The 144,179-nt window shown below is 46.6% G+C and overlaps 1 protein-coding gene across 1 annotated transcript; it reads left to right on the top strand.

The window, feature by feature from the left end:
* Nucleotides 1–8,766: 8,766 nt before the first annotated feature.
* LOC100194025 (F-box family member) lies at nt 8,767–11,787 on the top strand. The gene is made up of 2 exons (NM_001139088.2): nt 8,767–9,011; nt 9,150–11,787. Exons 1-2 carry the CDS (start codon nt 8,987–8,989, stop codon nt 11,054–11,056), a joined length of 1,932 nt encoding a protein of 643 aa, NP_001132560.2. The 5' UTR covers nt 8,767–8,986; the 3' UTR covers nt 11,057–11,787.
* The last annotated feature ends 132,392 nt before the right edge of the window (nt 11,788–144,179 follow it).

The raw sequence follows: 144,179 nt of genomic DNA on the forward strand, positions 1-144,179 counted from the left end.
CTGCCCACTTCTTGGATTTCTTCACTATTTATTGGGATTCTTTTGGTCTTGAGTCTTGGACTTCTACGCATCTTTTGGGTCTTCTTTTGAGGTGTTGCATCCTAAGTGTATCAGTCCAATTCTCTTCGCATCCTGTGAACTACAAATACAAACACTAGCAAACTCATTAGTCCACGAGTTATGTTGATCATCAAACACCGAAAACAATTAGTCAAATGGACCGAGGTCCATTTTCCTTACAATCTCCCCTTTTTGGTGATGATGGCAACACAACTAAATCAAGCAAATATAACAAATATTTTGAAGAAAATATGCAATCTACTTGCTAGGATGCATGAATGTCCCCATAATGTGAGATTATGGACTTAAGCCTCCCCCTATCTCCATAATCCACATACTTCCTATTTTAGGCCAAAAACCCTTGGAGAACCCAAACCACTTAGAAGTTATAGATTTTTTAAAAAAATAATTTTGGTGGTGTTTGGTGTTTGATATAATTTGAATTGCTTTGGTCCCTAAAACTTCTCCCCTTTGGAATCAAGCATCGAAAAGGAAGATATTAAAAGCATATAGGAAGTAATAAAAAGACTTGCCCTCTAAAAGATTTATCACTTGTAGCTCTAAAAGATTACTCCCCCTAAAAGAGTGTTCTCCCCTTTGAAAGAATATTATCCCCCTTTGTATAACAGAAGATATACTCCCCATGTCAGAGATCCTCTACTTAGAAAAGGCACATGAGAAAGAGAGGGACAAGACATGATTGATTAGACTAACTCCTCTATGCATAGGTAAAAGATATATTTTGACAACATATGTATTTATGGAAACATGGGAAGCATAAGATATGAAATATAGTCTAATCAAAAGCTGGAGAAGACATGTAAATGATAACGATAGTGGAATGAAACCACTTGTAGAAATACTTGTGGGTTTGCAGTAGAAGCTTATTGTCTTTCTCCTGGGGACTCCATTTTCCTTCAATGAGACTACTACACATAATAGACTTGAAAACAAGTATTAGTCTCAAAGACTAAGATTATAGAGTAACCTTCCCTTGAAAGTGTGCATACAAGTTTTGAATACTTGTAGGAGTCATGCACTTTGATTTTGAGATCAAGAGGGGTAAATTATCTATAATCTAGGCTATGGCACATATCAGACAAGATGACACCACTTAGAAAATAGATACACTTATAGAATATAAACTTTGAAGCAAAGCATTAGTATCATCTTAGAAATATTAAATAAGCTATGTGTCGTGTTTAACTAAACATTTAAAACCACATAGGTTTGCTCAAGAATATGAATTGAAAACGAGCATTCCTACCATATGATACACCTAGTATGCATGCAATTCTAATCAAAAGAGAATACCACATGTAAAACTAGGCATGTAAGGTCAAAACTAGATACATGAAAATAGATACACATATCTAAAAATAAGAAATGCAATAAATCTAGTTACCTTAGTCGTGAATGGGGAACTTGGGTCCAAAATTTTCACTAACCCACTTGGCAATAAACTTGATCCAACATGATGCATCCCATGATATACATCCAAATTTGCCAAGTCTCCAAATTCCCCAAAGTCATTTGGACTTCTTGCTTCCCTCTTGGAGGGACCCAAACCTTCTTGGTGCTCTTCATGGTTGAAATAATCTCCTTTGGCCCCCAGATGCGTTTGGCCCCCTTTCCCTTGTTGGCTTGCTTGTTGGCCTTGATTGCTATCACCTTTCCATTCTTTTTCTTCTTAATCAAATATGGTGTAGCGGCCTTTTTGTCCACCTTGTTGATGTAGGTTTTGGAGATTTTGCTTATTTGCTTTTTTTCCTTTTGCTCCTCTCCGGTCTTCGTCTTGCATTGGTAAGACTTGTGGCATAGCCTACAAACCACGGTTTCTCCCTCCACAAGTTTGTTCACTCCTGTAGTGGTGTTATCCTGAGGAGGTTGGGTTTGTTTGGCTTTGCCTTTCTTGTCATACAAAGCCTTGCCTAGACAAGCCACCTCTTGCCTTAATTGCTCAATCTCCATTGCAATCTCATCCGAACATGTTTTTATAACACCATTCTTAACAAGAACTTGATTGCATGGATTAGAATCATTAGTTAAATCAAAGCAAGAAGGAGAATCATCTTTCTTAATAATTTCAGGAATTTCAACTAAATATGCTCCTGTGGTGCTACCGATGCTCTTTAGCTTATTAGGTGGTTCATTATTATGTATGCTAAGAATTTCCATTTTCTCTAGCAAGTTTTCAATAGCTTCTTGAGAGCTAGCTAACTTAGCCTTAAGTTTTTCATTCTTTTTGACAAGGCTATCATCGGTAGTTGAGGATGGAGCTTTAGACTCTAATTGCTCAATTTTAGTTGTTAGCTCACAATTCAAGTTTGCAAAATTTTCAAATTTTTTTAGCAAACATTTATAATCAATTTGAGAGTTAATCAACTTATTTTTCAAAGTTTTAAGTTGAGCCTTTTGTTTAATGCAAACATCCTCAAAAAACTTAAAGACATGCACAAGTTCATCTACGGAGGGCTTTCCCTCATCATCACATTCATCATCACTAGAGGATGGGATACTTGTTTTACATCTTGCCACAAGGCATTTGTGAGATGACCGTGAAGATCGTGATGAAGAGCGGTGGCTACGAGTCCTTGGAGGATCATCTTTGCTTGAAAAATCATCCCAAGTCTTGACACTTGTGAGTGCCTTGCCTTTGCTCCTCTTCTTTGTGGGTTTGGCCATATTTAGACAGTTGTCCCTGAAGTGGCCCTTCTCCCTACATGTGAAGCATCCTCTCTTCTTTGTTTTTTCCTGCCAATGTTAAAGAGAAGATCCCCGACCTACAGGGGCACACCCATTATATTAATCTTGCAAATCATCCCTATTACCTTTCTGACGTGTCAGACTGTTTCTTTGTCCCTAGGGGATGATGTTGAGGGTTGATCGTCTTCATCATCATCATCATCTTCTTCTTCTTCATCATCATCTTGTTCCTCTTCTTCACTTGAGCCTTCTTCTTGCCTTTCATTTTTTTTTCATCACATGCAAAAACATATGACTTTGAAGAAGTTGGCTCCTCTTGTTGACCCATTTTTCGTGACATCTCAAATGCCACAATCTTTCCAATCATAATCATTAGAGTCATTTGGCTCAAGTCCTCAAGGTTGTGAAGGATGGTGATGATGCTCCCATATCTTTGTTGTGGTATAAGGGAGATGATCTTCCTCACAATGTCCACATCACCTAGCTTATTAATTCCAATAGAGTTGAGCTCATTAGTCACAAGATTTAAGCGGGAATACATGTCTCTAACAAGCTCATTTTCTTTCATTACAAAGGCATTATACTAATTTAACACTAGGCAATGTTTTTGCTCATGGACATTAGATGTGCCAGCATGGAGCTCATGCAATTTAAGACAAATCTCATTAGCAGTTTTCAAGGTAAATACTTGATTGAAAATTTACATGCAAAGAGATTCATACAAGCAATTTTTTGTTCTAGCATTTAAATGAATTTCTTTTTCGTCACTCGTGGTGAGCTTCTCAGGATTCTTAGGTGGTTTCATTCCGTCACGAATGACTCTCCAAACACCTAGATCAACCGCTTCTAGGTAACAACCCATTCTAGCACTAAAATATGGGAAGTTAGCGATGTCTAAGTGTGGTGGCCAATGGGTATATATCCCCTTCCTCTAAAAAGCATCGACTCGATTAGCAGTGAAGCTAAAATGTTTCAAATGAGTCAAACCAGGCTTTGATAGCACTTGTAGGAAACAGTGACGCCTAAGAGGGGGGGGTGAATTAAGACTTCTAAAAATTATCTCAAAACTAGGACACAAATAAATTACTAGAACAAAACCTATGCAAATAAGAAACTTAGAATGTGCAAACTAGGTTTTTTCTAGGTGTTGCTATCTCTACCGCAAAACCTAAGTTTCGATCCTAAATATTCTAACTAGAAAGGATAGATTGAAACTTCAGTACTTAATGTAAATATGGAAGTTAAAGAGCAAGGGTAGAGATGCAAACTCTCGTGGACGATGCCGATATTTTTATCGAGGTATCCGAAACCACGCAAGGTCCCAACTAATCCTCATTGGTGCCCCTATGCAAAGGATAGCCCACGCGAGGGTCAAGCACCACGGTCGAGTAACTCCGTAGAGAGCCACATGCCTTCTCCACGCACAAATGGTGCTCCACTTCCGGCTCCTTTCGGACGCTCCCCATCGTATCCACTATCGAACTTTCGGCCAAAACGTCACGGGGCTCGTTCCCTCCGGTACACAGTGGCGGTCATGACACAAACTCGGTTGTCACAGTCTCGCAAGACTCTCGCCCCACTCGGTACAATTACAACGGCTCGCACAAGAGATGAGGGGGGTATTGTGGGGTTTTCTAAAGTCACTCAACTAACTAGGAATCACCTATAGCAAGCGCACAAGCGGTCTAACTAACCTAAGAACTTCACAAAGCACCTACGCTAATCACCGAGTGATTCTATTAAGCACTTGGTTGTTTGATTACTGGAAAATGTCTATAACATGTGTTGGTATGTTTCTTGGGCTCCCACACCTTCAAATGGCCGGTTGGAGGGGTATAAATAGTCCCCCCCTCAATTATAGTCGTTGGACAGAAAAGTTGCTGCTTCTGTCGTCGTGCACTTCTATGACGTTTTGATGGGCTCATAAGCGTCACAGAAGGTGCTTAATTAAAGGTCTTCTGTGACGAAACATAATAAATAATGATGTTCCTAAGAATATTCCTCCATAGGAACGTCATAATTTTTATGTTTCGTCACAGAAGATCTTTAATTACGCACCTTCTGTGACGCTTATGATACCATCAGAACGTCATAGAAGGTCAATATTCTTGTAGTGCGCACATTGGACATGTACGATGCCCTGTCCACGTCAGCCAACTGTTGAGGTCTATAACAGTCGACCGTTGATAAAGTCTTAGCCGACCGTTGCCCAGACTGTCCGGTGCACACCGGATAGTTTGGTGCTACAACGCCTAAGAGTTCTAGTTTGTGGGCCTCTCTGCATAGACTATTCGATGCACACCGGATATGTCCGGTGCACCACTAGAGCGTTGGCTGACTGCCCACTTCTTGGATTTCTTCACTATTTTCTTGGGCTTCTTTTGGTCTTGATTCTTGGACTTCTACAGATCTTTTAGGTCTTCTTTTGAGGTGTTGCATCCTTAGTGCCTCAGTCCAATTCTCTTCGCATCCTGTGAACTACAAATATGTAACACCCCGTCCAAACCCTGGACCGGCGGTACTTACTCCTGGCAGCTCTCTAGGATCATATATTGTCCCCACAGACCAACACGAGTCTTTTGTGCGCACTTTGTCCTCACTCATGCGCACCCGAGAAAACTTCCTGGTCGGTCACCCATCCCAAATTGCTCCAAGCCAAGCACGCTTAACTTGGAGGTTCTTTCGAGATAGGCTTCCGAAAAAGAAGATGCACCTTGTTGGTATGATTACACTATTAATTCTATTAAGCCTTGGGCCAGGACATCCCATCCCAGGGGCCAGGATATCACAAAATACAAACACTAGCAAACTCATTAGTCCACGAGTTATGTTGATCATCAAACACCGAAATCAATTAGTCAAATGGGCCGAGGTCCATTTTCCTTAAGAGTGCAATCCTCGTCCATTGGGACGCCACAACGTGAAGTAGGCAAGCATATCACGCTTGACCAAACCACGGGATAAAAATTGTCGTGTCTCTTGTGCCATTTACATTATTTTAATTTTTATCTCTACTTAGTTCCATCTTCTCACTTGCGATATTGCTCTAAATATAAATCAAATCTTTATAGAGCAATCAAGTGAAAGGAACTTATCTCTCTTTTCTACTCCCAATCTTGGTTTAATTTACTCTAACTCATATTATAGATCAAGTTTGTGTTTTAAGCGATATTTTGCAGGATCACCTATTCAACCACTCTAGGTGCTCTCACATCCCCCTATCGTGTTGCATGCCTGAAGGATCTAATAGACGACTAGAGAGGGGGTAAATAGACACCAATAAGAAATCTTTGTGCTCAAGCAATCTTGGCTTTATTCCCAATGGTTCAATCCAATTCCTACAACATTAAAATCACCCTGAATAGTTCAAATCAAGAACACCTCAACCAACAGGGGAATTAGATGCCTAAGAAGAATATGAAGTTATCAAAACAAATGGAACTCGATTTGGACACTAGAGAGTATAAATAAGAACCAAACGAGAAAATCATTTATGTGGCAATGCCGCTCAGAGGTTCGATAATGCTAGGGCACAATAGTGTCGCTCAGAGGCACAAAAGTGGCATTCAGGCTAAAAGCCTCTATTTGCTATCAAACTTTATAGGCAAAAAGATAGACAAGGGAAAGTGGTTTCAAGAGTTTGAGCACCAAAAGGTAGTAATCAGATCATACGCAATCTCGATTTGGGTTTTGTCAAATAGTACAATTTAGTTAGAAACTTGTCCTCGAATTGAATCAACCCATACCGTAGGTGGCAATGGTTCTAGAATAGTTTCTCAACCCAAATTCAACTACAAAACCCTTCTCCAACTTGGAAGGCAAAGATCAAATAAAATACTCAATCAAAAGAGTAATGAAGCGAGAATTCAACTCAAGAACCACAATGATGGAGCTGGAACCTTGAGCAGACCTAAAAACCCCTCAGATACCCCAAGTACAACTACACATTAAAAATTCAAACCGAAGCTGATATGAGAAGAAGCAGTAATTAGAAAATAACTTTATAAAGATTTAGCATTGAATAGAAGTGCATAGAAAATAAGCATCCATGTGTCCAAATCATGAGGTGGTTTCTATTTGTTTTGTAACTCTAACCTACTTTAATACATTAACTTATTTAGGATAAAAGGATTTATCATCATCAATATAATTATTTCTAACTTATTTGATTTCTTGGAAAAAGTTATCCCTAGGGTGTTTGGTTCCCACCTCCTAAACTAAAGTTTAGTACTTTTAGTCGCTAAACTGGCAAACAATATGACTAAATGAGACTTTACAAATAGAAATTCTATGGACTAAAGTTTAGTACCTAAAATTTAGAAGGCTGACTAAGGGAACCAAACACCCTCATAATGCATGCACTAGTACAATGCATGCACCTTGCAACGACACCAATCATATTTGGCGATATATTGCAATGGTTATATTGCAATGGTTGTACAACACATGAGGGCACAATGGCAACACACTGTGATGGACCCTCTCTATAAAAAAATTTAAAACTAAAGTGGACCCTCCCTACAAAAAATAAGTTTAAAATTAAAGTGGACATATGACTCACATACTAGATATTAAATATTGTACTTTATCTTAGCTAAAAGTCCGAGAAAGATATTAGTTGAATATCTGACATGCCCCTTTTTTATAGCTAACTCGGTCGCTTATCCTTCTTCAGCTAGTAAGGTGGTACTACCCGAGAGCATTGTGCTACGTGTGGCTTCATGTCGTGTTGTGCTTGGACGATTTCTCATGGCCTTATGACAACACACGATGAGCGTGGATCCCAGGTTAGATTAAAAAGAAGTATAATGACTTTTTTTGCAAAAGGGGTGACAGTGGAAACCAGGTTTATAGCTAACTCGATCGTTCGTCCTACTTCATCTAGCGAGGTGGACATATGATACTATTCAGGAGTGCTGCGCTCCGTGCAGTTTTGCGTTATGTTGGGTTTTGTGTTTTCTCTTGTTTTATCTAGGAGGTAACGACACACGATGACAGTGGACCGCGAGTTAGATTAGAAAAAAAACATAAATATTTTTTAAAGGGACGACAATGAAAACTAGGAAAACTGATACTTTATAGGAGTAAAGATAGAGAAGAGAAGAAAAGAGATGTAGTCTTGATTAGTGTTTAGACTGTCTCGAGCAGATTACTTATCATATCTTCTATTATATCTCTCATTTTAAAATTTACTCTATAAATAATGTAATATATAGTGTAAAATAATGCTTTGTATGATCCAATGAAGACATCCTGTACATCTGTATCTAGTAAGGGATGAAAACAATCGGAAACAATATTTATTCGGTAATCAGTTTTTTGGTCGTTTTTCTTTGATTGCAAATAAATAGGATATAAAATCTACCATATAAATGTGTATTCTTATTTTTAACATTGAGATTGTAAAGATTTATAAAAGGTAAACCTTAAATTCATCTTATATCTTCTCAAATGATAGGTATAAATAAAATTTGGTATGGATTTAAAAACAAATTCGACAAATTTTTTATATTTTTATTGTAGGAAGTAAATAACACATAAAACAATTTATACAATATTTTATTCTTATTTATAATAATGAGCTTGATAGTATAATAAAAATCAACATAAAATTTTATGAATATTTATTTTAAAATATTAAATTTATCTAGCGGTTCTATTACCACTTTCATCTGCTTCCATCCAAACGACCCCGCTCTACGCCGTACGGCCGTACCTGTCCAGCGCGGAGGTTCAATGAATCCAGCTCGCCGCGTGCGGTGCAATGCAACTTGGCGCCACGGGTGTCGAGGGGCACGCGACGCCGAGGCCCCCGCCACGTCCCTTGGGCGCACCAAGGGACAAGGGTGCGCGCTCTCCTTTCCCCGATCCGGATTCATCCGCTCCGCCAGGCCGCGGCCACAGTGCCACACGCAAGCGGGCCAAGCTGCCAACCACCCTTTTCTCTCTCTACCCCCTATATTCCTCTCCCATCTCTTCGCCGTCTTCTTTTCCTCCCCTAGGTCGGTCTCCTCCCCTCTCCCCACCGAGGTTCCCCCTCCTTCCTTCGCTTCCTTTTTTCCCTGTCGCCGGCGGCGACAGGGTTCCGTTTTCCTTGCTCCGGCGGGCTGTAAATGCTTCCGGCCCTCTTCGGTGCCTCAGATCCGGTGGTGCTCGTTCTTCTGGTCTTGATTCGAGTGGGAGGGGAAGGGGTCGCTTCGGTGTTGGGTGACTCGGAGACATGCCTGCGCTCTACGCTTACGGAGGTGAGGGCGAAAAACATCCTCTTTATTCTTCTTTTCTTAGGAGCTCTGTCGATCGATTTGAGATTTTACGCTGGGAGGGAGGGATTACGTGTGGCATCCCGTTCTGATGGTTAATTGGTTGCTTCTTGGATGGACCAGATGACGGGTGCCTCGTCTCGGCGCCGGCTGAGCTGGCCGGACTCTTCTGCCGCGGCGCCGTGCAGCAGCGGAAGCGCACGCTAGTGGCCGCGTCCGCTGTGGCCGCCGCGGCCGCGGAGTGCGTGAGGGCGGCCAAGAAGCAGAGGCAGCTTCCGTCGCTCGACGCGCTCCCGGACGAGTGCCTCTTCGAGATCCTGCGCCGCGTGCCCGGCCGTCGCGGCGCCGCTGCCTGCGTCTCCCGCCGCTGGCTCGCGCTCCTCGGCAGCATCCGGGTCTCCGAGTTCGGCCAGGCCGCCGCGGCGGCGGACACCCCGTCGCTGCCGGACCTGAACGAGGAGTTCGTCATGGAGGAGGATAAGGAGGAGGTCCCCGCGGATCGGTGCGTTGACAGGGTCCTCGAGGGCAAGGAGGCCACCGACGTCCGCCTGGCCGCCATGGCCGTCGTCGCCGGATCCTGTGGCGGGCTGGAGAAGCTCTCCGTCCGTGGAAGCCACCCGGCCCGTGGCGTCACAGACCAAGGACTCTCGGCGGTTGCACGCGGCAGCCCCAACCTCAGCTCGCTCGCGCTCTGGGACGTGCCTCTTATCACCGACGCTGGACTTGTGGAGATCGCCGCCGGGTGCCCCTTGCTGGAGCGTCTGGATATTTCTCGATGCCCCCTCATCACAGACAAGGGCCTCGCCGCTTTTGCGCAGGGGTGCCCCGACTTGGTGTCTCTGACCATCGAGGCATGCTCTAGTGTTGGCGATGAGGGCTTGAGGGCAATTGGCCGCAGCTGCATGAAACTGCAAGCTGTGAACATCAAGAACTGTCCTCTTGTTGGTGACCAAGGCATCTCCAGCCTGGTGTGCTCTGCCACTGCTTCGCTTGCTAAGATCCGGCTCCAGGGACTGAACATAACTGATGCTTCACTTGCTGTGATTGGATACTACGGGAAGGCCATCACTGACCTTTCACTTACTCGTCTTGCTACTGTTGGTGAGAGGGGTTTCTGGGTGATGGCTAATGCTGCTGGCCTGCAGAATCTCAGGTGCATGAGTGTTACCTCTTGCCCTGGAGTCACTGATCTTGCGCTCGCTTCTATTGCCAAGTTCTGCCCAAGCTTGAAGAAGCTTTACCTGAGGAAGTGCGGACATGTGTCGGATGCTGGCCTTAAGGCCTTCACAGAATCAGCAAAGGTGTTTGAGAACTTACAGCTTGAGGAATGCAACCGTGTTACTCTTGTTGGTATTCTTGCTTTCCTCAACTGCAGCCAGAAGTTCAGGGCTCTCTCTTTGGTGAAATGCATGGGGATCAAGGATATCTGCTCTGTGCCACAACTTCCTTTTTGCCGTTCACTTCGTTTCCTTACAATCAAGGACTGCCCAGGTTTCACCAATGCAAGCTTGGCCGTGGTAGGGATGATTTGCCCTCAGTTGGAGCAGGTTGACTTGAGTGGTCTTGGTGAGGTCACTGATAATGGGCTTCTTCCATTGATCCAGTCTTCTGAATCTGGTCTGATCAAGGTTGACTTGAGTGGTTGCAAGAACATCACAGATGTGGCTGTCTCCTCTCTGGTGAAGCGACATGGAAAATCTCTGAAGAAAGTCAGCCTTGAGGGTTGCAGCAAGATAACAGATGCTAGCCTCTTCACCATGTCTGAGAGCTGCACCGAGCTTGCCGAGCTTGATCTTTCAAACTGCATGGTTAGTGACTATGGTGTTGCCATGCTGGCATCTGCAAGGCACCTCAAGCTTCGTGTTCTCTCACTGTCTGGTTGCTCTAAGGTTACTCAGAAGAGTGTGCCGTTCTTGGGCAACCTTGGCCAGTCTCTAGAGGGCCTCAATCTTCAGTTCTGCAACATGATTGGCAACCACAACATCGCATCCCTGGAGAAAAAGCTCTGGTGGTGCGACATCCTTGCATAGGCAGCAGACAAGATGAGCCATTGCTGGAAGGGGCTCATGTCTACTGGGAGCCACTTCCAGATGCAGATATACGACCTTAGCAGTAGCACAACCAGACGGTCTTCAGGTTTTTGGCTCGCATGCCGGTCATTATGGTGGGCTTCCACATTGTTCAAGGACCAGTTGTTTTAGGGGGCGCTTTCTAGCGGAGTGCTCGTTTTTCACAGATCACCTCTCAGGGGGTTTATCTGTTTTTTGAGCCTCGGCTGCCATCACTGGCATCCTGCCCCTAGATCCAGACACTGGTCCTTGCCCTTACAGTCATAAGTTCTTTTTAGGTTGCCATAGTGTCCAGGTCCTCTTTCGTTTTACTGTTGCAGGCGTTGGTGATCCATTGACAGCTCTGGACTATCACAGTTCTAACTCAACTGCCAGATGCTGCTGGTGCTGGAGCGTCTGTGGACTTGTGCGGTGTGTTTGGTTGTCATGTTTAGAGTCTTGATGTGTTGTGTGTGTGTGCTGTTCTCCATGGTGTGTACTGGTCATGTAGGGTTGCATCTTTTTTACGGTCTCTTTGGGATGCCTGGTGTTCATGGTGATCGTGGCCATTGCGAGGCGCTTACTAGAAGCCTTGCCTTGACAGCCTTGTATGGTTGTTTTTTTTTGCCAGATCCCTGTTTTTACAGGCAGATTGTTGAGTGCTGTAAGCTTGGCGACCCTCTATGAATAAATGAAATATGTGTTTATGTTTGAAACTTTGTGCTTGCCTTTGATTTATAACATTGTTGTGCATGCAAGTAGATCCTCAAAATACACATTGTCTCGCTGATGCATTATTATGGACTTATGGTTTAGTTTCAGTGTAAAAGCCAAGGCTTATCTTCAAGTATTGGGCGGCAGCTGGCTCATGCGCCGTTTGACTCCTTTCTAAAAGAGAATTTTGATTGGGCATTTCCTAGTTGGTCGAGTTTTGTACTGGCTATACATATCATGTAGTATTATACAGTTTTGTTTGTCATGACTATGATGCTTGAGTTATGGCTTTCATTCCATTCATCCTGCATGCCGTGTCGGCGAATCGAGCGCCGCTAAAGTCTAAACCATTGCCCCTCTCCCTTGATCCTGCCGTATTGCGTTGCGTTGAGGCATTTGCTTAGAGCATGTGCCTCTCCCCTCTCGTGAGGTCGTTGACGTATATTGTTGTGTCACGCTTCAGGAGTGGGCTATTAGCGTCTGGATCTGACTAGTTTAGCCCATGCAGAGAAATGGCTTCATGCATGTATCCGGTGCTGGCAGCAACATGGAGCGCAGACAACACTAGAGGAGGCGCTTGCGACTTGCGAGGCACTGCTACATTGATTTTGGAGGAGAGTGACGAGTTTGGTAACCGTGAAGGACGCATCGATGCAGATGTAAATGGTATCAATATTATCCATCTGTATTTAAATTTGATCCGTCTAAGGTCATATTCGTTTGCACAAGAATACACCAAGAATTATTCCAGCTAATCAAAACTTATATAAATTAGAGAAACAATTTGGATAGGAATTGTTCTAGGGCTCCATTCCCCGGTAACCGAACGGCCCCTAAAAAAGGCTCAGATCCGTTCCGTATCCGAGTCTAGTTACTCAGTATTCAATTCATATCCGATCTTTATCCGTATCCGTAATTTTAAAGTTGAATATTTAAGATGTCAATATCCATTTAAATTTTAATTGATATAACTTGATAATATTCGTATGTGATCCGAATCCGAGAGAAAAAATATAAAAAAATATGAATTGAGTAATATCCGTCTGTATTCCATTAGATTACACCCATATCAACAACACATGGGTGTGGTTAGAGGTGAAAACAGGACACGTACCCCGGTCGGTTACCGGATACAGGTAACAAAATAACCCAAATGTTCAATACAGGTACATATATTTACATATATTTTTGTTGTCAGAACATATATGGGTACTACCCGATTAATATACATCCAGATCAGTGGCGGACGCAGGACCAAAATTTATGGGGGAGAGGTAAAAAAACCATATTACAAAATCAAGCAAGACGATAAAAACTATAATTGCATAAAATTTATGTTCTATATCTATCAATATAACATACAAGTTTAAAGAAGAGAAGTAAACATACAACTAAGTTCTTCCAGACCGAATCAAGTCATGCGTACATTGTCGAATTTCGATCTCCTTAAAGGGTGGGGCACCGAGAAAGAGGTGGGGCAGATGATGTCTCCGACTGAGAGCCAGAGCTCACTGGTTCGTCAAGCTCGCCAGTTGTCGTGGACTGGTCGTATCATTGCGGCGAGTGAGGTCGGGTCAGCCAAGAGCGGGGGATGGTGTCGTGACGGTAACGAGCGGGACGAGGACGTTGGGAAGGGGGCGGGGTTAGGCGACGTCAGGCGTCGGGAAGGAGGCGACATGTCAAGAACGGGGCATCTGGGCGGATTGGCTCCGGTAGGTGGGGGCGTCAGAAGAAATGGGACCTGATGAATAGATGCGAGGATTAAAACAAGATGCTGGAAGTTGAGAGAACTGCTCAGGGCAATTTTAGCCTATCCAAACCTTTAATTTTTTATATATACTTTACAGTAAGTAAACATTAGGTATAAGATATTATAAAAAATTAAGGGGGTCCTTCTATAGTTCTATGGCTCCGACAACGTTAGGAATAATGAGACTAGATGAATAGATGCGAGGATTAGACCAAGTAAAAGGACGAGCGATAGAACTAGACCAATTTGACGAGGAGACCTAGTATATGACTGTTTTAGCCTATCTAAATCTCTATTTTTAAATATATTTAACAATAAATAAACATAATGTAGAAAAGGGCACAAAAATTGAGGGAGAGGGCATGGGGCCTCGGCCCTCGCACGCGCGTCCAGCCGTCCACCGTCGGCCGCCGGACTGTCGCCCGCTCGTCCACGACTGCACCGACGCGGCAGCGCCCGGTAGCCTGCCCCTGCAGCTGCAGGCCTCGGCTCCTCTCTGTACCGGCGCGGCGGCGCCCGGTAGCCTCGGCTAGTCGGCTCCTGCAGCAGCCAGCAACTCGCGGACTCGCCTGTCGCCATCGCCAGTCGCCAGGAGCCCAGCTGCCCAGGACAGCGAGGAGCCTCTGTTCTACAGCCTACAGGTAATCTTTGCTATTTGCTTGATTGATATATTGATGCATTCTACAGCACTACAGCAGCAAGCATCTATACAGGTTGATTGATAGTTGTGTTTGCTTAATCTACAGGTTGTTTGAGTGATTCAAAATGTCGACCCCAGACACTGGTGCATCCCAAGCAGCAGATCCACATCAATCTAATGTAGCTGCTTCAGGTACACAAGATACAATAGAAATAGATAATGATGTTCCCATTGGCAGTAAGAGAAAGCCAAAATTGAAATCTGAGGTTTGGAAAGAGTTTGACAGAGTAGAAATTAATGGAGTTTGGAAAGCAAAATGCATGTGGTGTAAGAAATATTTAGGAGGGAACACAAAAAATGGCACTAATCATTTGCGTGGTCACCTTGAGATTTGTCCGGATAGAGCTGTTAGAAAAGGGTTGAAACAATCTTCACTTAAATTGACTGCAAATGCACAAGATGGGACAGTCACTTTGGAGAAATATACATTTGACCAAGATGTAGCTAGGAAAGAGCTTGCATTGATGATCATTGTCCATGAGTACCCTTTGTCTATGGTAGATCATGATGGATTTCGCAAGTTTTGTGCTGCACTTCAACCATTATTCAAGGTAGTGTCTAGAAACACAATTAGAAAGGATATCATCGATATGTATGAAGTGCAGAAGCAATCCATGCTGAAATATTTTAGAAATTTAAGTTCTCGTGTTGCTGTTACAACGGATTTGTGGACTGCTAACCATCAAAGAAAAGGTTACATGGCAGTGACAACCCATTTCTTGGATGATGATTGGAAGCTCAAAAGTTTCCTCATTAGGTAATAATGAAAGCCCATCTTGTTTCAATACTCATCAACAATGAAAGCCCATCTTGTTTCAATACTCATCTTGTTTGTTTTGTAGGTTTATATATGTCCCAGCTCCACATACAGCAGATGCTATTACTGATGTCCTACATGAGGTTCTTTTGGATTGGCATATTGAAAGAAATTTGTCCACAATCACTCTTGACAATTGCAGCACCAATGATAGTATCATGAAGAATATGATAGGCACAAGTATTGATGGCATCATGAAGACTATGTTTGCAATAAAAGGCAAGTTACCATTATCTTGTTGTATGTTGAAAGGTAAACTAGTGCATATGCGATGTGCTTGCCATATTCTAAACTTGATTGTAAAAGATGGGATGAGTGTTATGGAGAAAGGAATTGATAGTGTGCGCGATAGTGTTGCATTTTGGTCAGCCACACCTAAAAGACATGAAAAATTTGAGAAAATGGCAGTTCAAATGTTGGGAAAATATGAAAAAAGAATAGCTCTTGATTGCAAGACTAGATGGAACTCCACTTATGTCATGCTTAGCACTGCACTACTTTATGAAGATGTTTTTGAACGTCTTGCTTCTCGTGCTCCAAGCAAACCAACTAGAGATGATTGGCAGTTTGCTAAAGACCTATGTGATAAACTAAGGATGTTTTATGATGTAACTGAGCTGCTGTCAGCCACTAGATATGTCACAGCCAACCTTTTCTTTCCCAAGATCACCAATATTTATTTGGCTATTAGGAAGTGGCAAACTAGTGAGAACCCCAAAGTGGAAGAAATGTCTGCTAGAATGAAAGAGAAATTCAATAAGTATTGGTCAGATGTACATGGTTTGATGGCCGTGGCTGCTGTATTAGATCCTAGATACAAAATGCAGTTGTTGAATGCTCTTTTTCTTAGAATTCATGAGTTTGAAAGCATAGCTATGGATGCTGTCCAAAAAGTGAAAGAGTTGTTGTACAATTTAGTCTTAGAATACCAAGATAGCATGGAGGCAAGTGCCACATCAGATGGTGCTCAAACTAGGACAACTAGTGCTTCTACTATGACAATAGATGAAGATTGGATTGATACTTTCGATGATTATATGTCAAAGCAACCAACAGTTACATCCACATACGTCCGGACAGAGTTGGATTTGTACCTAGAAGAACCATTGTTGCCTAGGACACAAGAGTTGGATATAATTCAGTGGTGGCAGCATGCTGGGCTCAAGTATCCAACTTTGCGAAAGATTGCACGTGATGTTCTTGCTATTCCTGTGTCAACAGTGGCATCAGAGTCTGTCTTTAGTACTGGAGGGAGGATTATTAGTCCACATCGCAGTAGGCTTGCACCATCGATGATAGAAGCACTTATGTGTATGCAAGCTTGGTCTCGTTCCGACATGTTAGGTAATTTATTTAAATTATGACAATGTGTTTTGTTTACTACATTTATTACCATGTTTTAACTCTAATTTGCGATTACAGGGAATCAATCTACCTTTGTTGGTGCACGGATGACTTGTCTTGAAGAGGAGGATGAAGACATGGTGACATTTTTTTATTTATGAGCAATTCAATTTGAATTTTGTTCGTTGCTAATTGATTGATTCAACACTTGAACTAAAATGTGATGTGTTCTCTTTATTTCTAGGATGAAGCTGGACCAACCGATTTAAATTAAGCGTGAGCAGTTTGCTGTCTGAGGAAGCATTGATCGAGCTCTTGTGACTTTGTGAGCTGAGAGTGAGCAGTTTACTTTCTGTGTGTATGTGGATTTATAGTCACCGAGCTCTTCTCAGTGACCGACTTTGTGAGCTGAGAGTGAGCAAGTCAGTGACCGAGTGTGTATGTGGACTGTCTGTTTGCCTGCTCTCTCTCTGTCTGCTATGTATTTCAGTATTTCTGTTATGTATTTCAGTATTGCAGTTCTCCTTCTGTTATGTATTTCAGTATTTCTGTTTTTCGGGTCTCGGGTTACCCAGCGGGTTTCGGGTCCCCGGCGGGTTCGGGTTCGGGGGTAATATTCCACCCGATTACAGGTTCGGGTTCGGGTCGGGTTTAAAGTTCGGGTTTCGGGTTCGGGTGCGCGGATACAGCACCCGACCCGAACCCGACCCACCGCCATTCCTAGCATGGCCCAGTTTGCCCCTCTGCGTCCGCTCCTGATCCAGATACAAGTAGGATACAAAATTGATGATACTCGGCAAATCTCAGGTCGGATACGTGTAGACACTAGGACTGTTGTTTCTTCTATTTATAATTGAGTCCAATAGAAACACGCCGGAGCAGGACGAGCTGCTGGCTATGCTGGCAGTCTGGCACGTTCTTTTTTCTTTTCTTTCCGTTTTCTTGATTTTTTAAAAGTTTATTTTGTGTGTGATTTACTATTATTATTTATTTCTTTTTATATTTTAATATTTATTTTATTCATCTTTTCTTTTACTACCAATTTTCCTTTTACTGTTTTTCTTTAGTTCACGCTCAGGTTGGTCTTTTCTGCGTGTTTCTTCTTCTTTACTCTTTAGTTTCTTTGTCTTTTTAAATATTTTTTTACTTTAAATATTTTTTTTGCTTTTGTAACCATTATCAAGCATAATATCAAAAGTTTTATGAGTAATACCATAGTCATTTGTAACTATTTTAATAAATTAATACTCCCTCTTTTTCAAAATAGTAGTCGTTCTAGCTATTGTTTCTTATGTCTATATTTAATGAGTGATGATGAATCTAGACATATATAAATACATACATCAAGTCTTTAATGAATCCCCTATTTACCTAAAACAAATTTTATTTTGTTACAAAGGGAGTATTATTGAGACTAAGTATCCGACAAATATCCGTCATCTACCCGAGTAATACCCGATATCCGTTTCTTACCCGCCCAAATTATTACCCAATCTTGTCATGTATCCGTCTTGAATTTAACTATTCGTACGTGGTCTCGTATCCAAGAGAATTATATTAGGGTAGGATACGTGATGACCTAATATACGTCTGTATCCGTCTCGTTTTCTCCCCTAGGCATGGTGCTATGGTGACCTTCTTGCTAGAGTGCTGCAACAACCCAATGTTGCCCGTCCGTGGGGTGTCGAGTGCAGCGATGTTGCATTAGGCTGGTTCTAACCTGGGCCGCTACCGACCGTCGACTGGTATCTATCGGGTTGGTGGTAGCGTGTCACACCCGGTTTTGGAAGGCAAACCGAATGCGAACCATGTACGTACCAGGATCAGAAACTCACGTACACAACGATTACATAATTGGACATCATCACACAATGCTCGAAATAAATAGAGGAAAGGTACTTGATTACATAACCATTGTTCAACATAATTATCAAAGTGCGGAATTACGAAACGTAGAAGCTAAGCCTACACAGGCAACTGACTGGGGGTTTGCCACTAAGAAAGAACTAGAACTCGTCATATTCCTGGAACTCCTCGAAGTCATCCATGTTGCCAGCATCACCTCCTGAGCATTGGGTACACTGGGGACAACCTGGGGTGGGGGTGGTGTGTAAAGCAAGGGTGAGTACACATCAACGTACTCAGCAAATGTCCCATTTGGCTAAAGTGGACTAGCTGTATATGGAGTTGAGGTTAAGCAGCTGCTTTTAGTTGGTCAAGTATTTCTTATTATTAGTAGAGCCAAGTTTTAGTAAATAACCAGTTATTACCCAGAAGTACCTCCTCAAAAGAGGAAATACCAGAGATCAGATTTTATAACATCATTGTTAATCATCAACATAAAAGTATCCAAAGTTCTTCTATTCAAATAGGATCCCAAGGCTGCTCTTAACCGTGAGCTCGTATGATATACCAGTTTTTAACACTCTGCAGAGGTTGTACACTTTACCCACAAGTCGTGATCCCTTTCCAGCGTGGGTTGTACAGACCCGATCTTCACTACCAAGGTGAATGGCCAGGGATACACTACGTAGCCTTTACAAAGACTCCCCTGGTGCATAGCTGCTCGTTAGGTTTCACCAGTCGTACAAACACAGAACACCTCCCCAAGGTGGGTGACTAACAAAACCAAATCGAAAAGAACCTCTAAACCCCAACCTTGGCAGAGCGAGCACTACGCCCCGACCCCCATTGACGACCCTCCGGCAAAGCCAACTACACCCCCAGGTTCATCTAATTAATCAACTAAGGGCGTCCCATTCCACCCTCATGGTTGTACTGTTATCCCGGGTGGTCACTCCACGAACAGGTCCTTACAGAGAGGTACTCAGGAAAAAGGCCTGATCCCCCTAAGGTATCACAAGATCATCCATATAATCAGGATAACAGTATTGTATCATAAATGTTCACATCATGTTCATTGATTAAGTTAAGGCAATAGCAACATGCTAACCATGGTAACCCAAAAGGTAAACAAGGATAAGTGAATACAGACTAGTCAATCCTTAGGTTTCATAAAGTAATGCGGGACAGTGAATCATAAAGTATGTAGGACATAATGGGTTAGAGGACACTTGCCTTCACCAGGTGGTTGCTCAGGGAGGTCTCCAACAACACACTCAGGAACCTCGGACTGCTCGTTGTCTAAATAAAGCGAGCATGCATTCAATACATTTGGAAAGTACAAATGAACATCACACCAAACATGTACAAACATTGGAACACATCTTAAAAAGACACAATACTACATAAGGGATAATGAATTCAGAGTATAACATAAACTATGGCATACATTAACTTTATTTGAAAATAGATTATTATTTCTCTAAGTGTTATTTACAAGTACATAATCATAGATCAATTTATTTTATGGTGACCTAAAATTTAGAACAGAGATGAACTTATGTAATACATATTATTAATCACACAAGCTTAAACAAGTTTAAATCTCTAAGGTTCTCCTTTTATTTATTTTATTAAATAAATAAAACATACATCTACATTAGTTCATATTCAATCCTAAAAATTAGAGTGTGCAGTCAGTAAGTGAACCTATTTTATTTAAACAAAGAATAATTCTATGAACATTTTGCAATTTGAATCACTAAATTTGGAGTTCATATGCAAAAGTTATGAAATAAACAAGTTTGGGAATTCAAAATATGAAATTAGGGCCAATTCTGTGAATATTTAAAAGTCCAGGGCTAAATCTACAAGATTACAGGGGCCTGCACACAAAAACCAGGGACAGCGGGTTGATTTCCAGTAAACCGAGGGTCTCTTTAAGAAAACTACCGCACAAAAGTTTTTCGGGTGAATCTAACCGTCAGATCTAAAACCAACGGCTAAGATTAGATCTGCGGCCGAGGGCGCGCGCGAGCGGACGAGCGCTGATAGGCGGGCCAAGGAGTGTCAGCGACAGAGGGGGAGAGCGCGCTGACCGAGCGAGCCCAGCGCCAGGGGGGTTTGGGCGCTGACAGATGGGCCAAGGGTGCAGGGCGTGCGTGCGTGAAGCGGTACCCGCGGTCCGGGTCGTGCGATCAGGATCGGACGGAGGGGATCAGACCGGGGGAAAACAGACTGCTGCGGGCGGCGCTGCTCCTCTCCGCGGCGGTGAGGTCGCCGTAGTTGAGGCAGGCGTGAGCTAGGGGGGTCCGGGGTTGCCGGGATTGGGCAGAGAGGAAGAGGGCGCCACGACGAACTCAATGGCGGGGAAGGGACCATGAATCCACGGGCAGAGAGGGGAGAACGGCGGTGAGAAAGCCTCGGACGTGCCGGAGAAACTCCAGTGAGCCATTCCGGCCATGGGGAGGGGACTTAAGGCGCGCTAAGGCCTGTGCTAGCTTCAACAGGGGCAGGGGCGACACAGGGACCTGCTCCGGTGAACTAGACCGAGCTAAATCGGCCGGTCACCGCGCAAGCATGGCGGACCGCCGCAGCCGAGCACCGACGAAGGTGAAATTGGCCAAACACAGGGCGCAATAGGGGAAATTGGGCACGGGGACGGGTGTCTCACCTCGGGATGGAGCTCGGGGAGGCTTGGGGCGGTCTCCGGCGAGCTGGACAACCGGGAACACGGGCACGGGTCTCCGGCGGCGGCTGGCGGCGTGGGCAGAGCGCGAGAGAGGGTGAAGCTATGCGAAATGAGGTGAGGGGTGTGCGCGGGGCACTGGCGGGGCTCTAAGAAGGGAGCTGGGTGCGTGGGCGGGCGTCGTGGCCGAGAAATCTGGCGACGTGCGCGAGTGTGCACGCGCCGGTCCACATCGAGCGCGGAGGGGACGGAACTGACAGGGCAGGCCCATGGCGCAGAGAGAGAAGAAAGGGGCGCGCGGGGCAACAACTCGGCGACTGGCGATTCAGGCCCACGAGACAGAGAGAGAGTGGGAGCGCACGGGTGAAGGAAATTGGCGCCGACAGATCGACCCCACTAGGCAGCGAGCAAGATAGGGAGGGCGCACGCGAGGGAGAACTGCCGCTGACAGGCGGGGTCCGCCTGTTAGACGGCGCGGGCTGGGCTTAGTGGGCCGACTGGGCTGCTTTCCCTTTTCTTTTTCTCTGATTTTCTAATTCCTTTTCCATTTCTTTTTCTATAGAGTTTTCAAATCCAAATTCAAACTAGGTTTCAAATTCAAATAAATTCAAACTTGTGCAACACTTCAAAGAATGTTTTAAGCTCAGCATGATGCAACATGTCATGACTCATAAGGTTTTGACAAAAATAAATAATTAACCTCCACTAGTTTAAGCTATTTCTAATCAAAAAGGAAAAAAGGTAGAAAGAATCTAGAGAGAGAAAACCTAGGGTGAGAAAAAGAAGAGTAACACATGATTTTGGGTGATAATTGGAAAGAAATTTTATACCCCCAAAATCAGGGTGTTACAGACCTATCCCCCTTAAAAGAATCTCGCCCTCGAGATTTAGGGCTGGCTAGAAAAGAGCTTAGGGTACTTTGCTTTCAATTAATCCTCTCTTTCCCAGGTTGCTTCTTCTTCTGAGTGGTGACCTCATTTGACTTTGCACATCCTGATGGTACTTCTCCGAGTGACCCAATCTGCTGTCTCCAGAATTTGAGTTGGCTTCTCAATATACGTCAGATCTTCTTGAACTTCAAGATCCTCCACTTTCAACTGCTCTTCTAGCACTCTCAAGCATTTCTTCAACTGAGACACATGGAACACATCGTGCACATTAGACAGATTCTCTGGTAAGCTGAGTTGATAAGCCACTTCTTCACGTCTTGCTTGAATCTGATATGGCCCAATATATCGAGGTGCTAGCTTGCCTTTGACTCCAAACCTTTTGGTTCCTCTGATGGGTGACACCTTTAAGTAGACATAGTCTCCCACTTCAAAACTGAGTTCTCTTCTTCGGGTGTCAGCATAGCTTCGCTGTCTGGACTGCACTGCCTTTAAATTCTCTCGGACCATCCTGATGTTCTCATCAGCTTCAAGCAAAATACCTGGACCGAACACCTGTCTTTCACCAGGTTGGTCCTAATGCAATGGAGTTCTGATATTCCTCCCATAGAGCGCTTCAAATGGTGACATCTTCAGACTGGCTTGGTAGCTGTTGTTGTAAGAGAATTCTGCGTATGGTAATCTATTGTCCCAACCTATCTTATCTTGCAAAGCACAAGCCCTCAACATATCCTCCAGAATCTGATTGGTTCTCTCTATTTGACCATCTGTCTGCGGGTGGTAAGCTGAGCTGAACTTCAAGTGTGTGCCCAAAGCTTCATGCAACATGAGAGCACCTAGAGGGGGGGGTGAATAGGTGATCCTGTAAAAACTTGAAACTTAATGCCACAAAACTTGATTAGGAGTTAGCACAGTAAAGCCAAGTGGCTAGAGAGGAGTTCTTGCAAGACACGATAACCACAAGAAGATCAACACAGATAGGCACAGTGGTTTATCCCGTGGTTCGGCCAAGTCCAACACTTGCCTACTCCACGTTGTGGCGTCCCAACGGACGAGGGTTGCAATCAACCCCTCTCAAGCGGTCCAAAGACCCACTTGAATACCACAGTGTTTAGCTTTGTTTTACTATATCCCGCTTGCGAGGAATCTCCACAACTTGGAGCCTCTCGCCCTTACAATTTGATGTTCACAAAGAAGCACGGAAGTAAGGCTGGGATGAGCAACGCACACAAGACACAAAATCAGAGCACAAACACGCACACAAGTCACAACTCGAGCTCACAACACAACCCGAGGAGTTCTCTACTCAAATGGAGCTTTAGTTGCTATCACAAAGAATCAAATGCGCAGAATTGGAGTCTTGGTGCTTAGGAATGCTTAGAGAATGCTTGGTGTTCTCCTCCATGCGCCTAGGGGTCCCTTTTATAGCCCCAAGGCAGCTAGGAGCCGTTGAGAGCATTCCAGGAAGGCAATTCTTGCCTTCTGTCGCCTGGCGCACCGGACAGTCCGGTGCACCACCGGACACTGTCCGGTGCGGATTTCTTTCCTATTTTGGCGCAGCCGACCGTTGGAGATTCAGAGCCGTTGGCGCACCGGACAGTCCGGTGCCCCCTTCTGACCGTTGGCTCTGCCACGCGTCGCGCGCGGATTACGCGGCCGACCGTTGGCCGGGCCGACAGTTGGCTCACCGGACAGTCCGGTGCACCACCGGATAGTCCGGTGATTTATAGCCGTATGCCGCCCATGAAACCCGAGAGCAGCCAGTTCGCCAGAGCCAGCCTGGCGCACCGGACACTGTCCGGTGCACCACCGGACAGTCCGGTGCACCCAGACTGCGCAGAGTCTTGGCTGCTCAGCCAAGTCTTTTCCAAATTGGTCTTTTCCTGTTTCTAGCACTTAGACACAATACATTAGTCTCCAAAACAATGTACTAAGTCTTAGAAATATACCTTTACTCTTGATTTGCACTTCTTAAGTCTTTGGCACAAATATTACTCAAAGCATTTGTGTGGAGCACTTAATCACCAAAATCTTATAGAAATGTCCCAAGGGTATATTTCCCTTTCAATCTCCCCCTTTTGGGTGATTAATGCCAACACAACAAAAAGCAACTAAAAGAAGTGCAACATCAATTCAAATGAGAACACAAATTTGTTTTGATTCAAATTTGGCATATATGGATCATTCTTTACCACCACTTGGTTTGTTTTTGAAAATCAAACTCAATTTCCTATCTCTAAGTCAAACACACTTGTTGAGACATAAAGAGAGGTATTTCAAGAGAAATTGATCAAAGATTCAAAAATCTCCCCCTTTTTCCCAAAATCTAACATTCTCCCCACAAGAGACCAACTTTTGACAAAAAGAGACAATAAGAGGATTTTGACAAAAGCTCTAACTCTACTATTTTCAAAATTCTCAAGTGGTAGCTGATCCATTTCTTGCTTTGGCCCTTAATTTCTCCCCCTTTGGCATCAAGCACTAAAACGGGATCATTTTTGGCCCTCGAACCCCATTGCCTCACCAAAATCTTCAATTAAGAGTAAAAAGGCAATAAGAGCATGGAGATGAACTTGGAATAAGTTACCCTCTCATCGGAGTGCAGTGGAAGTCTTGCATGGTCCAAGTCCACCTTTTCCCTTTCAATTCTCCTTTGAGACTAAATCAAGCAAACTCAAGCACACGGTTAGTCTCAAGGGGTCAAGTTGTAGCATGCCTCCCCCTAAATAAGTGCATCACTTGCAAATGGACTTGTGAGGTCCGGGGATCATGAGTACAACTTGAGCACTATTAATAAACAACAATATGCATAAAGGAACATGATCAAAGGCATAAAACACATGTATGCTATAAATCAATCCAGGTTCCGCGAATCTAAGACATTTAGCTCACTACGCAGCCTGCAAAAGGTCGACTCATCTAGAGGCTTGGTAAAGATATCGGCTAGCTGGTTCTCGGTGCTAACATAAAACACTTCGATATCTCCCTTTTGCTGGTGGTCTCTCAAAAAGTGATGCCGGATGTCTATGTGCTTAGTGCGGCTGTGTTCAACAGGATTATCCGCCATGCAGATAGCACTCTCATTATCACATAGGAGTGGGACTTTGCTCAGATTGTAGCCAAAGTCCCTGAGGGTTTGCCTCATCCAAAGTATTTGCGCGCAACACTATCCTACGACAACATACTCGGCCTCAGCGGTGGATAGGGCAACAGAAGTTTGTTTCTTAGAACTCCACGACACCAGGGACCTTCCTAAGAATTGGCACGTCCCCGATGTACTCTTCCTATCGACCTTACATCCAGCATAATCGGAGTCTGAATATCCAATTAAGTCAAAGGTACACCCCTTTGGATACCAGATCCCGAAGCACGGCGTAGCGACTAAATATCTAAGAATTCGCTTAACGGCCACTAGGTGGCACTCCCTTGGATCGGATTGAAATCTAGCACACATGCATACGCTAAGCATAATATCCGGTCTACTAGCACATAAATAAAGTAAAGACCCTATCATAGACCGGTATGCCTTTTGATCAACGGACTTACCTCCTTTGTTGAGGTCGACGTGTCCGTCGATTCCCATTGGAGTCTTTGCGGGCTTGGCATCCTTCATCCCAAACCTCTTGAGCAAGTCTTGTGTATACTTCGTTTGTGAGATGAAGGTGCCATCCTTGAGTTGCTTCACTTGGAACCCAATGAAGTAGTTCAACTCGCCCATCATCGACATCTCGAATTTTTGAGTCATCACCCTGCTAAACTCTTCACAAGACTTTTGGTTAGTAGAACCAAATATTATGTCATCGACACAAATTTGGCACACAAAAAGATCACCATCACAAGTCTTAGTGAATAAAGTCGGATCGGCTTTCCCAACCTTGAAAGCATTAGCAATTAAAAAGTCTCTAAGGCATTCATACCATGCTCTTGGGGCTTGCTTAAGTCCATAGAGCGCCTTAGAGAGCTTACACACGGTGTCGGGGTACCGTTCATCCTCGAAGCCAGGGGGTTGCTCCACGTACACCTCCTCCTTGATTGGTCCGTTAAGGAAAGCGCTCTTCACATCCATTTGGAACAACCTAAAAGAATGGTGAGCAGCATAGGCTAACAATATGCGAATTGACTCTAGCCTAGCCACAGGAGCAAAAGTCTCCTCAAAGTCCAAACCTGCGACTTGGGCATAACCTTTTGCCACAAGTCGTGCCTTGTTCCTTGTCACCACCCCGTGCTCGTCTTGTTTGTTTCGGAACACCCACTTGGTTCCCACAACGTTTTGCTTGGGACGAGGCACCAGTGTCCAAACTTAATTTCTCTTGAAGTTGTTGAGCTCTTCCTGCATGGCCAACACCCAGTCCGGATCTAGCAAGGCCTCTTCTACCCTGAAAGGCTCAATAGAAGAGACAAAAGAGTAATGCTCACAAAAATTAACTAATCTAGAGCGAGTAGTTACTCCCTTGCTAATATCACCCAAAATTTGGTCGACGAGATGATTCCTTTGAATCATCGCTTGAACTTGAGTTGGAGGTGCCGGTTGTGCTTCTTCCTCCATTACATGATCATCTTGTGCTCCCCCTTGATCACCCGTCTCCTCTTGATGAACCTGTTCATCGTCTTGAGTTGGGGGATGCACCATTGTTGAGGAAGAAGGTTGATCTTCCTCCTTTTGTTCCTGTGGCCGCACATCTCCAATCGCCATGGTGCGTATTGCGGCCGTTGGAACGTCTTCTTCATCTACATCATCAAGATCAACAACTTGCTCTCTTGGAGAGCCATTAGTCTCATCAAATACAACGTCGCTAGAGACTTCAACCAAACCCGATGATTTGTTGAAGACCCTATACGCCTTTGTATTTGAGTCATAACCTAACAAAAACCCTTCTACAGCTTTGGGAGCAAACTTAGAATTTCTACCTTTCTTTACTAGAATATAACATTTGCTCCCAAATACACGAAATTACAAAACATTGGGTTTGTTACCGGTTAGAAGCTCATACGAAGTCTTCTTGAGGAGGCGATGAAGGTACACCCGGTTTATGGCGTGGCAAGCCGTGTTCACGGCTTCCGACCAAAACCGCTCGGGTGTCTTGAATTCTCCAAGCATTGTCCTCGCCATGTCTATGAGTGTCCTGTTCTTCCTCTCTACCACACCGTTTTGCTGTAGTGTGTAGGGAGCGGAGAACTCGTGCTTGATCCCTTCCTCCTCAAGGTACTCCTCCACTTGAAGGTTCTTGAACTCGAACCCGTTGTCGCTCCTTATCTTCTTCACCTTGAGCTCAAACTCATTTTGAGCTCTCCTTAGGAAGCGCTTGAGGGTCCCTTGGGTTTCAGATTTATCCTGCAAAAAGAATACCCAAGTGAAGCGGGAAAAATCATCAACTATAACAAGACCATACTTACTTCCTCCTATGCTTAGATAGGCGACGGGTCCGAAGAGGTCCATATGAAGCAACTCCAAAGGTCTTGATGTGGTCATCACATTTTTGGTATGATGAGAGCCTCCCACCTGTTTACCTGCTTGACAAGCTGCACAAGGTCTATCTTTTTCGAAGGTTACGTTTGTTAGACCTATCACGTGTTCTCCCTTTAGAAGTTTGTGAAGGTTCTTCATCCCCACATGTGCTAAACGGCGATGCCACAACCAGCCCATGCTAGTCTTAGCAATTAAGCATGCATCTAGACCAGCCTCCTCTTTTGCAAAATCAACTAAATAGAGTTTGCCATCTAATACACCCTTAAAAGCTAATGAACCATCACTCCTTCTAAAGACAGGCACATCTACATTTGTGAATAAGCAGTTATATCCCATATTACATAATTGACTAACGGACAACAAGTTATATCCGAGTGATTCAACTAAAAACACATTAGAGATAGAATGCTCGGAAGAAATAGCTATTTTTCCTAGTCCTTTAACCTTGCCTTGATTCCCGTCACCGAATACGATTGAGTCTTGGGAATCTTTGTTCTTGATGTAGGAGGTGAACATCTTCTTCTCCCCCGTCATGTGGTTTGTGCATCCGCTGTCGATAATCCAGCTTGAGCCCCCGGATGCATAAACCTGCAAGGCAGTTTAGGCTTGGGTCTTAGGTACCCAACTCATGTTGGATCCTACAAGGTTAGTTACAATGGTCTTAGGGACCCAAATGCAAGTTTTTTCTCCCTTGCATTTTGCCCCTAATTTCCTAGCAATCACCTTCTTATCCTTTCTACAAATTGCAAAGGAAGCATTGCAAGCATGATAAATTGTAGAAGGTTCATTAATTTTCCTAGGAACATGAACATTTCTCCTAGGCACATGATTAATGACATTTTTCCTAGTCACACTTTTATCATGCATAATAGAAGAACTTGAAGCAAACATGGCATTTGAATCATGAGCATTACAACTCCTATCATAATGAACATTTCTAGAATATCTCTTATCACCATAAATGAAAGCATGATTCTTTTGACTACTATTAGTCATAGGAGCCTTCCCTTTCTCCTTGGCGGAGATGGGAGCCTTTGACTTGTTAAGTTCTTGGCTTCCCTCTTGAAGCCAAGCCCATCCTTAATTGAGGGGTGTCTACCAATCGTGTAGGCATCCCTTGCAAATTTTTGTTTATCAAATTCATTTTTGCTAGTCTTAAGTTGGGCATTAAGACTAGCCACTTCATCATTTAACTTTGCAATAGAAACTAGGTGTTCACTACACGCATCAACATTAAAGTCTTTACACCTATTGCAAATTACAACATGATCTACACAAGAGTTAGATCTATTTGCTACTTCTAGTTTAGCATTTAAATCATCATTAACACTTTTTAAACTAGAAATGGTCTCATGGCAAGTAGATAGTCCACAAGAAAGCATTTCATTCCTTTTAACTTCTAAAACAAGAGATTTTTGTGCCTCTACAAATTTATCATGTTCTTCATACAAAAGATCCTCTTGCTTTTCTAACAATCTATTCTTATCATTCAAGGCATCGATTAATTCATTAATCTTATCAATCTTAGTTCTTTCTAAGCCCTTGAACAAACTAGCATAATCTATTTCATCATCGCTAGATTCATCATCACTAGAAGAAGCATAAGTAGTCTTTCGAGTGTTTACCTTCTTCTCCTTTGCCATGAGGCAGGTGTGATGCTCGTTAGGGAAGAGGGACGATTTGTTGAAGGCCAAGGCGGCGAGTCCTTCGTTGTCGGAGACGGATGACGAACAATCCGAGTCCCACTCCTTGCCAAGGTGTGCCTCACCCTTAGCCTTCTTGTAGGCCTTCTTCTTTTCCCTCTTCTTCTCTTGTTCCTGGTCACTATCATTATCGGGACAATTAGCGATAAAATGACCAATCTTACCACATTTGAAGCATGAGCGCTTCCCCTTCGTCTTGTTCTTGTTGGGATGCTCCTTGCGACCCCTTAGCGCCGTCTTGAAACACTTGATGATGAGGGCCATCTCTTCCTCATTGAGCCCTGCCGCCTCAACTTGTGCCACCTTGCTAGGTAGCACTTCCTTGCTCCTTGTTGCTTTGAGAGCAACGGTTTGAGGCTCGTGGATTGGGCCATTCAACGCATCATCAACGTATCTTGCCTCCTTGATCATCATCCGCCCGCTTACAAACTTCCCAAGTATTTCCTCGGGTGTCATCTTGGTGTACCTAGGATTCTCACGAATATTGTTTACATGATGTGGATCAAGGACAGTGAAAGACCTTAGCATTAGGCGGACGACGTCGTGGTCCGTCCATCGCGTGCTTCCATAGCTCCTTATTTTGTTGACGAGGGTCTTGAGCCTGTTGTAAGTTTGGGTTGGCTCCTCTCCCCTGATCAATGCGAACCTTCCTAGTTCGCCTTCCACCAACTCCATCTTGGTGAGCATGGTGACGTCGTTCCCTTCATGCGAGATCTTGAGGGTGTCCCAGATCTGCTTGGCGTTATCCAAGCCGCTCACCTTATGGTATTCATCCCTGCACAATGATGCTAGAAGAACAGTAGTAGCTTGTGCATTTTTGTGAATTTGCTCATTGATAAATATGGGACTATCAGTACTATCAAATTGCATTCCACTCTCTACTATCTCCCATATGCTTGGATGGAGAGAGAACAAGTGACTACGCATTTTGTGACTCCAAAATCCGTAGTCCTCTCCATCAAAGTGAGGAGGTTTACCAAGTGGAATGGAGAGTAAATGAGCATTGGTACTTTGAGGAATACGAGAATAATCGAAAGAAAAATTAGAGTTAACCGTCTTCTTTTTCTCGTGGTCGTCGTCGTCGTTGTCCTTTTGGGAAGAAGAGCACTCGTCGCTGTCGTCATAGTAGACGATCTTCTTTATGCGCCTCTTGTTCTTCCCTTCCTTCTTCTTTTGACTCGAGCCGGAGTCAGTAGCTTTGTCGTCCCTCGGCTCGTTGAAAATGGTCTCCTTCTGCTTATCGTTGACCACCATCCCCTTTCCCTTAGGATCCATCTCTTCGGGCGATTAGTCCCTTCGTGAAGAGAATGGCTCCGGTACCAATTGAGAGCACCTAGAGGGGGGGGGGGGTGAATAGGTGATCCTGTAAAAACTTGAAACTTAATGCCACAAAACTTGATTAGGAGTTAGCACAGTAAAGCCAAGTGGCTAGAGAGGAGTTCTTGCAAGACACGATAACCACAAGAAGATCAACACAGATAGGCATAGTGGTTTATCCCGTGGTTCGGCCAAGTCCAACACTTGCCTACTCCACGTTGTGGCGTCCCAACGGACGAGGGTTGCAATCAACCCCTCTCAAGCGGTCCAAAGACCCACTTGAATACCATAGTGTTTTGCTTTGTTTTACTATATCCCGCTTGCGAGGAATCTCCACAACTTGGAGCCTCTCGCCCTTACAATTTGATGTTAACAAAGAAGCACGGAAGTAAGGCTGGGATGAGCAACGCACACAAGACACAAAATCAGAGCACAAACACGCACACAAGTCGCAACTCGAGCTCACAACACAACCCGAGGAGTTCTCTACTCAAATGGAGCTTTAGTTGCTATCACAAAGAATCAAATGCGCGGAATTGGAGTCTTGGTGCTTAGGAATGCTTAGAGAATGCTTGGTGTTCTCCTCCATGCGCCTAGGGGTCCCTTTTATATCCCCAAGGCAGCTAGGAGCCGTTGAGAGCATTCCAGGAAGGCAATTCTTGCCTTCTGTCGCCTGGCGCACCGGATAGTCCGGTGCACCACCGGACACAGTCCGGTGCGGATTTCTTTCCTATTTTGGCGCAGCCGACCGTTGGAGATTCAGAGCCGTTGGCGCACCGGACACTATCCGGTGCACACCGGACAGTCCGGTGCCCCCTTCTGACCGTTGGCTCTGCCACGCGTCGCGCGCGGATTACGCGGCCGACCGTTGGCCCGACCGATAGTTGGCTCATCGGACAGTCCGGTGCACCACCGGACAGTCCGGTGATTTATAGCCGTACGCCGCCGACGAAACCCGAGAGCAGCCAGTTCGCCAGAGCCAGCCTTGCGTACCGGACACTGTCCGGTGCACCCAGACTGCGCAGAGTCTTGGCTGCTCAGCCAAGTCTTTTCCAAATTGGTCTTTTCCTGTTTCTAGCACTTAGACACAATACATTAGTCTCCAAAACAATGTACTAAGTCTTAGAAACATACCTTTACTCTTGATTTGCACTTCTTAAGTCTTTGGCACAAATATTACTCAAAGCATTTGTGTGGAGCACTTAATCACCAAAATCTTATAGAAATGTCCCAAGGGTACATTTCCCTTTCACAACTGCTGCCAAAAATGATAGGTGAACTGGGTGCCTCTATCCGGTACTATCTTCTTCGGAACGCCATGCAAGCACACAATCCGAGACATGTATAGTTCGGCTAACACCGCACTGTTGTAGGTGGTCTTGACTGGTATAAAATGGACCGCCTTTGTCAAACGGTCCACTACTACCCAGATGGAGTCATAACCAGTATGATTACGGGGCAAACCGACTATGAAATCCATTCCGATCTCATCCCATTTCCACTGAGGAATCTGCAATGGTTGTAACAAACCTGCAGGTCTCTAAAGTTCTGCTTTAATCCTCTGACAACTGTCACACATAGCCACATACTCTGCTATCTCCCTTTTCATACCGTACCACTAGAATCTTTTCTTCAGGTCTTGGTACATCTTCTCACTACCGGGGTGTATAGAGTATGTTGTCTCATGGGCTTCTTTGAGAATCAGTTCCCAGATCGATTTGATGTCGGGAACACACAGTCTGTCCTTGAACCATACTACTCCTTCTGCATCCTCACGGAAATCCTTGCCTTTTCCATCTTTGATCAGCTGCCGAATCTCGTTGATTTTCTCATCATCCTTCTGACCTTTCCTGATGTCTTGCTCTAGAGTGGGTTCCAACTCGATTGTCACTCCTTGAGTGTTGTTCAGAAATCTGAGACTCAATCTGTCGAACTCCTTTGCTAGCTCATTCGGCATCGGGTGAGCGGCCAACATATTAACTTGACTCTTTCTACTCAGAGCATCTGCAACCACATTTGCTTTGCCTGGGTGATAATGAATCTCTAGTGTTGGGGGCCTTCGTCTTCCGAAGGTCCTCAAAAACATGATTTAACAATGTTTCCGGAGTGTAATACATGATCAGGTACCTTCGAACTCGGATCAGAACCACAGAGTGAAAAGCACGAATAATACGAAGGTTGACGCAGCGCCGAAGCTACGCGCAAGGGAGCTTCGGCATGACAGCAGGAAAGGGAACCGACTTAAAGGGGAAAAGGCTATTTAGACCTCGATGGATTACCTTAGACTCATTAGCAAATGTAAAGAGCATGGATGCAATTTCACATGGGCTGCGTCCCGTGCCTATAAATAGATGAACAGTACTCTCATACTGTTCACGCTGACTTGGCATTTGCTTTTGCGTCACGCTCGTACCTTTGTTTTCTGTCAAGCCGAAGGTATCAAATGTAATTCAATATTGTCCTTATATTAACTTACAATTATATATGGAGAATATATATGATAATGTTATTGTTCACATTGTTTCTTATGCTTTACATGCTCCATTTGTTGTTAATATTTATACATATATGTATGTTGAGATGATGAAGGTATGTCCTTCATGACCTTCGTCCGAAGATCATTATATCTTTGGGGAAATAATGCTTCGAAGGACGAAGGGCATTAAAAAGTAACCTATTTTGGTATTGCCTTGTTCTCAATTTATAGCATTTGAGAGCAAGTCCCCAACATTGGTGCCCACCTCCGGTGAACCCTTTTCGATCACCTTCGGCAAGCACTGACCTTCGTCATGCCACCGAAGAAAGCTTCGGCGTCAGGGGCTGCCGCGCTGCAGCCACTAGACCCAAACCAGGAGACCCTTTCTCTTCGAGAGGCCCGAAGCCAGAAGAGGAAGGCCACTAGTCCAACACTCCAGGAGGTGGAGTTGGACCAAGAAATCAGAAACATGGAGATAATCCATCAGCAAGTGCAAAGGAAGAAGGAGAAGATGGATTGACTAGCTGATCTTCAAAGGCAGATCGACGAAGCCACCGAAGAAGTACGCCATCTTGTTCAAGACGAACAAGATCGAAGGCCCCAACACAGGGAGCTTCATCAAGAAGGCTTGTTCAACAACGATGGATGGTATGATGAGTTTAATCATGATACCTTTACTTTTGATGATGCTTCTCCCTTGGCAGCAGAACTGCAGGCTATCCCATGGCCCCCATCATACAAGCCACCTTAGCTTCCCATGTATGATGGCCATTCAGACTCGAAGCAGTTTTTGATGAGTTATGAAACAACTATATCTTCATATGGAGGCAATGCAGCTGTCATGGCCAAGTCCTTCGTCATGGCAGTTCGGAATGTGGCCCAAACATGGTATTCTTCTCTTCGGCCAGGGACCATTACTTCGTGGCAGAAACTCAAGGATATGCTGGTGACAAGTTTCCAAGGCTTCCAGACGAAGCCAGTCACAGCTCAGGCCTTGTTTCAGTGCACGCAAGATCATGAGGAGTACCTCCAGGCTTATGTCCGAAGGTTCTTGCGTCTCAGAGCACAAGCGCCTATAGTGCCTAATGAAATTGTCGTTGAAGCCATGATTAAGGGGCTTCGTCCAGGACCTACTGCTCAGTATTTTGCTAGAAAGCCCCCATAGACTCTGGAGAAGCTGCTTTAGAAGATGGATGAGTACATCCGAGCTGAGAATGACTTCCGCCAAAGAAGGGAGGAAGCATATAAGTTCTCTGAAATGACCAGGGGCTTCGGAGGAAGAATCCACCTGAGGCACGTCAGGTCAATTCACAACTCCATCCAGAGTGATGACAGAGGAAGTCAACAGCAGAGACCGCAGTATTCTTCGCAAGCTTCAGGACAGCAACAAAGCTCTTTCCGGCCACTAGCTCAAAGAGGTAGAGGCGCCAGTGGCTTTGGAGGAAGATACAGGGACCAGGCCAGTAAAATCTACTGCCTATTTTGTGGTGAAGACAAGGGCCATAATACAAGAACATGTCAATTCACCATCCAAAAGCAAAAAGAAATTGCAGAAGCCGAAGCCCAGAAAAATCAGCCGAAGCAAGTCCTGCACATTGCTTCGTGTCATTCACCCTACATACCAGAATATATGGGTAATCATCCAACAGCTTCTGTTGCTTCGGCTAGTCAGCCGCAAGTTTCTTGGCCACAGCTCCCACCTCCACCGCCACTATAGCCTGCCTACTCACGATGTCAGCAGCTAGAAGGGAGCCAACAGACCCATCAGCAGCGAGATTTCAAGGAGGGGTCCGAAGCTCGCACAGTTAACAACACTGTGCCAGAATCAAAACACATATATTGAGAGATATCCTACCTTTGGCACAGTTTTACATTCACTGTCATTTTTTAAGGAACAACCAATGTAAACCTAGTTTTCTTGCTATTTTTTAATTCTCTGTACTAGCTTCGTTTATGTCAAAATGAAATATACCTTTGTCACAGACTTACGAGAATGCCGAAGCTACAAAGAGATATTCCTTCAAGAATGCAGAGCTAAAAATCGCATTAAATTTTCACCGAAGCTACAAAAAGTCGTTCTTAAAGAGCACAGTGTAAGTTTGCTGAAGCTTCAAAAAAGCCGTTCCTAAGGGAGCGCAGCGTAAGTTTTCTGCTCAAAAGTCGTTCCTTAGGGAATGCAGAGCCAAATACCACCGAAATATAAGGCGAAGCGCGAAAAGTCAACGCGAATACCGCCGAAATAGAAGGCGAAGAAGTTCAAAAGACATTCCTTAGGGAATGCAGAACTTACACCGAAAAATAAACGGTGCAGCCGAAAAGTAAACGACAAAGAGATTTCAGTCATTCCTTAGGGAATGAAGGTTGTGGATGAAGCTTCGGATGTGTGTGTTTGGGCATTTACTGGCACGATAAATTAGCATCATTCTTTGCATCATATCGTCGCATCATATCGCATAGCATCACATCATACATCATGTCACATCAATGATATCAATTGAAAACGAGACCGATCTTCGGACAGTGCTTACAAAAAATGAAAAGACGCCAAGGCGGAAAAAGGGATTTATTGTCTACGAAGCATTGATTTTTTGCAAAGTATGGATGATTTTGACGAAGCATAAAAGCTCTTCTTTACGAAGCTTGAAAAGAAGGGAAGGTGTTTTTTCGCCGCAGGCTCAAAAACGGTATGTATAAAAAGTTTCATGCATCGTAAAGAACTGAATTACAAACCACTCATATATTACATTCAAATCCATAAGCACTGAATATTACAAGTATAGTTCAGCAAATGTTACATTAACATTCTAGAAAATGTTTTTTTACAATAGCTACTCTTCCTTCAGAACTTTTTCCGCAGCTTTGGTTAGCAGCTTGGTAACAACTTCATCTACAATAGCTTTGGCCATATTAATAATTTCTATTGATTTCCTTGTCTCTGGGTCGGCTAGTGGGTCGAATGGCTCCGGGGGAGGGGATAGTTCAGCTGCGGTAGAAGACATAAATTAGTTCGGAGTCACAAAAATAAACAACAAAGCTCAAAACCATTAAGTAATACCTATCCGTCTTTCGAGTTCCGCAGCTCTTTCAGCCTCTTTTGTTGCTTCTCGAGCGTCATGAATATCTTTTTCGCTCTTCTTCATTATTTCATGGGCCATCCCTCGGCCACCATTTTCCTAGATATCAGTAAAAAATTTCCCCCTATTGAGCTTGCTTCGGCCGAGGGGTCCTTCGTATCGTCGATAGAGAAGGCAGCTTCGGCCTGAGCCAAAGTTTTAACATGTTCGCACCCTGCCTTCTCCAAAATAGCTGCAACTCCCCTCACGCCAGAGAAGGCACAGACGTCTCCACGGTCACTCAAAATCTCTTCAAAGGCTTCGGCCTCACCGCTGATCCACTCGATTACGCCTTCAGGGTCGCCCCGTATGAAGTTACCTTCGCTTGAGTACGCGCCCACGTTGGCGAAGCTAGTTTTTATCTTTTTAACGCATTCCACAGATTTCTCAAAGCATCTTTCTTTTGATGCGTGAAGTTCTGCAACTATTTTTTCAAAATAATTTTTCTAGTACTCACTGGGATCTCGATCAGCTTCGGCAACAGCGCATTTTAATTTGGCCTCGACCAGCTGTTTCCGAAGATCTTCAATTTCATTTTTCTGGGCCTCAGCTTGTGCTTTGGAACTAGCTTCGTCTTCTTTTATTTTGCTCACCAATGAAATTAATATTTTATCTTTTTCAAGACCTTCGTTCCTTAGTTCAATTACTTCCGAACGATGGTTGTTCAGGGCTATAGTGCATCCTTCGTCTTCGATATTTTTCTGTGCCCTGAGGGCATTGCTAAGGATCAAGCCCTGCAGAAGGAGCATAATATTAAGCATAAACAAATAAAAAAAATTCGTTTTCAAGTACAAAAATTGATTTTCACACCTTTATACTATTATATGCTAAACTGTCGGCCAATTCATCCTTCGACAGTACTGAAAGCCCATCTTCTAATGTTGGGAATCCGAAGCTTCTGCTCATCTCCCGGCAGACATATATCTCCTTGCTATCTGGGAGACAGTACAAGAAATCCTCTTCTCCGCTGCCGTTGAACACTAATGCCCCTTTTAGATATTTCAGTTTTTGGGCATAGTGTTGAGCTTCTCGTTCTTCTTCTTAAGAGAGTTTCTTTCCCGAAGCATGACGGATGATATATTCAATATTTTCCTTTAAAACTTCGGGAGTAGGAGTGACAGTTTTCTCAGGCAAACTCTGCTCTGTAGCCTCTTCCTCTGCTGCCTTTTTCTCAAATTCCAAAGGTTGTTTATCAACAGGCTCTGAAGGTCCGGCTTCGGCACTAGTCTGGCCCACTGCAGCCTCAACTTCGGCCAGTTTTGTTTCAACCTCGGCAATTTTCCCTGAAGGAATAGAGCTTGAAGCTCTTACTGACTCTAGTACATCTAGTACACTTGCCATCCTTTTCCTTTTGGGAGTCGTTGTAAGACCTTTTTGTGCCTTCGGCACTGCCACTTCTGCCGAAGGGCTTAAAACTTCTAATGTTTTTGTCCCTTCGATTCTTGGCTCCTCAATTTTATCAGTCTTCGGCTCAGCTAACTTGGCCGAAGGTGCCTTCGGCATTGCAGCTGGCTCTTCAATCTTCTGCGTAGGAGAAGTAGGTCCTTTTGCTTCAATAGCTGAAGAAGTTTCTCCGCTAAACTCGGGCACTGTGGCCGGTTCAATATAGCGGGGCCGGTGGGTGAGGACTTTCAACTTTTTACTCTTCGAGCCCCTGTGGCGGGTAGCGGTAGTCAGGGTACATAAATCCAATAGCATCAAAAACCCTGTTTAATCTTTTCTTCTTTCGGCTCCCGAAGGCTGCAGATAGTGCATTATCTTTGGACTTGGAATATGCTCCAAGTAATTCATCGCTAGTATTTTCAACGCACTTCAGCCAATCATCATCTGGTTTGACAAACTGGTCTCCGAACCTGAAGGTGTATTTCAATCGAACCAGGCCGCCTTCGCCAGGGTTAGTGATGGTTTCTTTCGGCATTTCCCAGCTATCTATCAGTGGCCATATCCTGTAGGCTACATGTTCCTAAATTAAGTCTCTTGTTCCAATAAAAGAGTAAACTGTGCTGAAGGCCCTTCGGCATGCTTCAGCTGCCTCATCAATTTCTACCTTCGGCTTTCGGAGGCCGAAGAAGGACCAGATGGGGCGCATGATGATTTCTTTAATGTCTTCTCTCGCCTTCAAACCATTTTTCACGTAAAACCACTCTTCTATCCAGGTCCTGGGCCATCTCTTCCGAAATGTCGGCACTGGGTAGCTTGCGCCAGAGCGAGCAACAAAGCTGTAGCAACCAAAATTGTTATGGTATTGTTCTTTACCCTAGGGCTTCGTCTCATACGAAAGTTCATGCATACTGCAAAAGCATCTTGCACTTGGCTCTAGACCCTGGCTTCTCACAGCCTAGACAAAGATCCCCATTCTAATAACTGCTTCAGGAGTGATCTGGTGAAGGAAAATCTGGTATGTCTTCAAAACTTCAACCACAAACCTGCTCAATGGGAACCGAAGCTGTCGGGTACCGTAATTAGGGGTACCCCAATGCTCCTTAATCTGGCTGGAAAACATCTTCAGAACAAACCATACACGGCTGATAAAGCGCGGTTCAAGTCAGGGCCTCGTCTACCAAGGGACGCAACCTCATCCGAGCCCAGCCTCGGCCTCGTGCGGGAACAGTAGTCCCGAGCGGATTCACGCCTCGCCCGAGGGCCTTCCCAGGCAGTGAGCGCACCCTCGGCTCGCCTGGAGCCCAGATCGTATCGCCCTACCAACCGACCGTATCGCATGCGCATTTAATGCGGGGATCACCTGACACCTTATCCTGACACGCGTGCCTCAGTCGGCAAGGTCGAAGTGACCACAGTCACTTCGCCCCTTTACTGACCGATCTGACAGGAAAACAGCGCTGTTCGCCCCGCTCCGGCTACTGTGCCAACCACCAGGGCAAAACTGAGTCACGATCTCCCACGAGTTCGGCCTTGGGCGCAGGAGGGAGCTCCGCCTCGCCCGACCTCAGGCCTCGGCCTCAGCCTCGGCCTTGGGAGAAGGTCTCCGCCTCGCCCGACCCCAGGCCTCGGCCTCAGCCTCGGTCTCGGGAGAAGGTCTCCGCCTCGCCCGACCCCAGGCCTCAGCCTCGGCCTCGGCCTCGGCCTCGGGAGGAGTCACATCCTCGCCCGACTTCGGCCTCGGTCTCAGGAGAAGTCTTCGCCTCGTCCGACCTCAGGCTTGGACCGACTACGCTATAGGGGATACATCATTACCCTACTCCTAGCTAGCTGCCTCAGGCTACGAAGGAATGAGACTGGTGTCCCATCTAAGGTTACTCCGGCAACAGGTAATGATGGTTCCTCGCGTGCGCCCATGACGTCGGATTGCTCTCAACCTCCTACGGAAGCAAGACAACGTCAGCAGGATCCATGCCGCCCGACAGCTGTGCTTCTACAGGGCTCAAGGCGCTTCTCCGACGGCCACGTTAGCCCATCTACAGGGCTCAAGGCGCTTCTCCGCCAGCCACATTAGCACATAGCTACACCCCCAATGTACTGCTGGGCATCTCCTTGTATCTATAAAAGGGGATGTCCAGGGCCTTCCTAAGGGAGGAGGATGTTCAGGTTCACGCTGAGATACATTCACGTTGACGCAGGACGTGGACATAGGATGCGGGGCAGGCAGAGACGGACGCACGCAGAGACTCTCTCTCTCTTGCTCTCGCCCTCGCTCTCTCGCGACGCTTGTAACCCCTACTACGAGCACCCCAGTGTGAGATAACATAAGACACATTTCCCCCTTGTGTTCCATCTTGCATCAACCCATCTGGGCAGGGACACGCAACAACAAATTTATTGGTCGGTTGACGGTCCTCGCGGGTCCGAAACGCCGACAGTTGGCGTGCCAGGTAGAGGCTCGCTGCGTGTTAACAAACACTTTCCCGTTGAGTTCCAGATGGGTAGCCTCCAGCAGCCTCTTCAGCCGGGGACAGTGCTCCGCTTCGGGAGTCTGGAGTTCATGTCCCTTGACGGCAGCTACGACATGGTACTCCTCTCCCCGCAGCGCGACAGCAACAACGGTCGTCGGCTCGCCCGACGGCGGCAAACTCGACGACGACTTCCCACCGTGGCAGAAGAGGAACACCCAGGTTTGCCCCGCCACCCTCCTCACCGGAGGAGGAGGAGACGGGGCAACCGTGGCCATACAGGAGGCGGCACCTCGTCGGCTGTCGGACCAGAGCGAGTCAACGACGCCAGCACCCCTGCGGGGGCCATGTCGGGTGTTGTCCTCGCACATGAGACAACGACAGGTGTCGCTTCCCCGCTACATGCCAACCCCAAGTGGACTGATGATGCTAGCACCCTTGCGAAGGACTTGCTGGGTGTTAGCCTCGTACCTGAGATAACGGTGCATTCCGTCCCCGACGCGACTTCACCACCGTCCATCGACCAAAAGGTACCGTCCGTTTTCCACCCTGTCCCTTTTAGATTCAACTTTGATCCACCAAGCGACCCCGCTTCGGTGAGCGCTTTCACAAGGGCATACCCTGAACTTCCAGGGTATCATATGTGGTCATCTTGGGACCGACTGACGGCCGTCTCAACCTCTAGACCCGCGGGTTCCGAGGAGGACGACGACTCCGACTTTGGTTGGGATTTCTCCGGACTCCGTGATCCTAGTGCCATGCAAAACTTCATGTCCGCATGTGACTACTGCCTCTCTGGCTGCTCTGACGATGACCACAGCCTCGGCGACGAGGGTTACGACCCAAGCCGCGAGTGTTTCCACATCGATCAGGGGGATCACGGCGAGGACAACCACCTCGCCATGCCGCAAGATGACAACTCCCCTATGCCTGCGTCTCGTGTTGACATCCTGCGGGAGCTAGCTGTGGTCCTAGTCCCTGCGGGGGGTTAGGACACACAACTCGAGCAATTCCACGAGATGCAGGCCAAGCTCGACGAAGAAGCGGGGCGGCTTGTGCAGCTCTGACGAAACATCGAGCAGGAGTGGGCAGGCCGAGCACTTGCCGGAGGAGCGCCTCATCGGGCCCGAGACGTCCAGCGCCGTATCGATGACGATGCCAGGGCAGGGTTGCCCCCGACCTTCAGCGGGGTCAGCCAGAATCTAGCTGCAGCGGCGATGCTACTCCGAGCGATGGCGGAGCCATCCACCACCGAGGGGCGGCGTATCCAGGGCGAACTCAAGGGTCTCATGGAAAACGCGGCGGTCCGACGAGCCGAGAGCTCTGCCTCCCGAAGGCAAGGGTGCCCCTCGGAGCATCGCGCAACGTCCTCCCGACTCATGCGGGAGGCCTCGGTCCGCACCGGGCGCACGCGGGACGGGACGCCTGCAGCCCCGGATCGCCTCGGCGACGAGCACCACCGCCACAACCGTCGAGCCCGCCTCGAAGAGAAGGTGCGCCGAGGCTACCACCCCAGGCGCGGAGGACGCTACGACTGTGAAGAGGATCGGAGCCCCTCGCCCGAACCGCCAGGTCCGAGGGTCTTCAGCCGAGCCATATGACGGGTGCCGTTCCCGGCCCGGTTCCGAGCTCCTACTACCATCACCAAGTACTCAGGGGAGACAAGGCCAGAGTTGTGGCTTGCGGATTACCGACTGGCATGCCAGTTGGGAGGGACGAATGACGACAACCTCATCATCCGCAACCTCCCCCTTTTCCTCTCCGACGCTGCCCGGGCATGGCTGGAGCATCTGCCTCCTGCGCAGATCTCCGACTGGGATGACCTGGTCAAGGCCTTCGCGGGAAACTTCCAAGGTACGTACGTGCGCCCTGGGAACTCATGGGACCTCCGAAGCTGCCGCCAGCAGTCAGGAGAATCCCTGCGAGAGTACATCCGACGGTTTCAAAGCAGCACACCGAGTTGCCCAACATCACCAACTCAGACGTCATCGGGGCATTCCTCACCGACACCACGTGCCGGGACCTGGTGAGCAAACTGGGGCACAAGACTCCCACCAAGGCGAGCGAATTGATGGACATCGCCACCAAGTTTGCCTCTGGTCAGGAGGCGGTCGAAGCCATCTTCCGGAAGGACAAGCAGCCTCAGGGAAGACAGAAGGAAGACGCCCCCGAGGCGTCCGTCCAGCGTAGCTCGAAAAAGAAGGCCAAGAAGAAGGCGCAAGCAAAGCACGACGCCATTGACGTGGATCTCGTCGCTGCTGCCGAGCACAGGAATCCTCGGAAGCCTCCCGAAGGAGTCAACACGTTTGACAAGATGCTCAAGGAGTCATGCCCCTATCACAGGGGTCCCGTCAAGCACACCCTTGAGGAGTGCGACATGCTCCGACGTTACTTCATCAAGGCGGGACCCTCGGCAAAAGGTGGCAAGGACCAAGGCAACAACAAGAAGGGGGGCAACAAGGAAGAGGAGTTCCTGGAGGTCCGTGACTGCTTCATGATCTACGGTGGACAGGTGGCGAACGCCTCGGCTCAGCACCGCAAGCAGGAGCGCCGGGAGGTCTGCTCGGTAAAGGTAGCGGCGCCAGTCTACCTGGACTGGTCCAACAAGCCCATCACCTTCGACCAAGGCGACCACCCCGACTATGTGCCGAGCCCAGGAAGGTACCCGCTCGTCGTCGACCCCGTCATCGGCAACGCTAGGCTCACCAAGGTCCTCATGGACAGAGGCAGCAGCTTCAACATCATCTACGCCAAGACCCTAGGGCTCTTGGGGATAGATCTGTCCACGATCCGGGCCGGTGCAACACCCTTTCACGGGATCGTCCCTGGTGAGCGCGTCCTGCCCCTTGGGCAACTTGATTTGCCCGTCTGCTTCGGAACTCCCTCCAACTTCCGCAGGGAAACCCTCACATTAGAGGTGGTTGGGTTCCGAGGAACCTATCATGCGGTGCTGGGAAGACCGTGCTACGCCAAGTTCATGGTCGTCCCCAACTACACGTACCTCAAGCTCAAGATGCCAGGCCCCAAGGGAATCATCACCGTCGGATCCACGTACCGCCACGCTTACGAGTGCGACATGGAATGCGTGGAGTACGCTGAGGCCATCGCTGACCTGGATTGCCTCTCCAAAGAGGCGCCTGATGCGAAGCGCCACGCCGGCAACTTCGAACTGACCGAGGCGGTTAAATCCGTCTCTCTCGACCCCAGCAACAACGCCTGCAAGCAAGTCAGGATCGGCTCCGAGCTCGATCCTAAATAGGAAGCAGTGCTCGTCGACTTTCTCCGTGCAAATGCCAAAATTTTTGCGTGGAGTCCCTCAGACATGCCCGACATACCGAGGGATGTCGCCGAGCACTCGCTGGATATCGGAGCCGGTGCCCGACCCATGAAGCAGCACCTGCGCCGCTTTGATGAAGAGAAGCGCAGGGCCATAGGCGAGGAGGTCCACAAGTTGATGGCTGCATGGTTCATCAAAGAGGTATTCCATCCCGAATGGCTAGCTAACCCTGTGCTTGTAAAGAAAAAAGGTGGGAAATGGAGGATGTGCGTAGACTACACTGGTTTAAACAAAGCATGTCCGAAGGTTCCCTACCCTCTGCCTCGCATCGATCAAATTGTGGACTCCACTACTGGGTGTGAAACCCTGTCATTCCTCGATGCCTATTCAGGTTATCACCAAATCAAGATGAAAGAATCCGACCAGCTCGTGACTTCTTTCATCACACCCTTTGGCATGTATTGTTATATTACTATGCCATTTGGCTTGAGGAATGCAGGTGCAACCTACCAAAGGTGCATGAACCATGTGTTCGGAGAGCACATCAGCAGAACGGTCGAGGCTTACGTCGATGACATCATTGTCAAGACAAGGAAAGCCTCCGACCTCCTCTCCGACCTCGAAGTGACTTTCGGGTGCCTGCGCGCGAAGGGCGTAAAACTCAATCCCGAGAAGTGTGTCTTCGGAGTCCCCCGAGGCATGCTCCTAGGGTTCATCGTCTCCGAGCAAGGCATCGAGGCCAACCCGGAGAAAATCACGGCCATCACCAACATGGGACCCATCAAAGATTTAAAAGGAGTACAAAGGGTCATGGGATGCCTTGCGGCTCTGAGCCGCTTCATCTCGCGCCTTGGCAAGAAAGGGTTACCCTTGTACCGCCTCTTAAGGAAGGCCGAGCGCTTCACTTGGACCCTCGAGGCCGAGGAAGCCCTCGGAAACTTAAAGGCACTCCTTACTAATGCGCCCATCTTGGTGCCCCCCCGCTGCGGGAGAAGCCCTCTTGATCTACGTAGCTGGAACCACTCAGGTGGTCAGCGCCACAATCGTAGTCGAGAGACGAGAAGAGGGGCATGCACTGCTCGTCCAGAGGCCAGTCTACTTCATCAGTGAGGTGCTATCCGAGACCAAGATCCGCTACCCACAAATCCAGAAGCTACTGTACGCAGTAATTCTGACGCGGCGAAAGTTGCGACACTACTTCGAGTCTCATCCGGTGACTGTGGTGTCATCCTTCCCCCTGGGAGAGATCATCCAGTGCCGAGAGGCCTCGGGTAGGATAGCAAAATGGGTAGTGGAACTCATGGGCGAGGCAATTTCATTTGCCCCTCGGAAGGCCATAAAATCCCAAGTCTTGGCGGACTTCTTGGCTGAATGGGTCGACACCCAATTGCCGACAGCTCCAATCTAGGCCGAACTTTGGACCATATACTTTGATGGGTCACTGATGAAAACAGGAGCAGGTGCTGGCTTGCTCTTCATCTCACCCCTCGGGAAACATGTGCGCTACGTGCTGCGCCTCCATTTTCCGGCGTCAAACAACGTGGCCGAGTACGAGGCTTTGGTTAACGGGTTGCGCATCACCGTCAAGCTAGGGGTTTGGTGCCTCGACACTCGGGGCGACTCGCAGCTTGTCATTGACCAAGTCATGAAGAACTCCCACTGCCGCGATCGAAAAATGGAGGCCTATTGCGACAAAGTTCGGCGCTTGGAAGATAAGTTCCACAGGCTGGAACTTAGCCATGTTGCTCGACGGTACAACGAGACCGCGGATGAGCTGGCTAAAATAGCCTCGGGGCGAATGACGGTTCCCCCGGATGTCTTCTCTAGGGACATATATCAACCATCCATGAAACTCGACGACGTGGTCGAACCCAACGAGACCTCGGCCCAGCCCGAGGTACCCTCGGCCGCCGAGGGTGAGGCCTTGCGCATCGAGGGAGAGCGGAATGGGATTGCGCCATAGCAAAACTGGCAGACCCCGTACCTGCAATATCTCCTCCGAGGAGAGCTGCCCCTCGACAAGGCCGAAGCTCGGCGACTGGCTCGCCGCGCCAAGTCGTTCGTTTTACTGGGTGATGAAAAAGAGTTGTACCACCGCAGCCCCCTCAGGCATTCTCCAACGATGCATATCCGTCGCCCAAGGATAAGAGCTGTTACAAGAAATACACTCGGGGGCTTGCGGTCACCATGCAGCACCTGGTACCCTTGTCGGAAACGCTTTCTGACAAGGTTTCTACTGGCCGACCGCGGTGGCCGATGCTACTAGGATTGCACGCTCCTGTCGAGGGTGTCAATTCTACGCAAGACAGGCGCACCTGCCCGCTCAGACCCTGAAACAATACCCATCACTTGACCGTTTGCCGTATGGGGTCTGGACCTCGTCGGTCCCTTGCAGAAGGCACCCGGGGGCTTCAGGCACCTGCTGGTTGCCATCGACAAATTCTCCAAGTGGATCGAGGTCCGACCCCTAACCAGCATCGGGTCCGAGCAGGCAGTGGCGTTCTTCACAAACATCATCCATTGCTTTGGGGTCCCAAACTCCATCATCACCGACAATGGCACACAGTTCACTGGGAAGAAGTTCTTGGACTTCTGCGAAGACCACCACATCCATGTGGACTGGGCCGCCGTAGCTCACCCAATGACAAATGGGCAGGTGGAGCACGCCAACGGTATGATTTTGCAGGGACTAAAGCCAAGGATCTACAACGACCTCAATAAGTTCGGCAAGCGGTGGGTAAAAGAGCTACCCTCGGTGGTTTGGAGCCTGAGGACGACGCCGAGCCGCGCCACGGGTTTCTCGCCGTTCTTTCTAGTCTATGGGGACAAGGCCATCCTACCCACGGACTTAGAATACGGTTCCCCGAGGACAAAGGCTTACAACGACCAAAGCAACCAGACCAACCGAGAAGATTTGTTGGACCAGCTGGAAGAGGCTCGAGACGTGGCCTTACTACACTCGGCGCGGTATCAGCAGTCTCTGCGACGTTACCACACCCGAAGGGTTCGGCCCTGAGGCTTCCAAGTGGGAGACTTGGCACTTCGGCTGCGACAAGACGCCCGAGGGTGCCACAAGCTTACTCCTCCCTAGGAAGGGCCCTTCATCATCACCAAGATTTTGAAGCCCGGGACATACAAGCTGGCCAACGATCAAGGCGAGGTCTACAGCAACGCTTGGAACATCCAACAACTACATCACTTTTACCCTTAAAATGTTTCAAGTCGTTCATGTATCTCGCTTTCTTTACATGCATAAATAAAGTCTAACCATCAAGGAAGGATCAGCCTTGCCTCGGCAAAGCCCGACCCTCCCTCGGGTCTAGAAGGGGGGAACCCCCTCTGCGTCAAAATTTTCCTCAGAAAAGTCTTTTGCCAGAACGTCTTTCGTGCTTTTCGACTGCGTCGATAACAGAATCCTAAAGACGAGCGAGAGAGACCTTGAACGGCAAGGCTGACCGAGCCGAGGGACTCCTACGCCTCCGGGATACGGATACCTCACTCATCACCTTCTGCGAAAAGTAGCTCACGCTCAGACAAGCGATTCTGCTACCGAACAAGTGCTAACGCTCGGAAACTTTTCTGCCAGGACAACTTTCGTGCCGTTTTGACTGCGTCGATAACAGAATCCTAAAAACGACGAGGGACCACGTAAGCGGCAAGGCCGACTGAGCCGAGGGACTCCTATGCCTCCGGGATACGGATACCTCACTCATCACCTTCCGCGAAAAGTGACTCACGCTCGGACAAGGGGTCCTGCTATCGAACAGGTCTTAACACATGAAACGAGAGGAAAGAAAACGTAGCTTTATAATCCGACGTTAAAATGTTTAGGCCTCAGCGGCCGCAAAAAACATACGCATGCTTAGAAATTGTTCTTGCAGGCTCAGACATCGGTAGGGGGAGGAGCAACACGCTCGGCGTCATTTCCACCCTCGGCAGAATCTGGCCCGGCCCTAGGCGGCGACACGGGCGGAAGGACCTCCACCTCAAAGGAGGAAGCCAGCGCCGCACTTGGGCCCTCGACAGCCACGTCAAGCATCTAGACCTCGGCTAAGGCAGCCTCCTCATCGTCGGGTAAGCAGTACCCCTCGCTAACCCGCTCCAGATCCATGTCGTAGTGAGAAGCGAGTACGGCGAAGGCCTGCCTAACGCTGTGGTGCAGCGCCCCGTGGAGTCTGTTGCGCGCATGGCTGCCCAAGGCCCGCATATGACTCTGGGGGGAGCTACCCGAGGGGATGCCATCGAGGCCAAAGGCCTGGCAGAAAGCCGAGATGGCCTCAGACATGGCCACGCGATCGACCTCCTTTTGCTCAGCAGCCTCGGCAAGTGCCTTGTAGTTCTTGACGGAATCATCAAGAGCTGTCTCGAACCCTGCAGACAGCAGGACAACTTGCTTCAGACGAAAGAAGAAGAATGGAGACAAAAACAAAGTCGCAAAGCGGGCAAGGCATACCTTTGGCCCGGGCACGCTGCTGCTAGGCCTCGGCTTGGGCGAACTGAGCAGACCCGACGGCCTCGGCCAGGCTCTCCGCAAGGGTCCCGGCCCGAGCGGACGCCTCGGCTAACCGCTCTGTAGGCTCAGCCAGCTGACCCTTAAGGGCCTTAGCCCGGCTCACGGCCTCGGCAGCTTGGCTCCGAGATTGGTCCCGCTCGCCAATAGCCTGTCCAAGCTCCAGCTGTCGCTGCCGCATCTCCTCGGCCTAGGAAGCCACCTGCTCCCAGGTCGACAAAGCCTCCGCTCGTGCCGACGCTACCTCTGACTTTAGCTCGTCGCAGAGCAGCCGAAGGTCTGCCACCTCGGCGCTCCGTTGGGTGAGGCGCTCATTGGCCTCGGTAAGCACGGCTCGCTAGGACCGCAACGAATCCTTGACGTCACTCTCATGGCGGATGAACAGCGACTTGGCGGTGCTCACGTTCGCAAGTTCCTAAGGAAGGAAAACAAGATATTACAAAGAATGCCCTGGTCACGCAAGGTATACATCTAAATCCTTACCTAGAAGACCCTGGGAACGTCCCTGGAAAGGATCTCCATGGTCGACCAAAGCGACCTCATCGCCGCCTCGGTATACTCATGGAAACTATCCCAGGACCTCTCCTCCAGCTCATCGTTGAGGGAGAGGAGGGTTCCGAATCCGAGGTGCCGTGGCTCCAGAACAGGAGCGGCTGCCCACCCCACTCGCTGGGGTTGAGCTGCGCGGGGATAAGGCCGCTGCTCCCTAAGACGGGCCATGGCTCTACGCGCCCCTCGACCAAGGCGTCGGGTCCCCCTGCAGTCGATGCATCGGGCACCATCGCCGTCGACGTACTGGGCCCCTCCTCGGCTAAGGTGGCAGGCCTCCGATCACCGACCTCGGCAACGACGGCCGACCCCTCCTCTTGGCCGAGAACGGAGAGGTCGGGGATGACCACGGGCAGCGGCGCCTCAACCATCCCGACGTCCGCGGCGACGGGCGGCTCCACGTGCGAATCAACAACGACCCCGGTAGGAGTCGACGCCGACACCAGCAACAAGTCAGCCGGGCCCGGGGCCGCGGCCGCGTCAGCAGCCTCCCCCGGCGTGATGGCCGCTCCAACATGGGGGTCAGCCTGGGAGGCTTGCCCCATGGCAACTCGCACCGCCTGGGCCCCCCGCTGGAGAGCACCTTGTGCGGAGGCCAACCAACCGGCGTGGCGCGCCGCAGCACCGGCCACCGAGGCTGGCTTCGTCTTAAGGGCCTTCGTGGGGGCCAGACCAGCCAAGCCCTGCCTTCGCTTGCTGAAAGAGAGAGACGTCAAGTTCAAGACACAGAATGAAAGAACCAAAACAGAGGTATCCTCAGATACTTACCCGCTCTGGGGCAAGGCCAATCGTGTCTATGGGGAGGCCCCTCGGACCCCTATCCCCGCAGGCGCTGCCGAGGGTTGCCCCGCCGCCGGTTTCGACACCGTTTCCGCCTTGGGCGCCCGAGGCACCGAGGGAGCGGCCTGCCCAGGCGTCGTCACGACTACCGAGGGACCTACCTCCTGTGCAGCCAGCGCGGGCACCTGCTCTTGGGGGACAGGCGGATCGACCTAACCCCCCGGAGTCACAACAACTGTCTCGGCCAAGGGGTCAAGAACCCCCTCGGCCTGCCTCCGCTCCTCGGATTGGGACCTTGGTGTCCTAGCCCCAGGCACTGACGGTGCCAGCCCACTTGGAGGCTGGCTTGCCGACCCCTGGCCCAGCCTCGGGTCTGGGCTGAGGCCAAGTCGGGCCGCCATGTCGTCGTCTTCGTCGTCATCGTCATCATCATCATCGTCGTCGTCAGGCATCTCCGGCGATGACTCCCTCGGGAGCCCATCCCTCTCCTGCCTCCGACGATGCTTCTCCAAGGCTTCCTGAGCTAGCATCCTTTCACGAGCTCGGGCCTTTTTCACGTCCTTCTTCTCCTTCTCCTTCTCCGCGGCAAGCCTCCGCGCGGCTCGGTCCGCCGTGTCCTCCAGGACCGGTGGCCGGACGGGTTTATAAATCCTCAACCCCTAGGGACGAACAAAAATCCCAACAGTAAGAATCAAAGGCGCAGAGAACTCGGCGCAAAACATGCGGAGGACCGGACACTTACTAGGGACACATACCCACGGTCGGAACGCATCGCGGGCTGGCTAAGGGCGCCGGCATCCGGCCTCCCTACCGTACTTGTTACTCGCTTGAGGAGGTCGTCGGCGGAGAGGGAGGTCGAGGACATCAGCGAGTCCTTCGAATCGACCCCCGGCTTCATCTCCACAAGCCGCAACCGCTGCTCGGCCAAAGGGAGCACCCTCCGACGATGGATAGTGGTGACGACCCCCGCAGCGGTAAGGCCCGGATATTGTAACTTCTGCAAGGCCTGCAGAATAGGCTAGAGCTTCTCCTGGTTCTCGCGCGTGGCCCCCCAGCGCCAGTTAGTGCCGGCGACGGTCACCACTCGTTGAGAAAACGGCGGAAGCATCCCGCCGTCGTTCCGGAGATAAAACCACCGGTTCTGCCACCCCTTGTTCGAAGATGCAAGGGAGGCAGGGATGTACTGCTACGCGCGCCCTGGCCTCAGCTGGAGGGTGCAGCCACCGGCCCGCACTGCCATACGGACCTTCTTCGCCTCCGTCGTCGCGGCGAAGAACTCCGCGGAAAAGAGATGGGTCCACAGGTCCCAGTGAGGGTCAATCCCCAGAAAACCCTCGCAAACCACCACGAAGATGGCCGCTTGCGCGATAGAATTGGGGTTGAAGTTATGCAGCTCCACCCTGTAGTGGTGCAGGAGCGCCCGCATAAAGCGGCTCGCTGGCACTCCAAACCCCCGCTCATGGAAGGGGATGAAACTGACCACGTACCCCGGCGGCGGAGTCGGGTCAGCCTCGCTCGAGGGGGCCATCCACTCCGGCCGCAGCCCATCAGAGAGGGGACGGAGCAGACCATCGGCAACGAGGGCCTCCAGCTCCTCCACAACGACGGTGGAGAAAGGCCACGGGTCGTGCGGTGGAATGACGGTCACCTTGTCAGCCATCACCAAACGGAGGTGGTGGAGGCGGAAGGGAGGAGGTGGGTGGTTTCCTTTTCTCTGGCTGCTCTCTTAGGTTGCGGAAACCAAAGCAGAAGGCCAGCGCAAATGGCAGGGTAAAGAACCACCACCGGCCCCTGTTCCGAGTATATAAAGGCCCGGGCAAGATCCACCCAAAGCTTCACCCGAACCTGTCGCGAAATTCAAACTCGAAGGTGAAACAGTCTTTCTGTTCCTCAAACGGCTCACGCACGCGCAACAGACACCCCACGAATCACCCATCCCATCGCATTAACTCCTTGGCAGGGCAAGTGACACCTCCGGCAGGAGAAGCGGGCACCGTTTCACCTCCGTCATGATGACCGTGTCAAAAAAGGTGCACCACCTTATTTAAATTCACATCCTTTTTCTTTCCCTCTCTCTCTCTCTCTTTCCACAGGGACCGGGAAAGGGGATATTTCAAAAAAGGATCCTTCCCAGCGAAGGAAACGGGCCCCGAGCCCTCCTACTGATCAGGGGTTCGAAGGTTGCGCCCTCCGGGGTTCGGCAACCGCCCTAGAGCACTCGGGCTCCGTGCCCTTTACTGATTAGGGGTTCGAAGGCTGGCCCCTTGGAAGGGTTCGACAGCCGCCCCAGAGCACGCAGAGTTAGGGATGACCCTAGGTACGTCCGTTACATGGCCGAGGCTCGGGCTACGCTCCTGAGGTACCCTAGGACATTTCGGAGACCAGCGGGAACGATTTTGTAACGGAATCCCACCGGAGGGAGGCATCGAGCCCTTGGACCCTATCGAATGGGTCCGGGTCCGGCAAATCACCTGCAGGTACTTTTGGAGCACGCCTTTGGGCCACTAGCCGACCCTTATCGAACGGGGCTCGGGCGTCCACTCGATCACCCGTTAGCAACTCACTGGAAACACCATGTTTGGTGCCCCCCGAGGGTAACATGGCGCTTTCCCCCCTTCCTCCTTGCGGAAAGGCGACGAAGGGGCGTACAATAAAAGTCGAGATGGTCCTTGATCGTCGTCTCGCTCTGTGTAGAGGCTCGGGGGCTGCTCTCGCACTAGGCTACGGCCGAACCGTTGACCACGTCAACAAACCAGCGTGAAAACTCGGAGCCTTACCGTGCATCCGGGCTATGGCCAGGCCGCATGAGGAAACAACAAGGCCGACCGAGGCATCGCAAAAAGAATTAAGACCTCAGAGGAGTCAAACCACTCCTCTGAGGCCTCAGGGGCTACACCTGGCGGGTGCGCTCGCGCGCACCCACCGGAACGAAATATAACCAAGAAGGGCTGGTCCCCTTGCAAAAATCCGGTAGAACCCCCAAGCGAGTGCCCGCACTCCCTTTGAGGCTCGGGGGCTGCTGTCGGGTACCGTAATTAGGGGTACCCCCAATGCTCCATAATCCGGCTGGAAAACATCTTCAGGACAAACCATACACGGTTGATAAAGCTGGTTCAAGTCAGGGCCTCATCTACCAAGGGATGCAACCTCATCCGAGCCCAGCCTCGGCCTCGGGCGGGAACAGTAGTCCCGAGCGGATTCACGCCTTGCCCGAGGGCCTCCCCAGGCAGTGAGCGCACCCTCGGCTCGCCTGGAGCCCAGATCGTATTGCCCTACCAACCGACCGTATCGCATGCACATTTAATGCGGGGATCGCCTGACACCTTATCCTGACACGTGTGCCTCAGTCGGCAAGGTCGAAGTGACCGCAGTCACTTCGCCCCTTTACTGACCGATCTGACAGGAAAACAACGTTGTTCGCCCCGCTCCGGCTACTATGCCAACCACCAGGGTAAAACTGAGTCACGATCTTCCACGAGTTTGGCCTCGGGCGCAGCAGAGAGCTCCGCCTCGCCCGACCTCAGGCCTCGACCTCAGCCTCGGCCTCGGGAGAAGGTCTCCGCCTCGCCCGACCCTAGGCCTCGGCCTCAGCCTCGGTCTCGAGAGAAGGTCTCTGCCTCGCCCGACCCCAGGCCTCGGCCTCAGCCTCGGCCTCGGGAGGAGTCACATCCTCGCCCGACCTCGGCCTGGGCCTCAGGAGAAGTCTCCGCCTTGCCCGACCTTAGGCTCAGACCGACTATGCTATAGGGGATACATCATTACCCTACTCCTAGCTAGCTGCCTCAGGCTACGAAGGAACGAGACCGGTGTCCCATCTAAGGTTACTCTGGCAACAGGTAATGATGGTTCCCCGCATGCGCCCATGACGTTGGATTGCTCTCAACCTCCTACGGAAGCAAGACAACGTCAGCCGGATCCATGCCGCCCGACAGCTGTGCTTCTACAGGGCTCAAGGCGCTTCTCTGACGGCCACGTTAGCCCGTCCATAGGGATCAAGGCGCTTCTCCGCCAGCCACATTAGCACATAGCTACACCCCAATGTACAGCTGGGCATCTCCTTGTATCTATACAAGGGGATGTCCAGGGCCTTCCTAAGGGAGGAGGACGTTCAGGTTCACGCTGAGATACATTCACGTTGACGCAGGACGTGGACATAGGACGCGGGGCAGGCAGAGACGGACGCACACAGAGACTCTCTTTCTCTCTCTTGCTCTCGCCCTCGCTCTCTCGCGAAGCTTGTAACCCCTACTACGAGCACCCCGGTGCGAGATAACATAAGCCACATTTCCCCCTTGTGTTCCATCTTGCATCAACCCATCTGGGTAGGGACACGCAGCAACAAATTTACTGGTCGGTTGACGGTCCTCGCGGGTCCGAAACGCCGACATAAGCCTAGCTTTGAAGAAGCTTCGGAAGATCACAACTTCGTTTTCTTCAGGAGAAGGAATGACCCTGTCTACGTCAGCCCTCACAATAGACATATCTCAAAAATACCTTCCTCTCATATTGTCAAGATGACTCTGTTTGTTAGTTGATTTCCCAAAGACTACATGACTTGGCCGCCAGGGCCGATCTTCAGAGTCTTCACCTCCACTCTCCACATCATAGCTATCACTATCATCAGTATCTTCAGACAAGCCTTCCAGAATTTCTTTAGTAATCTTCTCTGTATTTGTTTTCGCTATTGACTCAACGAATCCAGCAGTTTTCTCCTCAAGAAGCTTCTCCTCTTCGGTTAGCTTCGTCTCAGCAACTGTCTTCTTGTCTTGAGACATCTTCTCTTCGGAAATGATGAAAACGTGTCCTTTAAACCGAAGCTAAAAAGCTTGAGAGCCGTCAAGCGCTAGTAAGCAGCAGGTTAACAAATCGAGAAAATAAGGCAAATGGCACAAGCAGTGTATCAAATGCAGTCAGTGTGAGATCCTATTTATACGCCCAACGCACTCCAAGTTGGAGGGCCCCATCTGTCATTGACTGTTGCTATTCTAGCAAAGGGAAGGTGTTTTTTCGGACCTTCGACTTAGGGCCTTCATCCATGTTGCAATCCGAATTCGTTATTCTAACAAATTAATATTGCGAGGGGCTACTGTTGGAGGCCTTCGTCTTCCGAAGGTCCTCAAAAACATGATTTAACAATGTTTCTGGAGTGTAATACATGAACAGGTACCTTCAGACTTGGATCAGAACCACAGAGTGAAAAGCACGAATAATACGAAGGTTGACGGAGCGCCGAAGCTATGCGCAAGGGCGCTTTGGCATGACAGCAGGAAAGGGAACCGACTTAAAGGGGAAAGGCTATTTAGACCTCGATGGATTACCTTAGAGTCATTAGCAAATGTAAAGGGCATGGATGTAATTTCACATGGGCTGCGTCCCATGCCTATAAATAGATGAACAGTACTCCCGTACTGTTCACGCTGACTTGACATTTGCTTTTGCGTCACGCTTGTACCTTTGTTTTCTGTCAAGCCAAAGGTATCAAATGTAATTCAATATTGTCCTTATATTAACTTACGATTATATACTGAGAAATATATATGATAATGTTATTGTTCACATTGTTTCTTATGCTTTACATGCTCCATTCGTTGTTAGTATTTATACATATATGTATGTTGAGATGATGAAGGTATGTCCTTCATGACCTTCGTCCGAATATCATTATATCTTTGGGGAAATAATGCTTTGAAGGACGAAGGGCATTAACAAGTAACCTATTTTGGTGTTGCCTTGTTCTCAATTTATAGCATTTGAGAGCAAGTCCCCAACATCTAGCTCATAGTTAGGGATGAAAACGAACAGGAATTATACCGCCCCGTCCCGTCCCATATTCCCGTTTAAAACCGTCCGTTTTCGTTTTATCGGGAAAATGTGAAAACGGTACGAGAACCGGGATAGGTATATCCGGGAACGGGACCGGAAACGGTTGAAGGTGTTTCCCGCCCGTATTTACGGTATCCCGTATTGTATCGGGAATTTCCCGTTTTATTCCGTTTTACATTTTGCGGATCGTGTGCATGTATCAAAGCCCATGAATTCTTGGCCCATTGGTCACTGTCGTTTCCCATAGGGAGTTTCAAGTGTACGAATATACAACCTGTGTGTGTGCAGCAGCTCTGCCTCTGCTCGGCTGGACGACTGCATCTGTGCTTGAGGCCTTGAGACATTGTAGCTCTGTTTCCTGTGTGACTCTGTAGTGTGCATGTGCCTCATGGAGCTAGGGACCCTAATAAGTGAAGCTGCTGGCCTGGACGCTGGACTACTGTTAACCTCGCGTTGGTCGTGGGCGTACTGTGTAGTGCGCTGTTTTTTTTGTTCCGGCGCTTGTGTGTTGTCACCGCTGTGTGCATGTAGTTGTTCCGACTACTGTCCGACTACCGTCCGTTTCCGGTGAATATTCGTTCGTATTCGATCGTTTTCGCATACCCATATATTCCGTAACCGTTTTCGCTACCGCCTTTTCCGCTCCCGCTCCCGTTTTCGGTAAAAAAAATGGTAATGGAAATGGGAGAGGTAGTTTCCTGCCCGTTCCCGTTCGTTTTCATCCCTACTCATAGTCTTTGATCAACTCTAGCCATCTTCGTTGTCTCATGTTTAGCTCTGACTGAGTGAATATGTATTTGAGACTCTTGTGGTCCGTGTAGATATCACACTTCTGCCCATAAAGATAATGCCTCCAGGTCTTCAATGCATGAACCACGACTGCTAATTCCAGATCATGACTAGGATAATTTTTCTCATGAATCTTCAACTGTCGGGACGAGTATGCCACTACTCTCCCTTCCTGCATCAACACACATCCCAGTCCGGTATACGAAGCATCGCAATACACTAAGAACGGCTTGTGAACATCTGGCAGAATCAGTACTAGTGCCGTTGTCAACTTCTCCTTCAATGTCTCAAAGGACTTCTGGCATGCTGGGGTCCACTTGAACTCAACCTTCTTTGCCAATAAGGTTGTCATTGGCCTGGCAATCTTGGAGAAACCTTCAATGAAACGTCGATAATAACCGGCCATTCCGATGAAACTCTTGATTCCTCGGACATCTTTTGGTGCTTTCCAGTCCAAGATAGCTGTTACCTTCTTTGGATCTACATCCAATCCTTCTCGGTTTATAATGTGACCCAAGAATAGGACTTCACTGATCCAGAACTCACACTTGCTAAGCTTGGCATACAGCTGACAATCTGGTAGCCTCTGAAGTACTTTTCTCAAATGCTCCTCATGCTCTTGCTCATTCTGGGAATATATAAGAATGTCATCAATGAACACCACCACAAACTTGTCGAGGTAGTCCATGAACACACTGTTCATCAAGTACATGAAGTAGGCTGGCGCATTCGTCAAACCGAATGACATAACCGTGAACTCATACAGTCCATACTTGGTGATGAAGGTTGTCTTTGTTATGTCTGAGCTGATGGTAGCCTGACCTCAGATCTATCTTTGAGAACACACTAGCTCCTCTCAACTGATCGAAAAAATCTTCAATTCTGGGTAGGGGGTACTTGTTCTTGATAGTAACCTCATTCAAAGCTCGATAATCGATGCACATCCTTTTCGTGCCATCCTTCTTCTCCACAAACAATACTGGGGCTACCCAAGGCAAGGTACTTGGTTTGATGTAGCCTTTCTCTGACAACTCATCAATCTGCTTCTTGAGTTCCACCAACTCTGGTCTAGACACTTGATAGGCTCTCTTGGAAATAGGGGCGGTGCCTGGTATAAGCTCTATGGCAAATTCAACCTTCCTTTCAGGTGGCATACCTGGTAACTCCTCGGGAAACACATATGGGAATTCTGATACTACATTGATAGCCTCTGATGGTTTAATCTCCTCAATACAGGCGGTGACTTGATGACAACTCCCTTTCCTCGGTCTTGACAAGACCAACTCTACTAACACTTCTTCTCCTGATAAGGACACTAGCTTCACTGTTCTCTTGTCACAACTAAGACTGGCTTGGTACTTGATTAGCCAATTCATCCCTAGGATGACATCTATGGTTGTATCCTGGTTACCCATAACTATCAAATCGGCGGGGAACTCTATCCCCCTTATTTGAACCTTTGCACTAGGGCAAAATCTATCAGTTTGTGTCCTTCCAGCAACTGAACTAACTCTCATAGGTGGATACATGGGTGCTACTAGTATATTATGTGATTCTACCCATGGTGCAGTCACAAAAGAATGTGTTGCTCCAGTATCAAATAAGACATTTGCGGAATGGTACTCGACTGAAGACGTACCTAGTGCCACTCCTAGAGTTTCCTGGACTGTGTCGGCCTCCAAGAGGTTTACCTTTCCATACTGGGCACGAGGTTGCCCACGGTTGTTGCCTCCTTGCTGCATTGCATTCTGCCTGACTAGGGCATTGGGAGCTGGCTGCTGCTGAGCTGCTTTCTTTAGGCAATGATTCTCCCAATGGCCTTGTTCACCACAGTGGAAACATGCACGGCTTCCTCCTTGAGCTGGCGCTGCTTGATTGCTCTGGTTGGTTGCTGGGGCAGGAAGACGGGCTGCCTGGTTGCTCTGACGCTGGTATTGATTTCCTCCTTGCTGGTTGTTCTGATGGTACTGCTGCTGCTGCTGCTGCTGAGGAAACTACCTCTGGTACTGCTGCTGCGGGTTCTGACGCTGATGCTGGTGCTGGTGACCTTGCTTGCATTGCTGAGGTGGGTTGCCTGAATAGCGAGGACGGCTGCTACTCCCAACCTGAGGTCCACCAATCTTGCGTTTCCTATCCTTCATATCCCGACGCTTCCTTTCTGTCATGATTGCTCTGTCGATCAGATGCTGGAAGGTAGGGAAGGTGTGGTTCATCAGCTGATAGTGGAGGGGGTCGACCAATCCTCTCAACAAGCGGTACTATCTCTTGGCATACGTGTTGACGTCCTCTGGGCATGACGCGACAGCTGCAGAAACTTGTCCCTGTACTTACTGACGGACAGGGGACCTTGCTTCAGGGCGAGAAACGCCTCCTTCCTCACTATCATCAGTCCCTCAGGCACATGGTAGCGACGAAAGTTATCCCTGAACTCCTCCCAAGTGATGGCTTCAGGGTTGGCATGGGTGGCGAGGTAGGACTCCCACCAAGACTGTGCTGCTCCCCTCCGCTGTCGAGGACCATACAACACCTTCTCATGATCGTTGCACTGGGCAGTGTGCAACTCACGCTCCATGGTACACAACCAATCTTCAGCATCCATGGGATCAGCAGAGTGGGCAAAGACTGGGGGATGACCCCTCATGAACTCTGCCCGCTTGTCTTTGGGCACTTGTGGCATCTGGACTTGCACTGGAGGCTAAGGTGGTGGTGGCTGCTGCTGCACCTGCTGCATGGCTACTAAGGTCTGACCAATTGCCTAGACTGCTTGGGTCTACATCAAGAACATCTGCTCGATAGTCATCGGGGGTGGCAGTGGCAAATGCTGCTGCGGGGCTGCTTCCTCTTGGGGTGCCTGCTGTTCAGGCTGAGCACGCCTCACACCTCTGCGCCTGTTCTCAGACATCTGTAGAAATCACACACACATATATCAAATCTGACTCTGTAGTCTTTTAGCATAAGAAAAGATGTATAGAAGATCTTAATAGCACTGAACAATTGACCATCTTCACTGACAACTTCTCAGATAAAGAGGAAAGTGGAAATAAAGGGATTACCCAACTAAATAACTGACTTTATTAATAACTACACCAAGTTGCAGGGGAAACCCACACCTTGGTGACATTCATTACAAAGATCCAACTTCAGTACATGTCCATCATAACAAGCATCCAACATAAAATAAGCAAACTAACTCTAACTAATACTGACTAGAATAAGACACCGAACTAAGAATTATTACAGACTCCGACTCTGTCGATCTAGGGATCCAAATCTATCCGGGTCCTGCAGTCTATGGTACCATAGTCGAAGCGACCACGGGGTGGTGAACGATAAGGGTGCTAAATCCCGACAGCGGCAAGAGAACCACCATCCAGATAGTGGCGTGCTGCGCACTCATCACGCAATTCCGCAACCTCCGCCCGAACCTTGCCCAACTCGTCGAGGGTGTGGTCCAACTTTGTGTTGAGCACGGTAGCCAAGTTGACCATGCTGTTCAGCCTGGGATTGCCCTCACCAACTGGAGAGGCATTCACACCTCCAGCACTACCGGTCGAATGGCGAGGGTAGTACTTCAGGTCAAGGCCATCAGCTACCCCGCTGAACAACGAGCAATACTGAGAAAGTGCCTGTTGTGCTGCATCTTGCATAGCTGCCTCAGAAGTATCCCTCTCAGTAATAGAATAGTGCTCTAAGAAGGCCTCTGCACCCCGGAGATCATCGTACGGACGACGCACCAAGCAAGTAGCCTCCCACTAGTCTGGGTACAGCCCGCGACGATGCTGGTAGACTACACAACGGTACTCGATGGACCAAGTGTGTCAGTCGAAGGCCCGACACAGTAGGGTATCGAGAGCGTCGTGGAAGTGACACCCACGATCAGCGTCACGAGTGATGGGTCTAGCGATCCATCCCTCCAGCTCCGACTCCTCTGAAAGCTCCGTGCCGTGGCTTGAACTGCCACCAGTGTCGTCGTCGTCTCTGTCTCCATCAGGGTCTCCTCCAGCAGCCGGGATGCCCTGAGGTGGTGCAGGGGGCATCTCTAGCTGAGGTGAAGGGGAAGGCGGCCTCTCAGACTCCACCTTCCGCTGAGGCGAGGGGGAAGAGTCCTGCTGCTCCTGCTGCTCCTGATTCCGCTCCTAGCGTCGGCGCTCCTGCTCCTCGTGCAGGCGACGATGCAGTCTCTCCAGATGACTGGACTGACCTGACACCGTGTGACGCAGTGGACGCTCTGCCAAGCGAGAAGGCAAAAAGGGGATCACAGACTTATGTGCAGTGCACTTGATACGAGCCATCTACAAAAGACATCATAAGCACAAGAGTAAGAGTAGAACTATGAGACCAGAAAGTAAACAGATATAAAAGTGAGACAAAACTTTTTGAGCTGAGTAAATAACATAGAGTTGGTCAAGATGACCAACTTTTGAAAAGACATTAAGGTCAAGGTAAGAGTAAGGGTCTATAGTCCTTAGGGCGACCATTCTAGTCTAGGTTAGCGGTCCTACAGTCAGCAAGGCTTTGATACCACTTATGTCACACCCGGTTTTGGAAGGCAAACCGAATGCGAACCGTGTACATGCCAGGATAAAAAACTCACGTACACAGCGATTACATAATTGGACATCATCACACAATGCTCGAAATAAATAGCGGAAAGGTACTTGATTACATCAAGATGTCCAAGACATCCACAAAGTCTATTACATAACCATTGTTCAACATAACTATCAAAGTGCGGAATTACGAAACGTAGAAGCTAAGCCTACACAGGCAACTGACTAGGGGTTTGCCACTAAGAAAGAACTAGAACTCGTCATAATCCTGGAACTCCTCGAAGTCATCCATGTTGCCAGCATCACCTCCTGAGCATTGGGTACACTGGGGACAACCTGGGGTGGGGGTGGTGTGTAAAGCAAGGGTGAGTACACATCAACGTACTCAGCAAATGTCCCATTTGGCTAAAGTGGACTAGCTGTATATGGAGTTGAGGTTAAGCAGATGCTTTTAGTTGGTCAAGTATTTATTATTATTAGTAGAGCCAAGTTTTAGTAAATAACCTAGTTATTACCCAGAAGTACCTCCTCAAAAGAGGAAATACCAGAGATCAGATTTTATAACATCATTGTTAATCATCAACATAAAAGTATCCAAAGTTCTTCTAATCAAATAGGATCCCAAGGCTGCTCTTAACCGTGAGCTCGGCTGATATACCAGTTTTTAACACTCTGCAGAGGTTGTACACTTTACCCACAAGTCGTGATCCCTTTCCAGCCTGGGTTGTATAGACCCGATCTTCACTACCAAGGTGAATGGCTAGGGATACACTACGTAGCCTTTACAAAGACTCCCCTGGTGCATAGCTGCTCGTTAGGTTTCGCCAGTCGTACAAACACAGAACACCTCCCGAAGCTGGGTGACTAACACAACCAAATCGAAAAGAACGTCTGCGCCCCAACCTTGGAAGAGCGAGCACTACGCCCTGGCCCCCATTGACGGCCCTCCGGCAAAGCCAACTAGGGATGGATCCGGATATTTATTCGGAAGTCAAATTTTTGGTCTTCTTTCTTCGATTGTGAACAAATAACACATAGAATTTGTTATGTAAATTTATATTCTTATTTTTAGCAATAAGGCTATTAATCTTCACAAAAAATAAACATTAAATTCGTTCTATATATTTTTAAATAATTGATATAAAATTCGGATGTCTATCCGAATACGGATTCAGATGTTTTTCACTTTTTTTTGTTGTAGGGAGAAAATAATGTACATAAAAAATTATACAAAAATTTATTTAAATACTTTATAATATTCTTAATAACATTGCCAAAAATTAGCTTTAAATTCTATGTATATCTATGCTAAAATATTAGATTTGTGATACGAGTCGGATGTTTTAGGAACATCCCTAAAGCCAACTACACCCCCAGGTTCATCTAATTAATCAGCTAAGGGCGTCCCATTTCACCCTCATGGTTGTACTGTTATCCTGGGTGGTCACTCCATGAACATGTCCTTACAGAGAGGTACTCAGGAAAAAGGCCTGAGCCCCCTAAGGTATCACAAGATCATCCACATAATCAGGATAACAGTATCATATCATAAATGTTCACATCATGTTCATTGATTAAGTTAAGGCAATAGCAACATGCTAACCATGGTAACCCAAAAGGTAAACAAGGATAAGTGAATACAGACTAGTCAATCCTTAGGTTTCATAAAGTAATGCGGGACAGTGAATCATAAAGTATGTAGGACATAAATGGGTCAGAGAACACTTGCCTTCACCAGGTGGTTGCTCAGGGAGGTCTCCAACAACACACTCAGAAACCTCGGACTGCTCGTTGTCTAAATAAAGCGAGCATGCATTCAATACATTTGCAAAGTACAAATGAACATCATACCAAACATGTACAAACATTGGAACACATCTTAAAAAGACACAATACTACATAAGGGATAATGAATTCAGAGTATAACATAAACTATGGCATACATTAACTTTATTTGAAAATAGATTATTATTTCTCTATGTGTTATTTACAAGTACATAATCATAGATCAATTTATTTTATGGTGACCTAAAATTTAGAACAGAGATGAACTTATGTAATATATATTATTAATCTCACAAGCTTAAACAAGTTTAAATCTCTAAGGTTCTCCTTTTATTTATTTTATTAAATAAATAAAACATACATCTACATTAGTTCATATTCAATCCTAAAAATTAGAGTGTGCAGTCAGTAAGTGAACCTATTTTATTTAAACATAGAATAATTTTATGAACATTTTGCAATTTGAATCACTAAATTTGGAGTTCATATACAAAAGTTATGAAATAAACAAGTTTGGGAATTCAAAAATATGAAATTAGAGCCAATTATGTGAATATTTGAAAGTTCAGGGCTAAATCTGCAAGATTACAGGGGCTTGCGCGCGAAAACTAGGGAAGACATGTTGATTTCTAGTAAACCGAGGGTCTCTTTAAGAAAACTACCGCGCGAAGGGGTATCGGGTGAATCTAACCGTCAGATCTAAAACCAACGGCTAAGATTAGATCTGTGACCGAGGGCGCGCGCGCGCGAGCGGGCGAGCACTGACAGGCGGGCCACGGAGTGTCAGCGACAGAGGGGGAGAGCGCGCTGATCGAGCGGGTCTAGCGCCAGGGGGTTTGGGCGCTGACAGGCGGGCCAAGGCGTAGGGCGTGCGTGCGCGAAGCGGTACCCGCGGTCCGGGCCGTGCGATCAGGATTGGACGGAGGGTATCAGACTGGGGGAAAACAGACGGCTGCGGGCGGCGCTACTCCTCTCCGCGGCGGTGAGGTCGTCGGAGTTGAGGCAGGCGTGAGCTAGGGGGGTTTAGGGTCGCCGGGATTGGGCAGAGAGGAAGAGGGCGCCACGACAAACTCAATGGCAGGGAAGGGACCATGAATCCACGGGCAGAGAGTGGAGAACGACGCTAAGAAAGCCTCGGGCGGGCCGGAGAAACTTCGGTGAGCCATTCCGACCACGGGGACAGGACTTAAGGCGCGCTAAGGCCTGGGCTAGCTTCAGCAGAGGCAGGGGCGACACAGGGACCTGCTCCGGTGAACTAGATCGGGCTAAATCGACCGGTCACCGCGCAAGCACGGCTGACCGCCGTGGCCGAGCACCGACGAAGGTGAAATTGGCCGAACACAGGGCACAATAGGGGAAATTGGGCAAGGGGACGGGTGTCTCACCTCGGGACGGAGCTCGGGGAGGCTTGGAGCGGTCTCCGGCAAGCTGGATGGCCGGGAACACGGGCGCGGGTCTCCGGCGGTGGCTAACGGCGTGGGCAGAGCGCGAGAGAGGGTGAAGCTGAGCGAAATGAGGCGAGGGGTGTGCGCGGGGCACTGGCGGGGCTCTAAGAAGGGAGCTAGGCGCGTGGGCGGGCGTCGTGGCCGAGAAATCCGGCGACGTGCGCGATTGTGCATGCGTCGGTCCACGACGAGCGCGGAGGGGGTAGAACTGACAGGGCAGGCCCATGGCGCAGAGAGAGAAAAAGGGGCGCGCGGGGCAATGGCTCGGCGACTGGCGATCCGGGGCCGCGAGACAGAGAGAGATGGAGCGTGCGGGCGAAGGAAACCGGCGCCGACAGATCGGCCCCACTGGGCAGCGAGCGAGAGAGGGAGGGCGCGCGCGAGGGAGAACTGCCGCTGACAGGCAGGGTCCGCCTATCAGACGGCACGGGCGCATGGCCTGGCTGGGCTTAGTGGGCCAACTGGGCTGTTTCCCTTTTCTTTTTCTCTGGATTTTCTAATTCCTTTTCCATTTCTTTTTCTATAGAGTTTTCAAATCCAAATTCAAACTAGGTTTCAAATTCAAATAAATTCAAACTTGTGCAACACTTCAAAGAATATTTTAAGCTCAGCATGATGCAACATGTCATGACTCATAAGGTTTTGACAAAAATAAATAATTAACCTCCACTAGTTTAAGCTATTTCTAATAAAAAAGGAAAAAGGTAGAAAGAATCTAGAGAGAGAGAAAACTTAGGGTGAGAAAAAGAAAAGTAACACATGATTTTGGGTGATAATTAGAAAGAAATTTTATACCCCAAAATCAGGGTGTTACATAGCGTCAATTGGCTTAGCCACCAATCGATTGATTCGAGTGGTACCGCCTGCATTGGAATTAGGCACGGTCGGTACCGACAGGTCGGTATGGGTCGCTTGACATTTGCACACTTGGTCCATTTAATTTAAAACATTTGAATTTTAAAAAAATCCAAAAATATAAAAATTAAAATACTGAACTCACACCTTATAAATAGAGGAGGTCCTTCCATTCTTTCACCCACATTCACTTTGCCTTCTTTTATTTATATCCACCCACATTCACATAGTTCCATCTCCATTTATATATGAATTGGAAGTGTAGTACCAACTATGAAACTTTTGCCTCCACCAAAGAACCAGTTTCTATCGCACCACATGGGTTTGGTCTTGTAGCCAACACAAGAACACTATGTGATAGAATAGAAACCAGCTCTTGAATGGAATCGTGATCACCACATGGGTTTCAAATATTATTTTTTAAATTCAATACACTTTGTTTAATTTGTGCAGTATTATTTTATTGAACTAGCTATATATATTCATTTTTTCTCATTCCGCATACGATATTTGAATTAAAACTCGTGTTTCATGTATGGAGTCTGCAAAAAGAAAAAAATAATGTGGCACTAGTGTGGCTACAGGTTGACGGTATAGGGTCTGCACTAGAAAGTTGTGGTTGATAAAGACTGACGGTGTTAGATACATACTATTCGATAGTGATGTGGCGGTAGATATAGACCTATGGCATTGGAACCAGCCTTATGATGTCTTCACTGGGACAACTGTGGCACGAAAAAGATATTTGGAGCACTAGAAGGTGCACTGGAGGTGGAGGCAAGCAGAGTACATGCTTTGTGAATGTCATGCAATGCTTCTGGGTGGCAATGGCATGGGTGGGGTCGTGCGCCGTCACGTGTTAGAACAAAGTTAACGTGTAGGCCGACATGGGGTAGGATTAGGTTGGCCAGTAGGAGGGGTATACAAAGGTTGGCCAGTAGAAGGGATAGACTCACTGTAATTCTGGGTATTCAAATGAAAAGTGAAAAGTCAGAATTCACTAGAAGTTCCCTTTTAGGATCTCATCAATGTGAGTATATAATATGTAATGTTCATTTCAACTCATTTGCATGATCTCTTGGCTTGCAACTTACTTTTAGGTTGAAATCATTGGTGAACATGATCTCTTGGTTTGCAACTATATTTTATTGTTGAAATTGTTCATCTATATGTATTTAGCATATTCTCTTAATAGCCGGTGAAGAGATATGCATGCTCCTTTATATGTTATTATTTCCAAACTATGGATGCTTTTGCACTTTTTTGGAGGAGGGAGGTGTTCTGTCTACTAACATGTTGTCATACACATACATGTAGTAATAGGAACTTTAAAGGGATATGACCATTTCTTGAACTTAGTGCTAGATGAAGTAATTGAGTATGAAATAAGTGACTTTTGATCTGCCTTTCATTTTTGTATTGTACAACCACATGATTTATCACATCAAATTTGGTTAGGGTTAGGACTTTGTACACAATTGAAGCATGTTTTGCTTTGCTTAGTTGGGAAATTGATATTTAAAGCACATTGAGTACATTTGTTTAACTAAGATTTGACTAGGGATTAGATATTAGTCTATATTCATTGAACCACTCATAAAAACTGGATGGAGAATGACATTTTATACATAGACATAATTCTATAGTCATTGACCCAATTGTGAAGACCAGATGGAGAATGGCATTCTATATTATGCTAAGAACTATGTCGTAATAGCTCATTTTGAAGCACATATACCAAATATGTCGATGGAACAAAGCTAATTTTTACTTCTACAATGTTGAATGGAATTATCTATAATCTTGTAACCCTTAGAGAAGTTTTCTAGCCTCCTAACTCACTAGTGGTTGATAGAGTTCATATGAGGTAGTGAGTCAGTGATTCCTAGTGCAGTGCATCGATAAATTGCTTAGTGGCATTAGGTGTTTGTGTTGCAAGATGGGATTGCTTGTTACTCTTGGAGGTTGCCACCTTCTATACAACTTGGAGGCTTGAGGGATTCATTGAAGGACACATGAAGGTTGTGTTATGCTCCAAAGAAGACCACATTGTGAGAAGTATCATGCTCATCCCACTGGAGATAACAAAGAGCAACTCTAGTAGAAGCGATGTGAGAAGAGCGTCTAGTGGTATGACTAGATCAAGTGCTAGAGATCTTATGAATACTCTCTTTAGCGAAGAGAGTGGGTTTGCGGGCCACCACCAGCAAGAGGATTGACGACAACCTTAGGCTTGCCTCAATAAGGATTAAATGGTTGGCAAACTATCAAACCTCGGGACAAAAATACCATTTCATCATATTGTTACTAACCTGCAATTCCCCAACACAAGCTCGTTTTTTATCCGTTCCTACATGTGCTTGTGTTGTTGCTCTTGTGTAGTTGTCTTCACAGGAAACTAGCGGTCGATGTCTAGATAGTCGACAAACAAGGAACTGAGAGATGCATTGTTGCTATGATCGTCTCTCCTCATTGTGACTCGTACTACCTCAAGTACGAGAGGCAGTTAAGGGGTTCTAGGCATGCCACCTGGCTTGACCTATAAATCAGGGAGGGTGTGTTATTGTCAGTGAATCATCTGCAATTGCACAACACCATATTAAACATCAAATTTTTACCAAATTGCATGGATCCACATGTGCTAGTTGCACTGATCGGCACCCTTGAGCCGATTATCTTTTCTAGGTCAGTAATAAGTAGATTAATGAAAGTTATAATGCATTGAAAGAGACCAACAAGAATAAACAAACCTGCATGCCACGTGCACAACCAAAAGCAAAAAAATGGCCCCAAAAACACCATTATTACGCACACTATCGAACAAATCTAGGGTATGATAAATGGTAAACCATGGCACTATCGAACAAACCTAGAGGGGAGGGGTGAATAGGTGAAACATGAAATTTAATCACTTCAAAGAAAAACTTAGTGTAACACCCCAGGTGTTACCATGGCCATGGCACATCTATGCACTAATGACTGTGGTCACATGTGGAAGAAACTTGAGAAGAAGAGCATAAAAACCTTGGGGATCATGTATTAACCAAGAATGTTTATGACCAAAAGCATTACCCAAGCCTTTGTACAATTATCACCTTGGGCAAGAGAGGAGTAAACCCTAGACCCCTCTTGAGCCTTTAACTCCTAAAACCTTGGTTGAAGAGGGAAAGGTTAAGCAAATGTGCAAATCATGATGTAACCTTTGGCCAAAGTTTAAGTAACATATTAATCTACAAATACAGAGAGGAAATATTGCAAAAAGACCCCTTAAAGAACCCCAAATCCATTCCTTAAGTGGAGAGAGAGCTAGAGCTCTCTAATTCTTTCTAAGTCCAATTTTGAACCTAATCTAAAGATCCACCGTGTTCACTTAGTAAATGGCACCAAAACCACCTAAGTTGTATACCAAAAATGTGGCATACCACCTAAGGCACCCATTGGAAAAAGTTGAAACCGAGCCCTAGAAGTTTGACATGATTTGGCATGGCTTTTGTCGCGAGGTGGGCAGAGGGACAAGCCAGATTTGGTGTCCGCATATCTCCCTACCTAGGGCATATCTTCCATGGGACACACACATAAGAGACAGCCCTAGGTGCCAGGAAGAGGCCTGCGCCGGATTTTTGCCAAGATTCGCACGCTAGCGATCTCGGCGAGCTGTTGAACACGGGCAGAAGAACACTTCCACGTGTTCGACGCGCTCTGAGCGCGCCAGAGCACGCCCGCGCCCGACCCCATGCGCCCCGCGCCGCGCTGAGCCGTGCCTGTGTCCATTGCTCGCGCTTGCGCCTATAAAGCCCCCTTAGGCGTCGACCGTACTCCTCCGCGCACGCTCGACCTCACCGGAGCCCGAAACCACCGGCGTTTGCCCCGCGCACGGCGTGCCCGCGGCCACCCTAGCCCCTACCACCGTAGACCGGCCAACAGAGCCCTTCCTAGCCACGCCCGACCCTTGGAAGAGACCGTGCATGCCTCGGTGAAGCTCTTCGAGCAAGGAATCGGACTTTGCTTCGCCGGAGAAGCCAGTCCACGGTGGCCGGACTTTACCCGACCGCCGGTGAATGTAGACCGGGTAAATCTCTGCCCCACTCTTTGATTTCTTGCGCACATAGCCTCTACGTCATCATGTGGAGCTCATCGTGCCGTTTAATTGAACTAGATCGCCGTGGTTCAGCCGGAACACCCGCCGCCGACGAGATCACCCGCCTGCGCACGTGGACCGGCCGATTCCGGCCACCACCGCCGTCGAGCCGTACCTCGCTGTGACCGCCAGGGCCTCCCGAAGCCAACCCCGCCCCTCGCCGGACCTCTCTCACTGCCGGTAAGCCGCGCCACCCTTTTCTTTCCCGCGGGTACTGTTTGCATAAGGGTAGGGACCTCGGGGAAGAAGAAATAGAAGTCAGTGGGATTTTTGAACTGTCAGTGACTCAGAGGAATAGTGGCGCAGGGGTAGAAATGAGTGGATTGATTTAGAATGAACCTAGGGTCCTCGGTGTAAACTGGTTTTCCAGGAAACCTTTTTAATATTTCTAATTTAAATGCAAACAGAGCTTGTAAAATTCATAACTTCAGTTTTATTCAACCAAATTTGGTCAAACAAATTTTGCCTGATTTTAAATAATCTGAACTACTTAGGAAAAATACAAAAGCCCCTTAGTATTGCAAAAGAATTTAAGGTTTGGATTTAAATATTGATTTAGCCAAAAGCTAAACAATAGAAGGAAAAATAGTTACACTGTTAGACTGAGGTTAAGAAAAATTAGAGAAGTACTTGATCACCCCCTAATCAGCTTAAAAATAGTAAAACCCTCTGTACACCAAATTAAGATAAAGTTTGCCATTAAATCATTTTCAGCTTATAGTTAAAGAAAATACAATAGGTAGTTTAAATAAAGAACCAGGGAGCACCCACATTTTTGTTAGCTCCCTTATTCAGTATAGTTCCCTAGAAAAATTTATTATACCCCTATTTAGTGCAAAATAAATGGGATAACTTTTATTTTAGGAAAGCAAGGAAAACTTAGAAAAACCCTAGAAAAATAACCCCAAGGAGAAAACACCCCAAACCTGGGGATAACTAATGTTTTGTTATTAAGAACATAGGAAAAATATGAAACCTGTTGTTTGACATTTTTCAGATAACAAGATAGTAGTAAGTGCCTTTTTGACATAAAACTTTAGAAATCCACAACTAAATATCCAGTAGGCATTTTTCTGTGATTTTTAACACAAAGGCCTAATATTACCTAGGTATCTGGACAAAAATAAAATCTGGTACAGAAACCTCGATTAAATCATAGCTATAGTGTAAAGTGCCCTTTTAAGACTTATCCTTGTTAATTTTGCCCAAGTAGTATTTGAATTAGTATTCACCTCAAATTTATAGGACAAACTACAATGACCAATAGTAACCCACTATAATATTTTCAGAATTTTTGGAATAGGATAAATCACTGTTGTAGTTCAAACCCACCCTAGAATTAATAAATAGAAAATGAAAAAGGAAATTAATAATGAGAGTAATGTCATTTTAACCCCACCACCAAAATCCCTCAATTGTCTACTAAAACATCTAAGGGAAATCCAAGTTCAATTCACTATGCTTATCCCTGGGCAAAACCCAAACCTAAAATAGATAAGCATAAACCACTGAAGAGCCACGTATAACCAGGAAACCCTAAGTTACTAAACTAACTTAGTTTTCTTTCACTTAGCATAATGTTTACTAAATCCTGCATAATCATGGCATACATATTCTTATTCATTGCATTCGATAGATTGCAACCTCGCTGACAGAGAGTACGGCCTCGTGCCGTAGCAAGGAGCTGCTCAGGAGGTAGCCCCGGATCCAGCACCGGAGCCTGCCCCAGAGGATCTGCCTGCCCCAGCTTTGGAAGGCAAGCCCCGGTTTTATGCATAACCTGTTCTATATGATATTTTACTACACTTAATGTTTGTAGGCTTGTATTGTGCACTTAAGTGTAGGAGTTGATTGAAACCCTAGTTGCATGAACTCAGGAATCCTTGTTGAGATGGATACTAGTATGCTAGGTCGAGTAGCTGCTTGCTAATTAGGGATCTCGGTAGAAGTCAAGTGATTTTTCTAGCACTCGCGCGAGGTCAGGAATTGGTTGTACCCACTTTCATATCATATTGATGATTGGTCGGTAGACACAGATTCATGGGGATGCGTGGTCTACGAGATGAAATTGGAATAAGGATTAACGTGCGGATACCTGTGTCAAGCGTTTGAATGTAGTAAACATATGCCGAGAAATATGGTAAATCGGTAAGCCTAGTACCTGATTGAACCTGGCCACAGATTGCCCTCCTCACGCGACCTGAGACGTGGTCTCCCATTCCGGTTATGGTGGGTACAAGTGCGGTCACTGCACGACGGCAGTCGGGGTCAGTGAGGCATTGTACGCCAAGGCGGTGAGCCCCTTTCTGTTGCCAGGGAATCGATGGGGACGGTTGATGTGTGTGGGGACGGAGTGCCTCGCCACGTCGTGTGTTTAGGTTTACCTTGCAAGGGTTAAAAACTCGATTCGAATCGTCTGCTTCTCGTAGCTAATGAGACTGCTTGATCCATTGTACTGCATTGAGTAACAAGTGGAAATGTGATGATTTGGCAAAAGATGTTGATTGCTAAATTTGCTTGATACCATGAATGAGTAGATAGTACACATTTAGTCTTAAGAGAGTCACACTAAAACTTGACAATGCTAAAACTTGATTTGTAGACTCAGCTAGTGCTTTTGGCAACCAAACCCCTCAGCCAAACAGCTGCATGTCTAGAGGTAGAGGAGTAGACTCCTCACACCGGGTAAGTCTAGCTGAGTATTAGTATACTCAGCCTTGCTTGTGGCATAATTTTACAGGTTCTTTGGAGGACATGGTTGCTGGAGTGACTTGGCCTTCCATCTTGCCACCGGGTTGGACAGTCGAGTGGGATCCTGCCTCGGCTGAGGAGGAACATGAGGAGTGATGGGACAGGCTTCCCCATCTCTCTGTTTATTTATCGTTAGTTTTATTCCGCTGCACTGAGAACAATGATGACTACTTTTGCTAAACTCCGATGATGATGTAATAAGTTTAATACTCTTTAATGTGTGGTTTTATGCTTTATTGTACTTGCTCTGTGACTCACCATCGAGTGAGACTGTGGTACTTGATCCTGTCAGTGGCCTCGTCGGACTAGATCCGAGGGATTGACGGGTTATTCCCATTTAAGTGTGGTCTAGCCTATAAGGTGGGACTTGGGCACTTAAGTTGGAATAATTCGGGCAGTTCCGCCACAGCTGGTATCGGAGCTTGTACCACCACAGAGGAGTCAATAAACTATAAATACCATCCTTTTTCCCAAAATAAAACTTGGTAGAAACAAATGTTGGATAGATCGTAGGACGATCAGGATAGACCTAGAATGTGAAGCCTTAAGATGATAGAGGGGTAGCTAGGTGGCTAAGTGATTAAGCCCTACAGGCTACTTTAAGGGATGGGAGTTCTTCCCTATTCCCTCTAAGTTGATGTGAGGTCGTTCAGGACGAGCATGCATGCATCCTTAATTAAACTAATGGATAATTGGGTAAAAATTTTAATACAAAATGATGACAAACTCAGTACTCCAGTACCATTGTCGTAGTTAGGGAGAGGCTGAGTTGTGTTCCTTTTTCTTTTATAATTCCTTTTCTTTTACTTACGCTTAACCGTACACAGATGACTTCTCACGGATCCTCGGACGAAGGGAATGCACAGTCCCACACTGACAGACTTGCACGCGAGGGTTTCCCCCGTATCTTGTGGGAGGTACTTCAGGGAGCTGGTTACATGACGCCTCCCCAGTACGCGGTGCAGCAGTTCGAGAAGCACCGAGTGCCCCGCTGTAGGGTGAGGATGACCCTGGAGCCTCATCCCCTGCAGCCAGGCTGGCGTTCGCTGGACTCTGAGTCTTTTGGATACCGGGCTGAGGATACTATCGAGGCGATTGCGCTTCATGGACTAACCACCTTCTGCGGATTCCACCCCTTGGAGCTGTCCACTCACCCCATTGGCTTGTTCCCCGATGAGAAGGAGGACGACCCAATGTGGAAGGACTGAGTGGAGCATGCCAAGGACATCTAGGCTATCTACCCAGGTCAGACTGCTCACTTGACGGTGCGGTGCATGAATGCCCTGTACCGTCTGCAAGTGATGCGTGGAGAGGCAATGTCCCATCTGATGGCATTGTTGGAGGCAACCAAAATTACCTTGGATAATAGAGAGGAACTTGTGGTTGACTTGTCCAGTGAGATGGTGGAAAAGGACTTACAGGTGGAGCAACTGTCAAATGAGATCCAAGAGCTTGAGGAACTAGTGGGAACGAGGGAGAACACCATCGAGGTTCTCGAGAATCAGTTAATCAACACCCAGCAGCAGCTTGCAGAGGCTAACCAGCACCTAGATATGCACCACCAGGAGATCCAGGACATGGAGGCCAACGAGGATGACGACATCGAGGGAGGACAGGAGCCTACCTCCAGTTTGGACACTGCTGGCTCAGGGAGACCACCTTCCCCCAAGTCGAGTGTTGCCTCGTTTGCTCACTAGGTCGCAAGGATAGAGTTAGAAGTCTATGATGGTAGAACTCCTCGAAGCTAGCTTAGCTTTTGCACCTTTGGGGTACTAGGCTAGATAGAGTTGAGTCTTTTTGGCTATTGATGTAATCGCGATAAACTCTTTTGGAAGCATGGTTGGTGAATGCTGTCAATCTTAATTTAAGGGGAAAAGTTTGGACAATGTGGAATCTTTTATAATTATGCAAAAATATATTGGTTTCGCCCTTTTTGACTCTTTCACCGCGATTGAACATTAAACCTCAGAATTGTGATATTGAAAATGTATATATGATTTTTTAGATGGCGGGAAGAGTGCGTCGTGGTCAAAATGAGCGCGTTCCTCCACCACCGCAACCGCCTCCTACTCTCCAGGAGCTGATGGCTCAGCAGAATGAGATCTTGAGACAGCTAGCTCAGCGTCAGCCACCACCTCAGCACTATAATAGTGGTGATCATCAGCGTCACCCCGCAGCAGCCACTTATCAGGAGTTCCTCAGTACCCAGCCACCATTGTTCACCAGGGCAGAGGACCCCCTTGATGCTGATGTATGGTTGAGAGTAGTGGAATCCAAATTCCCGCTACTCCATGGAGTTTGTTCAGAAGTGACTAAGGTCAGGTTCGCCACCCAGCAGCTTCGCGGACCTGCGTGGACATGGTGGGACCATTTTCTTGTTATGCAGCCAGATGACCGAGAGGTGGAATGGAGAGAGTTCAAGGCAGCTTTCAGGGGGCACCATATACCAGCGGGCATTATGGACCGCAAGCTCAACGAGTTTCTGGCACTCACTCAAGGGAACCGAACAGTGTTACAGTATGCTCAGGCCTTCAATAACCTGTGCCAGTATGCCGGATATCACGCAGACACGGACGAGAAGAAGAGGGATAGGTTCAGGAGGGGGCTCAGCACTAAGCTCCATGACTATCTCAACACAATCAGGGCCAACAGCTATAATGAGTTAGTCAACATGGCTATTTCTCAGGAGGATTGTATCATAGCTCGTCAGGCAGAAAAGAAGAGGAAGAAGACCCCTGTGGCAGGACCTTCAGCTCAGCCACAGCACTTCAAGATCGTGTATGATACTCAGAACAGAGGACCCCAGCAGCAACAAGGATGTTTGGTGATTCGCCCACAGCAGCAGCAGCAGGCACCCAACCGCACCCAGTTTCTAGTTTAGAGGAACAATCAGCCACAACAACAGCAGTACCGTCAGGCCAATGACAACATGTGTTTCACTTGCGGTAACATCGGGCATTATGCTAAGAATTGCCCCAGGAACCAGCAGAGGCAGGGATAGAATGCTAACCAGAACCAAGGCAAGAGGCAGAAGGTGCAAGTGAGGCAAGGCAGGCTGAACTTCACCACCATGGCTGACATTCCAGAGGGAGCACCCGTCATGACTGGTATCTTTTCAATTTTGAATTATCCTGCTATTATTCTTTTTGATTCTGGTGCATCACACAGTTTTATCAGTGCCAAATTTAGTGCCAAGTGACAATTACCTTTTCACCACACCGATGGGGGTATTACAATTTCAACACCAGGAGGCAGGGTTGCCACCTATCAAATCAACAGGCAAGTGCCTATAAAATTGGGTAGTCTTGTGATTAGGACCACCCTTCTCATCTTAGGATTGGATAGCATGGACATTATATTGGGAACTGATTGGTTATCCAGGCATCAGGCAGTACTGGATATTGCAGTAAGGGCCATTGAGATTCACTCCCGTACTTATGGCGAGACGACTTTATATTTGCCTGATCAGGGTTGTACCCGCTCTTGTGCATTCACTCTGATAGAGTCACCGATTGAAGGAATCCCTGTGGTCTGTGACTACCCAGATGTTTTTCCAGATGAGTTGCCAGGGATGCCACCTGATAGAGACATTGAGTTCGCAATTGAATTGCAACCCGGAACTGCTCCTACATCCAAGAGACCCTATAGGATGCCTCCAGCAGAATTGGTAGAATTGAAGAAGCAACTGCAGGAGTTGTTGGACAAGGGGTTCATTCGCCCAAGTACTTCACCTTGGGGATGCCCAGCCTTGTTTGTAAAGAAGAAGGATGAAAGTCTGAGAATGTGTGTCGATTACCGCCCTCTCAATGCGGTGACCATCAAGAACAAATACCCACTGCCCCGCGTTGATGTTTTGTTTGATCAGTTGGTGGGAGCCAAAGTGTTCTCCAAGATAGACCTTCACTCGGGCTACCATCAGATCAAGATCCGTGCCAGTGATATTCCGAAAACGACTTTCTCTACCAGATATGGGCTCTATGAATTCTTGGTGATGTCTTTTGGGCTGACCAATGCCCCGGCTTATTTCATGTATCTGATGAACTCAGTATTCATGCCAGAGCTGGACAAATTTGTGGTGGTTTTCATTGATGATATTCTGGTTTATTCCAAAAATGAAGCTGAGCATACTAAACATTTGCATACCGTACTTCAGAGACTACGTGACCATCAGTTGTATGCCAAATTGTCTAAATGTGAATTCTGGCTGAAGGAAATCAAATTCTTGGGTCACACAATTTCTCAGGATGGGATATCAGTTGATCCTGAGAAGGTACAAGAGGTAATGGATTGGAAACCTCCTACCACAATGAGACAGATTTAGTGTTTTCTGGGATTGGCAGGGTATTATCGATGATTCATTCCGGATTTCTCCAGAATTGCCAAACCAATGACTGAACTGTTGAAGAAGGGAGTCAAGTATAATTGGAGCGAGAAGTGTGAGGATGCATTTCATACACTAAGGCAGTACTTGACAACAGCCCCAATGCTACCTCAACCTGACAACACCAAGCCCTTTGAAGTGTATTGCGATGCTTCTGGTATGAGATTGGGATGTGTCTTAATGCAAGATAACAGAGTAATTGCTTATGCCTCCCGAGCACTCAGACCTCATGAGCAGAACTACCCCACACATGATCTGGAGTTAGCAGTTGTGGTTCATGCTCTCAAGATATGGAGACATTACTTGATGGGAGCTCACTGTAACATTTACACTGATCATAAGAGTCTCAAATACATTTTCACTCGGGCAGATCTAAATATGAGGCAGAGAAGATGGTTAGAGCTAATCAAGGACTATGATTTGGAGGTGCATTACCATCCTGGCAAAGCCAATGTTGTGGCAGATGCTTTGAGCAGAAAGGCCCAGTGCAATTGTATGAACATGGATGCAAGAGTCACCACCCTGTGTGATGAGTTGTGCAAGCTGAACCTGGAAGTTGTTTCTTCAGGTGCTTTAAATTATATCTCGGTGGAGCCCACATTACAAGAGCAAATAGTCAGGGCACAGATGGAAGACAAGGGTGTTCAGGTAATTAAGGAAATGATCAAGCAGAGAGCAGAAAAATACAAATGCTTCCGGTAGGACAGCAAAAGAATCCTATGGTTTGGAGATCGATTGGTTGTTCCCAAGGACCCTGAGCTCAGAAAGAAGATATTGGATGAGGCTCACCTTTCAAAATTCTCCATGCACCCGGGCAGCAATAAGATGTATCATGATCTCAGATCCTTATACTGGTGGACCAGAATGAAGAGGGAAATTGCCAAGTACATATCCGAATGTGACACCTGCCAGAGAATCAAGGCCAGTCATTTGAAGGTAGCAGGCCCTTTGCAACCCCTTCCCATACCATCTTGGAAATGGGAGGACATTTGCATGGATTTCATCGTGGGATTGCCCAATACCTCCCGGCACCATGATTCTATTTGGGTCATTGTGGATAGGTTGACCAAGACCGCTCATTTCTTGCCAGTGCATACCACCCACAAGACAGAGAAATATGCAGAAATCTATATTGATCAAATAGTGCGTTTGCATGGTATTCCAAAGACCATTGTATCTGACAGAGGAGCACTGTTTGTGGCACGCTTTTGGGAGCAGCTACAAGAATCACTTGGGACCCATGCAATAAGGAGCTCCGCATATCATCCGCAGACAGATGGCCAAACAGAAAGAGTAAATCAAATCCTCGAAGACATGTTGCGAGCCTGTGTGCTACACTATGGTAAAAATTGGGACAAGTGCCTTTCTTTGGCAGAATTCTCCTATAATAACAGCTACCGGTCCAGTCTAAAAATGGCACCTTTTGAAGCCTTGTATGGGAGAAGGTGTAGGACACCGCTCAATTGGTCTCAAGCAGGAGAGAGGGAAATATTTGGACCAGACTTGGTATTTGAAGCAGAGGAAAAGGTCAGAGTCATTAAGAAGAACCTAGAAGCTGCTCAGGCAGGCAGAAGAGCTATCATGATAAGAGGCGGAAGCCTCTATAGTTTGAAGTGGGAGATCATGTCTATCTTAAGGTGTTACCCACCAAGGGTGTCCAGAGATTTGGAATCAAGGGCAAGTTAGCTCCTCGCTACATTGGGCCCTATGAGATCAAAGCAAATTGTGGACCCGTAGCCTATCAATTGGAGTTGCCACCCCGCATGTCAGCAGTTCACAATGTTTTCCATGTATCTCAGCTACGGAGATGTGTCCGCTTACCCACTAAAGTTTTGCCTGAACCAGAAATTGAGTTAGAACCAGACTTGTCATATCAGGAACACCCCGTCAAAGTGCTGGATCAAAAGGAGAGATCAACGCGGGCAAGGTCGATCAGAATGTATAAGGTTCAGTGGAGTCATCATTCAGTAGAAGAAGCTACATGGGAGACTGAGGATTTCCTACGTTCTCGCTTCCCCGACTTTCTGCCCAAAGGAGTCGGTACGTAACCCAAAACCCCACCCCACCTGCCCTTTGAATTCAAATATAAGAAAAACTTAGATGTTAAGGGTAGTATAAGTTGTGGAAATGACTTAAAAAGGACTTCCTTCTGAAGTCGCAAAGAGAATGACATTCGAAGAGCAGTTAACTAGAGAAACTTGAATCCAAGAAGGAACAACTCACCAACACGCCTTCATGGCACCCCTCCAGAAAACTCTACCTAAAATCTCGGGACGAGATTCCTTTAAGGGGGAGGGCTGTAACACCCCAGGTGTTACCATGGCCATGGCACATCTATGCACTAATGACTGTGGTCACATGTGGAAGAAACTTGAGAAGAAGAGCATAAAAACCTTGGGGACCATGTATTAACCAAGAATGTTAATGACCAAAAGCATTACCCAAGCCTTTGTACAATTATCACCTTGGGCAAGAGAGGAGTAAACCCTAGACCCATCTTGAGCCCTTAACTCCTAAAACCTTGGTTGAAGAGGGAAAGGTTAAGCAAATGTGCAAATCATGATGTAACCTTTGGCCAAAGTTTAAGTAACATATTAATCTACAAATACAGAGAGGAAATATTGCAAAAAGACCCCTTAAAGAACCCCAAATCCATTCCTTAAGTGGAGAGAGAGCTAGAGCTCTCTAATTCTTTCTAAGTCCAATTTTGAACCTAATATAAAGATCCACCGTGTTCACTTAGTAAATTGCACCAAAACCACCTAAGTTGTATACCAAAAATGTGGCATACCACCTAAGGCACCCACTGGAAAAAGTTGAAACCGAGCCCTAGACGTTTGACATGATTTGGCATGGCTTTTGTCGCGAGGTGGGCAGAGGGACAAGCCATATTTGGCGTCCGCATATCTCCCTACCTAGGGCATATCTGCCATGGGGACTCACACATAAGAGACAGCCCTAGGTGCCAGGAAGAGGCCTGCGCCGGATTTTTGCCAAGATTCGCACGCTAGCGATCTCGGCGAGCTATTGAACACGGGCAGAAGAACACTTCCACGTGTTCGACGCGCTCTGAGCACGCCAGAGCACGCCCGCGCCCGACCCCGCGTGCCCCGCGCCGCGCTGAGCCGTGCCCGTGTCCCCTGCTCGCGCCCGCGCCTATAAAGCCCCCTTAGGCGTCGACCGTACTCCTCCACGCACGCTCGACCTCACCGGAGCCCGAAACCACCGGCGTTTGCCCCGCGCACGGCGTGCCCGCGGCCACCCGAGCCCCTGCCACCGTAGACCGGCCAACAGAGCCCTTCCCAGCCACGCCCGACCCTCGGAAGAGACCATGCATGCCTCAGTGAAGCTCCCCGAGCAAGGAATCGGACTTTGCTTCGCCGGAGAAGCCAGTCCACGGTCGCTGGACTTTACCCGACCGCCGGTGAACGTAGACCGGGTAAATCTCTGCCCCATTCTTCGATTCCTTGCGCACATAGCCTCTACGTCATCCTGTGGAGCTCATCGTGCCGTTTAATTGAATTAGATCGCCGTGGTTCAGCCGGAACACCCGCCTGCGCACGTGGACCGGCCGATTCCGGCCACCACCGCCGTCGAGCCGTACCTCGCTGTGACCGCCAGGGCCTCCCGAAGCCAACCCCGCCCCTCGCCGGACCTCTCTCACCGCCGGTAAGCCGCGCCGCCCTTTTCTTTCCCGTGGGTACTGTTTGCATAAGGGGAGGGACCTCGGGGAAGAAGAAATAGAAGTCAGGGGGTAGAAATGAGTGGATTGATTTAGAATGAACCCAGGGTCCTCGGTGTAAACTGGTTTTCCAGGAAACCTTTTTAATATTTCTAATTTAAATGCAAACAGAGCTTGTAAAATTCATAACTTCAGTTTTATTCAACCAAATTTGGTCAAACAAATTTTGCCTGATTCTAAATAATGTGAACTACTTAGGAAAAATACAAAACTCCCTTAGTATTGAAAAGAATTTAAGGTTTGGATTTAAATATTGATTTGGCCAAAAGCTAAACAATAGAAGTAAAAATAGTTACACTGTTAGACTGAGGTTAAGAAAAATCAGAGAAGTACTTGATCACCCCCTAATCTGCTTAAAAATAGTAAAACCCTCTGTACACCTAATTAAGATAAAGTTTGCCATTAAATCATTTTCAGCTTATAGTTAAAGAAAATACAATAGGTAGTTTAAATAAAGAACCAGGGAGCATCCACATTTTTGTTAGCTCCCTTATTCAGTATAGTTCCCTAGAAAAATTTATTATACCCCTGTTTAGTACAAAATAAATGGGATAACTTTTATTTTAGGAAAGCAAGGAAAACTTAGAAAAACCCTAAAAAATAACCCCAAGAAGAAAACACCCCAAACCTAGGGATAACTAATGTTTTGTTATTAATAACATAGGAAAAATATGAAATCTGTTGTTTGACATTTTTCAGATAACAAGATAGTAGTAAGTGCCTTTTTGACATAAATCTTTAGAAATCCACAACTAAATATCCAGTAGGCCTTTTTCTGTGAATTTTAACACAAAGGCCTAATATTACCTAGGTATCTAGACAAAAATAAAATCTGGTACAGAAACCTCGATTAAATTATAGTTATAGTGTAAAGTGCCCTTTTAAGACTTATCCTTGTTAATTTTGCCCAAGTAGTATTTGAATTAGTATTCACCTCAAATTTATAGGACAAACTACAATGACCAATAGTAACCCACTGTAAATTTTTCAGAATTTTTGGAATAGGTTAAATCACTGTTGTAGTTCAAACCCACCCTAGAATTCATAAATAGAAAATGAAAAAGGAAATTAATAACGAGAGTAATGTCATTTTAACCCAACCAGCAAAATCCCTCAATTGTCTACTAAAACATCTAAGGGAAATCCAAGTTCAATTCACTATGCTTATCCCTGGGCAAAACCCAAACCTAAAATAGATAAGCATAAACCACTGAAGAGCCACGTATAACCAGGAAACCCTAAGTTACTAAACTAACTTAGTTTTCTTTCACTTAGCATAATGTTTACTAAATCCTGCATAATCATGGCATACATATTCTTATTCATTGCATTCGATATATTGCAACCTCGCTGACAGAGAGTATGTCCTCATGCCGGAGCAAGGAGCGGCTCAGGAGGTAGCCCCGGATCCAGCACCAGAGCCTGCCCAGAGGATCTGCCTGCCCCAGCTTTGGAAGGCAAGCCCCGGTTTTATGCATAACCTGTTCTATATGATATTTTACTACACTTAATGTTTGTAGGCTTGTATTGTGCACTTAAGTGTAGGAGTTGATTGAAACCCTAGTTGCATGAACTCAGGAATCCTTGTTGAGATGGATACTAGTATGCTAGGTCGAGTAGCTGCTTGCTAATTAGGGATCTCGATAGAAGTCGAGTGATTTTTCTAGCACTCGCGCGAGGTCAGGAATTGGTTGTACCCACTTTCATATCATATTGATGATTGGTCGGTAGACACGGATTCATGGGGATGCGTGGTCTACGAGATGAAATTGGAATAAGGATTAACGTGCGGATACCTGTGTCAAGCGTTTGAATGTATTAAACATATGCCGAGAAATATGGTAAATCGGTAAGCCTAGTACCTGATTGAACCTGCCCGTAGATTGCCCTCCTCACGCGACCTGAGACGTGGTCTCCCATTCCGGTTATGGTGGGTACAAGTGCGGTCACTGCACGACGGCAGTCGGGGTTAGTGAGGCATTGTACGCCAAGGTGGTGAGCCCCTTTCTGTTGCCAGGGAATCGATGGGGACGGTTGATGTGTGTGGGGACGGAGTGCCTCGCCACGTCGTGTGTTTAGGTTTAGCTTGCAAGGGTTAAAAACTCGATTCGAATCGTCCGCTTCTCGCAGCTAATGAGACTGCTTGATCCATTGTACTGCATTGAGTAACAAGTGGAAATGTGATGATTTGGCAAAAGATGTTGATTGCTAAATTTGCTTGATACCATGAATGAGTAGATAGTACACATTTAGTCTTAAGAGAGTCACACTAAAACTTGACAAAGCTAAAACTTGATTTGTAGACTCAGCTAGTGCTTTTGGCAACCAAACCCCTCAGCCAAACAACTGCATGTCTAGAGGTAGAGGAGTAGACTCCTCACACCGGGTAAGTCTAGCTGAGTATTAGTATACTCAGCCTTGCTTGTGGCATAATTTTACAGGTTCTCTGGAGGACATGGTTGCTGGAGTGACTTGGTCATCCATCTTGCCACCAGGTTGGACAGTCAAGTGGGATCCTGCCTCGGCTGAGGAGGAGCATGAGGAGTGATGGGACAAGCTTCCCCATCTCTCTGTTTATTTATCGTTAGTTTTATTCCGCTGCACTTAGAACAATGATGACTACTTTTGCTAAACTCCGATGATGATGTAATAAGTTTAATACTCTTTAATGTGTGGTTTTATGCTTTATTGTACTTGCTCTGTGACTCACCATCGAGTGAGACTGTGGTACTTGATCCTGTCTGTGGCCTCGTCGGACTAGATCCGAGGGATTGACGGGTTATTCCCATTTAGGGCTTGTTCGTTTTTGTGTTAATCCATGTGGATGGGATGGGACTGAGTCGGATTTAATCCATAGCAAGTCAAAATCCATCCCAATTCCCACCCAATACACTCCAATCCACATGGAATATCAATAACCGAACAAGGCCTTAAGTGTGGTCTAGCCTATAAGGCGGGACTTGGGCACTTAAGTTGGAATAATTCGGGCAGTTCTTCCACACTTAGATCCCAATTATTCATTAGAGCAAGAGGAAATATAATTAGAGTAAGGAGAGGAGTTCTTCTTGCATGTGTTGCTCTTATGAATGTGGAATTGACTTAGGGAGCAACACAACTGACTTGAATCAAGACCAATGCAAGAGAACTTAGAGAGGAAGAGGGAAAACATATTGCCAACAAATACACACAAAAGACATGCCGATTTGATGTACTAAACTTCGGTTCCAAACGAACCTACGACTCCATTGAGGCATCCCAAAGGACTGGGTCTCTTTGAACCCTCTCAAGTGATTCTGATGATCAAACTTGAGTGATCTCTTTTTGCTTAACTCAATCTGAGAAACTAGAGTCTCCATAAGGTACTCCATAGACTCAGAGCCTCTTGCTAGCCTTCACAATCAATGGGAGTTCATAACTCCAAGCACAAGAGCACAAGATTGCAGAAACACACTCTTCTCTATCGCACTCACAAAAGACACTATCACAAATCGCTCTAGAATGGCTATCACTTGCTTGATTCTCTAATTTGTACTTGGGAGGCTTTTGATCTCTTTTTAATGTTGTTGTAGCTTGCATGAGTTATTTCTTATCTTTTGTGTATTGAATGAGATGGCTAGAGTGTATTTGTAACCCCTAACCACCCAAACAACCATTGGGTATAATCCCAAAAATCTACACTTTCCTTGAGTGGACATTCTGATGGAAGACTGCATTGTAAGTGGCACTTGACCTGTCCGGTGCACCACCGTACCCCACCACGTGTTCCACCATGTTATTTAGCTGTTGCAACGGGAAACTATCCATTGAGTTCAGACATGTCTAGTGCACACTAGACTTGGTCCGATGTGCCATGGTCTTCAGCTCTTCAAAACAACTATTCTATGTAAGTGGTTCGTTGCACTAACCATAGAAGCCTGGGAAAACTGCCTCTCTGCATATCTGGACTAGTCCGACGCACACATGACTCGGTTCGGTGCACCGCAAAGCAACATACACAAGTCCTTCTTGGGCTTTTCTCCTTTGTCTTTATTTGGTTGTGATTATGAGCATTTCTATGACTTAGACTAACATATCTAGAGTCTACCCAACTAATCTAAGTCATAGTTCTTCATCTTTTTGAATCCTCTAACTTAGATTCCAATTCTAGATCAAACTTAGCACCAAATGCACCTTTTCCAAAGTCTTAACTTTTCAATCCCTTTAAGGTGCTCAATTATGTTCCTGCAAGTGCAATCAACCCATTTGAGAGTTTTGATGATTAAATGACAAAACAAATAAAATTTCTAACAAGTTTGCTCCTAGTGTATGTTTAGTTACTTTAAGACAGAAGGAGCACATGTTTTATTTGTAAGCAAAAAGGGAATGCGTTGTGGCATATTTATATACATCATATCACATGCTTCATGTGATTCTGTGCAATGACTGTTTCAAATTTTATATTTCTTGTGTCGTAGGAATCACCGTACAATTAAGAGGGATCCACAAAGGTAATCGTGTGTGCAACACTCAAGTTTCTCTATTTTAAAAGCTTATTTAAAAACCAAGTCTTTGGACACTTTGTGCGAGTTCAATTGGAGTGAGGTTTTGGGGTTGGAGAACCTCTCTGGTCAAAAGCAGTTGAACCTACCCTCAAGGGCATTGTTGGGGGTCTCCCTCTCTGTCGAAGGTCCTCATGATGAAGGAATTGTTTGCAACTAGAGGTACTGAGTGCCAAAGCTACAACAGGCATGCACAAAACAACGAAGAGTTAGAGCTTCGGCTCAAGATGGTCACGAAGGTTATACGTGACATTGAGTCAGCAAGGAAAAAACTTGTTTATCCTTGATATTTGTATTAGAGTAATGTGTAGATGTCAGGGTCATAAATGTACTTTTGCTTGGGCTGCGTCCCTTGCCTATAAATAGTTTGTAACACCCCGGGATCCACAAACACTCCGGAATGCTACTGAACTACACATCTAACATTCATATATAAAATTTCAGCAGCATCTCCTTTGAAAAAAAATGCATAAATGAGGGAGAAACAGTGTTTACACATATATCATGATAAAAGAACATACTAAGCATTATTAATTTGCTAGCAAAGGGAGGATAACCATAACAACATGAACTGAATTAACTAGTGCACACGACTAGTTAAAAAACAAACATCCTTTGACATGGAGTTTCTAATTAAATCATGGCTGCAACTGGGCAGCGTTATTATAAGAGTGAAAGTGGACGTGCTGCTACTTTTCTCATTCCCAACATGAATCGAGTACCTGCATTGAGTAATGCAAGAGTGAGATGACACATCTCAGCAAGTAAAATAATATCAAATTGTTTAACCACATAAGAACATTATTTTACCACCACTTGATTTCATAATCCTCTTCTCATTATCAAGGTGCAGCATGAAAACAACGTACAACACACCCAGTTACCACACCTCGCAAGTAGAAACCACAATCGTAACATTGCAATGTCACGCTTCATATATACCTCATGAGTGCAAATGACTGCAAATGCAAGGATGACTTCTGCCTTCATACCTCTAAGGATATGAAGCCGCATCGTACCCCTACTCGGGCAACGTACGATGCTAAAAGTAACGGTACGGTCGGACCATAAGATCACGACATAACTTCAAATGCAAGATGAATGATGCAATGCACATGACATGCCAACAATACTTCATAAAACGTGATTCAAATAGATACTTCAACTTCATCAAAGATGTGAATCAACAACATATACCATTACCAAATCATGATCATCCATATTATTAGACAATTGATAATTAATACTTTCGATCAAATAAGACCTCATCATAGAATTCAATGATTAACACATTAAATACTTATGCATACTCAATGACAGGGCATAGGATGCAAACCAAACGGTAGCAAACCACCACTGCATTTACTTGCATTCGTCGGGAATTTGAAATGGTACTAGGTACGATCTGGAGGTCCACCACTTGTTGCGGCATAAAACTTAGTACACACATTTACATAACATTCGCTAATAACCAAAACCGCCCCTGTGCACAAACCCCAACACCGACGTGAACAACACCTCTCCCTACCACCCGCCAAACTGTAGTAGCGTTGTTTGTTAATTTCATATCTTTAAAATTATAACAGCAGTGATATCAAACAAAAACTCCATAAACATCTACACAAAATACGCTGCAAGTTTTGTATTCAAAAGATAATTAAATTTCGACATCTCGATAGACCCAAATAGTCAACAAGGTACACCCTGCGTTCTGTTTTTTTGGACAACAACCTAGCTGACTTCAAAATGCGATATCTCCTAAAATATTTTACCAAATTTGACGCATAAGTACTCTATGGAAAGATATGATAATTCTCTACATGAATTTTACAGCGATTACAGATAATTGACCCCGCAAAAACCCCAGAAACAGTCGACACTATTGCTGTCCGCCCACCACCAAAAATCAGGACAACACTCCCGCTAAATCGTCTAGGAGAAGGGATAATCCAACAAAATTGCAGCACAATTACAAAATAGAAAACAAGATCACCTTGAACTCCTTCTTCTCCCTTCCTTTGTCCTCCCACCAATCCACCAATGGAGCTTTGCACCACCCAAAGGAGAGACCGAGGGGACAAGCGGCTGCACTTTGGAGGAGAGGGAGGGAAGGGCGACTAGGGTTTTGGGGTATGGGGTGGTGGCTCCTTGAGCAAATGAGAGGGGCAGTTGCGAGGGGGAGAGAGAGGGGGCGGCTACAAGGGGGAGAGGGAGGGGTGGCTAGGGTATGGAGGGGTGAGGGGCCTCCAATGCCCTTGATGTAAAATCAATGGCCCACAACCCGTTCTCCCATCCGAGCTCCCGGTCCCAGCGAATGTATACCAAAATGCTACCCTTCAACTGAGACATTCACCTACATGGACTCCAAACCTCCAATGGCATAGAGCACGAAAGAAGAGAGAAAATTATTTAACTTCTTTTCATAAAATTGGGTATCACACTCTGCCCCCCCTTAAAAATAATTCGACCTCGAATTCCACCACTTCTAACAAAACGACACATGAAAGATCAGCTAAGACAAAAACTCACCAATAACGAAAAGTTCAGGGGTATTTCTTCCGCATTTGCTCCTCAAGCTCCTAGGATTCTAAGATACGCAGTAGACGACACTCTAGAGTCAGGTCTTGCTATATGGGGATCGACTCTAGCTCGATTTGATGATCTGGATTCCGCAAATACTTTCTCAACATAGAGACACGAAATACATGGTGCACTCCTATCATAGATTCCGGCAATTGCAAAAGATAAGCCAAGCTGCCAACTCGGCTCAGATAGTAGACGGTCCAATGTACCTCGGACAAAGCTTTCCTAACACTAAATCATCATTGACATATGCAAGTACTTCAACGAATATATATGAATGCAATGCATATGGTGTTCCTATAGCCTAAACCAAAATCCCATGAAAATATCCCTAAATAGAAAATTGACAATCAACGACACAAATGTTCATTTTGTTTCAACCTCTCTCACTATAAAAGCAATGATAACAAAGAAATATTGTAAAATCATCTAAACTTTACGATCTACAACTTTTGTATTCAAAGGATAAACAAATTTTACCATCTACCATTTTTTTAATTTGACTTGTAAGGCGACATACATGATATGCCACCAGAAACTGACGGAATGTGACACATAAATTCAAAACCTCATAACTCTCTGTAGCTAACAAAAATTTGAAAATATAAACTCATTGGAAAGATTATAACATTTCCTAAAACTTTTATTATAATGAGTGTCTCGGAATTGGTTTCCAAACCGATAAAATAATGCAACTCTTTTGTTGCAAAACTGATAGGATAGAAACAATGGACAACAAAAATTCAGAATCCTATAACTCCTGCTATACTCAATAGTAAACTGCAAACGAGTATGCTCTGGAAAGGTTTGGAAATTGTCCACGACTTTTGCAATAAAGCTGCACCCAAATTTATCCCTTTATACCCCTCAAATCTGCATGACCTATAGCTAAACTCAGCCTGAAATACTGCACATCAGATATTCGACTTATATTCGGACATCCACCTCTCCCAATCTATTTAGCAGACAATTACAAGTAAATACCCAATAAAAAGGTACTGAAAAGAACTAAAAGTTTTGCTTAAAGAGAATTCCCAAATTTGGGCTCTGAAACTATCAAAACACGGTCGATTTATTGGTGGTTATAATGACACCTAAAGTTCAGACACAACGGGACAACAACTTCAGAGCAGCCTAACTCCAGTTATATCAAGGAAATTACAAACAAATACTCTATGGAAAGATCATGAAATTATCAAAAACTTCCATATTCAAACAAAGACCAAATTATACTGTCTTCTATGTCTACTCATACGTACAAGATTAAAGACCCATTCCGTCAGTGACACCAACAAGGCTATTTTAGAAAACCCATATCTCTCGAATGCTTAGACCAAACTGGTGATTACGCATCCTATGGAAAGGTCAAGAAACCTATTACAAAACATTCTAGATAAGTGAAGCCTGATTAAACCTTCACCTAATTTTAAAATGACTCCCAAAACCAAACAACACCTCTAAAATTTGAATCTGAATAGAACAAGACACCTAACTTCAGACGCTGATATCTCCCTTTATACTCATCCAAAAATGTAAATAAATACTTGTTGGAATGGTTAAAAGATCCTCTACATCTTATTCCATTGTAACTTACCTAGAATCGGAATATAAAGAGCCCAAAAATGCCCTAGAGTACAACTGCATGCACTAGAACAGAACACCCAATAACAACAGCTGGGTTAATCCACACCAACAAAATGATAGGGGAGTGATTAGGAGCTTGTATAACGGTATTACCTTGGGAAAAACGAACTCAATTCCCTCCACTCCTAGTTGGACGATGACCTGCTCCTAGATGGGTGGCGGCAACATACATCAATGGTGGAGATGGTGGTGGCTGCTGTGCTCCAAGTGATGGGAAAAGTGGGTGATGGCAGCGGTTGCTGCTCCCTTTGCTGCTGCCGTAGGGAGGAAAAAGAATGAAAGAAAAGAGAAGGGATTGGTAGCTAAAAACCCTAATTATTTAGGATCCAAAGGCCCAGATTAGACAACACATTCTAGACTTGTCCGTACCTCAAATCATGTGTATGAGTAATAAAAAAATGCATCTCGACGAGATCTACACAACCACGGCTCCCGATCGGTCATCAGAGCAATGAATCAAAAAGTCATTTTTTGGTCAACTCCAAGCATTTTAGAAAACAAAACACAGTTAATGTTTTTATTTGGGGTGTTACACTCTACCCCTCAAAAGAATTCGTCATCGAATTGTGTCGCTTCTACAAATCAAAACATTCACCAATTGTAAAACTTAGTCAAACTCTAAATAGGCTCATATAATAGACTAGTTGTCTTGACGTGATCTTCTTTCATGAGAAAACCTCTAACTCAGATTATTTTATCATAGAAAACGACACACCTTAACAACAATAAAAACAATATAAAATGAAACCCAAGGCATTGTCAGGTGCAATCAACACTAGGATTTCCCACTACCAAATTTGGATGCAACTCCACAAAGTCTTTAAACAACTGTTCACCAAATAGGTTAGAACACTAAGCACAACAACCAACAAATTCAATAACCTCGTTTGTTAATGCCACTAAGGTCAAACATCCATATATCGTAAATGTATGACACACCTGACATACCACTCTCAAGCAATATAAAACATGGTTGTTATTACAATAGAATCCAACTACTAGAGACCTCCAAAACTATTCTATTGACATGAAGCAAATGGTGGTCATGTCATATAAAGTCTTTTTCTCCTCTCAAAAGAGATAAAATTTGCAACACTCGTAAAGCAATGAAGGGATAACAACAAGAAAAACTAATGTTCTTCATGACACATACTCATGCAAAAGCTTCATAAATATTACTTTAAACACTAAAATAAAATACAATACTATGCTCAATAGGGGTAATTGGACTTCAATAAGACAATCCACATAACCAAACTACCTTGATTAACCTCATATACAACAAACCTCCTATTACTGCACTTGAACAATTTGTACCTCGTGATATCACATGATGCATTCAAAGTAGTAGACATACATGATCTATCAAACCATCATTCATATATAAAAAAGATCTCATTCTGATGCAACAACCACATCATTATAGAGATAGATGACTAACAAACATAAGCAACTCCCAGTTAAACATTGACTTTGTTTAAGATAAAGCGGTCCAAATAATGATTCGACAAGCATGCATAGCGAAACTGATTATTAAAAAATCAAACTACCATATATTGTCGGCGAATAAAAACAATAAAATAGGTTGTCAATATCGTCCACATGACAAGCCTGCAGCAACTAAAAAAAATATGCATAGCCTTTATGGCTATCGAAACAAACCATAGAAGGAAAACATGCACGCCTTTTCAACTATAATATAGGCATAAAATCCACTTGAAACCACCCTATTTATTATTAAAAATAAGGTTGCACACCATAAGAAAACCTATCATGTAAACATGGTTGGACTTATCTATCCACGTCATCTTACAAATTCACTTGAGTTCTACCAGTCTCAGGATTTCATAGACGGTACAACATTGCCTTTGCTCTATAGAGACAAACTTATTGTATACTAAGATCAAGTTGGCAAGTAGCCACATCAGCCAAAAAGGGTGAGGCACAAAGCATTGCATCCATGGAAATATTACATTGATAAGTTGGGTTGTAACCCAATAGTCCATCAAACTCAACAACATCATAAAAACTTCATTATATAGTGTTTTCACACCACACCAAGCCGGATTAGACCCACTATACACAAGCTCAATAAACAATCGGTCCTACAAGTACTAGAACCCCAAAAAATCCTTTTGAAAAAACATCCATAGTCAAACATATAGAAGTATATGATGGTAATAGCTCATAGAATTCAAAACATTGCATCCACAGTCAAGTTTCTAATTAAATTATTGCTGCAACTAGGCAACATTATTATAAGATTGAAGGTGGACGTCCTGCTACTTCCCTCATTCCCAACATGAATCGAGTACCTGCATTGAGTAATGCAAGAGTGAGATGACACATCTCAACAGGTAAAATAATATCAAACTGTTTAACCACATAAGCACATTGTTTTACCACCACTTGATTTCACAATCCTCTTCTTATTATCAAGGTGCAACACCAAAACAACATACAACACACCTAGTTACCACACCTCGCAGGTAGAAACCACAATCGTAACATAGCAATGTCACGCTTCATATATACCTTATGAGTGCAAATGACTACAAATGCAAGGATGACTTCTGCCTTCATACCTCTAAGGATTTGAAGCCGCATCGTACCCCTCCTCGGGCAACGTACGATGCTAAAAGTACTGGTACGGTCGGATCATAAGATCACGACATAACTTCAAATGCAAGATGAATGATGCAATGCACATGACATGCCAACAACACTTCATATAACGTGATTCAAATAGAAACTTCAACTTCATCAAAGATGTGAATCAACCACATATACCATTCCCAAATCATGATCATCCACATTATTAGATAATTGGGAATTAATACTTTCGATCAAATAAGACCTCATCATAGAATTCAATGATTAACACATTCAATACTTATGCATACTCATTGATAGGGCATAGGATGCAAACCAAACGGTAGCAAACCACCACTACATTTACTTGCCTTCGTCGGGATTTGAAATGGTACTAGGTATGATCTGGAGGTCTACCACCTGTTGCGGCATAAAACTTAGTACACACATTCACATAACATTCGCTAATAACCAAAACCGCCCCTACGCACAAACCCCAATGTCGACGTGAACAACACCTCTCCCTACCACCCTTCAAACTGCAGCAGCGCTGCTTGTTAATTTTATATCTTTAAAATTATAACAGCAGTGATATCAAACAAAAACTCTAGAAACATCTACACAAAATACCATAAAAGTTTTATATTCAAAAGATAATTAAATTTCCACATTTCCATAGCCCGAAATAGCCGACAAGGTACACCCTGTGTTCTGTTTTTTGGACAGCAACCTAGCTGACTTCAAAATGCGATATCTCCTAGAATATTTCACCAAATTGGACGCATAAGTAATCTATGGAAAGATATGATTATGCTCTACAGGAAATTTACAGCGATTATAGATAATTGACCCCGCAAAAACCCCAGAAACAGTCGACACTACTGCTGTCCGCCCGCCACCAAAAATCAGGACAGCACCCCCGCTAAATCGTCTAGGGAAACAGATAATCCAACGAAATTGCAGCACAATTATAAAATAGAAAACAAGATCACCTTGAACTCCTTCTTCTCCCTTCCTTCTTCCTCCCACCAATCCACCAATGGAGCTTTGCACCACCCAAAGAAGAGATCGAGGGGACAAGCGGCTGCACTTTGGAGGAGAGGGAGGGAAGGGTGGCTAGGGTTTTGGGGAAAGGTGTGGCGGCTCCTTGAGAGAATGAGAGGGGGAGGCTGCAAGGGGGAGAGGGAGGGGGCGGCTGCAAGGGGGAGACGGAGTGGTGGCTAGGGTATGGAGGGGTGAGGGGCCTCCAATGCCCTTGATGCGAAACCAACGGACCACAACCCGTTCTCCCATCCGAGCTCCCGGTCCCAGCGAATGAATACCAAAATACTACCGTTCAACTGAGACATTCACCTTCATGGAATCCAAACCTCCAATGGCATAGAGCACAAAAGAAGAGAGAAAAAGATTTAACTTCTTTTCATAAAATTGGGTATCACATAGATGAACAATACCCCCATACTGTGGGGCTGATTGGAGAAATTGTATTCGGACTTTTACCTTCGAGCAAGCCAAAGGTACAAATGTAATATACATTTTGTATCATTTTATTAATGAGCAATATGGATTATAATATTGTTTTTGTAACACCCTTGGTGTTACTATAACTAAATCTTGGGCATGACATCATATGCATTAGCATTTCATTATGTATGTTACACTTAGACTGCATCCACTAGGTAAAAACTTCAAAACAAGTTGTGATGTGATGACTTGACTTGATCTCTAACCCTAGGATAGGGCACTTACTCAAGGATTTGAAGCATGTGGGTGTGTGAGATGAGAATTAGAGTATGATCTCAAAGGTTAGTAGAGATGTTCAAGGAAGACTAAACTTGGAAAGTTTGAGTGCCACTTAAACCCTAGAACACTCCAAACCCTAACTAAAACCCTAGAAACCCTAATTAGTGCCCTACAAGTTGATTTCAATTTCTATGCACTTTTGGACCAAAGTGCATATATCAAAGTGGTAGGGTAACAAAAACTAACAACTTTTACATTTGGAGATTTCCATGTTTTGTGGAGTAATTTGGGTTAAATTGCAAAAAGGTCAAAGAGCACCCAAATGCTTAACTCTAAAAAATAGTGATATTGGGCTGACATTAAGCCCCTGTATCTCTTGATCTATGAAGATTTTGTTAGGAGTTACTACAACAAAATTGTAGAGCTACTATAGTAGTCCAATTTTGATTGAGTGATCTAGCCCAAGAATGGTGCAGAAATTTGAGCCAAATGGACTAGAAGATGGGCTGTCAGTCGAGTATCAGTCTGAAATCAGACTAGCAGTTGCATTGGATCAACTTTAGAACTGAGTAGTGCTCGATCCAGTGGATGTTTGACCAAGATCTCTGTAACTAAATTAAATCTGGTTTATAGGGCAACAACTTTGATGTAGTCGGATTAGCAGTTTGTCACATAAAAATTTGAGAACAAGCTCCTCAAATCGCTCGGTCAGGCGCACTGAAGAAGATCGCTATGGTACAGTAGCTGAAAAGATCTCTAGTGGCGTGAACCCAACACCGGTGATCTTCCGCCGCAATTCGTGCTCGCCTGGGAGATTCGTGCCTGTGGAGAGTGGATAACCTTGGGCAGATTCACTGCTCTACGGATTGAGCTGGGGAGGGGTAAAAATCTGATCGGCGCACAACACTCACTTGAGTGCTCCATGTCGCGGTGTCACGGGCGGCCAAGCTCTCCCTCACCGTGTCTCTCTTATACGTGGTGTCCATGCACTTGTATAATACTCCTGTGACCGTAGGTAGCCAGCCGTGTCATCGCGTCGTCGTGTGCCACGACGCCGGGCCATAGTGGAAGAAAGCTGATTGCCGCTGTAACGTTCTCATCCCAAATTCATGAAGCATACAAGTGAATACTATAAATTGAGTGCCCTCCCTGCTCCGCTATCTCGTTACGAACCCAATGCACCACTCCTCGCTCCCGATCGTCCACCATAGCTCGCAAATTCCCGTTTTCCCCCAAATCAGCCAACAACACCGCCGTGAGGCATCTCACTGTGGCCAGCCGATCTCAGGTCCGTTTGTGTCCCTCTTATCCATGTTTCTGCCTCCTCTGACGCTAGTGAAGCTCTCCGTCTCGGCCGATTGAACGCTACCGCACCGTAGCATAGGGAATGTCGCATTAATGTCCAGGAACGCCGCCGCGGACATAGCTCACGTCGACCGACCGTTCCTGGTAATCTCTATCCAAAATTGCGTGAGCACCATAGCCCTAGTAGGTCACTAGTTGGTGCTGCATCCTTGAATTAAGCTAGACCGGTTTGGGTAGGCCAGTACCAGCATGTCAACGATCCAGTTCTGCCATTGCCGCAGACAACTAGGTGTTAGCGACGCTCGGGTCAAATTGAGCGCATAAATATGTTCGGGTCGCATCCATGGGGGTGTCCGAGCGCTCGCCACCACAAGAATGGGTCACCACCGGCGAGAACAGGCGATTCCGTCTGGGTATTCGCGTGTTCTATGACCAGGGTCCTGAATCGTGAAGAAACAGAAATAGGAGGGCCTATCTGCGATTGTCAGTGAGAAATCGGAATAGTGTTCAGGGGCTCTTTACCGGTTATTCATTTGGCCAGGTACCTTTGCGCAAAACCAATCCCGCGGGTGTGTTTCCCTGTTCGCGGGCCGACTCGGGCTAATTTGAGCCCATCACTACTCATTCTTTTTCCTTTTCTTTTTACTGCCAGATTAGGAAATTTGTAGAAAATAGTAGAAAATTGGTAAAATCATGAGACCAATTTTGCTAGACTCTTAAAATCACATAGTATTTAAGAAAAATAGTTCCAATATTTTTATCCCAAACCTGGAAATATTTAACATTTAAAGATGTTCAAACCAAGCCTTTTAGAATTTTATAAATAATTTAGTAACTCCAAAAATTGTGAAATTTTTTGCGTAGGCTTAGTATGATAATTGATGATCTTGGATGAAGTTTGAAATGTTTTGGACATTGTTTGGTCAAAAACCCAATTACTAACCTCCTAGGGTTAAGTTACTTAATACTAATAGAATGATAGGTTAGGAAACCCTAGTGATTAGCTTGTACCGTGAAGGAAAGTTGTATTCAAGATACAACTTAGAAGATACAACTTAGTATGTTTCTATTGTGCAACTGCATATTCATGACATCGCATAAATATTCATGTACATGTATTGTCATGTATAGAACACGAGGAAGAAACCATGGTAGAAAAAGAAGTTGTCTCCCAAGCTGAAAATCCTCCAGCCGAGAACAACTTTTACTTCGACATCTACAGAGTGGACCCTGAACCTCCTGCAACACAAGGCAAGCCCCGGTGCATTATCCCTTTCCTTGCTGCTTTAAAACGTTATCACCTTATTTGATGCATTAGGTGATAGGAGTTGTGTGTCAAACAATTGATGTATTTCTTTCCATAGAAAATTGATTACCATTCCTTGATTCCCTTTTATGAAAATGATTTTTATGATGCTTAGTCTTGCTTTAGAAAAACAAATGTTTTGTTTTAAGGCAAAAGGTGATGCTTCACCCTGGATGGGAATTTTTACAAAGAAAATACTTGTGATGAGGAATCCATCATGGCCGTGATGGTTTCAACAACAGAAAAGAAGTACCTCTGTCAGGTACCAAACTTTGGGATCTTAAATGATAAAAACGAGACCGGGCTGTGACTTGCACAAGAAGGAAGTCTCGGTGTAGTGTCTCCGTCTAAGTCGTTTAAGGATCGAGCCAATGTAGGCTTGATGATCGAGGACCTTTTAACTGGCCATATGCCTCATCATTAGTAAGCTTTGCCTCGGTCGGACCAATACCAGAAAGGCTACCACACAATGGGAGTGGAGAGATGGCGAGAGTAGCGTGTACCCTTCGTGGCAAGAGGCTGGACGGTGGAGTATATGTGCTCTCAGTTGGCGTGAACCCATTCTGGTCTTGAGAAACCTGGTGGCGAGTTGACATATGCAAGGGTTAAGTAAGTGCTACATATGTCGTGTGGTTGGAGATCGTCGTTACTTCTCGGACATGAAGACTTGGTCACTGACCTACATGTAGCAAACAAGTGAACTGAAGGGGTGATAAAAGAAGGCTAGTATAGGCCAAGTGTTTGATCTAGGATAGAAAGGACTCTAGATGCAGGTAACTACTTAACTTGATAATTAAAAATGGATTTTTAAGGATCCACGGATAGTAAGCTTTTCTGCAAAAAGAGTCTTTGAATCTTGAAAGGCTTTACCTTGATTCCCAAAAGCCAGCATATCCTTGAGAGTCTTTTCCTTTGACGGGTAAGACTTGCAAAAGTACACTCCGTACTCAGGGTTTTTGAACCCATGTTGTTGTAGGTGATGAAACGACGGAGTTCTGCTGTTTCTGTTCCAAGGTGGTTCCCAAGCAGGAGGATGAACACTAAGCCTTATTTGGGGAGAGTGTTTTGCCTCCTAGTGATGTAATAATAAGTACGCACTCAAGTACTCGGATATGTAATAACTACTCTTTCTATATTTTATATGAATGTAAATTATGTTATTGTAATCATGTCCGCTTATTCTCTACTCCGATGGTGTGTAATGTCTGTGTGATGGGTTAAGCGCTCTTGGGCAATATGATGGAGATACAGATAACTGAGCTTGCCGAGTTATTATACACACCAGCATGATTGTCTGAGGTCCTCAGGACAAGGACATTTGTAGGTGGGCCTAATACCTTGGGAGGTTCCATCACAGCTGGTATCAGAGCGAAGCCCATATCTTCGGACATTACTTAATGCTTCAAAAGATTTTAAAAATACTTATCTTAGAATCTTCTTTCATTCTTACCTTGATCCTTTCATGTAGTAACTTATCTTTTGAAGTCGAGTAACAGAGTGCCAAATAATAGTATACATAGGAAGTGGGGGATCAACGAAAAGTTGGTTCCATAATCAATAGGTCATGCATGCATCATGTTTAAACTATACTAAATAAATCTTCCCCTCTTATGGAGGTTTGGCACATACCAAGATGACCCAGCGGAAGGCAACTGAAAGTCGCCTAGAGGGGGGGGGGTGAATAAGCAAAACCTGAAATTTACAAACTTAAATACACACTAAGGTCGGGGGTTAGCGTTAGAATTAAATCTAAGTCCAAAAGAATATCTCTCTTGCTAGGAGTTGCTCAAGGATTGCGGATGATGTATGGGAGCCAACTCAAATTCACACTAGCAAGGAGAAGTTAGAGAGGGAAAACAAATCAAACAAGAATCAAGGCGAGTGAACACGGTGATTTATTTTACCGAAGTTCGGTTCCAAAGAACCTAGTCCCCGTTGAGGAGGTCACAAAGACCGGGTCTATTTCAACCCTTTCCCTCTCTCAAACGGTCACTTAGACCGATTGAGCCTTCTTTCTTAATCTCATGGGTCACTAAGACCCCGCAAGGACCACCACACACTTGGTGTCTCTTGCTTTGCTTACAAGGCACTTGAGAATAAGAATGGGAAAAGAAAAATTCCAATCCAAGCGACAAGAGCAACAAAAGGAATTGAGTTGATTTGGTGGCTTGGAAAGGATTCAATCTATTTGATGTGTCTTGGAGTGGAGTCTTTTGCTCTTGCAACGAATGGGATGTTTGGAATGCTTGGATCGATATGAATGAGCTGGTTGGGGGTATTTATAGCCCCCAACCACTTCCATAGCCGTTGGTGGAGGCTGCTGGTGATGGGCGCACCGGACAGTCCGGTGCGCCACCGGACAGGCACTGTGCACTGTCCGGTGCACGCCACGTCAGCGTATTCGTTAGGGTTCAGAGCGGTTGACCGTTGGAGCGCCTTGTCTTCTAGCTGCACCGGACAGTTCGGTGCCACACCGGACAGTCCGGTGCCCCTCTGACTTTGCTGCTTTGACTTCTGCGCAGCACTGTGCTGCACTGTTCACTTGATAGAGTCGACCGTTGGCGCACAGAGTCATTGCTCCGCTGGCTCACCGGACAGTCTGGTGGCACACCGGACAGTGGAATTCCCGAGAGTGGCTGATTCGAATTTGTACGATCCTGGTGCACCGGATAGTCCGGTGTACCATTTTTCAGCACACTCAAGTTCTTTGCTTCTTTTTTGATTGTGTCCCTAATCAGATTTCTTTCTTGGTTTGTGTTGAACCTTATGCATCTGTAATCCATGAATTCTAGACAAACTAGTTAGTCCATGTTTTTGTGTTGATCATCACCCACCAAAATTAATTATAGGAAATGGTTAACCCAATTTCCCTTTCAATCTCCCCCTTTTTGGTGATTGATGCCAACACAAACCAAAGCAAATATAAAGTGCAGAAATGTAACTAGTTTGCTTTTATGATGAATGTGCATAGGTTACTTAGAGTTAAACCAATTGAAAGTATCACTAAGAATAAGAGTGAATGGATTGCCCCCTTTTTATTAACATTTTGGACCACATTTGCACCACAAGTTTTGTTTTTGCAAATCTTTTTTTGGAAATCTATTCAAAAACTTTTGTAAGTAGTCAAAGGTATGGTAATATGATTGCATGTAGCATTTTTAGGATTTCGAAATTTCTCCCCTGTTTCAAATGCTTTTCCTTTGACTACATAAAAGCTCCCCCTAAATGAAATTCTCCCCTTAGCTTTCAAGTGGGTTTTGAAGTAGAAATCACTTGAAATTTTCACATATGAGTTGAATATTTGATACCATTTGAAGATATTTTATTTGAAATTCTTTCATTCTTAATGTGAAGTTTTGAAAATACCAATTTAGAAATTCTCTTCACATACCAATTGAAAATTCATTTTGATTAAGTACTAATTGAAATACTTATTTTTGAAAGATACCAATTTGAAAAATATATAATTTTTTTAAAGTGGTGGTGGTGCGGTCCTTTTGCTTTGGGCTTAATATTCTCTCCCCCTTTGGCATTAATTGCCAAAAACGGAGAACTTGAGAGCCCTTTAGAATTTTCTCCCCGTTGGGGCCTAACAATTTCTCACAAATGGTAAAACAAATATGAATGAAGGTTCTTACCATTGAGAGTTGTAAGAGTAGCGACAAAGGGTAAATGATACGGTTAGAGTTGGAGTGGAAGCCTTTGTCTTTGCCGAATACTCCATTTCCCTTTCGATCTACGACTAAGTATAGAAATATACTTGAAAACACATTAGTCTTAGCCTTGGCACAAGAAGAATAAGAAATATGCATTTGTATCAAATGAAAGAGACATGATCAAAGGTATATAAATAAGCTGTGTGTGCAATGTTTCAATCAAAATTCTGAGAATCAAGTATATTTAGCTCATTCCTAAGTTTGCTAAAGGTCTTCTCATCTAATGGCTTGGTAAAGATATCGGCTAATTGATTGTGGGTGTTAACATAAGCAATTTTGATATCCCCCTTTTGTTGGTGATCTCTCAGAAAGTGATACCGGATGTCTATGTGCTTAGTGCGGCTGTGTTCAACGGGATTATCCGCCATGCGGATTGCACTCTCATTATCACAAAGGAGAGGGACTTTGCTCAATTTGTAGCCATAGTCCCTAAGGGTTTGCCTCATCCAAAGTAATTGCGCACAACAATGACCTACGACAATGTACTCGGCTTCGGCGGTGGAAACAACTACTGAATTTTGTTTCTTCGAAGCTCATGACAACATGGATCTTCCCAAAAACTAACAAGTCCCTGATGTGCTCTTTCTATCAATCTTACATCCGGCTCAATCGACATCGGAATACCCAATTAGATCAAAGGTAGATCCCTTAGGGTACCAAAGCCCAAACTTAGGAGTGTAAACTAAGTATCTCATGATTCTCTTCATGGCCCTAAGGTGAACTTCCTTAGGATTTGCCTGAAATCTTGCACACATGCATACTCAAAGCATAATATCCGGTCGAGATGCACATAAGTAGAGTAAAGATCCTATCATCGACTGGTATACCTTTTGATCTACGGATTTACCTCCCATGTCGAGGTCGAGATGCCCATTGGTTCTGTTGGTCCTTATTCTCGAATGCTATACACCAAGAACAAAGCAACACAATTGTTAATGGATAAGGACCTTCGTCCTTCGAAACATTATCTCCCTTCGGATATAATGATTTTCGGACGAAGGTCATGAATGGCGTACCTTCATCATTTCGGTAAATGAATACAAATAAAGAGACATAAAACATATAAGAATGTAAATAATGGCAACATGGAAATAGATTAATTACATTCCCATTTCATTTTATAAACATAAATAAATGCTCATAATGTTTATGCTTCATTGATACCTTCGGTTCGACAGAAGGTGAAAATGTGAGAGACACGGGAGCGATTACAATGCAGCGTGAACAGTACAGGGGTACTGTTCATCTATTTATAGGCACGGGACGTAGCCCGGACGAAATTACATCCATGTCCCTGATAACTAATTATGATCATAATACAAACTATCAAGGACTATACAGTCTTTTCTCTTTAAGTCAGTATCGTCCTTCGTCTTTAACATGAAACTAAGTCGAAGCTCTTTCAATCATAGCTTCGGCTTATATCTTCATGTCACACCTGCCTTTGTACTGTCTTGCCGAAGGTGTTTTTGCCTAGAGGACCTTCGGTGGAGAAGAAGACCCCCAACAGTAGCCCCTTCGCGGTGCTAGATCGTTTTTTGTAACAAGCTCGATCCGCGAAAAACACGAAGGCTTTGGAATGCCGAAGGTCCGAAAAACACCTTCCTTGAGCTCATTGCCGAGAAACGATTATAATATTCCAGGCGCCGAACGGGTCACCCCTCAGCGAGTGCGAGCGGCATGGCGGTTCGCCTTCCCCCCTGCAACACTATATAAACAGACGGGTTGGTGAGGAGTTACCACAACATTCATTGCTATTGTACTGTTGTGCTGTTAAAAAATTTAACCATAGCTGAAGCTTTCTACATTGCATTTTCGAGCAAATGCTTCGGCACTTGAGATTAGCTTCGTCTCAAAAAGCGAAAACACTGAAATGGCCAGAGTACGATCAACTGCTAGAGTGTCTCGTGAGGGAGACAAGGCTGAAGTAACTGAGACGGCACCAATATCAGAGGTAATGAGGCAATCAGGTCTTGTTGTGCCAGAAAAGCCTGTTGCCGAAGGTACCTCGACCGCTGAAGCTGAACAAATCGCAGTTGGAGAAGGGAGCGATAATGAAGATGAAGAGGACTACACTATCCTGAGCCCAGCGAAACCTAGTCACATTGAATTTGGTAAATCTACTGTGACGGTAGATGATATGGTTATGATGAAGAAACTGGGCTACTTTGGGGAAGCTGAGAGTAAATTTATTCGTTTTGTTGGCGAGGAAGTGATTCTGGAGCCGAAGGATGATGAAGTTGTTGTATTTAAAATCTTCTTCAGAGCAGGACTTTGGTTCCCTCTGTATGATATAATAGGAGAGGTTTTGAAGAACTTTGAAATATACCTACATCAACTGACATCTAATGCAATTGTTAGGCTTAGTGTCTACATTTGGGCCCTCCGAAGACAGGGGATGAGTCCTAATGCCGAAGCCTTCTATCGAGTGCACGAGCTGCATTACCAGACGAAGGCCAGGGCAGATGGCCTTCATGAGAATTTTGGTTGCTACAATTTTGCGTATCGAAAGGATACGAAGGCACCGGTTCTTATCTACCATACTAAGTGACCAACTAGCTGGAAAAGCGAATGGTTTTACATGAAAGCAGACAAGAAAAGGAGGGATAAGCTGATGACTATGGTTATGAGTCCACTGAAATTAAGCTTTGGAATGACAAGGCCCCTGTGCAATTTGGCTCGCCATGCCAAGTAGCCGAAGTGGAATTTAGAGTGGTAGCGACCGAAGTCAGTACTAGAGATCTGGTGTAAGAATTCTTGGCAAATAGAGTATTTCCGACCTCTAGTGGCTGGGGGATGCCCAAGAAAAAGGATGGGAGCAAAAAGCACGAACATGTTAGGCTCCCTTATCATTTCAAGTTTGAGAAAGAGTTCAAGAAGCCATGCCAAGAGTGGTTAGAAATGATTGAAACTATGTGCAATGAAATCCTTGGCAACTACACCAAGAAGGAGGACCAGCTAATGACTACTACCTTCGGCACCCGGCCAAAACAAAGGCTGAATCGCGTGATGGACGCGCTAAATTTTGAATATCCAGACTATGAAAGATTTGACAAGGGTGCTGAAGGTTTGAAAAGGAAAAGGATTGTCAGTATTTTAAATAGACAAGCTGCCAGACTTGTCGGTGTTTGGAGCCCGACCGCACACCTGGGGTTACCCCTCGCGGTGCTTTTGGGTAGGACGATGTTGTTGACTGTAACTCAATGGTTCGTGCAAGATACACGAGAGACGACAGGCGATTTTCTACAGGTTTGGGCCGCTTTGAGATGTGTAACACCCTACTTCCTGGTGTGGATCTTTATGTGGTGGGTTACAAGGGAAGTCTCCTGAATGGAGAAAGCTAGTGAGCTGAGTAAATGGTCGATGATTCTGATGGGGTACCCCCTAGGCCTTATATACTTGACCGTGGGGCATTACATGCGTGTATGATGACGATATGTACCTAAGTAATAGTGAACCGACTGAACTTATCTTCCTATAATCTTGCTGATCTATCCCTAGTTTGCTCCGATATTCAAGGTCACCCTGCGTGGGAAAGTCGGATCGGCGTAGTGGATAACGCTTAAATCCAACAAGCAGACTCGGGCCCGAGTCTGCTTCCTCCTCGCGTCGGCCCATTCCACCAGCGGTTCTCCCCTGGCCCATAAAGGGGTGGCATTGCAAGATAATAGGCCCAAAGCCTTTCGCGAGGCCTTCTTGCCTTCTAGTGGACTCGGGGGATATCTGTCCCCCATAAGCCACCAATCTTTGAGTTGATTCTAAAATAATCAGCCCAAAGATTCTAGGTCCAGCTCGTGATTCTGTGGCTTGATTTCCACTCTAGTGATGGGCGCTCCAATGGTGCACATATTGAGCGTTGCTTCTTAACTCTGAGTGACTCAGTAAAAAATAGCCTTCAAAGGTCCTCCTTCGGTGCTTTGGAGATCAACATTTTTTCATCAGATCGTGCTTTGGAAGTCAGCATTTGGAACTTTGAGTAGGTTCTTTGAAAACAAAACACTCAAAAGTCTTCATTTCGTGCCTTAGAAATTGGCGCTCTGTCTTCTGCAATTAAAAAATCTATTGGGCGACCGGAGGTGCACCCAATGGGTGTAGCCCCGAGCTTTGAATGGATTTTCGAAAATAATCCATTCAAAGATCTTCATTTTATGCTTTAGAAATCAGCATTTTATCTTCGTCTCATGCTTTAGAAAAAAATATTTTGTATTCATTTCTTGCTCTTGCAAATTCAAACAATGTTGTCTGCCCATGCCTTGTTAGGTTTGAAATTTATTTGATCGATGACAGATTGGACGTCTGGTAGATGGCTCTTGGCTGGTCTTCACCCCGCTCTATGCTTCAATGCTTCTACTAACTAGACTTGCAGTTTAGTAGCTATATTTGGATTTCCTTCGATCTCTATCGATCTCTGTTGGGGCGAAGGCGAAGACGCCACCCTTCGCTCGATGCCTTTGCCGACCTCGTTGCACCAACGGAGACAAGGCGACTGGCAGATTTACCCTTCATCCCACGCGTCGCCAGACGAAGACCTGTGACGAGGTCGTCTCATCTTGCGGCCTCGTCCAACATGGAGGCACACGTGTGATTCGGCCCACCGTAACAGGCCCTGCGTGGCCGCTGCGCATTACGGGCCTAATTTGTAAAGGTCTCCCTGTAATTACAGTCTGTAACCCTGCTTTATGGGAATATTCTGGGGATAACCTAGGCGCCTGAGGGCACATGCGTCCTTAGCACTGGACGCTGGGCACTCAGGTACCTATAAATACCCTCGCACAGTGCCCTTGAGAGGCTAGATTAACAGAGCTATTGCCATCTCGAGCAAAAACCCTGTTTACGTTGCTTCACTCCCCCGTTGGATCAACTTGCCCAGGAGAGCAAGTTCCAACATTTGGCGCCCACCGTTCGTGCTACGAAAAAACCACCCGCGATGGCACCCAAGAGAGCTACCTCGAAGGCTGACGAGGCTACGAAGGCAGCACTGCTGGCCGAGAAAAAGGGCAAGGCCCTTGTCGACACCAACCACCAAGAGGCCGGTGAAGACGACGCACTCAGCAAGAGGCAGCGCAATGAGCAACCCACTCCCGAAGGCAGTCTCCGCACCTGCAGCTCTGGAGGACAACCACAACTTCCCCCCAGGCTTCGCTCCACCAGAGGGCGCGGACGCCACCGAGGACGGCGAAGTCATCGGCGTTTCGGCAGAAGAACAGCTACAACTGCACGCATTGCGCATCAAGAACCGCAAACTCCAGAAGCAAAAGGAGACCCTCGAGGCCAAGCGCCAACGCGTGTCCGCACAAGCCAAGGTGCGACAGATGATACGCGACGAAGAGCAGAAGGCTCAGGAACTTGAACAAGAGATCGCCCTCATGCAGAGCGAAGGCCAACTCAGCCTGCAACACGGCCCACCCCTCCAGCAGCATGCACAAATCGAAGACCTGTTCATCCCTCAGCGCGGACACGCCGTCCCACACGTCGCGGCATTCCAAGGCGTCAACTATCTTGACGAGCGAAGTCCCCTGGCACCTCACCTGCAGGTGTCACCATGGCCCGCCAACTTCAGGGCAGGGACCTATCCCAAGTACAACGACATCACTGACCCCGCACAGTACATCATGAGCTATCAGGTCGCCGTTGCATCATCCGGAGGGGACGACGCCACGATGGCCAAGTCATTTATCATTGCCCTCGAAGGCCCAGCCCTCATCTGGTACACCAGGTTGCCGTCGCTGTCCGTCGACTCCTGGAGAAGTCTCCGGGACAAATTCTTGCTCAACTTCCAAGGGTACGGCCCAGACATCGATGCCTTGGCCGAACTTTCACTCTGCAAGCAGCTGGAAAAAGAGACTCTGCGGGAGTACTACCGCAAGTTTTTGACCCTCAAGTCACAACTGCCTTCGGTTGATGACCAAATCGTCATCCACTACGCCATCAGTGGCCTTCGGGCCGGCATCCTTTACAGCCACTGCATCAGGGATCCGCCCAAGAACCTCCAGGAGTTGTATCAGCTCTTTGAAAAATATGCCAGATCCGAAGAGCTCCACCAGCGCAAAGTCGAGTCTCAGAGGAAACCCAAAGACACTCCACAGTCCAGCCGCACGTGGACGAGGCCTTCGCAGCCAGACTCCGGTCGGGACGGCCGCAATCAGCAGCAGGTGCACAACATCGCCAACTAGCACTCCGCTGGCGAGGCCCCTCGCCGCCAGGAATATCCCCCCCAGGGCCGCGGGAACGGAACTCGTGGTCGGGGCCGGGGACACGCGCAGCAGCCGCGCAGATTTTACTGCCTGTTCCACGGCGAAGACTGCGCCCACCCTACCAGAGACTGCCCAGAGACGAAGGCCACCAGAGACAGGATGGCATGGGTGCAGCCAGCCGACAACCCTAGAGTTGTCGCGCACACATATCAGCAACCCCCTCCGCCATACATTCACGGCTCCGCTCCGCATCCACCGCACCACGCATACCAGCACCACCAGGAGGTACAAATCGTACCTCCCCCACCCCCACCTCCACACCAGCAACAACAAAACAACCACCACCCCCACGTCCCAAAGCAAAAGGACTTCGCCGATCAGCCGTATCGCGGAGTCATTCATATGATCACTAGGGGGTCCAGCGCTGACTTCGATACAAAGCAGCAGAAGAGGGACCATTACCGCAGCGTCAACCACATCACCGTCATAGGCCCAGTCGTGCAGACAAAGTGGTCCCATGTGCCACTAACCTTCGACGCCCGAGACATCGATCTGCGCAGCGCACCCCACATCGACGCCATGGTTATCAACTGCAACGTGGCAGGCTGGGACCTGCATAAAGTCTTAGGCGACAATGGCAGCCAGGCGGATATCATCTTCCTCCATGCCTTCGATCGCATGGGCATAAGCCACAGCCTGCTCAAGCCTTCGAACAACCCGCTGTACGGTTTCGGCGGCAAGGGCACCTTTCCTGTCGGCAAAATAGAGTTACCTCTCTCCTTCGGTGTAGCACCCAATGCCCGAAGTGAGCAAGTCACATTCGACATCGTTGACATGGTGTATCCATACAACGCCATAATGGGTCGGGGCTCCATCAACAAGTTTGAGGCAGCCATTCACAGACTTTACCTATGCATGAAGATACCAGGTCCGCAAGGCGCCATCACGGTCTACGACAACCAGCAGGCTACGCGTAACATAGAACAAGACTTCGTCCCCGGACAAAGAAACGTGCACTGCCTCACGGCCCAGCGTGAGGTCCCCGCGTCTGCCAGCCCAACTGACAAAGAACACGACAAAGCACAGCTACAGAGCAACGACGGGACCAAGACTGTTCCCCTCGACCAGGCCACGCCCAAATAGACGGTCACCATCAGTGAAGACCTCACTTCGCACGATGAGGAGAGACTCCTCTGCTGCCTGTCCAAGAATAAAGAAGTCTTCGCCTGGTCCGCCCTCGACCTAGTTGGAGTCAGTCGTTCCATCATCGAGCACAGTTTAGGAATCGACCCTTTGGTGAGGCCGAAGAAACAGAGGCTGCGTAAGATGTCTGACAAGAAGACAGAAGCCGCCAAGGCCGAGGTACATCGCCTGCTTGAGGCCAAATTTATCGAGCCAATCGCCTACCCCACATGGCTCGCCAACGTAGTAATGGTGCAGAAGAAGAGCGGCAAGTGGCAGATGTGCATCGACTTCACTAGTCTTAACAAGGCTTGCCCCAAGGACAACTTCCCGCTGCCTCGGATCAACAAAATCGTCGATAGTGCGGCCGGGTGCGAGGTCATGTCAATCCTCGATTGCTTTTCCGGCTTCCATCAAATATATATGAAGGAGGAGGACAAGGCCAGCACCAGCTTCATAACACCCTTCGACACGTATTGCTTCATCATAATGCCGGAGGGACTCAAAAACGCCGGGTCCACCTTCTCCCGGCTTACCAAAATGGTGCTCGAGGGGCAAGTCGGCAGAAATATATTCACGTATGTGGACGACATCGTCATCGCCAGCAGAAGCAAGGAGGACCATCTTGCTGACCTCGCCGAAACGTTTGTGAACATGCGAGACGCACGACTTCGCCTAAACCCCGAAAAGTGCGTCTTCGGCGTTCGTCAGGGGAAAATATTGGGCTACCTGGTGTCACACCACGGAATCGAGGCCAACCCAACCAAAATTCAGGCCATCATCAACATGACGCCCCCGCAGTCAGCCAGAGACGTCCAACGCCTGACAGGCAGATTGGCCACCCTCAACAGATTCATCTCCAAATCCGCAGAGCGAAGTCTCCCCTTCCTCAAAACTCTCCGCGGCGCAAAAGACTTCGCTTGGGGACTAGAGCAGGCAGCGGCCTTCGCCTCATTGAAACAGTACCTGTCGGAATTGGCGATTCTTACAAGCCCCGACTCTTCGCTACCCCTGTTGCTCTATGTTGCGGCTTCGCCACATGCGGTCAGCGCAGCACTGGTTCAAGAGCAGACTGTAGAGGGCATGATCAGGCAATGTCCAGTTTATTACGTCTTCGAAGTGCTCACACCATCAAAATGTAATATGACGGAACTAGAAAAGATTGCCTATGCAGTTGTTATGGCTTCATGCAAATTGCGCCACTATTTCGAGGCATTCAAGGTCCGGGTCACCTCAGATAGGGGACTCGGCGAACTATTTAGAAACCCGGAGGCATCAGTCCGGATCGCCAAATGGGCAGCCGAACTTTCCGGCTACCACATCACATTTGAACCCAGGACAGCCATCAAGTCACAAGTCCTGGTAGACTTCGTTGTCGACTAGACTGGGCCAACAACACAGCCGGACCCGTCGACAGAAAAAGTATGGACAATCCATTGCGACGACGCATGGTGCCATGCGGGGGTAGGCGCCGCTGCAGTCATTACTTCACCCACAGGGGTCAAGCACAGATACGCAGCGCGCCTTAGCTTTACTTTGGAGTCTGACAGATGCACTAACAACATAGCAGAATATGAAGCTGTATCCTCGGCCTTCGCAAGCTAAGGGCCCTTGGTGTCACCACCTGCATCATCAGAACGGACTCCAAGGTAGTCGTCGGCCAAGTCGAGAAAGACTACGCAGCGAAGGACCCCGCACTTATGCAGTACCTCGCAGCTATCTCTAGCCTCGAGAGGCAATTCAAAGGTTTCACCTTACAACATGTGGACCGTGCCAAGAATGAAAAGGCTGACGCGTTGGCCAAGGCAGCCGCCCGAGGCGAGGCCCTGCCTTCCGATGTATTCTACCATGTCATCGGCACGCCAGCCGTCTGCAGCCCAGAAGGGCTCCAAATAACCAATGACAGCGAGGGCCACCGCATAGTCAACCTTATCATGACCGAAGACTGGCAGGCACCAATAACCCTGTTCCTGCAGGGGTACTATCATCCAACCGACATCAATGAGGCCAAGCGCCTCAAACATCGAAGCCGGGACTTCGCACTAATTGAAGGACAACTTTACAAGAAGGGGGTCAGTCAACCCATGCTTAAATGTGTCACCGAGACCGAAGGCGTCCAAATTTTGCGCGAAGTCCACAGCGGGACTTGCGGCTCTCACGCAGGGCCTAGGGCACTAGCCGCAAAGGTAATCCGGCAGGGTTTCTACTGGCCCGCCATGATCTGCGCCGCAAATCGGGTCACAAGGTCCTGCGAAGCCTGCAAGAAATTTTCTCCACGATCGGGAAGCCCTTCGCAGTACACGAAGCTAATCGCCCACACATGGCCTCTCCAGCGCTGGGGCCTGGACATCGTCGGGCCCCTACCCACGGCCCAGGGGAACCTCAAGTTCACCTTTGTCGCTGTCGAATATTTTACCAAATGGATCGAGGCGAGGGCCGTATCCACAATAACATCAAAGACTGCGCAGAAATTCTTCTGGCAAAACATTGTTTGCCGCTTCGGAGTCCCGTCCGAACTCACAGTTGACAATGGCAAGCAATTTGACAGCCAAGACTTCAAGGATTTCTGCTTCTCCATTGGCACCAAGCTTGCCTTCGCCTCAGTATACCACCCGCAATCCAACGGAGTTGTGGAACGCGCAAATGGAAAAAATTTCACAGCTGTCAAAAAGATGCTCCTCGACGATAAAAAGGGCAAGTGGGCCAATTTGTTACCTGAAGCGGTCTGGGCATTGAACACGACTGAGTGCAGGGCGATTGGGTTCACCCCTTTCCGCCTTCTATACGGATTGGAGGCCATGACCCCGCAAGAAATAAAACACGGGTCCCCACGGACAGTCCCGTCAGCTGTCCCCGACGTGGACGAGCCCACTTTGAAGGACCTCATCGATGGAGACCGCGTCTTCGCCCTACAGGCTCTAAACAAATACCAAGCCCAAACTAAAGCATGGCGTGACCATGCAGTCATCCTGAGGGAATTCAACGAAGGAGACCTCGTACTCATCCAGACAGCTCGGACAGAGTCCTGGGGCAAGCTGGAGCCCAAGTGGGAGGGCCCTTTTATCGTCAAGACGAAGGCGTCCCCCAGCACGTACAGGCTCGCAACGCCAGCCGGCGAGGACTTGGAGCACTCTTGGAACATTGATAATCTCCGCAAATTTTTTGTTTGACTCCTCAGGGCCAGCTCGCCCTTGTAATCCGCAAAACAATTTTATTCTGGCCCACACTCTTTTCCTCCCGCGGGGTGAGGTTTTTAACGAGGCGGCGCCATGTAATATACAAGCGAAAAATCCCCCGCAAAAATCTACGTCGAAACAAGACCGCGTCGACGGTCTTCGACATTCGACCAATACAAAGTTACCGCGAGGGGCAGTGCTAGCCACCCTCGCGTGCGACACTCCGCGCAAAAGTCGCCTAAGGGTGCAGCCGGACTAGCACAACAAGTGCGCAAAATCGAAGTCTTCTTCAAAAGACTATCCGTGCAAAAGTTGCCTAAGGGTGCAGCCGGACTAGCACAACAAGTGCGCAAAATCGAAGTCTTTCTCAAAGGACTATCCGTGCAAAAGTCGCCTAAGGGTGCAGCCGGACTAATTCAACAAGCGCGCCAAAACGCAAGCGCATTACATCCATGCACAAGTCTACACCAAGAAACTATCCACGCACAGACCTACTACAGGCGCCGCCAGACCAACATAATAAATGCGCCAGACCAAGCGCGCAACGCCCCTATAGACATAGCCAGATACGCGAAGGCACACAGCCTCATCATACAAACTATAGTAACACACTTACAGCGAGGGCATCACACCTTACATCGGTTCAACCTTCGGAATGATTCCCATCTCCCTATAGTTAAACAGCATTATCCTAAGCTCCTCACCCTCAAAAAGACTTCGCAACTCCCCCTCACCCACACTCGCCCCAGCCGGCGAGGACAACAATTCCTGCTTGCCAGCCCTGCCCACACGAAGCCGACCGCCATCCACCTCACTCACTCTACGCTTCGCCACCGCCCTTCGCCGCCTACACCCAGCACTCGGACCAGGCACAACTTTAGCATCCGCAACACGCGGAGAAGCCTCCACCGCTGCCACATCCAAGGCCGCAAAGTAATCCAAGTCCTCATCCGAAGACTCTTCCGTCCACTCAACCGAACTCCCAGAGTCACCAAAATCAGAAAACTTAGAAGCAGACTCATCCGATTCATTCCCAGCATCCACGGTCGAAGCCGCCACAAAATTAGCAGTAGCGGTTGCGTGCGCAGGCCCAAAATCTTGAACCTGCGCAGCAACCAAGGTTCAGCAACATAGACAAAATTCTCTAACTACCCCACACCCACTAAGCCACCTGCGAAGACCCAGCCGCCGCCGTGGGATCATCCGTTGCCGGCTCCGTCGCCGTCTTCGGGGGATCTTCCACCCTGGGCGCAGCGGCTGGTGACGAGCCTCCGCTGGATGCAGTAGCCGCAGGAGCAGCGAGGGAGCCTTCACCGGTATCCGGGGGCGGTGCCGGGTCGACCTCAGCCTCGGCTATCGCCGGGTTGGCCTCCGCTTCGGGCCGCACGCTGTTCAGGGGTCCGAAGTCCTCCACGATCTCGGCACGTGCCGCCTACAACACAGCACACCGATTCAGCAAGATCACGCATACCCCACATTCAACAAACACTAAACAAAAGACAAACTTTACCTGATCCCTCACCCGGTCGGACCTCTCCCTCACCACCTCCCGACCGTGGGGGCCCCACATCCGGTCAAAGAGGGCACCCGCGGAGTCCTTCACCACAGGGTCTTCGACCTTGAAAATCTCGCGCCCAAAATCTTCATCACATCGGTCGAAGACCTCATAGTGACTGCACCCCTCGCGTGTCACGCCCGGCTTTAAGGAACAAAGCCAGGTGCATCTCATACATGCGCCAAAAAGACAACATATATAATAACAGAGTGTATAGAGATAAATGTCACAAAACATCAGAGTATTATTACATAGCGGAAGTCTTATTACAAAATAAAAGATAAATATAAAACGAACTAAGGATCGTTGGCGCCAATGTCAACTGAGAAACGCCACCTAGATTAGATCATACTCCTCGCCTTGTGGCTCCTCCTGAACCACCTGTTCTTCTCCTGTGGGGGGGGTGTGAGACAGCAAGGGTGAGCTCACACATGATCATAGCTCAACAAGTTGTGGGGAACCAGTGGACATGAACTCACAAAGGTGGGAGTTCATGTGATGTGTAAGGCTAATCAATGACATGGGTTAAAGCTGAGCATTGCTTTTAAGTAGTTGGTCAAATTTTTATTAGCAATTACTAAGTTTAAGTAAATACCAAACCTTAAGTGAAGTAATAGAACAAAATTAATAATAAACCCATGCAATGCAAATGACAAAATTGAATTTAAGTTCCATAATTTAATCATCAGAGAGTCCTGAGCTGCTCATGACCGTGAGCTCGGCTAGTATACCAGTTTTACACTCTGTAGAGGTTGTACCCTTTACCCTCAAGTCATGTTACCCATCTGCCAAGGGGTCGCGAATCCCATACACCTCTACCTAGGAAGCACGGCAGGGCAACACTACGAGGCCTTTACAAAGTTCCACTAGCTTCCGAAAACCCGCTATAGTTTCTAGGAAGCTCCAATGCAGGGTTCTTGTCTGACCGCCATCGCAGCAAAATCAACCAAGGACCTCCCTACACTGACCACTCCCCTACTGCCCTTGCCCCTTTCGGGTAAGGTAGTCTTCCACTAGCTTTCCTAATTAGTCAGCCAAGGGCGTCCCATTAAACCCTTGTGGTGGCACGTGTTTCTCAAGTTAAGCTCTATGTTCCAATTAACATTAATGATCTTGACATGAACATAAATAGAATAACAAAATAACTGGAACATAGATATGATAAATAATTATCCCAAATCCATGTAAAGCAATAGCAAACTACCCAAGTGATTCAGGGGTAAACAAGGTAATGAGATAAACAATCTAGGATAACCTATTGGGTCCCATCAAAATTAACCTATGCATGAATAAATGATATTAAAGAACATTATTGGGTAAAAAGTGGTCAAGGGCACAACTTGCCTTCAATGAGCTCCTGCTCAGCTACTTCAACCTGCTGCTCACCAGGATCCTCAGTCATGGGCTCTTCTACTCGCCACAATACAAACAAGCACAGTGCATATAGAGAAATTAACATTACACCAAACATATAAACAAAATACACAGTAATAATCTACACATTAAAATAAAATCCTAGGAACAGAAATCATAATTTTTGGAGTTATAGAATTTAAGTTATGCCTTTTCCAAGGTTTTATGTGTTTTAAATATGATTAAGTGTGAGATTAATTTTCTTACTGTTGTCATGATAAAACAGAGGCTCTAAGTGATAGATAATAAAATTACAAAATTTTAGGATCTGGAATGGATTAATTTGGAGTTAGTATGAATTTTCTATGAATTTATAAAGTTCTAGTAATTATTTTCATGTTAGAAATCCATTTTCTATTCATTTATTCGATTTAAACTATCTCTGGACTGGGCCTCAATAAATGGAAAACGCAGGGGCTACAGAGTAAAACTCCTATGGCACAGCGCACAGTGATATAGGACGGCGGGTTAATTTCTGTTTTACACAGGGTCTCTTTAGCAAAAAGGCTGGCTGAAGGGGTATCTCAAGATCTCGGCCGATAGATCAGACTTGGGCGCGCCAGATTAGATCTGGACCACGCCGAACCGGTATGCAGCGCGATCCGTCCACTCCGCGATCAACGGCGCAGATTTAATTCTCTCCGATCTCACTGGTGCCGCCCGATCACGATCTAACGGCACCCAACCAATGTGGCGAAAGGGTACACCAAGTTCTAATCCTGGCCGTTCGTCATCCGATCAACGGCAGTCAACAACCGTGGCCGAAGCGCTACGCTCGACTTAATCTCCGTCGCCCATTCTCGATCTAACGGTGTACGAGCGCCACCACCCTCCCCCAAGCTAACGCAGCGGCGCCACCCTAGAGCTACGGCGGAAGCTCGCCGACGTGCCCACGATTCTCCTCCCAAGCGTTGCGAACACTGAAATCGATTGATACTACATGACTAGGAGGACGAGGCGAGTCGATTGGATGGGTTTCTTACCAAGGATGCGCAGTACAGGGGTGTGGCCACGACAATGGGCGAAAGTACGACGATGGCGGAATCACGGTGAAGAATTGCCTTCAATTCACCACTGCTCGCGCCCGCTTATTGACCGGACAATCTTCCCCCCGATGGCGCACACCACCACGGCCTGGTTTTGGTCACCAGACGATGCCGCAGCCGAGATCCCGACCACGGCGGCAATGGCGCAGCCGCTTCTCTCTCTCTCGGTTTGGGCTCTGGCGGGTTTGCGAAATAGGGGGTACAGATGCGACGCAAGAGTTTATAGGCGTAGGTTGGACCAGCTCACGCCCGGTTTTGCAGCTTGGTGGTTGAGATTCATCCGCCATGCGCGCGGAATCCGGCAATGGCCGCTGCAACGGAGAAGACGCCGCCATAACTTGGGCCCACCCGCCAGCGGAAGAAGGGAAGGAGGAAGGCGCGCCCGCGACTGACTTGGGTGGAGAAATGGGCCAAGGCGAGGGTTTTCTTTAGTGGGCCGAAAGTGGGATCCGAGGCCCAGGCAAGTTTCTTCTCTTTTTCTTTTTATTTTTCTGTTTCATTTCATTTTTAAATCTCCATTTTGAATTCAAACTTGTTTGTGAGCTTCATAACTGAGTTAAATACATAAATTAAAATATTAGTAGGAACAAAATGTATTCTTTCATATATTTATTTTCCTCTATTTTGTATAATCTCTTCCTTCTCTCTTTTCTTAATTCTAGGATTACTTTAGGATTTAAATCCCCATCTGGATATTTAACATATTTCTTTTTTTACATTATTATAATATTGTCACAAAAATGCACACACAAATAAAATATTCAGCATGATGCAATGATTTAGTAGCATATCTTTTTATTAATTGTTTTTGGATATGGTGTTCACATATGATGATGCTTAAAGATCAAACTCACATAAAGAGAAATTGTTTCTCTATTGGTATTATTTCTAGCAATTTACAAAGTGGGTGTTACAAATCCTACCCCCCTTAAAAATAATCTCGTCCTCGAGATTTAAGAAGATCTAGGGAAAAGATGGGGAAAATCTATGCGAAGCTCTTCTTCTTTTTCCCAGGTTGCTTCATCTTCACCGTGGTGACTCCATTGCACTTTGCACATCTTTATCACCTTATTTCTTGTAACTCGAGTTAAAGTATCCAAAATCTTGATAGGATACTCCGTGTAAGTCAAATCACCCTGAACACTGAGCTCTTCCATTGGTAACTGTTCCTCAGGGACACAGAGACACTTCTTCAGTTGAGATACGTGGAATACATTATGCACATCCGATAGACTAGCAGGTAACTCAAGTTGGTATGCCATCTCTCCAACTCGCCTAAAGATCAAGAATGGTCCAATATAGCGAGGGGACAATTTGCCCTTAACTTTGAATCTCCTCATCCCACGAAGTGGTGACACCTTGAGGTACACATAATCTCCCTCTTCAAATTCCAGTGGCCTCCTTCTATTATCATCGTAGCTCTTTTGCCTGGTTTGAGCCACCCTCAAATTCTCTCGAATTACACGGACTTGTTCTTCTGCTTCTTGAATCAGTTCAGGCCCAAAGAACTGTCTCTCTCCAGTCTGATCCCAATACAAAGGAGTTCTGCACTTCCTCCCATATAAAGCTTCAAAAGGTGACATCTTCAGACTGGCCTGGTAACTATTATTATATGAGAACTCGGCATACGATAGACTTTTATCCCAACTTCCTCCATGTTGAAGGGCACAAGCTCTCAACATATCCTCCAAAACTTGATTTGTCCTTTCAGTCTGTCCATCAGTCTGAGGGTGATAAGCTGTACTAAAATTCAACTTCGTACTCATGTTCTCATGAAAGCTTCTCCAAAATCTTGAGGTAAACTGTGAACCTCGATCAGACACGATCTTCTTTGGCACTCCATGCAAACACACAATCCGAGCCATATATAACTCTGCTAGCTGAGAACCTTTATAAGTAGTCTTCACAGGAATAAAGTGAGACACTTTAGTCAATCTATCCACAATCACCCATATAGCATCATATCCTTTCTAGGTGCGAGGCAATCCAGTTGAAATCCATACCAATCTCTTCCCACTTCCACTCGGGTATCTTCAGTGGATGTAACAATCCAGCTGGCCTCTGGTGTTCAGCCTTAACTCTTTGACATACATCGCACATAGCCACATGTGCAGCTACATCTCTTTTCAATCCATACCACCAATACTTCCGCTTCAAATCCTGATACATATTAGTACTACCAGGATGAATAGAATAATCCGAATCATGTGCCTCCTTTAAAATAGTCTCTCAAAGGCTTTTAATATCAGGAACACACATCCTGTCCTTGAACCATACAGTGCCTTGCTCATCTTCCGTAAATTCCGGAACTCGACCTTCCGTAATCAGATCCTTGATCTCTTTTATTTTAGCATCACCAATTTGTCCTTTGCGGATCTCTTGCTCCAAAGTAGGTTCCACATCAATAGTAACTCCTTCTGTGTGAGCAACTATCCCCAGGTTAAGTCTCCTAAAGTCCTCAACAATCTCATCAGGTAGCTGGGCAACCATAGCTGAATGAACATGCTCCTTGCGACTCAAGGCATCTGCAACCAAATTTGCCTTGCCCGGGTGATAGTGAATCTCCAAATCATAATCCTTAATAAGCTCCAACCAACGGCGTTGCCTAAGGTTGAGATCCTTCTGAGTGAATATATACTTCAAACTCTTATGATCCGTGTATACTTGACACTTGGTTCCCATAATGTAATGTCTCCAAATCTTAAGTGCATGCACAACGACTGCCAATTCCAAGTCATGCGTGGGGTAGTTCAATTCATGTTTCCGTAACTGACGAGAAGCATAAGCAATCACATGTCCTTCCTGCATGAGCACACATCCTAAGCCTTGGCCACATGCATCGCAATAGATATCAAATCCTTTCTGTAGGTCTGGCATAACCAACACTGGTGGTGTCATCAATCTTTTCTTCAATTGCTCAATGTTGTCTTGGCACTTCTCGTCCCAATTAAATTCTTTTCCTTTCTCCAAAAGCGAAGTCATAGGCTTAGCAATCTTAGGAAATCCTTCGATAAATCTCCGATAATATCCTGCTAGTCCCAAGAAACTCCGAATCTCAGTAACTGTAGTGGGTACTCTCCACTCCATTATCTCCTTAACTTTAGCAGGATCCACTGATATTCTGCCATCAGAAATGATATGTCCAAGAAATGGCACCTCGCCAATCCAAAACTCGCACTTGCTAAACTTGGCATATAGCTCGTTATCTCGTAGCTTCTGTAGCACCAATCTCAGATGTTCCTCATGGTCGCTATCACTCTGGGAATAAATAAGGATATCGTCGATGAATACCATGACGAATCTATCCAAATACTCCATAAACACCTTATTCATCAAGTTCATAAAATAAGCTGGTGCATTGGTTAATCCAAACGACATAACAGTGAACTCATATAATCCATATCGAGTCGAGAAAGTCGTCTTAGGAATATCCGATGGTCTAATCCTCATCTGATGGTAACCCGATCGGAGATCAATCTTCGAGAATTCTCTAGCTCCTCTCATCTGATCAAATAAATCCTCAATACGGGGTAACAGATACTTGTTCTTCACCGTAACATCATTAAGCGATATATAGTCCACACACATCCGCTGGGATCCATCCTTCTTCTGTACAAATAGAACCGGCGCTCCCCATGGTGAGGAACTCGGATGAATGTACCCAGCCTCTTGTAACTCTTCTGGGAAGACATTAGGAAAATCTCTAACCACACAGATGTTGACACCAACGAACTTCCCATCTACTAAGAATGCCGGTAGTCTGGTGGCGGTAGTTACTCCAATTCCAACTTCAAATCTTTCTCCTTTGGAACTGGTGAGTTCTATGGTTCCTTTAGCATAGTGTATAAACTGCCTTTGCCTTTCTTAACCATGACATACTAAGGATCACGTCTATAGTGCTCTCTTCTAACACTATAGGGTAGCCATCTAGGTTAGAAATACAGGGTAAGAAAGGAAGAATTGTAGATAAGGTGAGTAATTATGAGAAATGTTACTGCGGGGGATTTATTAGCTAAGTAGATTAGTGTGTCACCTACTAAAGCTAATACATTACCTTATGGTGGTACATGCTAAGATGCCCGACTATAATGTTTCAATCAATCAAAGAAGCAAATCAAGCATTTATCATCAGAACAGTCAACCAACATTTTTTAATAGAAAAAATAGTTTTATTTTCGTCTTAGGTTCCCTATCTCTTAAGAAGTTCATAAATGTAGGATTCCAAGGTGTGAAATCCATCTTGTCTCAGAGTAGAAAAGGTAAGAATGATCAGAGTAGAACAATAGAAGGTGAGACAGGATCAAGATAAGTATAGAAAGAATCAGAGTAAGGTAAATATAGAATGAATCAGGGTGAGATAAGTAGGTAAGGTTGTCCGTTTCTATCTAGGTTTCGTCCTACAGTCAACATTTCCTCTGATACCACTTCTGTCACACCCGGCTTTAAGGAACAAAGCCAGGTGCATCTCATACATGCGCCAAGAAGACAACGTATATAATAACAGAGTGTATAGAGATAAATGTCACAAAACATCAGAGTATTATTACATAGCGGAAGTCTTATTACAAAATAAAAGATAAATATAAAACGAACTAAGGATCGTTGGCGCCAATGTCAACTGAGAAACGCCACCTAGATTAGATCATACTCCTCGCCTTGTGGCTCCTCCTGAACCACCTGTTCTTCTCCTGTGGGGGGGGTGTGAGACAGCAAGGGTGAGCTCACACATGATCATAGCTCAACATGTTGTGGGGGACCAGTGGACATGAACTCACAAAGGTGGGAGTTCATGTGATGTGTAAGGCTAATCAATGACAGGGGTTAAAGCTGAGCATTGCTTTTAAGTAGTTGGTCAAAATTTTATTAGCAATTACTAAGTTTAAGTAAATACCAAACCTTAAGTGAAGTAATAGAACAAAATTAATAATAAACCCATGCAATGCAAATGACAAAATTGAATTTAAGTTCCATAATTTAATCATCAGAGAGTCCTTAGCTGCTCATGACCGTGAGCTCGGCTAGTATACCAGTTTTACACTCTGCAGAGGTTGTACCCTTTACCCACAAGTCATGTTACCCATCTGCCAAGGGGTCGCGAATCCCATACACCTTTACCTAGGAAGCGTGGCAGGGCAACACTACGAGGCCTTTACAAAGTTCCACTAGCTTCCGAAAACCCGCTACAGTTTATAGGAAGCTCCAATGCAGGGTTCTTGTCTGACCGCCATCGCAGCAAAATCAACCAAGGACCTCCCTACACTGACCACTCCCCTACTGCCCTTGCCCCTTTCGGGTAAGGTAGTCTTCCACTAGCTTTCCTAATTAGTCAGCCAAGGGCGTCCCATTAAACCCTTGTGGTGGCACGTGTTTCTCAAGTTAAGCTCTATGTTCCAATTAACATTAATGATCTTGATATGAACATAAATAGAATAACAAAATAACTGGAACATAGATATGATAAATAATTATCCCAAATCCATGTAAAGCAATAGCAAACTACCCAAGTGATTCAGGGGTAAACAAGGTAATGAGATAAACAATCTAGGATAACCTATTGGGTCCCATCAAAATTAACCTATGCATGAATAAATGATATTAAAGAACATTATTGGGTAAAAAGTGGTCAAGGGCACAACTTGCCTTCAATGAGCTCCTGATCAGCTACTTCAACCTGCTGCTCACCAGGATCCTCAGTCACGGGCTCTTCTACTCGCCACAATACAAACAAGCACAGTGCATATAGATAAATTAACATTACACCAAACATATAAACAAAATACACAGTAATAATCTACACATTAAAATAAAATCCTAGGAACAGAAATCATAATTTTTGGAGTTATAGAATTTAAGTTATGCCTTTTCCAAGGTTTTATGTGTTTTAAATAAGATTAAGTGTGAGATTAATTTTCTTACTGTTGTCATGATAAAACAGAGGCTCTAAGTGATAGATAATAAAATTACAAAATTTTAGGAACTGGAATGGATTAATTTGGAGTTAGTATGAATTTTCTATGAATTTATAAAGTTCTAGTAATTATTTTCATGTTAGAAATCCATTTTCTATTCATTTATTCGATTTAAACTATCTCTGGACTGGGCCTCAATAAATGGAAAACGCAGGGGCTACGGAGTAAAACTCCTAAGACACAACGCACAGTGATATAGGACGGCGGGTTAATTTCTGTTTTACATAGGGTCTCTTTAGCAAAAAGGTTGGCTGAAGGGGTATCTCAAGATCTCGGCCGTTGGATCAGACTTGGGCGCGCCAGATTAGATCTGGACCACGCCGAACCGGTATGCAGCGCGATCCGTCCACTCCGCGATCATCGGCGCGGATTTAATTCTCTCCGATCTCATTGGTGCCGCCCGATCACGATCTAACGGCACCCAACCAATGTGGCGAAAGGGTACACCAAGTTCTAATCCTGGTCGTTCGTCATCCGATCAACGACAGTCAACAACCGTGGCCGAAGCGCTACGCTCGACTTAATCTCCGTCGCCCATTCCTGTGATGGAACCTCCCAAGTAATTAGGCCCACCTACAGTTGTCCTTGTCCAACGGACATCAGACACCGTGTAGATGTTCCTAAGTCACTTGACAAGTTCGGTATCTTTCCTTACCTTACCAGGAACGTCTCACCCGTCTTGCAGACATTACAGAACATCGGAGATTAAGAAATGCGGAAGCGAATTACATAAACTTACATTTATTTCAAAAGCAAGCTTGAGTTATTTTATTACAGACCAGACTAAAAGTGAGTGCAGATTAGTAATATTATACAAACCAAGGGAGGCACAGACTCCTCCCGATAAGCTAAAAGCAAAAGATCCTATGTGGAGGACCGAGTCCTCCCGCACTTCAGTCTTGTTTTTCTTCTTTGGGAACCACCTTGGCACAGAAGCAGCAAAAGTCTGCTACTTCCTCACCTAAAAACAACGAAGGGATAAACCGTGAGTATGGAATTACTCAGCAAGTCTTACCCGACTAAAGAAAAGACTCTCAAGGGTATGCTGGTTATATAGGAGTCAAGGTAAGGCTTTTCAATCATCAATGACTCTGTTTTTGCAGAAATGCTTACTAAAGTGGATCCTTAAAAATCCAGTTTTAATTTGTCAAGTTAAGTAAAATTACCTGCACTAGAGTTCTTTCTACCCTAGTTCAATCACTGGTCCTGCACTAGCCAATTTCTTAACAAAAGCCCATCGTCTTAAGTGGAATGCTACGTGTAGGGTAGTGACCAAGTCTTCATAACCGCGAAGGTACGGCGATCCGAATCGATTATACTCAGCTGAGGATCTCCAATCACACGACATATGTAGCACTTAACCCTTGCATATGTCAACCCGCCACCGGGGTTCTTAAGACCGGATCAGGTTCACGCAGACCGAGAGCACAGATACACCACCGTCCAGCCTCTTGCCACGGAGGGTACACGCTACTCTCGCCACCGCTCCACGCCCATCTCGTGTTGTCTTATTCCGGCCTTAGTCTGCCCGAGGCAAGGCTTACCCATGACGAGGCATGTGACCAATTAAAGGGTCCTCGATCATCAAGCCTACATCGACAAGGTCCTTAATCGACTCAGACGGAGACACTACACCGAGACTCTCTTCTCGTGCAAGTCACCCGCCCGGTCTCAGCTTAATTATTTCAAACCCAAAGTTTGGTACCTGGCAGAGGTACATCTTTACCGATGTTGAACCTATCAAGGCCTTTGATAGATCCATCATCAAGTTTTATTTTCGAAAAACATCCCACCCACTTTGCCACATCATATTTTGTAAAAACAAAACCTTTTGTTTTTCTAAAGCAAAGCTAAGCATCAAAAAGCTTTTGTAAAACAGGTGATTAAGGAAGGTAATCAAATTCAAGGAAGGTAATGCAGGAATGGTTTTATCAAGCAACTCCTATCACCTAATGCAGCAAATCAAGTGAGAAAGATTTTAAAATAGCAAGGAAGGTGGCAAATGCACCGGGGCTTGCCTTCGTTCACAGGTGAATCAGGCTCAGATCCACAGATATCAAAGTAGAAATGATTCCCGGCCTGAGACTCCGAAGGTGGTGGTGTCTCCTCTTCATTTACTACTATCTCTTCTTCTCGTTCTAATCATAACCATACATAAGTATAAGAATGGATGCCATGGGATGCTCATGAGGATGCAAAGATAGCATAAACTTATTATTTATGTCTTGAATACAACTTTCCTTCATGGAGTTCCGGGAACTTAGGGTTTCCGGAGTCGGTAAAGGAGTTCATAGGGCAGGGGGGTGGTTTTGGGGTTTGGTGATCAAACAAGGTCCAAATCAATTCAAACAATGTTTTAAGTTCCCACAAAAAGTTTGGGCATTTTTGGGATTATTATCTATTTTCTAAAAATCCATCATTAATACTTTGAACTACTTTAAATACTCTAAATTTTCTTACTTCCACTAAAAATCACAAACTTATTTTTATTAAATTCTATGGAAAATAAGAAGCCTAGGAAAATTAGTTTCACAATTTTAGCATTTTTCTACATTTTTCTACATATTTCTAAAGCTCTGCTGTAAAAGAAAAAGGAAAATGTTCCAACAGTGATGGGCCAGATTCAGCCCAGCGGCCAAGTTCCAGTGAGGAAAGGCGCCCGCGCGCCCGCGCGCCCTGGCGGTTTTGCGCAGAGACCCTCGCGTCTTTGTCTAACAGCGAACGAGCCCTTTCACTATTTTGAGGAATCACTGACACTTCACAAAAAGACCCTCCGGTTTCTATCTATTCACGATTTGAAGTCCACGACGCCGTTCAAGCGCGGCCGTGCTCCGGCGAGCATCTACGCCGGCCGATTAGGGCAACGGCAGGGTTCTTCGAGCAGCGGACACGGAATTAACACTACCCCGACCATTTTCCCCAACCTAATTGCACAAATAGTGAGCTATCAAGCTCTGTCCGCGTGAACCGAATGGGTGGCGGACAGTTGATCGTGTTCCCGGTGATTGGTGAGCTCGCAGTTCAAATTGGTGGTTCAGCGAGCATCGAAGGCATGTGAGAAAGCTTAAACGAGGAAGCAGGGGACGGGAGCTGACCGGAGTTGGGCTGGCGACGGTGAGCTTGGTTTCACGGTGGCGGAAGCTTGAATTGGGGGAAACTCCGAATTCGAGCAGATGAGTGGATGATTGTGGCCGATTAGCGGTGGTTAGCTAGCTGACTACCTCACGGAGCTGGACACGGGCTTAATTTATAGGGAGGATGGGCGGTGGCCGTGAATTTCGAGCAAGACGCGCGGCGGTCGGAGGTGGAGAAGAACACTGACGCAGTGAATACGTGTTCAACGTCGTGGCAGCTATTCCGGTGAGCAACGGGGAGCTAAAGTGAATCGTGGCGGTGCAGTGGCGAGGCTCGGACACGCGGCGCATGGCCGGGAGGCGGCGGTCACCGGCGAGGTAATCCACTCGGCCGCAAAGAGGGAGAGAGGGCCACGAGGGTCACCGGAGAGATCGCCAGCGCACGGGCGGTGAAGATCTTTTCAAGGTGAGCAACACCCACACGGCCGCGGCACCAATCCCGGCAAAGAAGTCGCCGGCGGTGAGATCTTTTCTACGGCGGTCGATCTGATCCTCAACAGAGCACTGTACCATGGAGAACACCCATCAGATGAACTAACAGAGCGACTTGGAGCACGATTCTCTCTCAATTTTCAATGGTAACATACTCCATGCTCTGCAGCAAAATTGTAGAGCTATAGATCAGCTACAGGTTTGTCACAGCAGCCATGGGCAGATTCTTGCTGGATCATAGTTGAATTTATGCTCAAAGTCGTAGTGATTGCACTGTCTGTCTGAAAATTCAGACCTTAGTAACCTGACAGTCCAACTTTAGACTGAATTATCTACAAACTTCTCATAAGACCATGGCTTGAATCCTTAAACAAAGTTGTTCTCCTATGATTGGGCTACAAACTTGATGTGGTGACCTAGGGCAAAAACCCTATAATTTGAAAGTTACAAAGCCCCAAAGTGGAGCCTTTAATACTGAATTTCAGACTTGGTATAGAACTCAAGTGAGGTCCATTTTGCAATTAAGTCCAAAACTTAGGGTTTGGCTTTCAAGTCCACATATTTGTGAACCAATTGACTTAAAATACTTATTTGGCTTGGTTTTTGCACTTTAGCCCAAAAGTGGACTAATTTTGCATATAAGCCCCTAGGGTTTGGTTTTAGGGTTTTCCAGGGTTCCAATTAGGGTTTCTGGTATCCCGGGGTATAAATGTGATTCAAGTTTATTCTTGGAGTCATTTTATGACTTTTACCCTAAAGTCTTTAGGTTTCCTTAACTTGGGTTAAGTTTTACCCCTTTAACCACTATTTAGGGTTAAGTCCTTTAACCAGGGTTCTATTTGCAAAACAATACAACTTGCTTGAAATTTTTGCCTAGTGAATGCACTCTAGGTGTGTCAAACATATGCAAATGCTAATGCTCATGATGTCATGCTCAAGTTTTAGTTATAGTAACACCAGGGGTGTTACAATTCCCGATCTAACGGTGTACGAGCGCCACCACCCTCCCCCAAGCTAACGCAGCGGTGCCGCCCTAGAGCTACGGCGGAAGCTCGCCGACGTGCCCACGATTCTCCTCCCAAGCGTTGTGAACACTGAAATCGATTGATACTACGTGACTAGGAGGACGAGGCGAGTCGATTGGATGGGTTTCTTACCAAGGATGCGCAGTACAGGGGTGTGGCCACGGCGATGGGCGGAAGTACGACGATGGCGGAATCACGGTGAGGAATTGCCTTCAATTCACCGCTGCCTGTGGCCGCTTATTGACCGGACAATCTTCCCCCCGATGGCGCACACCACCACGGCCTGGTTTTGGTCACCAGACGATGCCGTAGCCAAGATCCCGACCACGGCGGCAATGGCGCAGCCGCTTCTCTCTCTCTCGGTTTGGGCTCTGGCGGGTTTGTGAAATAGGGGGTACAGATGCGATGCAAGAGTTTATAGGCGTAGGTTGGACCAGCTCACGCCCGGTTTTGCAGCTTGGTGGTTGAGATTCATCTGCCATGCGCGCGGAATCCGGCAATGGCCGCTGCAACGGAGAAGACGCCGCCATGACTTGGGCCCACCCGCCAGTGGAAGAAGGGAAGGAGGAAGGCGCGCCCGCGACTGACTTGGGTGGAGAAATGGGCCAAGGCGAGGGTTTTCTTTAGTGGGCCGAAAGTGGGATCCGAGGCCCAGGTAAGTTTCTTCTCTTTTTCTTTTTATTTTCTGTTTCATTTCATTTTTAAATCTCCATTTTGAATTCAAACTTGTTTGTGAGCTTCATAACTGAGTTAAATACCTAAATTAAAATATTAGTAGGAACAAAATGTATTCTTTCATATATTTATTTTCCTCTATTTTGTATAATCTCTTCCTTCTCTCTTTTCTTAATTCTAGGATTACTTTAGGATTTAAATCCCCATCTGGATATTTAACATATTTCTTTTTTTATATTATTATAATATTGTCACAAAAATGCACACACAAATAAAATATTCAGCATGATGCAATGATTTAGTAGCATATTTTTTATTAATTGTTTTTGGACATGGTGTTCACATATGATGATGCTTAAAGATCAAACTCACATAAAGAGAAATTGTTTCTCTATTGGTATTATTTCTAGCAATTTACAAAGTGGGTGTTACATCGCGGGACAGCGCGTTCATCGCCCCCTCGCAGGTGACGAGGGAGGCAAAGGACATAAATTCCTCCACAATGGTCGGGAGCGCCAAAAGTTCCTCTTGCAGCCACTCGAGGAAGCGAAGGCCCGCCTCCCGGTCGGGCACTTCGAAGTCAGCAGTCCGCGCGCCCAGCTCGCGGTATGAGTCCACGAGCTGTTTGCGCGTCCGCTCAACTTTCGAGCACGTAGAGGCCTCGGCCCTCTCCATGCGGGCCTGCAGAGCATTGTACCGCACCTCCCATTTCTCGGCGCGCTGGTTGGCGAGACTACCCTCCACCCGCGCCAAATTGGCATCCGCCTGCGCCGCCTGCGCCTTGGCGATGGCCTGGTTAGCCTCCGTCCTCTCCTCCACCAGCTGGCGCCGGAGGTCCGTCCTCTCGCCCTCCAGGGCGGCCACCTTCTCCGCCAGCTTGCGACACTTGCTGTCCACGACAGACTTTTCCCGGACGGCGTCAGCATGCTGTGCCCGAAGTCTCTCGACTTCAAGAGACACATCTGCTGTAAGGGCCCCCGACGCCACGCGGTCGGCGAAGTCGGCCGCCTAATAGACACACATGAGACCACAATCCCCATGGAAGCGGTAAACGACGAAGTCCAGCTCAACTTACTTGACTCAACCGCTGCAACGCCTCCCTCAGCCGGCGGGACACAGTGCCCGCTTCGTCCTTGACGGCAGTGACCGCCAAAATCTCACCACCAGCGCTGAGCGCGCTACCCTTCGCCCCAGGCACCACGGCAGACACCGTGGTCGCGACCACAGGCGGAACAACAGCAAGTTGCCCCTCGCCCGATCCTGCAGTATATCACCAGTCAAAAAAACCTACCAACGAGATAGTCGTCCACACTAATATTGGTGCCGAAGTCGGGAACACGCTTCCCCGGCGAAGGCAATTCCCGGACCTTCGCAGCTCCGGCCGAGGCAGACTTGGCTCCGCCGGCTCCGGCCGCCTTCACGCCCTCCGGCACCTTACTGGACTCAGGGGCGGCCGACTTCGCCGCCAGCGTCGAATGGCTACCGCCGGGGGCGGTAGTCTTCGCAGTCCCCCGCGCCCTCTTCGGCCTAGCCTCGGGAAGCCTGATGACCGCCCGGCGCTTCTGCGTGGCTTCCTGGCGATCCCTGTTCATCACTGCCGACACAACAACAGCAATATTTCGTCCGTAAGGAAACACTCTTAGGTCACGAGCCATGCGAGATGTAAAAAAGTCTTCGCCGGCCGCGCGGGGGATAGGAACGTTCTTAGGCCACCGACCCCCGGTAACCTCCAGCATCCGCGCTGAAGACTCCCGGAGCTCGGGCGAAGACATCCTTCCCCCGGGGGCCGCGCATGTCCCCATCAACTCCATAGAAAAACTATCGGAGACCCCCAGTCCTCCCATCGCAGTACCTAGCTTCCTCTTCTTAGTGGATGGGGCGGCCGCCGGCGCGGGGTCGTCTTCAGTCTCAGCCGCCGGTTTTTTCCCGTGGCGGTCGACAACATCTTGCCCGGGATAACCGCCATACGGCAAACTGTTCAACTCGAAGACCCTATTCAGACGGTCGTTGGGCCTCCGTCTTTGGCACATAGCGTCCCACAATCCGCACCGCCCCATCCTCCGCCTCACGCACGAATGCGGCGGGATCTCGGCCATGCAAATCCAGTGCGAAGGCCGGACTCCGCACTAGCATCCCGTCGCGGGAAGGCATCTAGCGAGGGCATAATTCGCCCACCGCCCAACCACGCGCCAAGGGCCATACCCCATACCCGACAAACTCCTCAACCAAATCGCGTCCGCTACTCATGCGGGCCGCGCACCGAAGGGCCTCTTCATTTTCATCCTCCTCCGCTACCTCAAACTGCGGGTACGCTGAGTAATAATGCAAACACATCTCGGCCATGGGGAGCCCCGGTTGGTCTTCGACTGTGCCTTCGGCAACGTAGAACCAAAATTCCCACCAGTTGCCCCATTTATTGCGGGCGCAGGGAACCAACTCAACAACTTCCATCGAAGTCTTGCCGGTCTTCGGCGTAAATGTGCAAGATCCAAATTGTGCAATCTTATTTCTGATTTTCCTTTTCTGCCAATGCAGACAATAATGCTTCGCGAAGACTTCGACCGAGGGCTGCCCGCCGTACGAAGTCGTTGCCCAGACATATTTTGCCAGGGCCACCACGACATTTGGCGTCAGCTGGTGGACCTGGACGTCGAATCTACGCAGAACTTCTCCCATAAATCGATGCGCGGGCAGACGAAGGCCAGCGGCGAAAAAAGCCTCGAAGACGACCAACTCGCCTTCCGGCTCGGGAACCTCCTCTGTCCCCGGGACACGCGCCACTCCGTCGCCGAAATACCCAAGCTGTTGCATGTCTTGCACACGGACTGAGGACATCCACGACACGCCGAACTCCACTGTGTCGCCGGCGCGCAACTCCTCCGCCGCTACATTGCTCAACATCTCCTCGGATGACGCGCCGACCGGCGGCGTATCAGCAACAGAAGAGGAAGAGGACGACATCGCTACGTACCGTCGGCGGCGGCGGGCGGTCTGCTTCACACAGGCCAGATCTCCGACGAGCAAGAGCAAGGAGGGCAGACGAGCAGCGGGCGGTTTGAGAAGGAAGTTAGGGTTTTCGCGGAGCGCGGAAAGATAAAGTTCAAAACGTGCCGCCCCCCGCCCCCTTTTATACACATGGCGCGGCGCTTCGGGAAACCCGCAATTCAACAGTACGGCGTCAATCAACGGTCATGTCAAAAACCCCCACGGAACCACTTCGAGCGAGGGCAGCGTCTCCACCATCTAGCGACGTCTTCGGCACCAGATGACTTAGTCGAAATGGTCCCTCGGAGGGCAAATGTTGGGGCGAAGGCGAAGATGCCACCCTTCGCTCGATGCCTTCGCCGACCTCGCTGCACCAATGGAGACAAGACGACTGGCAGATTTACCCTTCGTCCCACGCGTCGCCGAACGAAGACCTGTGACGAGGTCGTCTCATCTTGCGGCCTCGTCCAACATGGAGGCCCACGTGTGATTCGGCCCAACGTAACAGGCCCTGCGTGGCCGCTGCGCATTACGGGCCTAATTTGTAAAGGTCTCCCTGTAATTACAGTCTGTAACCCCGCTTTATGGGAATATTCCGGGGATAACCTAGGCGCCTGAGGGCACATGCGTCCTTAACACTGGACGCTGGGCACTCAGATACCTATAAATACCCCCGCACAGTGCCCTTGAGAGGCTAGATTAACAGAGCTATTGCCATCTCGAGCAAAAACCCTGTTTACGTTGCTTCACTCCCCCGTTGGTTCAACTTGCCCAGGAGAGCAAGTTCCAACAATCTCTTCCTTCTGTCTCAATACATTCATTGCGTATACTGTATGGATATGACTTGTTCAGAAAATCTATTGAAAATTCCTGGTCGTCCCCCCCAATGGGTGTGACCAAGGGACATCTTGGTACGCAGAGCGTTTAGCACACTGTCCTGGAGTAGTAACTTGATGTGACCGTGGGGTGTAATCATATCGCCCGAGTAGTTGACCTTAGTCTAAATGGTGTCGTGTTACGAGAAGCGGCGTCTGTTGCCTAATTCATTTTCATGCGGCTTGAATTGCTTATTGAATACTTGCGACTGTTCGGCGAGCATGGTAGGAAGTGGACGGTCACCCTCGCCCTCTATAAATAGCATGCTTGCACCGTTGTTCTCTTCGCTCATCCTTTGATCATCTACTACTTAATTCTCCCTTTGTCTTCTTCTCCATCCGACCATGGGCAAGGGCAAGAGAGGTCAAGGCTCACCTCATCGTGTCGGCGACAAGCGGAAGCGCGATCCAAGTCCTCCCTCGGAGGACTTCGGCGACTCTGAGTACTCAGAGGAGGAGGTTTCCTCCGAGGCTGAAGGGTCGCTGGCCCTTGCCTCTCCCTCGGTGTCGTCCGATGACTCAAACGACTCCTAGGGGATAGCTGCGGAGGTGTGGACGTACATCCGCTCCGTCGAGCGTGTCAGGCTCGAGGGGTCGGATGAGTCGGAGGTCTCTTCTGATGAGGAGGACTCCTTCGGCTTGTCCGTGGAGCAGAGCTGCGACGACAGTGACGACGAGGGTAGTGGCGGAGGCGGCGACAGGGACGACGATGACGGCGGAGGAGGCGACAATGTCAGCGGCAGGGGCGGTGAAGGCGACGGCGGCGGCGGCAGGGGCGGTGAAGGCGACGACGGCGGCAACGTCGGCAGTGGCAGCGGCGGTGGCAAGGCCAGTGGCAAGGCGCCACTAGTTTAAGTAGTAGTATAGATAGTTAATAGTAATGGTAGTATTAGTAGAATAATGTAGTAGTAGTTAGTAGTGTAGTGTAAGTAGTAAAGTAATGTAATGTAATGTAGTAGAGGATAGGGGAAAAAGGTCGGCTCATAATGAGTCAGTCTTTGAGTTTATGTAACCTCCCCCCAATATTAATGAAAAACTTTTTAGATGCTTCCAATGAATGTTGACTTTACTGCTTTTTTTGTTTAATCGCTTGACAGTTCATCCATGTTTTTAACGCTGCCGGTGTTTTTAGAGGTAATCGCCGAGCGATAGCTGATGATACCGGCGTTTAGAGGTAACCGCCGAGTCATGTTCAATGCTGTCGGCGTTTTAGAGGTAACCACCGAGCGATAGCTGATGATACCGGTGTTTTGGAGGTAACCGCCGAGTCATGTTCAACTCTGCCGGCGTTTTAGAGGTAACTGCCAAGCGATATCTGACACTACCGGTGTTTTAGAGGTAACCGCCGAGCCATGCCTGAAGTTTTGCTTTTCCGAGTAATGACTTGGCACTTTTTTAGAAATAGTGTCCGACCTGGGAGACCCCATTTATATTCGCGCTGACGTGCATTTTTTATTTCTGAGCCCTAACTTCACATTTCCGCCTCGAACCACTCCTCTGCTTCCATGAGATCTCGTTCCTGTTCGTTCCGCTGGCAAGACCGCGATGGCGCCGAAACGGAAGAGGCAAAGCTCCGTCGCGGCAATCATCCCGCCCATCGACCCTAATAGCCCGTTGTCATTCGTGGGTAACCATATGTCTGTTATATCAGAATCTGACCTCCTTCATCTTGTCGATGTTGGGGTTTTGCTTCCGAAAGAGCTCTGCTCTTGGCGAATTTGTCGCGGGGTCACCGTTCTGACAGAGGATACCCATCAATCTGTCGTTTACGTTCCTTTTCTTATTCACGGTCTTGCTCTTCCCATCTCTCCCTTTTTCCGTGGCCTCCTTGATTTTTATGAATTGAACTTGACTCATCTGAACCCTAATTCCATCTTGCAAGTTTCCATTTTTGTACATCTATGCGAGGCCTTTCTCGGGGTTCTCCCCCATTTTGGTCTCTGGAAGTACCTTTACCATTGTCGGCCCGGGATGGCTGGGGGACAGCACCAGCTTGTTGGCGACGCAAGTCTAGAACTTCGTCGCGGGAGGAAAGTAGAGTACCTCGGCATTCCTCTTAAGGACAACATTAAGGGGTGGCGTCTCGAGTGGTTCATTGTGGAGAACCACTGCAAGTCACTCCCCCCTAGGTCAGGGAGGCAGCCAGATGTCCGCACACCAAGCTGGATAGAACCTCCGACTCCTTCGGAGATAACAGAGGCTAGAGTACTGCTTGTCGAGGTCTGCTTGCTGAAGGATAGAGGTCTGACTGCTAAATCTATGGTTGCTGATTTCATTTTCAAGAACATCCAACCCTTGAAGGACAGGGCATACCCTGCTTATTTGTATAGTGGCGTCAATGATTCTACCGGGCTACGAACAGGAAAATTCCCACTGAAGATCTGATGAGCCGACCGGATATGATCCTAAGGGGTAGAGTTTCAAATGTTGGTGCTCCTGTTGCCTATTCTACCTAGAACTTGCCACCACTTAGGCCATTTTCTGAGTTTGTGTCCAACCCTCCCGCTCGTGATAGTAGCCTAGGTCTTAGAGTGCGACCCTCTCCTGAGGACATTGAGGCTCTGATTGCCCCACTTCGGAGTCTTCCAGAGGATGAGAAGCAGACTCATTTTGAGATGCCAGCTAGCACCGACGACGCGGAGATAGATGTTGTGCTTAGTTTGCTGGCTTGGGAATCATCTGACTCGTCCCACGTCGAGCCAATGGCTATCACAGCTAGGCAAGAACTTGGTGAAGAGGTGGAGACTTGGAAACCTGAAGGTGCCCGCCTAAAGCATCCACACCGAGTGAGCGCCCGACTGCACCTGTTGAGGAAAAAAGGAAGAAGAGGTGACTTCAGCGACTGTCATGCTTGGACCAGGGTACATGCCCTTCTGCTCCGGCTCCTGATGATGTAGTAGCAGAGGCCCTTCCTGAGGTTCATGCCAAGGGTTGTGATCGTGCACAGGCTGTTGTCTGCATATTTGACGAGGACGAAGAGGAGGAAGAAGAAGAAGTCCCGCTGATCTGCAAGAATAGCCGACACTATAAAGGTAGCGAGGGGGTAGTGATATTCCTTCTCCAGCGCTGTCAGCTCTTGTCAGTTTTCAGGGACTTTCAATACCAGACTTTGATCAAGTACTGGAGGAAGTCGTCCCCGAAGATATGCTATCAGAGCCACCTGCCGATGATATCCCAGCCGTCTGTTCAGAGGTCCCAGACGGTGGGCTTTCCTTGCTTGACTCCACTAGGCAGGAGGTAACTCGAGCGGTGTCTCGTGCATCGTTGACTTTAGAGGGCAGTCTTCAATGCCAAGACGCTAGTTTTAGTCACCCGACTCCCATGTGGTGACTGAGGTGCCCTCAGCCTTGGATGTGGCTACTACAGAAGACCCAGCCCTCAAGGGTGTTGCCGGTAGTGATCCAGCTCTGGTGGGTAGTGCAAGCTACAACCCTGCCCCCGAGGGTGTTTAGGTGGGCTCTCTTTCACATGCCTCCATGGACGTCCATGTTGGGTCGTCCCCCCTTGGTCCGATGGGGCGATGGCGGTTCGCGCTTCCACAGTTTCAACCGGACAAGTCGCCTTAGAGGTCAGCGAGCTAGATGCAAGGAGCTTGCTGTCTGCTGGTGGGGCTGAGGTTACCCTGGATAGTGCCCTTCAGATCGTTCCTTCCCTCGTCAGGTCATGACTCAACTCCTCCTGCCCTGGGTCTAGCACTGTTCCTCTCCAATCTTTAGGTGAGTCGGCCTCTTGCTTTATGTTGTTCATATTAGCGAATTATCTTTCTTCTACTCATCTGTCTATGATCACAGGCTTTTGTTGATGGAATATCTGCCCAGCTGAGATCATGCGGTGCCGCTGTTCCCGAACAAGCTCTGTCTCTGATGCAGTGGAACCCATTGCTGCTCTAGAAACAGATCGACGACTTGAAGGCGTCAAATGCTGGTTACTGATCTTGCAGCTTATCTAGTTGTTTTTATTGATCAACTTGTTCTTAGCTATGCATCCCCTTTCAGTTGCGTTGTCGGATATGGCCCAACGGTGCTCTGACCCTGAGGAGAAATATTCTCAAAGTCAAACCAACTTGGCCCAGACCTCTGCCTCTTTGGACGGTGCACACTCTTTGAATTCCTCCCTCAATGCCCAGCTTGACTTTGAAAGAATGGAACATGAGGTAAACTCCCTTGGTTGAGTATGCCATGTTATTGTTGATTGGGTACTGAACGTTGCTTCTTGTTCATAGGAGGAGAAACGAGCACTCGCAGCCTCTCACGACAATCTAGACAGGCTATACCTTGACGCTAGTAACTCCTTGACCATATTGGAGAGGAGCCATCGCTTCACGATGTCGGACCTAGATCATCATTATCACGAGCTGCAAGTATCCCAAGACGAGGTTCTGCGACTTGGATAGATGTTATCAACCAAGGATTCCACCATCAGGGATCTGCGTGCTTCCAAGAAGCTTATCGTGCAGGAGCTAGAAGTCGCTCGACTAGCTGTCAAAGCTTCAGAGGACAACTGTGTCGTCTTGAAAGCTCAGCACGACAAGGCTATGGACAAAGCCATTCGCATTGGACGGATCTTTATGAGGAGGCCCGGCGTCGTGGTGCCTGACGATATTGTCGCTGATGTCAAGGCTGTGTCTGATGCTTCGAGTCATCCTTCTTCTTCCATTGCTTCTGCGAAAGACATTGCTGGAAAAGATGTTTCGATGCAGTGATGTCCTGCAAAACACTTGATGTAATATGAATTCTGTGTGCGTGTGATGGTTGTGTTAGAACTTGAATATTTTGTGGACAGGGTACCAGAACACGCCCTTGGTGCCAACAAGTAAAACGTTCTTTTTTCCTGGAGTGTTAATTGTTTTGCTGTTAGAGTATAGCGGTCACCCTAAGCAATTGTGAAAGAAAGAGTGTCATGCTGGTTTTAAGGCGTTTTCCGACTTAAACCGATCGCCTGGCTGGTAGGGCACAGTGGTCGTCCTAAGATAAGTAGACATGAGCATGTTGCACCGACTTAAGTCGTCGCCAACTTAAGCTGACTGCTCCTTTGGTAGGATATAATGGTCACCCTAAGCCGAGTAAGCGTGAGCATGTTGCACTGTCTTAAGTCATTGCCGACTTAAGCCGATTGCTCCGTTAGTAGGGTATAGTGGTCACCCTAAGCCGAGTAAGCGTGAGCATGTCACACCGTCTTAAGTCGTCGCCGACTTAAGCCGATTGCTCTGTTGGTGGGGTATAGTGGTCACCCTAAGCCGAGTAAGCGTGAGTGAAAGGGAAATAGGCTTACACCTTTTCCTAAATTGATTTTGGTGGTTGAATTTCCCAACACAAATAATTGGACTAACTAGTTTACTCTAGTCTATAAGTTTTACAGGTGCCAAAGGTTCACAACAAGCCAATAAAAAGACCAAAGATGGTTCAAATAAAGAGAGCTAAAGACATCCCAAAAGGCACCCTGGTCTGGTGCACCGAACTGTCCGGTGTGCCACCGGACAGTGTCCGGTGCACCAGGGCACTCGACGCTGAACTCGCTACCTTCGGGAAAATGGGAGGCCGCTCCGCTATAATTCACCGGACTGTCCGGTGAAGCACCGGACAGTGTCCGGTGTTCACCGGACTATCCGGTGTGCCAGTGGAGCAACGGCTACTTCGCGCCAACGGTCGACTGCAACCGCATTTAATGCACTACAGTGCGCGCTAGAGTCAGAGCACGCATAGTTGGCGCACCGGACAGTCTACAGGACCTGTCTGGTGCAATACCGGACAGCCTAGAGGCCCCACCAGTCAGAGCTCCAACGGTCAGAACCCAACGGCCGGCTGACGTGGCTGGCGCACCGGACAGTGTCCGGTGCGCCATGCGACAGCAGCCTTCCAACGGCCACATTTTGGTGGTTGGGGCTATAAATACCCCAACCACCCCACATTCAATTGCATCCAAGTTTTCCACCTTCAACACATTACAAGAGCTATAGCATTCAATTCTAGACACAACCAAAGAGATCAAATCCTCTCCCAAGTCCGGAATCACTCCAAATCAAATAGTGACTAGAGAGAGTGACATTTGTGTTCATTTGAGCTCTTGCGCTTGGATTGCTTCTTTTCTTTGTCATTCTTCTTGTGATCAAACTCAATGTAACCAAGGCAAGAGACACCAATTTTGTGGTGGTCCTTGCGGGAACTTTGTGTTCCGTTTGATTGAGAAGAGAAGCTCACTTGGTCTAAGTGACCGTTTGAGAGAGGGAAAGGGTTGAAAGAGACCCGGTCTTTGTGACCACCTCAACGGGGAGTAGGTTTGCAAGAACCGAACCTCGGTAAAACAAATCATCGTGTCTCGCTTTTTATTTCCTCACGATTTGTTTTGTGCCCTCTCTCTCGGACTCGTTTATATTTCTAACGCTAACCCGGCTTGTAATTGTGCTTAAGTTTATAAATTTCAGATTTGCCCTATTCACCCCCCCTCTAGGCGACTTTCAATTGGTATCAGAGCCGGTGCTTCATTAGAGCTTAACCGCTCGAAGTGATGTCGGGAGCATCCGCCAAAAGGGAGATCGGGACCGACGAGAAGCCCGCCACAAGCCATGGGAAGGCTCCATCCAGGGAGTCTGCCAACAAGGTGAAGGGATCCCCTTCACACGACAAGTCATGTCGGAGCGGTGACAAGAAGAAGAAGATGAGGAAGGTGGTCTACTACGAGACCGATTCTTCGTCACCATCCACCTCCGGCTCCGACACGCCGTCCGTAACTTCTAAGCACCATGAGCGCAAGAAGTTTAGTAAGATTCCCCTACGCTACCCTCGCATTTCCAAACGTACTCCATTACTTTCCGTCCCATTAGGCAAACCACCTATGTTTGATGGTGAAGATTATAATATGTGGAGTGATAAAATGAGACATCATCTAACCTCACTCCACACTAGCATTTGGGATGTTGTTGAGATTGGAGTACAGGTACCATCACCGGGGGATGAAGACTATGATTCGGACGAGGTCGCCCAAATCCGACACTTCAACTCTCAAGCCACCACTATACTCCTCGCCTCTCTAAGTTGAGAGGAGTATAACAAGGTGCAAGGACTAAAGAGCGCCAAGGAGATTTGGGACGTACTCAAGACCGTGCACGAAGGAGACGAGGTGACCAAGATCACCAAGCGGGAGACGATCGAGGGGGAGCTCGGTCGCTTTCGGCTTCGCCAAGGAGAGGAGCCACAAGAGATGTACAACCGGCTCAAGACCTTGGTGAACCAAGTGCGCAACCTCGGGAGCACAAAATGGGATGACCATGAAATGGTCAAGATTATTCTAAGATCCCTCGTTTTTCTTAATCCTACGCAAGTTCAATTAATTCGTGGTAATCCTAGATATACACTAATATCTCCCGAGAAAGTAATAGGAAACTTTGTGAGCTTTGAGTTGATGATCAAAGGCTCAAAGAAAATCATCGAGCTAGATGGCCCCTCCACGTCCGAAGCACAACCGGTCACATTCAAGGCAACTGAAGAGAAAAAGGAGGAGTCTACATCAAGTAGACAACCCATCGACGCCTCTAAGCTTGACAATGAGGAGATGGCGCTCATCATCAAAAGCTTCCGCCAAATCCTCAAGCAAAGGAGGGGAAAGGACTACAAATCCCGCTCCAAGAAAGTGTGCTATAAGTGTGGTAAGCCCGGTCATTTCATTGCTAAATGTCCATTATCTAGTGATAGTGATAGGGGCGACGATAAGAAGGGAAAAAGGAGAAAAAAGAAGAGATACTACAAGAAGAAGGGCGGCGATGCCCATGTGTGTCGCGAGTGGGACTCCGACGAGAGCTCCTCCGACTCCTCCTCCGACGAGGACGCCGCCAACATCGCCGTCACCAAGGGACTCCTCTTCCCCAACGTCGGCCACAAGTGCCTCATATCAAAGGACGACAAAAGGAAGAAGGTAAAATCAAAATCCTCCACTAAATATGCTTCCTCTAGTGATGAAGATAATTCTAGTGAAAATGAGGAGGATAACTTGCGCACCCTTTTTGCCAACCTAAACATGCAACAAAAAGAAAAATTAAATGAATTAATTAGTGCTATTCATGAGAAGGATGAACTCTTGGACACCCAAGAGGACTTCCTAATTAAGGAAAATAAGAAGCATGTTAAGGTTAAAAATGCTTACGCTCTAGAAGTAGAAAAATGTGAAAAACTATCTAGTGAGCTAAGTACTTTCCATGATACTATTGTCAACCTTAGAAATGAGAATGCTAAAATAATTGCTAAGGTTGACTAAAATGTTTGTGATGTTTCAATTTCCAATCTTAGAGATGATAATGTTAATTTACTTGCTAAGATTGAAGAATTGAATATCTCTCTTGCTAGTCTTAGAAATGATAATGAAAAATTAATTGCTAAGGCTAAAGACCTAGATGTTTGCAATATTACAATTTCCAATCTTAGAAGTGAGAATGACATTTTACATGCTAAGATTGTTGAACTAAAATCTTGCAAACCCTCTACATCTACCATTGAGCATGTTTCCATTTGTACTAGATGTAGAGATATTAATGTTCATGCTATTCATGATCACCTAGCATTAATTAAGAAACAAAATGATCACATAGCTCAACTTAATGCTAAGATTAATGAGCATGACTTAGAAAATGAAAAATTTAAATTTGCTAGAAGCATGCTTATAGTGGGAGACGCCTTGGCATCAAGGATGACATTGGCTTTCAAAAGAGGGACAATGTCATTCTTAATGCCCCTCCTAAAAGATTGTCTAACTTTGTTAAGGGCAAGGCTCCCATGCCTTAGGATAACGAGGGTTACATTTTGTACCCTGCCGGTTATCCCGAGAGCAAAATTAGGAGAATTCATTCTAGGAAGTCTCACTCTAGCCCTAATCATGCTTTTATGTATAAGGGTGAGACATCTAGTTCTAGGCAATCAACCCATGCTAAATTGCCTAAAAAGAAAACTCCTGCTGCATCAAATGATCATAACATTTCATTTAAAACTTTTGATGCATCTTATGTGCTAACCAACAAATCAGGCAAGGTAGTTGCCAAGTATGTTGGGGACAAACACAAGGGCACCAAGACTTGTGTTTGGGTACCCAAAGTTCTTGTATCTAATGCCAAAGGACCCAAAACCGTTTAGGTACCTAAAATCAAGAACTAAACTTGTTTTGTAGGTTTATGCATCCGGGAGCTCAAGTTGGATCATCGACAGCAGGTGCACAAACCATATGACAGGGGAGAAGAAAATGTTCTCCTCCTATGAGAAAAACCAAGATCCCCAAAGAGCGATCATATTCGGGGATGGAAACCAAGGTTTGGTCAAAGGATTGGGTAAAATTGCTATATCTCCTGACCATTCCATTTCCAATGTTTTTCTTGTAGATTCTTTAGATTACAACTTGATTTCAGTTTCGCAATTATGTCAAATAGGTTACAACTGTCTTTTTACGGATACAGGTGTTACTGTCTTTAGAAGAAGTGATGATTCAATAGCATTTAAGGGAGTGTTAGAGGGTCAGCTATACTTAGTAGATTTTGATAGAGCTGAACTCGACACTTGCTTAATTGCTAAGACTAACATGGGCTGGCTCTGGCATCGCCGACTAGCACATGTTGGAATGAAGAATCTTCACAAGCTTCTAAAGGGAGAACACATTTTGGGACTAACAAATATTCATTTTGAGAAAGACAGGATATGTAGCGCATGTCAGGTAGGGAAGCAAGTTGGTGTTCATCATCCACAGAAGAACATCATGACGACTAACAGGCCACTCAAGCTCCTACACATGGACCTATTCAGACCGATTGCTTACATAAGCATCGGCGGGAGTAAGTACTGTTTAGTTATTGTGGATGATTATTCTCGCTTCACTTGGGTGTTCTTTTTGCAGGAAAAATCTCATACCCAAGAGACCTTAAAGGGATTCTTGAGATGGGCTCAAAATGAGTTCGGCTTAAGGATCAAAAAGATTAGAAGCGACAACGGGACGGAGTTCAAGAACTCTCAAATTGAAGGCTTCCTTGAGGAGGAGGGCATCAAGCATGAGTTCTCTTCTCCCTACACCCCACAACAAAATGGTGTAGTGGAGAGGAAGAATAGAACTCTTTTGGACATGGCAAGGACCATGCTTGATGAGTACAAAACTTCGGATCGGTTTTGGGCCGAGGCGGTCAACACCGCTTGCTACGCCATCAACCGGTTGTATCTACATCGAATCCTCAAGAAGACATCGTATGAACTCCTAACCGGTAAAAAGCCCAATGTTTCATATTTTAGACTCTTTGGTAGCAAATGCTTTATTCTTGTTAAGAGTGGTAGAAAATCTAAATTTGCTCCTAAGGATGTAGAAGGCTTTATACTAGGATATGATTCAAACACAAGGGCATATATAGTCTTCAACAAGTCCTCTGGACTAGTTGAAGTTTCTTGTGACGTTGTGTTTGATGAGACTAATGGCTCTCAAGTAGAGCAAGTTGATCTTGATGAGATAGGTGATGAAGAGGCTCCATGCGTCGCGCTAAGGAACATGTCAATTGGGGATGTGTGTCCTAAGGAATCCGAAGAGTCTCCAAATGCACAAGATCAACCAGCTTCCTCAATGCAAGCATCTCCACCAACTCATGATGAGGATGAGGTTCAAAATAATGAAGTAGAAAATCAAGAAGTTGAGCCACCTCAAGAGGAGAGCAATGATCAAGGGGGGGATGCCCGTGATCAAGATGAGGAAGATGAACAAGTTCCAAGACCGCCACACCCAAGAGTCCACCAAGCAATCCAACGAGATCACCCTGTGAACACCATCCTCGGTGATATTCAAAAGGGGGTAACTACTCGATCTCGTGTTGCTCATTTTTGTGAACATTACTCTTTTGTTTCCTCTATGGAGCCACATAGGGTAGAGGAAGCACTTCAAGATTCGGATTGGGTGGTGGCGATGCAAGAGGAGCTCAACAATTTCACAAGGAATGAGGTATGGCATTTAGTTCCACGTCCTAATCAAAATGTTGTAGGAATCAAGTGGGTCTTCCGCAACAAGCAAGATGAGCATGGTGTGGTGACAAGGAACAAAGCCCGACTTGTGGCCAAGGGATACTCACAAGTCGAAGGTTTGGATTTTGGTGAAACCTATGCACCTGTAGCTAGGCTTGAGTCAATTCGCATTTTACTTGCCTATGCTACTTACCATGGCTTTAAGCTTTACCAAATGGACGTGAAAAGTGCCTTCCTCAATGGACCAATCAAGGAGGAGGTCTATGTTGAGCAACCTCCCGGCTTTAAAGATAGTGAGTACCCTAACTATGTTTACAAACTCTCTAAGGCGCTTTATGGGCTCAAGCAAGCCCCAAGAGCATGGTATGAATGCCTAAGAGATTTTCTTATCACTAATGGCTTCAAAGTCGGAAAGTCCGATCCTACACTTTTTACTAAAACTCTAGAAAATGATTTGTTTGTGTGCCAAATTTATGTTGATGATATTATATTTGGGTCTACTAACGAATCTACATGTGAAGAGTTTAGTAGGATCATGACACAAAAATTCGAGATGTCTATGATGGGGGAGTTGAAGTACTTCTTGGGATTTCAAGTGAAGCAACTCCAAGAGGACACCTTCATTAGCCAAACGAAGTATATTCAAGACATTCTAAACAAGTTTGGAATGAAGGATGCCAAGCCCATCAAGACACCCATGGGAACCAATAGGCATCTCGACCTCGACACGGGAGGTAAATCCGTAGATCAAAAGGTATACCGGTCGATGATAGGTTCCTTACTCTACTTATGTGCATCTCGACCGGACATTATGCTTTCTGTATGCATGTGCGCAAGATTCCAAGTCGACCCTAAGGAAGCTCACCTTACGGCCGTAAAACGAATTTTGAGATATTTAGTTTATACTCCTAAGTTTGGGTTTTGGTACCCTCGGGGATCCACATTTGATTTAATTGGTTATTCGGATGCCGATTGGGCGGGGTGTAAAATTAATAGAAAGAGCACATCGGGGAGTTGCCAGTTCTTGGGAAGATCCCTGGTGTCTTGGGCTTCAAAGAAGCAAAATTCCGTAGCTCTTTCTACCGCCGAAGCCGAGTATATTGCCGCAGGCCATTGTTGCGCGCAATTACTTTGGATGAGGCAAACCCTTAGGGACTACGGTTACAAATTAACCAAAGTTCCTCTTCTATGTGATAATGAGAGTGCAATCCGCATGGCGGATAATCCCGTTGAGCATAGCCGCACTAAACACATAGCCATTCGGTATCATTTCTTAAGGGATAACCAACAAAAGGGAGATATCGAGATTGCATATATTAACACTAAGGAACAATTAGCCGATATCTTTACCAAGCCACTAGATGAACAAACCTTTAACAAACTTAGGCATGAGCTAAATATTCTTGATTCTCGGAATTTTTTTGATGTTTTGCACACATAGCTCATGGGTATACCTTTAATCGTGTCTCTTTTATTTGCTATGACTAATGTGTTTTTCAAGTATATTTCAAACCAAGTCATAGATTGAAAGGGAATTGGAGTCTTCGATGAAGACAAAGGCTTCCACTCCACTCAATCAAATTACAATCCTTCGCCGTCGCTCCGAGCCTCTCTCCAACTTTGGTATAATCTTCACTCGTATTGTGTTCGCCAAAGGGGGAGAAATTAGTTGAAAGGGCTTATATTTCACTCAAGTATCCGTTTTTGGCGATTCATGCCAAAGGGGGAGAAGGTATTAGCCCAAAGCAAAAGGACCGCACCACCACCAATTTTCAAAAAATTTAAATTAAGAAAAGGTTTTTCAAAATGGTGATTTTTCAAATTGGTATCTTAAAACCCTCTTGAACACTAAGAGGAGGATTTAATTGAGGGAGACTTTTGTTTAGTCAAAGGAAAAGCATTTGAAACAGGGGGAGAAAATTTCAAATCTTGAAAATGCTTCTCAAAATCTTATTCATTTACCTTTGACTATTTGCAAAAGGACTTTGAAAAGAATTTACAAAAGAATTTGCAAAAACAAAACATGTGGTGCAAGCGTGGTCCAAAATGTTAAAAATAAAGAAACAATCCATGCATATCTTATGAAAATATTTATTGGTTCAATTCTAAGTAACCTTTGCACTTACATTTTGCAAACTAGTTCAATTATGCACTTCTATATTTGCTTTGGTTTGTGTTGGCATCAATCACCAAAAAGGGGGAGATTGAAAGGGAAATAGGCTTACACCTTTTCCTAAATTGATTTTGGTGGTTGAATTGCCCAACACAAATAATTGGACTAACTAGTTTGCTCTAGTCTATAAGTTTTACAGGTGCCAAAGGTTCACAACAAGCCAATAAAAAGACCAAAGATGGGTTCAAATAAAGAGAGCTAAAGACATCCCAAAAGGCACCCTGGTCTGGCGCACCGGACAGTGTCCGGTGCACCAGGGCACTCGACGCTGAACTCGCTACCTTCAGGAAAATGGGAAGCCGCTCCGCTATAATTCACCGGACTTTCCGGTGAAGCACCGGACATTGTCCGGTGTCGCACCGGACTGTCCGGTGTGCCAGCGGAGCAATGGCTACTTCGCGCCAACGGTCGACTGCAACCGCATTTAATGCGCTACAGTGTGCGTCGGAGTCAGAGCACGCGCAGTTGGCGCACCGGACAGTCTACAGGACCTGTCTGGTGCACCACCGGATAGCCCAGAGGCCCCACCAGTCAGAGCTCCAACGGCCAGAACCCAACGGTCGGCTGATGTGGCTGGCGCACCGGACTGTCCGGTGCGCCATGCGACAACAGCCTTCCAATGGCCACATTTTGGTGGTTGGGGCTATAAATACCCCAACCACCCCACATTCAATTGCATCCAAGTTTTCCACCTTCAACACATTACAAGAGCTATAGCATTCAATTCTAGACACAACCAAAGAGATCAAATCCTCTCCCATGTCCGGAATCACTCCAAATCAAATAGTGACTAGAGAGAGCGACATTTGTGTTCATTTGAGCTCTTGCGCTTGGATTGCTTCTTTTCTTTGTCATTCTTCTTGTGATCAAACTCAATTGTAACCAAGGCAAGAGACACCAATTATGTGGTGGTCCTTGCGGGAACTTTGTGTTCCGTTTGATTGAGAAGAGAAGCTCACTCGGTCTAAGTGCCCATTTGAGAGAGGGAAAGGGTTGAAAGAGACCTGGTCTTTGTGACCACCTCAACGGGGAGTAGGTTTGCAAGAACCGAACCTCGGTAAAACAAATCATCATGTCTCGCTCTTTATTTGCTCACGATTTGTTTTGCGCCCTCTCTCTCGAACTCGTTTAGATTTCTAACGCTAACCCGGCTTGTAGTTGTGCTTAAGTTTATAAATTTCAGATTCGCCCTATTCACCCCTCCTCTAGGCGACTTTTAGTGAGCATGTTACACCGTCTTAAGTCGTTGCCGACTTAACCCAATTGCTCCGTTAGTAGGGTATAGTGGTCACCCTAAGCCGAGTAAGCGTGAGCATGTCACACTATCTTAAGTCGTCGCCGACTTAAGCCAATTGCTCCGTTAGTAGGGTATAGTGGTCACCCTAAGCCGAGTAAGCGTGAGCATGTCGCATCGTATTAAGTCGTCGCCGACTTAAGCCGATTGCTCTGTTAGTAGGGTATAGTGGTCACACTAAGTCAAGTAAGCGTGCTGATTTCAAGTCCAATCAAATCGAAGTCAGCTGATAGTCAAGAATCTAAATGCCTTTGAAAACAAAAACTTTATTGATGATGAAGTCTCCCGATTACAGAGTACAATGTTGCTTCGAGAGCTTTTGAGGCTTCGCTAAGGATAAAACTTTCTAAGATGCTTTATGTTCCATGAGTTCCCCACTTCCGTGCCATCCATTTGAGTAAGCCGGTATGATCCTGGCCGAGTAACCTCTGATACAATGAATGGCCCTTCCCATAGTGGTGACAACTTGTGTCGTCCTTCCCCCGTTAGAATTCGGCGAAGGACCAAGTCCCCCACTGCAAAGGACTGGTGCCGCACGGCTTTATCATGATAACGCCTCATAGTCTACTGGTACCTGGCCGATTGAATTACTATGTTCAATCGCTCTTCCTCTAGCACATCAATATCCTCTAGCTTGGTAGCTTCTGCCTCAGCTATGCTTTCAAAGGTCAACCTCGGCGCCTCGAATATTAGGTCGGCGGGTAGCACTGCTTTTGAACCATAAACCATGAAGAACAGGGTATTTCCATGCAGGGCTCGACTAGGTTGAGTTCTTAAGCTCCAAACCACATATGGCAGCTCTCTGATCCATTTTTCTGCAAGTTTTTCATTCTTGTCAAACACTTTCTTCCTGAGCGCTTCCAGTATCATTCCGTTGGCCCTTTCTACTTGGTCGTTGGCTCTTGGATGCGCTACTGATGCATACTTAATCTGGATGCTGCGTTACTCGCAGAAGTCGAAGAATTCAGAGCTGGTGAGGTTGGATCCTAGGTCGTTAATGATGCTATTTGGTATCCCAAACCTGAATATTATATCTTGTATGAATTCTACTGCCTTGGTTGTGGTTAAAGAGGCAATGGGCTTATACTCTATCCATTTTGTGAACTTGTCAATGGCAACCAGCACGTGAGTATAGCCTCCCTGAGCTTTCTTGAAAGGTCCGATCATATCCAGCCCCTAGCATGCAAATGGCCATGTTACAGGAATAGTCTGCAGCTGTTGTGTGGGTAAATGTTGTTGCTTTGATAAGAACTGGCAAGCTTCACATCTCTAGACTAACTCAGTAACATCACTCTTCGCTGTTGGCCAATAGAAGCCAGATCTGAAAGCCTCCTGACTAGAGTTCTGGATGCTGCATGTACTCCGCACTGCCCGGCATGTATTTCATCCAATAGTTGCTTCCCAATGGCCGAGTTAATGCATTTCATGAGGACTCCCGTCGCACCTCTTCTATACAGTGTGTCCCCAATGAGAGTGTAGTGGGCTGATTGTCTTGCGATGCGTTCCGCTGCCGCTTTGTAACACCCGGGTTTTAGGGGTCC

Source organism: Zea mays, chromosome 5, assembly GCF_902167145.1.
Source record: "Zea mays cultivar B73 chromosome 5, Zm-B73-REFERENCE-NAM-5.0, whole genome shotgun sequence".
Lineage (NCBI taxonomy): Eukaryota > Viridiplantae > Streptophyta > Magnoliopsida > Poales > Poaceae > Zea > Zea mays.

What these genes read in the sequence shown, in the direction of transcription:
- LOC100194025 (NM_001139088.2), top strand. Translation starts at nt 8,987, where the DNA reads ATGCCTGCGCTCTACGCTTACGGAG. An exon ending in TGCGCTCTACGCTTACGGAG is followed by an intron (nt 9,012 to 9,149) that starts GTGAGGGCGAAA and finishes TGGATGGACCAG; the next exon opens with ATGACGGGTGCCTCGTCTCG.